The sequence below is a fragment of the Malaclemys terrapin genome, chromosome 4, assembly GCF_027887155.1.
Source record: "Malaclemys terrapin pileata isolate rMalTer1 chromosome 4, rMalTer1.hap1, whole genome shotgun sequence".
Classification (NCBI taxonomy): Eukaryota; Metazoa; Chordata; order Testudines; family Emydidae; genus Malaclemys; species Malaclemys terrapin.
Window position 1 is genome coordinate 135,901,827 of NC_071508.1, and position 144,179 is coordinate 136,046,005.

A 144,179-nucleotide genomic window follows, 5' to 3' on the forward strand; every position below is an offset into this window, starting at 1 on the left:
ACATCTTGTTCAAGCTTGGTTTTAAACAACGTGAATGATATGGCATAAATTCTCTGAAGTGTCTTATATAGAGGCATGGTAGATGATTTCAGAGACAGAATCAAGGGAATTAACTCCAGCTGAGGTTCTATTTTTGCAGTGGAATCTATGAGCTAAGCTCTACCCTTCATTACGTATCACAGGCATTGCACAGGTGTAAGTGACTGCAGAATTTTGCCCTGTATGTCTGGCCATACATCCCAAAGCTAATTCTGCAGCTGTACTAAAGGATTATGTCAACTATCAGGAGGTAGCCGTGTTATTCTGTATCCACAAAAACAACAAAGCGTCCGGTGGCACCTTAAAGACTAACAGATTTATTTGGGCATAAGCTTTTGTGGGTAAAAAAACCTCACTTCTTCAAATAAATCTGTTAGTCTTTAAGGTGCCACCAGACTCCTTGTTGTTTTAAAGGATTATGTTGTAGCTCCAACGTACCACAAGGTGACAGTGTTTGAAAATAATACTTCTGCCCTCAGAAGGCTGCATGTTTATGGTTATGCTGTTCATAAGAGATTTATAGTGAGTTTATGAGCTTTGTTCATAAGAGATTTATAGTGAGTTTAATGGTGATACAACGGCGGTGCACAGAGAGTGAAGATGTGATGAAAGGTTAGTTGTTCAAATAAGTGTGGGTTGAATCAAGAATTTAACTCGTCTATAGCTTTTGGGATTGTCCACAGCCTTGGAATGCACGTGTCAGAACCTGAGAAGGCTACAATTTCATTTAGCCTCACCTCCCAACATGAAAGCACCTTGAACTCGGCAAAATTCCAGCACTGTCTGTCCCATCCCTGTGTCCTCCCCCCACACACACACACACACTCACACACACACTATATAGCAGCTTTATATAAGCCTATAGGTAATGGTGCTGAGTCCATAAAAGTTCACTTTCCTTGCTAAACTGCTGTCAACCTTTTCTGCTTGTGAAATGAGGAGGGAAACTGGTCTGCTAGATGACAGTTGTCAGTGTCACACGTGAGTCCAGTTTTCCGCAAGGCTGAAAGGGCACCAGTGAAAAATGCTCAAGTCCTTTAAAACAGTATTTTAGTGTTTGTGCCGATTGACAGCCCAGGAAACTGAAGTCCTCTATCCACAGACAAGGTACTGCCTGGGCAGAGACAATGAGAGCTTCCCCAAAAAGCCCTGGAGAGGTGAGGTAGTTCATTTTCCATTGCTATTCAGGCCTTGGCCTCTGCTGAGAATGCCAATAAAGGGACCACTTATGATGGTGGTTTTTGTGTAAACGCTCTTCCACTTGCACAAGAATGAGACCCCTAACTCATGTCAGATAAGCTACCCAATAGCATTGTATGGTGCATTTTTCAGTCACTTCCAACCAGATGCTTAAAGGTGAAGCTCTGCCATAACCCATTACCTAACCCTCTGAGCCATCGAGTAACCTTGAAGGCACTCATTTTTCTGTACAACTTTATTTTAAAATACAAGTTGTGTTTAATAAATGTGAGGACGCTTTAGTGTCATGTAAAAGTTTATGTAGATTCCTTAGAAAATAAGAGACAAACAGATCAACTACTTCAACCAGGTTTCACTCCAACTTTTACTGCTGTTACTGCTGCAGTTATATATGAGCATATTTAGAACAGTCACCTTAACAATTATGGGAAAATCTTCACTATACTGAAAAAATGCTTTTCTTTGCCTCTTGCTGGAATGGTCACTATTGAAATTGACATCTACATCGCCTCTAAATGTTGTTTCTTACTCTATTTTAAAATATTTACAAGCCATTGTCTGTGTAATTGGAATACACCAATTTTAACATGTGGAAGGGAAGGGATGCAGTTTCTTCTGGATTTAACATTTGGGGGAGTGCAGAGTGGCTGTTGAAGATGTATCTGCTCTATTTTTTATGTAGTATATTTCATATTTTTTGCATTCCTCTTATTTTCTCTTTGTTTGTTTTAACCCTTGAAACTGCCTTTCATTTATCACCGGGTCATAAGTTTCTCACAAAGCAGACACCAGACTTCACCGGCTTCCCTGAGCTCTAACTCTCAAATGCAATGTGTTTTGTTTTCCCTAGCCAACCACTGCATTTGACCATGGGGCAGACTCAGGTCTGGTGCATGTAGGAGCAACTATGCTGAATTCTCTATTGGCCAGGTTTTCAAAAGTGCTCAGCACCAGCTTTCTGAATGGGAGCTTCTGGGCACTGTTGGTTTTTTTTTTACTGAACTTGCCTAAATAGGAGAAGTGCTCCTCTGAAGATCTGGGTCCATAGAAGGGGTGGGCAAACTACGGCCCGCGGGCTGGATCCGGCCTGCGAGCTGTTTTAAGCCAGCCTGCGAACCGCACCATGCGGCTCGGCCCCGCTCTGTTGCTCCAGCTAGGGCGCTGGGGCGCGGCCACAACAGACAGCACGGTCCCGCTCCGGCCAGGGCGCTGGGTTGGGGCCACACCAGCGGCTTGGCCCCGCTCCGGCGCTCCGGAAAGAGCATTGTCAAACCTTCTCGAGGGACAATCTCTTCTGCCTCTTTATTGTTTAGACAGTATCTTTGTGTTCTCTAGGTTTGTGCCCCTCTTCTGTACACCCCTTAATGAACTCTTATGCTGGCCATTCCCATTTTCAGTCTCTGTTAGACTGTCACATTAATCTAACTGCTTTCTCTCAACTCCTCCATTTTCCCATTATTGACAGTAGACTTTTTGGAGAGACTCTCTGTGGGTTTTTCTTTTCTTTACGCTTCACAACTGTTCTTCTCCAATCCACTATATTCATTTTTGCTATGCAGCCGGTACTGCCTCATGCCGCATTTTCAAGGATTTCCCTCTCTCTGCTTTCTAACAGTCTCACATGTGTAGTGGTATCCAATTCCCATGGGGGCTGCGTAGAGCGTTTCATTTTGTGGGGCTAAGCGAGTGCATACAACACTGGGAGTATTTTTAATGTATTTATTGTTAACTTTAATGCTCTGTGAGCTTGAAATAAGCCTTGAGATCATTGTCTGCTTCTATTTGAATTGCTGTAAAGCAGGATGTCCTTTTTTTCCAGCATCACAGTGGTCATCATTATTGATTCTCTGGTCTGTCCACGCTACTCTGCTTTAGCTCTGTTCTAAGCTGTGCGCCCCTGCCTACGGCCATTCCATCAGCCAGGGACCACTAAAGAAAGCAGCTTGAATGGCCCCTTGGGGCTGTGTGAGCAGCCAGACACAACTTAGAGCAGCCCCAAGGGGGTCCAGCTTGGCCTGAAATAATATTGGTTGTCCAGTACCTCTGTGTGGAAACTGTTGAGAAATGATGGACTTTGTATTGGTGAGTGCAGTTTGTGTGGAATTCTCCTTTGGGACAGTTGAGAGCTTGAATATGTTAATTTAGCAAGATATGATTTGGGACTCATGAAATATGCTCTAGTAACATTCCAGTTTTTTCTTCTGCTGCATTTGCTTAGCCCCAACTAAATTGAATAGATGGGAACAAAAATATAATATAAAGAAACTGGGATAAAGAAGTGTGAGTGAATATGTGAAAATACAATATGCAGAATTACAATGGTGATTAGTCATTTGCCAGTACCAATGTCTCTTAAAAAAAGTTCTCCCCCCTCTAACTGAAGTTGCAGCTACATCAACCTTTCAAGCAATGTCCATGCTACTTTGTATTGTAGTTTTCATAATCAAAAATTTATCACAATAATAATGTTACTGCATTTATTATCAATACAGTGACTGTACTGTGAATTGAGAATACATTCAACATTCTAGTAATACATGTACAGTGATGGCTAACATATATGGTACTATCATTTTGGTCGTGTACTTAAGAGAAGCATTGATATAAACAAAAGGTAAATAACTATTTACATCTTATTTCTCCAGAAAAACCTTTCCAGTGATTCCTCACATATGCCCCATTCTATGCATTAACTATTCTGATAAATATTTACATAATGAACTTTCTTACCCCAATTTTTTTTTATTCTTCTTCTCAGTTGCCATATTTTATTTTTGTATTTTGAATATGTGAATCAGCAGTATATATTTTTCAGGAATCTGGAGCATTTCCTGAAGTTTTTATTTTTTTTAAGGCTAAATATTATCCACTCTACTAACTGGGGGGGGGGGGGAGAGGAGGATTGTCATATCTACAGTATTATTTCTGTTTGTTCTACATTTTAAAATGATCATGGAATACAAATATTGCTCTATCTAAGATAAAGAAAATATATTTTTCATAAGAAAGCAACATCAAGGCAGAAATATATTTAATAAAATAAAATCTAAACAGTTATGTATATTTCTAGTCCTCATAGCACTAGCTTTATGCTCCTTTCTGCAAATAATCTATAACTAAACACAATTGGCATGTTTTAGAGAATTATATTTAATAAAATCTTTTCACTATCTTTGCTCCATTCAACACTTTATTTTGCATGGTTAGGAGAATTTTATCAAACTTTGTTAAAAGTATGAATGCCTCCTTTTCATCAGTAGTTGTGTGTTTCTTCTTGGCTACATCTCATGAAACAAATGTTTCATTAGGACCTACAGTATGTTCATGTGCTTGCAAATGCCAGTGTAGTGAAGAATGATCCATAGACTGTTTTCATAAATATCAGTTTTAAGTTCTGTTCCACTTTCATTTCTTCTGGAAAACTCTTTGGAAAGACAGCATTTTTCTGCATATGTTTTTCTCTTATTTTGTTCTACCTTCAGACTTTCCATATACATTTAGATCAGAAAAAAAAACCTCATTTGGTGGTCTTTTCAAGAATACTTTGCTGACTAGCTCTTTCCCTCTCCAACAAAATTAATTCAGTTCTTGCTGATGATGTAACTATAGCACCAGAAACTTGGACATTAGATGAGGTCCCTGTGGTTTCATTTTCTTCACCCTTAATTGTTTCTTCTTTAGGTGATAAGCTTTCCTCTGCATCAAAAAATGTTTCAGGTTTCTCTGATGGACTTTCATCATCTGAAGTTTTCATTTCTTTTAGATTTGTCTCTTCTTCTTTGTCAACGTTCGTAGCCTTTTTTGATGGGGATGAGAAGCCTAATTTGGGAAATCTAAACCATCCAGTTTTTTCAGTTTGTTTAGAAGAGTCAGTATCTGACACAGAAGAGTCAACAGGCTGGGTTTCTTCAGGAATTGATTTTTGGACTTCAGGTTTGGAATCTGAGCCTGTGTCATCAACAGAGGAAGAAAACCCAATACTTGGAAGCCAAAATTTGAATCTGCCAGATCTTTTACTGTCAGTTTTTTCTTTTTGATCCTTCATATCTTTTTCTTCATCTTCTGGTATTTTAGCTATTTCATCATCTTTAGAAAGAGGAGATACAGCTATTTCCTCTGGTTGCTTATCAGATTGAATGTCTCCAAGTTTACTGGAAGGCTGTACTTCAACTGTAAATGTTTTCAATTTTGGCAAACTCACACTGGAAGATACGACATCATTAGAGTCATCAGTTTCACTTTGTGGTTTACCAGATAATTTAAACTCAGCAGTGCCAGTCTTTTGTATTGCTACCCCTAAATTTTCATCAGAAAGTTTAGGTTGGTGAACTTCACTCTCAGACACCTCATGTTTATATTCTGTATAAGACTGCAGTTTGACTGGCATGTCTAGTTTAACATGTGACTCAGGTATCTTCACTTTGAGAAGTGAAAATCCAAAACTAGCAGTTTTAATTTCTGATGAAGGAATCTCAGATTCTTTCACTATCTGAGAGGAATAAGTCTCATGCGTTTCGATATCAACATGTCCAGATTCAACTTCACCTTGTGTCTTTATTTCTTTACTCTCTGCAAGTGGTCCCTGAATCTGTAGTGCTGCTTTTGAAACCGAAGAGTCTGGGACCTTAACGTATACCTGTGGGGTTTTAATGTCACATTCAGCCAATGTTGGAATTTTGACTGATGGCGTTTGGAAATTACCACCTGCAAACTCTGGTTTTTCTTTAGGGATCCTAGTGCTTACTTCCAGTTTTGGTGTTTCAATGTCAGTACCAGCACCTTTTAAGTCTGTTGCCACTTTTGATGTTGAAACGTCAGTTTCAACTGTGGGTGCATTGTAAGTGAATGCTGGTATTTTTAACTTGGGAATTTTAATATTTACCTCTACACTTTCACTTTGTTTGTCTGGCTTGTCCTTTGAAATCCTGGTTGATGATTCCATAAGGTCTGAACTTGGACTTTGCGGGTCAATGGAGCCATCTGCTTTTTTAAACTGGATTTCTACTATGCCTAGTTCAGTTTTAGGCAGTGAAACATCAGCCTCTAACTTTGGGAGAAAGACATCAACTTCAGAACCCTTTGCTTTGGAATGTAACACTCCAAACTTTGGCATCTTAAATTTAGATGTTTTCATTTTGCTTGCTTCATCTCCATCTTCCACTTTCACTCTGACTCCTGCAGAAATATCCTTTTCAACACTTTCAGCTGGAAACTCTATTTCATGGTCTACAACACTTATTTCAGTATCCATTTTAATTCCCGGAGCACCTATCTTGGTCTCTTCAAGGTTGGTTTTAACATCAGCAACATCTCCTGTTCCCTTTGTGGCAGGCCATCCAAATGAGGGTACACTGAATTTTGGCATTTTTAATTTACTTTCTCTTCCTTGAACATCCTTTCCTGTCGATTTTATTACACTCCCTAGCTTTTCAGTTTTAACTCCTGCACCGGCGTGTAGAATGTCCAGCTCTACTTTTGGGAGGACATCTAATTTCTTCTGTGTTCCATCCAAAGCAATTTCAACAGATGGTGCTTTGGTTCCTATTTCTGGACTTTTCAGCTCAATGGAATGTTCTGTTGTTGGAATCTCTGCACATTCTGATTTGGCTTTTTGTTCTTGAAGGGTCAGATCACATTTAGGGAGTGTAATGTCAGCTTCTGGTAAGCTGATGTCCATCCCAGTTTTTGAAGCACTAATTTCTGATGTAGAGAGTTCTGCCTGAGGTATCATGACTTTTGGAGTGTGTGTTTTCAATTGTTGTCCTTCAGCACCGCGTTTAACTACATCAGCATAAGTTTCGGTTTCAGGAATGCTCACTTTAATAACTGCTTTTTCTGGAGGTCGTGAAACTTCTGCTTCAAACTTTGATGAGGTAACATCAGAACTTTTACCTTTGTGGAAAGAAACTCCCACTTTTGGAATCTCTGCTTTAGCAGATTTGATTTTACCTTCCAAAACATCCTTTCCAGCAGCAGATTCAGTGTCCACGTGTGGCAATGATGTTGCATATTCAGGAGCTTCTATTTCAGTTTGCATTTCAGCAGAAGGAGCACTTACTTGAGGCTTTTTCAGGCTCCCTTCACTATCAATGTCACCTCTTTTTTCCTTAGAAGATGACCGACCAAATGTTGGCATTCTGAATTTTGGCATTTTAAACCAGCCCTGATGTTCTTCAGTCTGAATTTCTCCAGACTTCATTTCATGTTCTCCTTGCACTTTCATATCCTCCACCTCAGGGCTTTGAATGGCCACCTCTGTGGTTGAAACAGAAACTGATGGGAGACTAACATCCATCTTTGAAGCTTTAATGTCAGTGATAGAAACTTGAGGCATTTTCATTTTCCCAGCTGAAACCTCTATTTCTGCATCAGAGACATCAGATTTAATTTCTAGTATTGGAGCTTCCACAGCAATGTCAGCAATATCTGTTGTCATTGTAAGCTGGGGAACTCCAGCTTCCATTTTGGGTAAGCTGATCTCACTTTCTGGTCTTTTTCCTTTTGGAAGTGAAATTCCAAACTTTGGCTTTTGGAATTTAGGCATTTTCATCTTCCTTTCAAGACCTTCAACTTTCACTTCCGCTCCTTCCACCATCAATGGTCCTTCAATTCCTGTTTCTGGACCCTTCAGCTCAATGGAAGCTTCTGCTGTGGGAACTTTAATACCCGGGGACAAGCTGACATCATCACCAGCAGACCCTAATTTGAGGTCAGCTTGTTGAAGACTCACATCATATGTAGGAAAGGCGGCATCAACCTTAGGTAGGCTAATGTCCATGTCTGATTTGGGAACTTTGATTTCTGGTTTGGAAAATTCTAGAGTAGGAATCTGAACTTTTGGCATTTTTATGCTTATTTGTGCTCCCTCTTCTATGCTTTTGGTATGACTGCTTTCTATATCAGGTATCTGCACTAAGTCTTCTCCATCTCTTTCTGATTTAGGAACAGTAACATCAGCTTCCACTTTTGGCAGATTCACCTGAGATTTAGGAACCTTAATTTTGGAGAATGAAATTTTAGGCATGATAAATTGAGGCTTTTTAATTTGGCTTTTTTGTTCTTCTTTTCCTGTAGATATTTCAATATCAAGATCCATGCTTGGACCCTGTTCCTCATTTACAGTTTCTGCTAGTTTTGTGTCTGTTTTGCCTGATGATACAGTAATTTTAGGCTCTTCCAGAGGTGCTTCAAAATCAGCTTTAACGCTTGCTTCTTTTTTTGGTGACCAACTAAATGATGGCAATTTGAATTTTGGCAACTTGAAATGTCCTTCTTTCCCTTCCATATCTGTATCTCCAGGTTTTATTTCTCCCTCAAACATTGTTGCTTTAGATGCCATATTTGAATCTTGAATGCCAATCTCTGTCACTGGAACAGAAACGTTGGATTGGAGGTTAATGTCAACTTTGGGTGTCTTAATATCAGCTTCAGGTATTTTGGGCATTTTGATTTTCCAGTCTGAAGATTCTGTTTCTGCATTAGGGATGGCAGATTCAACTTCTACTGTTGGTGCTTCCACAGCAATGTCAACAATATCTGTCATCGCTTTTAGCTGGGGAACATCAGCTTCCATTTTGGGTAAGCTGATCTCACTCTCTGGCACTTTCCCTTTAGGATGTGAAATTCCAAACTTTGGCTTTTGGAATTTGGGCATTTTAATCTTCCCTTCAAGACCTTCAACTTTCATCTCTGCTCCATCCACAGCAATTCCAGCTGATATTCCTTCAACTCCTGTTTCTGGACTTTGCAACTCTATGGACCCTTCTGATGTTGGAATCTTAATAGCTGGGGCTGACAGGCTGACATCAGCACCAGCAGACCTCAATTTCAAGTCAGCTTGTTGAATAGTCACATCATAAGTAGGAAGTGTGACATCAACCGTAGGTAAGCTAACGTCCACATCCATTTTGGGAGCTTTGATTTCTGGTTTTGAAAATTCTGAAGTAGAGATCTTAACCTTTGGTATTTTTATGGCTATTCCTTCTCCATCTCCACTGCTTCCTTTCTCTGATCTCTGCACTGAAACATCTCCTTCATTTTCTGGTTTAGAACCACTAACATCACTTTCCAATTTTGGCAGAGAGACCTGTGCTTTGTGACCCTTCATTTTAGGAAGTGATATCTTTGGCATGCTGAACTGAGGCTTTTTAGTTTTGCCCTTCTCACCATCTTTTCCTATAGGCATATCACTTTCAAGATCCACACTTGGGCACTGAACCTCAGCTACAGTTAATGTTAGTTCAGCTTCTGTTTCTCCTAAAGAAGAGGCCAAAGTAGGCTCCTCAAGGGTTGTTTCAGTATCACATGTAACAACCGCTTCTTTCTTTGGTGACCAACTAAATGATGGGAGTTTGAATTTTGGCATTTTGAATTTGCTTTCTTTCCCTTCAATGTCTTTTTCTCCAGATTTTATTTCACTCTCAGTCTTTACCACTTTACTTTCTAAATCTGGGCCTCGAATGTCTACCTTTGTTGTTGGCATGGTAACATCAACTGATGGGAGGCTGATGTCCACCTTTGGTGCTCCGACAGCTTTAGGTATTTGAGGCATTTTGAGTGATGGCAGTTGCATTTTTAAGCCTGACACGTCTGTTCCTGCATCAGAGTCTTCAGATTTAATATCTAAAGATGAAGTTTCAATAGCAATCTCAGTAACTTCAGCTATCGCTTTTGGCTTGGGAATGTCAGCTTCCATTTGGGGTAAGCTGATCTCACTCTCTGGAATTTCTCCCTTAGGCAGTGAAATTCCAAACTTCATTTTTTGGAATTTAGGCATTTTAGTCTTCCCTTCGAAACCTTCAAGCTTCACTTCTCCTCTATCTAGAGCAATGTCAGCTGATGGTATTTTAGCAACTATTTCTGGACTCTTCAGCTCAGTGGAACTTTCTGTCATTGCAACTTTAATATCTGTCTCTGGAATGCTTACATCACTAACAGCAGACCCAGATAGCACTTTGGGTTCTTGAATACTCATGTGATACTTAGTAAGAGTGACGTCATCTTTCAGTAAGTTTGCATCCTGGTAAACTTTAGGGGTACTGATATCAACTTTGGAAAAACCCAAATCAGGAACCCAAAATTTTGGTAAATTAACATTTTTGGCCCTTGAATCTCCTCCACACTCAGGAAGGTCCACGCTGCTCTCAGGGCCTGAAAATTTCAATGGTATTCCTTCAGCTATTACACTAGATTCAGTTATAGGGTGAAAAACATCAGCCTGCAAATTGGGATCACTAATATCAGATTTAGGAATCTTAGAAATTGACACCTTTGGAATTTTAAAATGAGGCATTTTAGATATTCCCTTAATGCTATCTTTTCCAGAACTACTTGCAATTTCAAGTCCAACACTTGGCGCATGGATTGCAGGTCCTGACACTGTTATCTCTCCTTCGGCCCTAGCTGGCGGAATAGTCACCTGGGGCTCTTTCAGGCTTGCTTCAACATCTGCTACTCCATAACTGGTTCTTTTTGAGGTGGACCAGCCAAATGAAGGCATGCCAAATGTTGGCATTTTGAATTTACTTTCTTTTCCTTTAGCATCTTTATCTGTGGCTTTTATTTCACCTTCTATCTTTACCGCTTTAGCTGTTGCTTCTGGGCCCTTAATGTCCACCTCGGCCTTTGGTAGACAAACGTCTACTGATGGGAGGGTGATGTCCACCTTTGGTGCTTGAATGTCTGCTTTAGGCATTTTGGGCATTTTGAGTGATGGCATTTGTATTTTCCAGCCGGACGCTTCAGTCTCTACGTCAGGAACATCAGCTTCCACTGCTAGCGTCGGGGTTTCCACGCCGATTGCACCCACTTGGCCTTTGACTTTTGGCTTGGGAATGTCAGCTTCCATTTTGGGTAAGCTGATCTCGCCTTCTGGCACTTTGCCTTTTGTCAGTGAAACTCCAAACTTTGGCTTTTCAAATTTAGGCATTTGAATTTTCCCTTCCAAACCGGCAACTTTCCCCTCTGGTCCCTCCACCGCAAGTTCAGCTGATGGCTCTTTCGCTTCAATACCTGGACCCTTCAACTGAATGGAACCTTCTATTTTGGGAATCTTGACTCCAGGTGCTGAGATTTTGACATCTCCGGGAACAGAGGCTGCCTTGAGGTCAGCTTCCTGAAGACTGACATCACACGTGGGAAGTGTGACATCGACTTTGGGTAAAGTAACATCCACGTCTACTTTGGGAGCTTTGATTTCTGGTTTAGAAAATCCCAATGAAGGCATCTTGACTTTTGGCATGTGTATTTTCATCCCTGTTGCCTCTGCTTTCCCTGTCTCAACTTCAATACTGCTTTCCATGTCGGGAACTTTCACTTCAAATCCCTCCTCTTTAATTTCGGCTTCTGATTTGGGAAGGGAAATATCTGCCTCCACCTTTGGCAGGCTGACCTGTACTTGGGGAGCCTTGACTTTGGGAAGCTTCACACTCGGCAGCTTAACATCAGGCATTTTAATTTTCCCCTTCTCACCATCTTTTCCTGCAGAAGTCCCGATTTCCAGTTCAACACTTGGAGCCTGGATTGCAGATCCTGACACTGTTATCTCTCCTTCGGTCCTAGCTGACGGCATTGTCACCCGGGGCTCTTTGAGGCTTGCTTCAACATCTGCTACTCCACCACTGGTCTCTTTTGAGGTGGACCAGCCAAATGAAGGCATGCCAAATGTTGGCATTTTGAATTTACTTTCTTTTCCTTTTGCATCTTTATCTGTGGCTTTTATTTCACCTTCTATCTTTACCGCTTTAGCTGTGGCTTCTGGGCCCTTAATGTCCACCTTGGCCTTTGGTAGAGAAACGTCTACTGATGGGAGGGTGATGTCCACCTTTGGTGCTTGAATGTCTGCTTTAGGCATTTTGGGCATTTTGAGTGATGGCATTTGTATTTTCCAGCCGGAAGCTTCAGTCTCTACGTCAGGAACATCAGCTTCCACTGCTAGCGTCGGGGTTTCCACGCCGATTGCACCCACTTGGCCTTTGACTTTTGGCTTGGGAATGTCAGCTTCCATTTTGGGTAAGCTGATCTCGCCTTCTGGCACTTTGCCTTTTGGAAGTGAAACTCCAAACTTTGGCTTTTCAAATTTAGGCATTTGAATTTTCCCTTCCAAACCGGCAGCTTTCCCCTCTGGTCCCTCCACCGTAATTTCAGCTGATGGCTCTTTCGCTTCTATCTCTGGACCCTTCAACTGAATGGAACCTTCTATTTTGGGAATCTTGACTCCAGGTGCTGAGATTTTGACATCTCTGGGAACAGAAGCTGCCTTGAGGTCAGCTTCCTGAAGACTGACATCACACGTGGGAAGTGTGACATCGACTTTGGGTAAAGTAACATCCACGTCTACTTTGGGAGCTTTGATTTTTGGTTTAGAAAATCCCATAGAAGGCATCTTGACTTTTGGCATGTGTATTTTCATCCCTGTTGCCTCTGCTTTCAATGTCTCAACTTCAATACTGCTTTCCATGTCGGGAACTTTCACTTCAAATCCCTCCTCTTTAATTTTGGCTTCTGATTTGGGAAGGGAAATATCTGCCTCCACCTTTGGCAGGCTGACCTGTACTTGGGGAGCCTTGACTTTGGGAAGCTTCACACTCGGCAGCTTAACATCAGGCATTTTAATTTTCCCCTTCTCACCATCTTTTCCTGCAGAAGTCCCGATTTCCAGTTCAACACTTGGAGCCTGGATTGCAGATCCTGACACTGTTATCTCTACTTCGGCCCTAGCTGACGGCATTGTCACCCGGGGCTCTTTGAGGCTTGCTTCAACATCTGCTACTCCACCACTGGTCTCTTTTGAGGTGGACCAGCCAAATGAAGGCATGCCAAATGTTGGCATTTTGAATTTACTTTCTTTTCCTTTTGCATCTTTATCTGTGGCTTTTATTTCACCTTCTATCTTTACCACTTTAGCTGTTGCTTCTGGGCCCTTAATGTCCACCTCGGCCTTTGGTAGAGAAATGTCTCCTGATGGGAGGGTGATGTCCACCTTTGGTGCTTGAATGTCTGCTTTAGGCATTTTGAGTGATGGCATTTGTATTTTCCAGCCGGAAGCTTCAGTCTTTACGTCAGGAACATCAGCTTCCACTGCTAGCGTCGGGGTTTCCACGCCGATTGCACCCACTTGGCCTTTGACTTTTGGCTTGGGAATGTCAGCTTCCATTTTGGGTAAGCTGATCTCGCCTTCTGGAACTTTGCCTCTTGGAAGTGAAACTCCAAACTTTGGCTTTTCAAATTTAGGCATTTGAAGTTTCCCTTCCAAACCGGCAGCTTTCCCCTCTGGTCCCTCCACCGTAATTTCAGCTGATGGCTCTTTCGCTTCTATCCCTGGACCCTTCAACTGAATGGAACCTTCTATTTTGGGAATCTTGACTCCAGGTGCTGAGATTTTGACATCTCTGGGAACAGAAGCTGCCTTGAGGTCAGCTTCCTGAAGACTGACATCACACGTGGGAAGTGTGACATCGACTTTGGGTAAAGTAACATCCACTTCTACTTTGGGAGGTTTGATTTCTGGTTTAGAAAATCCCATAGAAGGCATCTTGACTTTTGGCATGTGTATTTTCATCCCTGTTGCCTCTGCTTTCCCTGTCTCAACTTCAATACTGCTTTCCATGTCGGGAACTTTCACTTCAAATCCCCCCTCTTTAATTTCGGCTTGTGATTTGGGAAGGGAAATATCTGCCTCCACCTTTGGCAGGCTGACCTGTACTTGGGGAGCCTTGACTTTGGGAAGCTTCACACTCGGCAGCTTAACATCAGGCATTTTAATTTTCCCCTTCTCACCATCTTTTCCTGCAGAAGTCCCGATTTCCAGTTCAACACTTGGAGCCTGGATTGCAGGTCCTGACACTGTTATCTCTCCTTCGGCCTGAGCTGACGGCATTGTCACCCGGGGCTCTTTGAGGCTTGCTTCAACATCTGCTACTCCACCACTGGTCTCTTTTGAGGTGGACCAGCCAAATGAAGGCATGCCAAATGTTGGCATTTTGAATTTACTTTCTTTTCCTTTTGCATCTTTATCTGTGGCTTTTATTTCACCTTCTATCTTTACCGCTTTAGCTGTGGCTTCTGGGCCCTTAATGTCCACCTCGGCCTTTGGTAGAGAAATGTCTACTGATGGGAGGGTGATGTCCACCTTTGGTGCTAGAATGTCTGCTTTAGGCATTTTGGGCATTTTGAGTGATGGCATTTGTATTTTCCAGCCGGAAGCTTCAGTCTCTACGTCAGGAACATCAGCTTCCACTGCTAGCGTCGGGGTTTCCACGCCGATTGCACCCACTTGGCCTTTGACTTTTGGCTTGGGAATGTCAGCTTCCATTTTGGGTAAGCTGATCTCGCCTTCTGGCACTTTGCCTTTTGTCAGTGAAACTCCAAACTTTGGCTTTTCAAATTTAGGCATTTGAAGTTTCCCTTCCAAACCGGCAGCTTTCCCCTCTGGTCCCTCCACCGTAATTTCAGCTGATGGCTCTTTCGCTTCTATCTCTGGACCCTTCAACTGAATGGAACCTTCTATTTTAGGAATCTTGACTCCAGGTGCTGAGATTTTGACATCTCCGGGAACAGAGGCTGCCTTGAGGTCAGCTTCCTGAAGACTGACATCACACATGGGAAGTGTGACATCGACTTTGGGTAAAGTAACATCCACGTCTACTTTGGGAGCTTTGATTTCTGGTTTAGAAAATCCAATAGAAGGCATCTTGACTTTTGGCATGTGTATTTTCATCCCTGTTGCCTCTGCTTTCCCTGTCTCAACTTCAATACTGCTTTCCATGTCGGGAACTTTCACTTCAAATCCCCCCTCTTTAATTTCGGCTTCTGATTTGGGAAGGGAAATATCTGCCTCCACCTTTGGCAGGCTGACCTGTACTTGAGGTGCCTTGACTTTGGGAAGCTTCACACTCGGCAGCTTAACATCAGGCATTTTAATTTTCCCCTTCTCACCATCTTTTCCTGCAGAAGTCCCGATTTCCAGTTCAACACTTGGAGCCTGGATTGCAGATCCTGACACTGTTATCTCTACTTCGGCCCTAGCTGACGGCATTGTCACCCGGGGCTCTTTGAGGCTTGCTTCAACATCTGCTACTCCACCACTGGTCTCTTTTGAGGTGGACCAGCCAAATGAAGGCATGCCAAATGTTGGCATTTTGAATTTACTTTCTTTTCCTTTTGCATCTTTATCTGTGGCTTTTATTTCACCTTCTATCTTTACCACTTTAGCTGTTGCTTCTGGGCCCTTAATGTCCACCTCGGCCTTTGGTAGAGAAATGTCTCCTGATGGGAGGGTGATGTCCACCTTTGGTGCTTGAATGTCTGCTTTAGGCATTTTGAGTGATGGCATTTGTATTTTCCAGCCGGAAGCTTCAGACTTTACGTCAGGAACATCAGCTTCCACTGCTAGCGTCGGGGTTTCCACGCGGATTGCACCCACTTGGCCTTTGACTTTTGTTTTGGGAATGTCAGCTTCCATTTTGGGTAAGCTGATCTCGCCTTCTGGCACTTTGCCTTTTGGAAGTGAAACTCCAAACTTTGGCTTTTCAAATTTAGGCATTTGAATTTTCCCTTCCAAACCGGCAGCTTTCCCCTCTGGTCCCTCCACCGCAAGTTCAGCTGATGGCTCTTTTGCTTCTATCTCTGGACTCTTCAACTGAATGAAAGCTTCTATTTTGGGAATCTTGACTCCAGCTGCTGAGATTTTGACATCTCCGGGAACAGAGGCTGCCTTGAGATCAGCTTCCTGAAGACTGACATCACACGTGGGAAGTGAGACATCGACTTTGGGTATAGCAACATCGACGTCTAGTTTGGGAGCTTTAGTTTTTGGTTTAGAAAATCCTATAGAAGGCATCTTGACTTTTGGCATGTGTATTTTCATCCCTGTTGCCTCTGCTTTCCCTGTCTCAACTTCAATACTGCTTTCCATGTCGGGAACTTTCACTTCAAATCCCGCCTCTTTAATTTCGGCTTGTGATTTGGGAAGGGAAATATCTGCCTCCACCTTTGGCAAACTGACCTCTACTTGGGCAGCCTTGACTTTGGGAAGCTTCACACTCGGCAGCTTAACATCAGGCATTTTAATTTTCCCCTTCTCACCATCTTTTCCTGCAGAAGTCCCAATTTCCAGTTCAACACTTGGAGCCTGGATTTCAGGTCCTGACACTGTTATCTCTCCTTCGGCCCTAGCTGACGGCATTGTCACCCGGGTCTCTTTGAGGCTTGCTTCAACATCTGCTACTCCACCACTGGTCTCTTTTGAGGTGGACCAGCCAAATGAAGGCATACTGAATTTTGGCATTTTGAATTTACTTTCTTTTCCTTTTGCATCTTTATCTGTGGCTTTTATTTCACCTTCTATCTTTACCGCTTTAGCTGTGGCTTCTGGGCCCTTAATGTCCACCTCGGCCTTTGGTAGAGAAACGTCTACTGATGGGAGGGTGATGTCTACCTTTGGTGCTTGAATGTCTGCTTTTGGCATTTTGGGCATTTTGAGTGATGGCATTTGTATTTTCCAGCCGGAAGCTTCAGTCTCTACGTCAGGAACATCAGCTTCCCCTGCTAGCGTCGGGGTTTCCACGCCGATTGCACCCACTTGGCCTTTGACTTTTGTTTTGGGAATGTCAGCTTCCATTTTGGGTAAGCTGATCTCGCCTTCTGGCACTTTGCCTTTTGGAAGTGAAACTCCAAACTTTGGCTTTTCAAATTTAGGCATTTGAATTTTCCCTTCCAAACCGGCAACTTTCCCCTCTGGTCCCTTCACCGCAAGTTCAGCTGATGGCTCTTTCGCTTCTATCTCTGGACCCTTCAACTGAATGGAACCTTCTATTTTGGGAATCTTGACTCCAGGTGCTGAGATTTTGACATCTCCGGGAACAGAGGCTGCTTTCAGGTCTGTTTCTTGAAGACTGACATCACACGTGGGAAGTGTGACATCGACTTTGGGTAAAGTAACATCCACGTCTACTTTGGGAGCTTTGATTTCTGGTTTAGAAAATCCCATAGAAGGCATCTTGACTTTTGGCATGTGTATTTTCATCCCTGTTGCCTCTGCTTTCCCTGTCTCAACTTCAATACTGCTTTCCATGTCGGGAACTTTCACTTCAAATCCCCCCTCTTTAATTTCGGCTTGTGATTTGGGAAGGGAAATATCTGCCTCCACCTTTGGCAGGCTGACCTGTAATTGAGGTGCCTTGACTTTGGGAAGCTTCACACTCGGCAGCTTAACATCAGGCATTTTAATTTTCCCCTTCTCACCATCTTTTCCTGCAGAAGTCCCAATTTCCAGTTCAACACTTGGAGCCTGGATTGCAGGTCCTGACACTGTTATCTCTCCTTCGGCCCGAGCTGACGGCATTGTCACCCGGGGCTCTTTGAGGCTTGCTTCAACATCTGCTACTCCACCACAGGTCTCTTTTGAGGTGGACCAGCCAAATGAAGGCATGCCAAATGTTGGCATTTTGAATTTACTTTCTTTTCCTTTTGCATCTTTATCTGTGGCTTTTATTTCACCTTCTATCTTTACCAGTTTAGCTGTTGCTTCTGGGCCCTTAATGTCCACCTCGGCCTTTGGTAGAGAAATGTCTCCTGATGGGAGGGTGATGTCCACCTTTGGTGCTTGAATGTCTTCTTTAGGCATTTTGAGTGATGGCATTTGTATTTTCCAGCCGGAAGCTTCAGACTTTACGTCAGGAACATCAGCTTCCACTGCTAGCGTCGGGGTTTCCACGCTGATTGCACCCACTTGGCCTTTGACTTTTGTTTTGGGAATGTCAGCTTCCATTTTGGGTAAGCTGATCTCGCCTTCTGGCACTTTGCCTTTTGGAAGTGAAACTCCAAACTTTGGCTTTTCAAATTTAGGCATTTGAATTTTCCCTTCCAAACCGGCAGCTTTCCCCTCTGGTCCCTCCACCGTAATTTCAGCTGATGGCTCTTTCGCTTCTATCCCTGGACCCTTCAACTGAATGGAACCTTCTATTTTGGGAATCTTGACTCCAGGTGCTGAGATTTTGACATCTCTGGGAACAGAAGCTGCCTTGAGGTCAGCTTCCTGAAGACTGACATCACACGTGGGAAGTGTGACATCGACTTTGGGTAAAGTAACATCCACGTCTACTTTGGGAGCTTTGATTTCTGGTTTAGAAAATCCCATAGAAGGCATCTTGACTTTTGGCATGTGTATTTTCATCCCTGTTGCCTCTGCTTTCCCTGACTCAACTTCCATACTGCTTTCCATGACGGGAACTTTCACTTCAAGTTCCCCCTGTTTAATTTCGGCTTGTGATTTGGGAAGGGAAATATCTGCCTCCACCTTTGGCAAGCTGACTTGTACTTGGGGAGCCTTAACTTTGGGAAGCTTCACACTCGGCAGCTTAACATCAGGCATTTTAATTTTCCCCTTCTCACCATCTTTTCCTGCAGAAGTCCCGATTTCCAGTTCAACACCTGGAGCCTGGATTTCAGGTCCTGACACTGTTATCTCTCCTTCGGCCCTAGCTGACGGCATTGTCACCCGGGTCTCTTTGAGGCTTGCTTCAACATCTGCTACTCCACCACTGGTCTCTTTTGAGGTGGACCAGCCAAATGAAGGCATGCCAAATGTTGGCATTTTGAATTTACTTTCTTTTCCTTTTGCATCTTTATCTGTGGCTTTTATTTCACCTTCTATCTTTACCGCTTTAGCTGTGGCTTCTGGGCCCTTAATGTCCACCTCGGCCTTTGGTAGAGAAATGTCTACTGATGGGAGGGTGATGTCCACCTTTGGTGCTAGAATGTCTGCTTTAGGCATTTTGGGCATTTTGAGTGATGGCATTTGTATTTTCCAGCCGGAAGCTTCAGTCTCTACGTCAGGAACATCAGCTTCCACTGCTAGCGTCGGGGTTTCCACGCCGATTGCACCCACTTGGCCTTTGACTTTTGGCTTGGGAATGTCAGCTTCCATTTTGGGTAAGCTGATCTCGCCTTCTGGCACTTTGCCTTTTGGAAGTGAAACTCCAAACTTTGGCTTTTCAAATTTAGGCATTTGAATTTTCCCTTCCAAACCGGCAGCTTTCCCCTCTGGTCCCTCCACCGTAATTTCAGCTGATGGCTCTTTCGCTTCTATCCCTGGACCCTTCAACTGAATGGAACCTTCTATTTTGGGAATCTTGACTCCAGGTGCTGAGATTTTGACATCTCCGGGAACAGAGGCTGCTTTCAGGTCTGTTTCTTGAAGACTGACATCACACGTGGGAAGTGTGACATCGACTTTGGGTAAAGTAACATCCACTTCTACTTTGGGAGCTTTGATTTCTGGTTTAGAAAATCCCATAGAAGGCATCTTGACTTTTGGCATGTGTATTTTCATCCCTGTTGCCTCTGCTTTCCCTGTCTCAACTTCAATACTGCTTTCCATGTCGGGAACTTTCACTTCAAATCCCCCCTCTTTAATTTCGGCTTGTGATTTGGGAAGGGAAATATCTGCCTCCACCTTTGGCAGGCTGACCTGTAATTGAGGTGCCTTGACTTTGGGAAGCTTCACACTCGGCAGCTTAACATCAGGCATTTTAATTTTCCCCTTCTCACCATCTTTTCCTGCAGAAGTCCCAATTTCCAGTTCAACACTTGGAGCCTGGATTGCAGGTCCTGACACTGTTCTCTCTCCTTCGGCCCGAGCTGACGGCATTGTCACCCGGGGCTCTTTGAGGCTTGCTTCAACATCTGCTACTCCACCACAGGTCTCTTTTGAGGTGGACCAGCCAAATGAAGGCATGCCAAATGTTGGCATTTTGAATTTACTTTCTTTTCCTTTTGCATCTTTATCTGTGGCTTTTATTTCACCTTCTATCTTTACCAGTTTAGCTGTTGCTTCTGGGCCCTTAATGTCCACCTCGGCCTTTGGTAGAGAAATGTCTCCTGATGGGAGGGTGATGTCCACCTTTGGTGCTTGAATGTCTGCTTTAGGCATTTTGAGTGATGGCATTTGTATTTTCCAGCCGGAAGCTTCAGACTTTACGTCAGGAACATCAGCTTCCACTGCTAGCGTCGGGGTTTCCACGCTGATTGCACCCACTTGGCCTTTGACTTTTGTTTTGGGAATGTCAGCTTCCATTTTGGGTAAGCTGATCTCGCCTTCTGGCACTTTGCCTTTTGGAAGTGAAACTCCAAACTTTGGCTTTTCAAATTTAGGCATTTGAATTTTCCCTTCCAAACCGGCAGCTTTCCCCTCTGGTCCCTCCACCGTAATTTCAGCTGATGGCTCTTTCGCTTCTATCCCTGGACCCTTCAACTGAATGGAACCTTCTATTTTGGGAATCTTGACTCCAGGTGCTGAGATTTTGACATCTCTGGGAACAGAAGCTGCCTTGAGGTCAGCTTCCTGAAGACTGACATCACACGTGGGAAGTGTGACATCGACTTTGGGTAAAGTAACATCCACGTCTACTTTGGGAGCTTTGATTTCTGGTTTAGAAAATCCCATAGAAGGCATCTTGACTTTTGGCATGTGTATTTTCATCCCTGTTGCCTCTGCTTTCCCTGTCTCAACTTCAATACTGCTTTCCATGTCGGGAACTTTCACTTCAAATCCCCCCTCTTTAATTTCGGCTTCTGATTTGGGAAGGGAAATATCTGCCTCCACCTTTGGCAGGCTGACCTGTACTTGAGGTGCCTTGACTTTGGGAAGCTTCACACTCGGCAGCTTAACATCAGGCATTTTAATTTTCCCCTTCTCACCATCTTTTCCTGCAGAAGTCCCGATTTCCAGTTCAACACTTGGAGCCTGGATTGCAGGTCCTGACACTGTTATCTCTTCTTCGGCCCTAGCTGACGGCATTGTCACCCGGGGCTCTTTGAGGCTTGCTTCAACATCTGCTACTCCACCACTGGTCTCTTTTGAGGTGGACCAGCCAAATGAAGGCATGCCAAATGTTGGCATTTTGAATTTACTTTCTTTTCCTTTTGCATCTTTATCTGTGGCTTTTATTTCACCTTCTATCTTTACCGCTTTAGCTGTGGCTTCTGGGCCCTTAATGTCCACCTCGGCCTTTGGTAGAGAAACGTCTACTGATGGGAGGGTGATGTCCACCTTTGGTGCTTGAATGTCTGCTTTAGGCATTTTGGGCATTTTGAGTGATGGCATTTGTATTTTCCAGCCGGAAGCTTCAGTCTCTACGTCAGGAACATCAGCTTCCACTGCTAGCGTCGGGGTTTCCATGCCGATTGCACCCACTTGGCCTTTGACTTTTGGCTTGGGAATGTCAGCTTCCATTTTGGGTAAGCTGATCTCGCCTTCTGGCACTTTGCCTTTTGGAAGTGAAACTCCAAACTTTGGCTTTTCAAATTTAGGCATTTGAATTTTCCCTTCCAAACCGGCAGCTTTCCCCTCTGGTCCCTCCACCGTAATTTCAGCTGATGGCTCTTTCGCTTCTATCCCTGGACCCTTCAACTGAATGGAACCTTCTATTTTGGGAATCTTGACTCCAGGTGCTGAGATTTTGACATCTCTGGGAACAGAAGCTGCCTTGAGGTCAGCTTCCTGAAGACTGACATCACACGTGGGAAGTGTGACATCGACTTTGGGTAAAGTAACATCCACGTCTACTTTGGGAGCTTTGATTTCTGGTTTAGAAAATCCCATAGAAGGCATCTTGACTTTTGGCATGTGTATTTTCATCCCTGTTGCCTCTGCTTTCCCCGTCTCAACTTCAATACTGCTTTCCATGTCGGGAACTTTCACTTCAAATCCCGCCTCTTTAATTTCGGCTTGTGATTTGGGAAGGGAAATATCTGCCTCCACCTTTGGCAAACTGACCTCTACTTGGGCAGCCTTGACTTTGGGAAGCTTCACACTCGGCAGCTTAACATCAGGCATTTTAATTTTCCCCTTCTCACCATCTTTTCCTGCAGAAGTCCCAATTTCCAGTTCAACACTTGGAGCCTGGATTTCAGGTCCTGACACTGTTATCTCTCCTTCGGCCCTAGCTGACGGCATTGTCACCCGGGGCTCTTTGAGGCTTGCTTCAACATCTGCTACTCCACCACTGGTCTCTTTTGAGGTGGACCAGCCAAATGAAGGCATACTGAATTTTGGCATTTTGAATTTACTTTCTTTTCCTTTTGCATCTTTATCTGTGGCTTTTATTTCACCTTCTATCTTTACCGCTTTAGCTGTGGCTTCTGGGCCCTTAATGTCCACCTCGGCCTTTGGTAGAGAAACGTCTACTGATGGGAGGGTGATGTCTACCTTTGGTGCTTGAATGTCTGCTTTTGGCATTTTGGGCATTTTGAGTGATGGCATTTGTATTTTCCAGCCGGAAGCTTCAGTCTCTACGTCAGGAACATCAGCTTCCCCTGCTAGCGTCGGGGTTTCCACGCCGATTGCACCCACTTGGCCTTTGACTTTTGTTTTGGAAATGTCAGCTTCCATTTTGGGTAAGCTGATCTCGCCTTCTGGCACTTTGCCTTTTGGAAGTGAAACTCCAAACTTTGGCTTTTCAAATTTAGGCATTTGAATTTTCCCTTCCAAACCGGCAACTTTCCCCTCTGGTCCCTCCACCGCAAGTTCAACTGATGGCTCTTTCGCTTCTTTCCCTGCACCCTTCAGCTGTATGGAACCTTCTATTTTCGGAATCTTTACTCCAGGTGCTGAGATTTTGACATCTCTAGGAACAGAGTCTGCTTTCAGGTCTGCTTCTTGAAGACTGACATTACACGTGGGAAGTGTGACATCGACTTTGGGTAAAGTAACATCCACGTCTACTTTGGGAGCTTTGATTTCTGGTTTAGAAAATCCCATAGAAGGCATCTTGACTTTTGGCATGTGTATTTTCATCCCTGTTGCCTCTGCTTTCCCTGACTCAACTTCCATACTGCTTTCCATGACGGGAACTTTCACTTCAAGTTCCCCCTGTTTAATTTCGGCTTGTGATTTGGGAAGGGAAATATCTGCCTCCACCTTTGGCAAGCTGACTTGTACTTGGGGAGCCTTAACTTTGGGAAGCTTCACACTCGGCAGCTTAACATCAGGCATTTTAATTTTCCCCTTCTCACCATCTTTTCCTTCAGAAGTCCCGATTTCCAGTTCAACACTTGGAGCCTGGATTTCAGGTCCTGACACTGTTATCTCTCCTTCGGCCCTAGCTGATGGTATTGTCACCTGGTGCTCTTTGAGGCTTGCTTCAACATCTGCTGCTCCACCACTGGTCTCTTTTGAGGTGGACCAGCCAAATGAAGGCATACTGAATTTTGGCATTTTGAATTTACTTTCTTTTCCTTTAGCATCTTTATCTGTCGCTTTTATTTCACCTTCTATCTTTACCGCTTTAGCTGTTGCTTCTGGGTCCTTAATGTCCACCTCGGTCTTTGGTAGAGAAACGTCTACTGATGGGAGGGTGATGTCCACCTTTGGTGCTTTAATGTCTGCTTTAGGCATTTTGAGTGATGGCATTTGTATTTTCCAGCCGGAAGCTTCAGTCTCTATGTTGGGAACATCAGCTTCCACTGCTAGCGTCGGGGTTTCCACGCCGATTGCACCCACTTGGCCTTTGACTTTTGTTTTGGGAATGTCAGCTTCCATTTTGGGTAAGCTGATCTCGCCTTCTGGCACTTTGCCTTTTGGAAGTGAAACTCCAAACTTTGGCTTTTCAAATTTAGGCATTTGAATTTTCCCTTCCAAACCGGCAGCTTTCCCCTCTGGTCCCTCCACCACAATTTCAACTGATGGCTCTTTCGCTTCTATCCCTGGACCCTTCAGCTGTATGGAACCTTTTATTTTAGGAATCTTTACTCCAGGTGCTGAGATTTTGACATCTCCAGGAACAGAGTCTGCTTTCATGTCAGCTTCTTGAAAACTGACATCACTCGTGGGAAGTGTGACATCGACTTTGGGTAAAGTAACATCCATGTCTACTTTGGGAGGTTTGATTTCTGGTTTAGAAAATCCCATAGAAGGCATCTTGACTTTTGGCATGTGTATTTTCATCCCTCTTGCCTCTGCTTTCCCTGTCTCAACTTCAATACTGCTTTCCATGTTGGGAACTTTCACTTCAAGTCTCCCCTCTTCAATTTCGGCTTCTGATTTGGGAAGGGAAATATCTGCCTCCACCTTTGGCAGGCTGACCTGTACTTGGGGAGCCTTGACTTTGGGAAGCTTTACAGTCGGCAGCTTAACATCAGGCATTTTAATTTTCCCCTTCTCACCATCTTTTCCTGCAGAAGTCCCGATTTCCAATTCAACACTTGGAGCCTGGATTGCAGGTCCCGACACTGTTATCTCTCCTTCTGTCCTAACTGACGGTATTGTTACCTGGGGCTCTTTGAGGTGTTCTTCAACATCTGCTACTCCATCACTGGTGTCTTTTGTGGTGGACCAACCAAATGAAGGCATACTGAATTTTGGCATTTTGAACTTACTTTCTTTTCCTTTGGCATCTTTATCTGTGGCTTTTATTTCACCTTCTTTCTTTACCACTTTAGTTGTTGCTTCTGGACCCTTAATATCCACCTCGGCCTTCGGTAGAGAAACGTCTACTGATGGGAAGATGTCCACCTTTGGTGCTTGAATGTCTGATTTAGGTAGTTTGGGTATTTTGAGTGATGGCATTTGCATTGTCCAGCCTGAGTCTTCTGTCACAGTATCAATTTGAACTGGTGCTTTTGGGACCTCCATATCAATTTCAAGTCCTTCTATTTTTACTGTTTTCTTGTGCATGTCAGTTTCCACTTTGTGTAATGTGATTTCACTTTCTGGCTGCTTTCCCTTTTTAGTGTAAATTTCAAAGTTTTCTTGTAGATCTGATATTTGTGTCTGATACTGCTCATATTCTTCATTTATCTCTTTTTCTTGTTTTGTTTTTCCAGTTTCTTTTGTTGTTGTTTTTATTTCTAGACCCTTTATTTGAACCGAAGTGTGTTCTAGGTGATCCCTCATTTCTTTATTTGTTATCTCTTCTCCAGGATGTTGCAGAGAAACTTTTGTGGGTTTTTGTTCTGATGAACTTTTTTGTTTCTTTTTTCTGGTCCTTGGTAGAGCTTGTGGTATTTGTTTGCTTTGTGTGTCTTTGAAACCAGGTGTTTGTATTTCTGAAGTAGGTTTTGATATTTGTGTTGTTATTGGTGGTATTTGTGATATTGTAGTAGTAGGTTTAGATATTGCTAACTGTTTTTTTTGTTTTTTAATGTTAATTTCAACTTCAGGGTACTTCTTTGTATAAATTGGTAAACCATTTTCCATGTCTTTTAAGTCTTTTTTGACATTGTCTTGTATGTCACCTACTTTTGTTTCATATGCAGAAGATGTGCTATATTGTACAGTTAGTATTTCTGGAGTTTCCATGCTGATATCTTCTTTTCGTATTTTATCCTTTTTTGTTGGTGTCAGGGTTTTTATTTCTAATCTCTGCTTCTCTTCTGTTTCTGCTTTTGTTCTATGCATTTTGAATCCAATATTAGGGAACTTCAGTTTCTTTTGGCTTCCTTTTTTCTCTTTAGCACAGAATTCTTCTTGTTGTAACTGTGACTCAGTGTCAGTGCTTGTTGGGGAAATATCTTGTATAGCATGCTCATATGCATCTGATGTACTATGCGATCTTCTGTGCCCCAAAATCTTTTTATTTTTCATTGACTGGAATTTGGGCCATGACAATCTCTCTTTTCTGGGTCGTTTTGTTCTTCCCACCCTTTGTTTTACAATTTCCTTTTCCTTGTCTTCTTCTGAAATAATCTTTTCTGAAATTTCCAGTGTTGTTCCAGGAATTTTTTCAGTAAGCTCTTTTTCCTGAAGAAGAGGTTGTTTTTTGTAAATATTAATATAAAATGTGTATAATATTCATCTTGTTTTGTTTAAAATCAACTACTTTTTGGACATATAAACACACTAAAAATTGAGGGTGCACTACAATCCAAAGTTACATGAAATGAAATTATTATACTAAGTTAATAGATGTATATAGCTACCAATGTCTAGATTCTATATAAAACATGCTGGCTTGTAGTCAACAGCAACTCCTAAATATATTTTATTCAGATATTATTCAATTTGCAATGTGAGAAATAAGATGCATTTCAATCAGATGGAGACCCATGATTAGATTCTGTTGCGACAGATGTCAGCGACTAAACCAATATTGACTAGAGGTGCTCAAAAGAACAGCTATTTTTCATTGCCATTTTGTATGATGAAAAATTCCAGCCATGGCTAATACTGACTTCATTTGGAGCAGGCTCAGATCCCTAGGATACCTAACTGAACTCTAAAACATTGTGATTTAAAATATGTTTGTCCTTACTGTTTGATGATTTTATATTTTCTCTATCACTAGTTTATAGTCGAAGAACCAAATCCCTTTTTCACTCTGGTCCTGTTCCTTTTCCCATTCAATGTAATGGAAGCTGGGTCAGGAGCTGTCTCCTCCTTTCAAGAAAACTAAACTTCCATCATATTCAATGCAAGTTTAGCTTGATTAAGGACTTAAGTGAAATACTCCCTTGTACACAGGGCTTAGTTTGGACTAAAGAGGTGCATAGTTTTTGTGCTGGCTTTCTGCATAGGAGTGGATTTCACCCTGAGTGAGAACTGCAGGTTTTGTCCGAAAGTATCATAAAGGTAGTAAAGTGAGGCATGTGTGTGTTTGCAGGACAAGGGCCTGTATTTCCCCATCTCCAATGTTACTATATAATGTACATTTGTAGTATTTTCTTATTCTTTCTAACATGATACAGAAATAATTTTACCTGACTTATTTTTTCCTTCTTGTGTTGTGCTGTAGAATGTATTTTTTCTAGCTCTTCTTTCCCAGCAAGTTTTCTTTTGAGACTGAATTGTACTTTGTATGGCTCGGAATATTGTAGAATCTTGAGTGCATCTTCATATTTGATATTATCAAAAAATATTGTGGCACTTAATAGCTGATCACCTGCAAACGGTACCAGACATTTTATTTTAAGATATCAGTTTGCTATATCATGCGGTTTTTCAAATCACATTGTTCTTGATGATCATATGAACATGAAGGGTCATAAACATATGATGATTATATAAAGCATATCATGATTTGTTTTAATATGTATGCTTTGGAGTTTTATTTGTTTAAATAGTATTATTTATTGTATTATTGTGTATTCATACACATAATAGTTCATAAAAGGCTTACTGCATATTGGGCCACATTCTTCATAGATGTAAGTTACTTTTATCTTTGAAATTTAATGAATTAATTGTATCATATTTCTTTTTTTTTTTTTTAATTACTGACTAGTTCTAGTGAAAAGTAGTGTATTCCATGATTTATAGGAAATCCATATTTCATTATTATTTCAGGTACTGATCCTGCAAACTGCTCATGGGAGTAAAGTTAAACATGTGCATCGGTGTTTGCAGGACGGGGACCTATTTTTGCTAGTATCTGAAAATATGAGTGTGTGTGTGTGTACTTATAAACAAACTTTGTGATTTTTTTTTTCAAATTTCTAGATAATAGTGTTTTTAAAAAATCCAGAATATCAGACTGTACCTTCTCTCAAACTGAATATTTTCGAAGCAGGGGATCCCTTGAGCACCTGTTTTACAAATATTCCTTCATTTCCTCCACCAGTCACACTAAAACCGCTAGCACCAGATTCCACTTCTGTTTTCAGGGTCACCTCCATAGACTCCTAGATGCCCAGAAAGATGTCATGTTAAAATTCATTGTTAATTCATACCGACCACTTGACACTATATTGAAATCTTCCTCTCACACATAAAATGAGCATCTTCAGAAATACTTACCATATCTCCCTCAAGAAAGATTGCTTAAAAATGGGAACTTATATGTACAATATGGGCAAAGTGCTGAACACCTTCACTCCATTCCAATGGGACTGTGCAAATATTTAAAGTTAAGCACATGCTTAACTGTTGTATTGGACAGGGGCCAGATTGCTCAGCTCAAGTACTGCTGGGGGAGCAGAAAGACAGAGCCTCAGGAAGGAAGGGCTGGGTCCTCTCTTTAAAGTTCATTTCATTCGCCCCAATCCCAAGCTGCACAGATGCCGACTTTCCAATGTGCCGGGGGTAGGGTGACCAGGCAGCAAATATGAAAAATCGGGACAGGGGGTGGGGGGTAATAGGAGCCTATATAAGAAAAAGATCAAAAAATCGGGACTGTCCCTATAAAATCGGGACATCTGGTCACCCTAGCAGGGGGGTGCTGGATCCCTGGCTCTGCCAGGGCTCCGCCTCCTGCCCCCACTCATCCCTTCCCCCAAGGTCCCACCTCTGCCCTGCCTCTTTCTGCCCTCGTTCCATCCCCACCCCGCTTCTTCCTGCCCCGTTCCATCCCCTCTCCCAAGCGTGCCATGCCCTCGCTCCTTCCCCCCCCCCCAAGAACCTCCTGCATGCCGTGAAACAGCTGATCGTGGCACGTGAGAGCGTGGAGAGAGAGGGGGAGGTGCTGATCAGCGGGGCCCACCAACGGGCAGGAGGCACTGGGTGGGTGGGGAGAGCTGATAGGGGGGCTCCCGGTGGGTGCTCTGAACCCACCATTTTTTCCCCATGGGTGCGCCAGCCCCAGAGCACCCACGGAGTCGGTGCCTATGCCAAGCTGGGCCCAGCCCCGAGGGTCTGTCTTCCTGTTCTTCCACCACCACCCCTTGACAGGAGTTTGACCTTCTCCACAGGTCTTTGCTGTTGGTGTCTTTGGGGCAGAGAATATTTTTTTGTTCTGTATTTGTACATCATCTAGCATAGTACATCCTGGTTCATGACTCGGGCTCCTAGGTACTACGATAAGACATATAGTAAATAATAATGCACTTTCAGGAATGTGCCAGACATAAGATTGCGTTGGCTCCTCTATATGATTGGTCAGAAGTGAGCAATAGATAAAAATTATATTAATTCGTAAATTAATCCTTCTTTTATTGCCATTCAGATCTTCCAGTGTCAGTTTTTGGCCCTGTATTTCCTTGAATGGGCCAGATCCTTGACTTACCCTACCCTTGGGGTAAGTCAGCATTTATATCAGCTGATGATCTGCCCGAGTGAGATTTGAGTGTGTAAAAAATGTAGACTCTTACCTTAAAAAGGCTGTATGTTAAACTTCCCCCAAATAGATAAAATAATGGTAGAGTCTGACAACAACCATACCAAGAAAATTGGCTTTTATGTGTCTCTGTATGGCAGCAACCTATAAGAAATGTGGGAGACCACTCACTCTTCTTAGAACACTGCAATCCTGAGATCAGTGGAGCAAATAAAAGAGAGAGGGGTATCGCAGAAGAGTGTGCACCTGTATTCCCAGCAAGGGATTAGAGGGCACATCTGAAAGCAAGTGTTGTAGTCTTATTTTCTTTTCTTTATTCTGTGTGTTGATCTCCATCAACTCACGGACTCGCAGTGACAGAATGTACCCCTGTATTCGCACCCTACACACTACATGTATAAAGTATGCCTTGTAAGGTATCATTTGAAAACTCATAATTTTCTGGTCACTATTGTCCTGATAAAATATTGTGTGGCAACATTGTACGTGAAGTTTATAAGATTTCCCTGTATGGTATACATATTCCAATCCTCACAGCCCTGCCCAAGCAGACGTTGGCAAACAGGTCTGTCCTAAATAAAGGAATATGTGCTCTGCTTAATTTGCATGTAAGCTGTAAACAGAGTATTCAAGCAGGAAGAGAAGACAAAGGAAGTTCAAACAGGTGGAAAAAACAGCAGGGAACATCCTTCCACATAGACTCTTTGTCTCCTAGTGCCAGCTGGAAATGTTTTTCAGGAGAGGGACTGAAACTGTTAAAAGGGGCAAATACCCCAATACACCCCTCTCTCTCTCTGCCAATCACATTCTCTGCACCTGAAGCGACAAAGTTGGACTCTGGGAGAGGGGTCCTGATCTACAGGTTTTGGTCAGTACGACTGCTGAAAGCATGTGGTGAGAAACTTTGCTTGACTCTGATATAGTTTGTTAGGCATTAGTAAACATCTTATCTTTATTTTTCTTGTAACCATTTCTGACTTTTATGCTTCATTAGGGGTTCTTATTTTAAATCTATCCCTTTGTACTTAATAAACTTGTTTTGCTGTTTTATATAATCCAGTGTGTTTAAATTGAAGTGTCTGGGGATAACTCCATTTGGTTCAAGTTGTGTGCATATTAGTCTCATAAAGGAATAATGGACTTAATAAAACTTGTATTGTCCAGGAGAGTGCTGGGCAATACAGGACATTCATTTTTGCGGAAAATCTAAGACGGGGGTTAGGGTGGGAGGTGTGTTGGGGTTACCCTGCAGTATAGTCAAGGCTGGTGAAAACCAGAATGTAACCCACATGTAGCTGGCAGGCTGCAGTTACACACACTCAGGGTGTGGGTGGCAGCTACTTTAGCAAGGCATTGTAAGGCACCCAAGGTTGCAGGGCAGGAGTGATACAGCTGCTCATTAGTCTGGATTGTACCCTGGTGTGTCACACACACCTGTGAAGCTTTTATACTGTAGAAAACAATGAGCCTAACTGTAAAAAATTGCTCATGGGTTTTTACAGAGGTGTGGCATGTAAGATTATATTCTCTCTCTATCCCATCCCATTAAGGCAAGAGTTTTACATTATAACAAAGTTCTTTCCATTGGGAAGGGGGAAATATCAGTGGTGCATACATTCCCATGATGCAGTAATTTCTTGTGATTGACACAGTATACAATAGTATACAATAGAAATCTTATTTATTAAGCAGGTTGCCAAAACTCATCTGAATCCATTGTTCTTTCTCCTCTGTTTACTCTTGCCATATTTGCACTGTCTAATGAAATTTGCTTTCTGTGTAACCATTTAAACTCACCTGTGAATGACTCATTTTTTGTTTGTCTGTAGAATATTTTTCGTTCTCTGTATCTTCTTGTAGCTGGAAAAGCAATTGTAATTATTTAGTGTTCAGCTAAGATAGTATTGTAAAGTTCACACAAAGATTATATGGCTTCTGCCTTGCTCAAAACAGGGCTCTTAGCCTATATTTTGGTGAGAGCTAAAGTTCATAATTCACACTGAAGTCTATTACTGTTTTAAAAACCAGTAGCGGATGTCTCCATTAGCGTCTATAATGTTAATTTTCAGCTCAGTGTGTGTGGATTTAACCGCATGATAAGAGCTGTGCAGATTGTTTGCTGGCACTTAAAAAAATAGTTTCAGTTTTTTTGAATTTTTGGTGACTTAAAAGGCCAAAAAAAGCCTAAAAAAAAAAAAAATCATTTCAGCTCAGTCAAAGCAGATAATACTTCATTTTGTTTTTGAGCATTTTTAACATTTTTAAATATTGTAAATAAAATTAAAAGCCATTTCAAAATGAGAAATCATTTTACAGAATTTTTTTTACAACCAAAACGTTTAGATGAAACCGACAAGAATTCCCAAATATTGTGATTTCATATTTTTTCGACGGAACAAACTGTATGTCAGTCACGCTGTGGATTCATCATGTTTGTTTAAACATGCATGCATATCTGAGGTACAAACAAATGGGATATCCGAACCATTTTGTCTGGGACAGCTACCTCAAAAAAGGGACAATCCTGGGAAACCCTGGACAGGGCGCAGCCCTACTGGTTGTGTGTATAACCCCACAATGAGCAAGAAGGATTTCATGAGAGCCTGTGGGGTCAATCAGCTCCGCCTCACTACACCAGTAGTAGCTGTCAAACTTAGAGGGAGGAGCTAAAAGCTCAGTGGGGTACTGACCAGGAAGGAGAGCAGATATCTGGCTCTGATTCAGGGGCAGAAGACTGGCTGCATCCAGGTATCTGTGTTGGCCTGCTGGCAGATAGAGCCTCCCTGAAGGAAGGCAGGCCAGCCTGCAACTGGGAGTACAAGGCAGTTGTGAAGGCAAGATGGAGAAAGTGAGTTTCCCAGGATTCTGCATGCTGGTGGAGGGACAGGAAAACTCCCACAGGGTCAGGGACTGCCCTGCTAGGGAAGTAGAGAAACTCTCCTGCAGCAAAGCCACATGAGTGGCAGAAAGTGCTAAAGCTCTGCAGTGAGCTTGTGAAAGGGGTCTAGAGAGAGAGAGAGAGGCTGATAGACAATGAGCCTTGGACAAGGCTGTGGGAAAGGCTCAAGACAGGTGGAGGAAGGAAGTGGTCCAAGGAGGCAGCAAGGGGTCTGTGTAGACACACCTTGGCTGCTTATTAAAGGGTGCCTGGGCTGGAACCCAGAGGTGAGGGAAGGTCGAGGAAGTTGTTTCCTGATACTCTCCACCCCACCTCCAATCAGGAAAGAATTAGGAAAAAATCCTTGAATGCTTTACATTTTCATATAGAAAACCAAATATTTACTTAATATATTACTGATCATGCTTTTTCTTCACAATGAAATGTCAGCTGAATCCTGAAACTCTCCTGCCCATAAATACAAGTAATTATGCACTGTTTGGTAAACTAAAACGGCTATGAAAGGATTGAGAAGGTGAGGGTGTGGATTTCAAAGTACTTTTTATACATGTCCAAATTCTAGTTCTACAGAAGTCAATGGGATTTTTGCTAATAAGCCCCAAAAGATGAGAATTTGGCCAAAAATGAATTGAGTGTAACATGAAAACCTTATGTATGTCTTGCCTTTTTGTTAAAATATTCTTCTTCTATGGAATACTCATAAACTGGAGAGGATCCTTGTGGCCTTGGCCGTATGTTTTCTATTGTCACTTCATTGACCTACAGGAAAGAAATGAGGGGAAATAATGGTCATCATTTAGCAACAGTAATCCCTATTGGTCGGGAGGCAATGAATATAATATAAAATTCCTCTCTGTGCAAGCCTGATACCAGTCACAGTGGCTGCAGAATGGCCATTCGTTATTTTCTTTTGGGGCAAACATAATTCCCATTTAAGAATTTGATATAAACAACAGAGGATATAGTCCTTGGAAACAGAAATGATGCTTTCACAATGTCTTTCTTAACTAAGGATACATTTGAAATACAGTAAAAAGCAACAGAGGGTCCTGTGGCACCTTTAAGACTAACAGAAGTATTGGGAGCATAAGCATCTGAAGAAGTGAGGTTCTTACCCACGAAAGCTTATGCTCCCAATACTTCTGTTAGTCTTAAAGGTGCCACAGGACCCTCTGTTGCTTTTTACAGATTCAGACTAACACGGCTACCCCTCTGATATTTGAAATCCAGACAGATTAGACAGAAATAATGATCACAAGAGGTTATGACGACTTTCCCCCCTTGCTTTAGGGTTAATTATGCCCCCAGTAACCTCAGATGTGCAGTGGAGCCTCATAGCAGTTGGAATTCCTAGGAGGAATTCTGGATGACTCAGCAAAATTCTTTCTGGGGTCTCTCGGGAAGCTCATGCCAGTGGACAAAAATTCAACCACTGTGAAAACAAGAATTTGCTATACCATGGAATATAACTTTTACTGGCACGTTACAAATCTCTGAGGGGGAAAGCCCTCCCTTGAATGCAAAGAGCCCCACTCTAATGCATGTGACGTTTCCCCGAATTCTGAATATCTGAACATCAGTTTATCAAAAGGCCAATCAAGCTGCCAGGATATCTCCTTAACAGAAGTAATAATAGACACATCTTTGTGAAAAAAAGTGTAACTAAAACATTAATTAGCAAGCTTTCAGAAGTAAACAGTAACATTACTCACAGAATCGTCTTCTTCTGCATCAGCATCAACCTCAGGCTCCCCTGGTCTCAGCTGTATGCCAGAACCTGGAAACAACATATGAGCCATCAATCCTAGGTGCTAGTCCATCAACTCAGTGCAGAAGGCAGTGAGTTTTACAAATACAAAGTTTACAGAGCAGTATGGTTATGGAAAGTCTCAGGATGGCCTGATATCCTTCAAATCCAATCTTTATGGCAGGGTTTCTCAAATTTCATCCTGCTAGTCTTCCCAAAGGTACAAAAAATAGTCACACCTCCACTGATGCAAACTTTTAAAGAGAAAAGAAGAAAGAAGTCCCAAACCTGGAAAAATACATTACAGACTGGCAGGAATCTTTTAAATTAATGGGAGGGATTGTGGCCTAATGGCTCGAGACAGGCACTAAACATCTGAGTTCTATTCCAAGCTCTTTAATTGACTTGCACATTCAAAGAGACCGGAAAGCATACAACAGTCAGGTGGCCTGAAATAATAGTTCCTGAAATGTGGGCATTGCCTCATGCCATGGGTGTTAATGCTGAAGCTTAATGATGGCATTTTAAATATCAACATTAACTATTTTACATCAATCATTTTAGCTGAAGCATCTAGTTAATGTGCTTATCCATAACTGTTTGGTGCATTGAAGCATATTGGGACTGGGAGATGGGGGTTGGGGTTGGTTGCTGGAATAGGAAACTTGGAGTTCCACTTTCCAAAGTGTTCAAGTCACCTCTGCCCTTGCCCTCTCAGGGTGAGTGAAAGAGGAAGTCCAGAACTTCCTTACTGCCAACAGATTCAACTGCCTCGTGGATATGAAATCTGAAACTGCTGCCTACAGCTTCTCAAGGTTAAAACTCTCTTTCCACCAAAGCCACTGCCATTCTAATGCAGTTATGCATTGGCAATACAAAAATCTGCAGTGAATGGAAAATTTGGGGGCAGGATAAAAATCAGGTGAATTAGCACATGGAATATTATGCTGGTTGCAAGATTTATTTTTCAAATATGATTCAATAAAAGCGTCAGAGTTTGAATTTACTTGAAGCTGCCAGAAAATTTCCAATGGGCTGCAAATTCAGCACTGGGATAGATCAGAACCAGGGGGCCTTGCTGTGGAATGTAGGTCTATCTTTGTGCAGAGTGCTTAGGGCCATGATAACCAAAAAGACTCAGCTGTTATTGGTCAGTATCAAATAGCCATGCAGGGATAGCTGAACTTATTTAGACAAAATAAAAAGCAAACTAAACCTTTGTCTAGTGGAACCAAATTTCCTAAAGTTTGAAGGCCTTCCATCCCTTATCCAAGGACACCAGATGGTCAGAAGTGACCAGGGATTTTGAATCCCTCAGTTTTGGGTGCCTAAACTGAAACATCTCTAAAAAGCTTAATTTTCAAAGGCTGGGTTGTTGTCACTTCCTGAAAACCAGACCCCCTTTAGGTGCCTTGAGTTGGACACCCAAAAATTGAGATACCCAAAATCACTAGTCACTTTTGAAAATGTAGGCCTAATCGATGATAGTGTGATAGAATTGCACATTCTCTAATGTGCATATTGTTCCACTAATACTCCCTCATGAGCAAATATTCCTTTTCTTCTTGCCCTTTCTAGTCACTCCTCTTGCCCAATCAAACTTCCTGCTCTATTTTCTTTTTACTTTGTGTTTTTTATGCCACATTTAGGGCCCATCTTGCAATTGTCAGTCATGTGAGTAGTTCTCACTCACAGATGATCCTATTAATGTCAAAGAAATGTATGAGCAGTTCAGACAATAGCAAAGAGACCCACAAGCAGAATGGTTCAACTTACTGACCACTCTGAGTGAAGAATCTCCAGGTCAGATCTCCCATGTACAGTCTGATGAATGATAACAGGGATGTGTGAACAGGCCAACCCTACTTGTGTGTATTTAACCCTCTATAATGCTAATCTTTTTCTACGATTTTTCCAAGTCGTTTTTTCTACGGTGACTTTTTTGTTGTTGTTGCTAGCTCATCTTCATAGGGCTCTGCACTCTGTTCTTTAGTTTTTCCTAATCTGGTTTTTCTTTGCATGTGAAATTATTTAGATAATATTATTGGTATTAAATAATAATACTCAGAAACAGCAAAGCAATCTGATTGAGGATTAAAAGCTTCACTTAAATGAAGAGAACAGAGTTCTTTAAATATAAATGTCCAAAACAATTCTGGGCTAAAGTTTTCAAAGAAGGCGGGTATGCAGGTTGGGCTCCTAAGAGCCTACGTCATTTATATGGGCCTGATTTTTCACAGGTGCTGAGCCAATATAAATCTCACTAAAGTTAATGAGCATTGCAAAGGTTCGGAGGCTTTGAAAATCAGTACAGTTCTGTTTAGAAGCCTAAATATGTGTTTCGAAGCCTAAATTTGGGCACTGAAGTTTGAAAAGTTTGGCCTGGGAGGGATGGAGAGGGGGGAGCTTTTACCCACATGTAATTCAGTGAGAATTTGTGTGTGTCATGGCTGTAGGCCTGAGCCCAGAGCGTTTAATTTGGTTGGTTTTTCTAAAGCTGCCGCTGCAGATGCCTAGTCTTATGGCTGTTACCGTAAGCCCAAGTCTTTACTATTTTCTTGGACATTTTGTATTATTGTATTTTCACTGGAAAACAAAAACAAAAATGCACCCACAAGCACAGGAGGCCAGCAAAGTGACTTAACAAAATATCATTTCAGTCTGTTAGCTCACTTGCTCCTCAGACATGTCAAATGCAGCACTTGAAGTCCTGCCATTGCTAGGTTAATTTTAGTGTTGAGTGTGGGCAGTTGGCAATAATGTTGTCATTTGCTACTGGAAGACAGAAAGGAAAAAGTTCTCTGTACAGTTTGTAGGGCTGACTCACCCTGTTTTCCCTCCTGTTTTACTCCGGTATGACATCAGTGATTGCAGTGAAATTACCCATTTATCGAACAGGAGCAATGCAGCAGGGACTCAAGCCCACCGTTTTCAAAACCAGAATGGCCCTATAAACTGTACCTGATTGGCTTGTTTAGCTGGGCAGAAAGCCACACCTTTTTATGTCCTATGCGGTGACTGCATGCATTTACACTAGAAGTTCTGACTAAGGTACAATGAAACTATACACAACATGTTAAACCACATGCTTTAAACAAAGGAAACCTATAACTACTATATGTCTTTATCACCTGCTGGTCTAGCCTAATCCCTAAGATTGGGATGTTCAAAAGGCCCAAGGGATTTAGGCACCTCATTCCTACTGAGTTTCAGTGACAGTTGGGCACTTATCTCCCAACCTTGACTGCTATTTTTAATTCTGATTTTAACTGTCTGTGACTGAATTCTCAGTTCATCTCTTCTCCAGGGCAAGCACAGGCAGGTAGGTGGATTGTAGCAGTGACAGAGCAAAGGGAGTTTCCTGTATTTTGCCAGGGATGGGTCAACAGGGTGGGGGAACCTGATACCCACAGGTATTTTTCAAATACCTGACCAACCTACAGATGGTAGATATCACTCATCATTCTGACTCATTCAGGGGTATTGTACATCTGACAGGCAAACCACTCACCTATCTCTGAACATAGAGGTGTTTACAGATTAGGGTGACCAGATGTCCCGATAAAATCGGGACCGTCCCAATATTTCGGGGTGTGTCCCTGCTCCGCCGGCAGGACTGACTCGGGGTTGTTTTTGGTTTTTTTTGCTTCGCCAGCGGGCACCCTCCCCTCCTCCCCCCCTCCATGTGTCCCAATATTTGCTTTCCCTCATCTGGTCACCGTATTAGAGATTCACCAAAAGATACACCAAAATGCATCCGTGTATTTTAAGGAGCAAATCCATCCCCAAGAGTAAAAAGACCTCTTTCTTCAGTTTTGGTTAGTAAGGGAGGGAGCACCCCGTGCATCTCTTCCTGAAGTACGGCAAAAATTATTTACTTTTACTTCATGAAAAAATTAGGAAACCCAACCCCATCTCACCCATATAGAAATGACTCGGGTGATGGAGAGAGGAGGTCTCCTGCACAAATATCCTACCTCTCAAGAAACTTTGCACGTCCTGCCACTGAGTGAATATAAATCTGTCCTTGCTGCCCTCTGCCTACTCATAGGTCAGTTGCCCTCCAAATCAGTTAGCCTTGTATTCAGCCTCCTTATGCAGCCATCTGGGGCTAATACGCCCTTTTCTGCCATAGTAAAACTAGCCCCAAGATTTGGCCCAAATTTTTCTTATTTCACAAGACACTAAAATCAAACTTATAAAAATGAGAACTACGCTGATTAATTCTGTCTTGAGCAAAGCTTTTTATTTTTCTGTATATAAATAACTGTGCCAAGAAACTGTGATTCGTGTGTATGTCATTTTCATGCTCTAAATAGCAGTTATGCCAACATTTCATAGGTTTTAATTCTTTTCATAAATCCTTAACAATCAGTGCTTTGTCCAAAATGTTTTCATAAACAAAATGGAATTCATGTCTGTAACCACTTCCAATAGCCACGGGACTGATTTCAGAACAAGGAATTTTTTTGAAAGTAGGGAGTAGGAGTTATATCGAACAGAACAAGTTCATATCATATGACTCAAAATCACATTAGCTTTTTAAAATAAGTTTTTCTGATAATTTCTCTCTAGCGTGGCCAACTCAATTTGGAAAAAAATGCAAAAATTTAAAACCGGGTAACTATTTCACTGTTCAAATCTACAGCTGTAACAATGTCTAAAAAAGCAACATTTAAGTGTCAAAATAAAGTGTGACAGTATCAGCTAATCTAACAGTCATGCTTGAATTTGTCATTTACATTCAATTAAAATCTAGATTTAATTTGGAGACTGGGAAATTAATTTACAATAATATTTATATATTTAAGAAAATAAGAGAAAATAAGAAAATTCATATAAAATGTCATTAGAAGTATATTTTAAAAACTTGAATGAATTGTGTGTGTACCAATCAGTATACTCTCTGTTTTGCTTGCATATTGTATCTCTTCTCCCCACCCTGTTCTGTTGATTAACACGGGTTAGTTTAACAAGGGGTAAAAATTCACCTTTTTCCTAGTGTAGCCTTAGCCTGAATCATGCTAACACTCAAGCCTTGTCTTCACCAGGAAAAAAAGTGTGTTCTTACCATGTGTTCCCTAGCATGTGGCAACTAACACAAGTAAAGACACGGCTGTTGTAGTTTTAATGCATATTAGCAGACAAATGTGACACTCCCCTCTCGTGTTTACCTCAACCTGTTAACATGTGTGAAAACTACAAACTGCTTTGTCTTCACTGTGATTTTTTTACATGTTAGGTAACACATGGTAAGAAAACGCCTTTTTTTGTGATGTGGATGCAGTCTTACGTATGGGATTAACTTTGAGTTCAGTTGAAGTACTCATGTCCATTGTGTTTGCAGGATGCAGTCATAAATTGCAATCTCTTTAGGGAAAGGACTGTGTTTTCCTATACTGCATGTTGTACAGGGCCTAACACATTTTGAGCATATAATAACACAATGATGAAAATAATAATAGCAGATTTTTGAGCCTGCGCTGGATTTTAAGAGCAATTTTGCAAATCGTGTACAATATAAATAAATGTCAAGTGATGTCACTGGGTCTACTCACATGCTTAAATGTATGCATGCAGTGTTGTGGTAGCCATGTTGGTTCCAGGATATTAGAGAGAAAAGGTGGGGGAGGTAATAGCTTTTATTGGATCAACTTCTGTTACCTCCCCCACCTTTTCTCTCCTGTTTAAATATAAGCATTTGTGTAAGCCTTTGCAGGATTGGAGCCATAATAGGTATTTATCCTCAGCTGGTGTAAATCAGCGCACATAAATAAATTCACAGTATAAGGAGGATGTGATGGGGTGTCCATTCCACACAGGACTGGAAGGGGTTAAGGTGGCCAGCTAGGCCCAATTAACTTTCCAGGTTGCCGCGGGAGGAAGAGCCAGGGAGCAGGAATTGATTAATCAGATGCAAGGCTCCACTGAACAGGAACAGGAGGGGCCTGTATAGAGGTAGCTGGCAACAGAAAGGGGCTGCAGGGAAGGAGTCTGCAGTCACTCCCTGGGAGAAGGGAGGTGTGTCTGGGGCTAAAGGCAAGTAGCCTAGGTTACTCCCTGGGTGAGGAGAGTTTGGACTGGCAAACCCAGAGAAGGGGGAACGCCAGAGAGGTAAGCAGGGCTTAGGAGAAAGAGCAGCAAGGTGTGAGGTAGGTCAAACCTTGGCTGCTGATGAGAGAGCCCCTGAGCCAGGCCCCTGAGTAGAGGGTGGGCCCAGGTCCCCTGACCAGCAGCTGATGAAGTGGCACCAACAGGGCAGTGAGCAGGAAGACTGCCTGAGCCCATTTGCCAAGAAGGCCTCTGAAGCCCCAGAAGTGGGGAACACATGGTGACCCAGCTGAAGAGCTGAACCATGAAGAGGAGGCTGCAGTTCCTGGAGAGAGAGAGGTCTGCAGGGTGAGAGGATGGTGGGAGAGACACCACCAAGGCGCAATGCCTGCCCGGAGCTAATCCCCAGGATGGCCAGCAGGAGGCGCCACTAGCGGTGAGTGGACCCTGTGACAGAGGACCTGCGTAATTAGCATCTTGGAAGGTTTTAAACAAGCCCTTATACCAATAAGCCATTCCAAGATGTGCATTAGTAATACACCGGTGGAAGCACCTCACATGCATTTAGCTCCATGCCTTTAGTCACCCCAGATGTGTGCCTATTAACTCACACACTTGAGTGGCTGATTGCTGTCAGAGAACAACTCTGTAATTCTATGCATTTTTATTTGAAAACCCTTTTTCAAAATATGCTATTGTGGCAATCCGTGCAATGTAGTCCTTCGCTCTGAGGAGTAGTGTCTATTAAAAGCACAAGCAAGAACATTTAAGAAATGTTTCTAACACCTATTCTCCATTATTTTTAGTATATGAGCTATTTGTTATTTTTTCTCAGCCTGTTTTCTCTTTCTTTAAAGTGTCCTTCCTATGTGAACTCTTCCTTTTTCCTTCTAGCCCTCAGAAGCCCAGCTGCGCTTGCAGCTGTGGTTTGTGGCCCAATGGCCACTTTCAATTCACTTTCTCTGACAAATGCTAAATTTAGGATATGAAACAGTTCCTAGGTTAGCCCCTGATTCAGGAAAACACTTGAGCCCATGCTGAACTTTAAGCATGTGCTTAAGTTTCATTATTGTCAATAGGATTTAAACACATGCATAAGAACCATTCTCGGATAGGCAGGTTGTCCTGAATCTGGGCTTTTTGTTTGTACAATAGCAAGAGGGTTAACAGTTGCTGAAAGGGCCATACCTGGTGGCATTGCATTTGGTGGTGGTGGTGATAAGGGCAGTTCAAACTTACTCCTTTCCTCTTTCAGCCCTTCACCAGTCCCTTAACTGCATCTTTTCACCCATTCTTCCAGCATTCCCATCCACTGCCCTTATTACCTTTATTTCCCATTAACCTTCCCCATTAACATAATGGGCTTAGGGATTGTTTGTGTTTCAATGGTGAGATCCTCGCAGAATGCCCTTTGGGGAGCTGGTGAATAGCTGAGACATCCTCCAAAAGGTTCATGTGGCCAATCACAACAGAGCTTTAGACAGTCAGTCAACCCCCAGCCTTTACTAAACTAGTGAATTCTTGGGTTTGGTCTCCCTAAAGTTCTCATAATTGGAAGTTTCCTAAATTGGAACTTTTAATTAAAAAGCATCACAAACAAACAAAACCAATGTTAAAACAACAGTGAAACAGACCAACCCCATCATCTCTCCTACTTACCATTTTCTGAGCAAAAGCATGAATCTGCAGTATTTAAACTACTCTCTGCTCTTTGGCTTCCTTTTCTGCACTTTCCAAAATCTACTGTAATAAAGATTCATGAATCAATAAGCAGAACCACTTTCTTTTTCCTAATTGCATCATGTGGCTGGACTAGTCAGAATTTGCCAGTCCATCTGCTAAATGTGCTGTGCAAATGGTAAGTACAGCATAAAAATAGTTATTGTAATCAGCTGCCTAAAATATTCCAATATTCCTCCTGATTTTCCCCAGAGCCTCCGCCTTCTTCTTTTTTTTTTTTTTTTTTTTTTTGCACAAGTTACAAATGGAAATGATGACCCATTGCTACACTAACGAGTAAAAAAGCCAACATTTTCATAAGTTTCAAGATCTATTGTTATAAAAGAAACCCCCTGTAGATTCGCTTAATGAAACTGCAGTCTTGAAGGGCCATGACATGACTGATTAGTGCATCTGACTCAACTGATGCTAAAACATCTTAGCTATGATTCAGCTGAGAGGGTTTTTTTTTTAAAGGACAATGTTGTTTGAACACAGGAACACGAACAATAAAATCTATAACCACAGGGTGACTCAGCACCTGCCTGTTAGTTTTTCCTCTTCCCCGTGGGATATTTTGTTTGAAAGAGAAACCGAGAAAACTTCCTGCTTACCATGGGCGTCGATCCCATTTTCATTAGCGGTGCTAGTGGCTATGCACTGGCATGAGCCTATGACATTCCAGTATGAACTTCCCCAAAGTTCTAGGCTGTTTGGATACACATTTGAGTTGGGGGTGTCTTGGTTGGTCAGTTCCCCCTCCTGAGGCAGTCAGCAATCTCAGCTGTTAGGGAAACATCTTTCTAGATTCACTTGCTGAAGATAAAATGTATTTGTGGAGGAAAAAAGCAATAAATGGCTTTTACTGATAAAACTACAATGAGCTGTAAGGCCCGTATGCTTGCCTGGCTTTCATGTGGTACATATATGCCTGAAACTGAATGCCCACAGGTTAATCGAATGCTGTAATATGCATCTCTAGGAAAGGTCTGCCAAGAACTGAGAGACTCATTTTCAGTAGAGATTTCCTAGAACACGCCATGTACTCTATGACTGGAGAAGAGTATTTTTTAAAAAAAGTGGGGAGGGGGACGGGAAAGTGATTATTAATGACCTTGAGACGAAAAGTGGAGACCGGAAGTGGGGCCGTGAGCAGGGGTCATGGCCAGGGGCAGGGCTGGAGCAGAGCAGGGGGCAGAACAGGGCTAGATGATGCTCCCTTCCCACCCTCTGTGGGGGCTGGCTCGGGCCCTGCCGCGCCCTCTGGGCATTCCTCTGTGTCCCAGTTTGGGGACCACTGGATTGGACTGAACTCTGGGGGATCTTTTATTATTTATTTATTTATTTATTTATTTATTACAAATTCACCTAGGATACCCAGTCAGGACCCCTTTGTGCTAGGTGCTTTTAACAGAACAAAAAGACGGTTCCTGTCCCAAAGAATGTAAGGCTTATAAAACATTTTCTTTGGGCTTATCCAACTATCCGTGAAAGATGAGGGATAGAAACATGGAAGTCAAAGCAGGATGGATATTCACACTATTCTAAGTACAGGATCTAACGAACCACGGGTGGAAAGGGAGGTGGATGATTTTATTAATGATTGTGTTTTAATTGATATGCCCTCTTCACAGATAAAATCCCCAGAAAAGGCATATTGCTTACGAAAAGAACCATCATTTGCAATGGGAACCAGGAATTTAACCAGCTCACTCAGGAACGAGCTGTTTCCTGGCACAGTGGCACATCTATACTGTATTTCGGAAGATAAACTTAACAGACTTAGAGGACATTTCAGAGCATGAGAATTAATGTTCTCAGGCCGGGTTATACACAGGCTTTCTCAGTGTCATATTTTAAACACGGACAGTATGCTAGTGGGGTTTTTTCCAACCCCTTTTTTTCTTTATTGTCAAAATGAAGTTTCCCAGGTCTTGGGTTAATGTGTTTCATCAAACTATCTCTATAACATCCATTCCCCATCACTCGGCTGAGGAATACTGCAGCATGTTTACACTTTCTCTCCTGATCTCTCTAGGAAATGCAGTTTGGTGGGGCTCACAAAAACTCTCGTGTTTGCCAGGATGAAACCTCTGTTATTAATAGAACATTTTCAGGCTAACACCCAAAACTAAACTTGTTTTCCAGAGGTAATGTAGCCTTTGGCAACAAGCCCTTCAGCAAAAGTTTATTAAGGGAATATCCCCACATTTGCAGGACCCTCAGCAGGATATAACCAACAAGTGAGGAGCAGGGCCACCCAGAGGGGGAGGCAAGTGGGGCAATTTGCCCCAGGCCCTGGGCCCCGCAGGGGCCCCCACGAGAATATAGTATTCTATAATATTGCAACTTTTTTTTATGGAAGGGGCCCCCAAAATTGCTTTGCCCCAGGCCCTCTGAATCCTCTGGTTGGCCCTGGTGAGGAGTGATATCCCAAGAGACATAACGACCACGCAGTAATAGTAAGTGTTTGAATATATCCCTTCTGGTTCTACCCCTTCTCCATTGGTTTGAATACAGCTGGGAGTGGCAGGATGGAGAAGTATACTCTTATGGCAAAGGCCCTGGCCTGAGATTCAAGAAATCTTATCCTGGGTCAATCTACCCAATGTTTTTGTGTTTTTAATGGCCATGTCTCATTAATGCTAGGGCTTGTTCTGATTTTTGCTTTGTCCTGAAGGGGTAGGAATAATTTCCCTGGATATATGGGCATCCTGTGCTCTAGTGTTTTTTTGGTTTGGACATATAGGAATTTTCTATATGTTAGTCTTTTTATGTGATAGGATTAGGGTTTCCAGATGTCCCGATTTTATAGGGACAGTCCCGATATTTGGGGCTTTTTCTTATATAGGCGCCTCTTACCCCCCACAGTCTGTCCCGATTTTTCACACTTGTTATCTGGTCACCCTAGATAGGATGGGATGTTGATATGTGTCTTCCTTTCTGTATGAATTCTCTTGGTGTTTTATAGTATGCCATAGTTATAGTAATAACCATAAGGATGTCAGGATGATCTTCTAACAAGTCAAGTTACCATCCGTTATAGTAACTTCTTTTTAAAATTATGATGCTCCCATTCTCACGCCTTCACTGCCAGCATGAAAGCACTTTTATATTTGTTTCAAGTTTCAAATCGTATGTCACATCTTATGACTGGTCCAAAATTCATTGCCAAAATTTGGAAGGCCAGAAATGGGTTACAGCCTTGCCTCCCAAACAAGGCATATGGTGAAAATGTTCAGAATCAGTCTCACTATAGGTGATACTCAAAAGCCAGCTCTTGTGAGGGCAAACCTGGGAGAGGGCTCATTTCTTGTAGGAAATCAAGCCTGTATCAACTAGAACAATATAAAATTAACATGTCACACATTAAATGGATTAAATATTGGCTAACTGATGGGTCTCAAAATGTAACTGTAAATGGAGAATTGTCATTGAGCAGGTCTGTTTCCAGTAGGGGTCCTGCAGGAATCGGTTCTTGGCCCTACACTATTTAAGATCTTTATAAATGACTTAGAAGAAAATATAAAATCATCACTGATAAAGTTTGCAGATGACACAAAAATTGGGGGAGTGGTAAATAATGAAAAGGACAGGTCTCTGATTTAAAGCAATCTAGATTGCTTAATTAACTAGGTGGAAGCAAACAACATGCATTTTAATACAGCTAAATATAAATGTATACATCTGGGAACAAATTATGTATCCCGTGTTTACAGGATGGGGGACTCTATTCTGGGAAACAGTAACTCTGAAAAAGATTTGGGAGACATAGTGGATAATCAGTTGAACATGAGCTCCCAGTGTGGCCAAAAGAGCTAATGCAATTTTGGGATGCATAAACATGGGATCTCAAGTAGCACTGAAGAATGTATTTTACTCCTGTAATTGGCACTGGTGTGCTCGCTGCTGGAATGCTGTGTCCAGTTCTGGTGCCCATAATTCAAGAAGAATGTTGTTAAATTGGAGAGGGTTTAGAGAAGAGCCATGAGAATTATTAAAGGATTAGAAAACCTGCCTTTAGTAAGACACTCAAGGATAGGGTTACCATATCTCATAAATAAAAAAAGAGGACCCTCCACGGGCCATGGCCCCGCCCATTTCCCCACCCCTGGCCCCGCCCCAACTCCGCCCCTTCCCCCACCCTAACTCCGCCCCCTCCTCCCTTCCACTCCCAGCCAGGGGGAAAGGGCTGCCCCAGTGCTACCGGCTTCAGGGTTTGCCGGGCAGCCCCCAGACCCTGCACCCCCAGCCTGCGCTTCCCCAGCGCAGCTGGAGCCCAGGAGGGGAAACACCCAGCCAGGGGCGCAGCGTCTGGAGGCTGCCCAGCAAACTGTGAAGCCGGTAGCGCTCGGGCTTTGGGCAGCCCCTATGCCTCCGGACCCTGCGCCCCCAGCCGGGCACTTCCCCTGCCAGGCTCCAGCGGCGCAGGGTCCGGAGGCACGGGGACTGCCCGAAGCCAGTAGCTCTCGGGCAGCCCAGCTCTTAAACAGAGCCAAAGAGGAGCAGAGCCTCCAGCCGCGGTGGCTCTGCGTAACTTACACTGTGTCAGTTACACAGAGCCGAAGAGGAGCAGAGCCACGGCGGCTGGAGGCTCTGCTCCTCTTCGGCTCTGTGTAACTGACACAGTGTAAGTTACACAGAGCCGAAGAGGAGCAGAGCCTCCAGCCCTGGCGGCTCTGCTCCTCCCCGACTCTTCGGCTCTGTTTAAGAGCCGGGCTGCCCGAGCGCTACCGGCTTCGGGCAGCCCCCGTGCCCCCAGACCCTGCGCCCCCAGCCGGGCACTTCCCGTCCCGGGCTCCAGCGGCGCAGGGTCTGGAGGCACGGGGCTGCCCGAAGCTGGTAGCGCTCGGGCAGCCCGGCTCTTAAACAGAGCCGAAGAGTCGGGGAGGAGCAGAGCCGCCATTTTCCCGGACATGTTCGGCTTTTTGGCAATTCCCCCCGGACGGGGGTTTGACTGCCGAAAAGCCGGACATGTCCGGGAAAAAGAGGACATATGGTAACCCTACTCAAGGAGTTCAATCTAGTTACTTTAACAAAGAGAAGGTTAAAGGGTGACTTGATTACAGTCTGTAAGTACTTACATGGGGAACAAATATTTAATAAAGGGCTTTTCAATCTCGCAGAGAAAAGGTATAACAGGATCCAGTGGCTGGAAGTTGAAGCTAGACAAATTCAGACTGGAAATAAGGCATAAATTTTAATGGTGAGAGTAATTAAACATTTGAACAATTTACGAAGGGTCGTGGTGGATTTTCCAACACTGACAATTCTTAAATGAAGATGTGGAGGTTTTTCTAAAAGATCTGCTCCAGGAATTATTTTGGGGAGGTTTTATGCCCTGTGCTATACAGGAGGTCAGACTGGAGGATCACAATGGTCCTTCTGGCCTTGGAATCTAGGCCTGTGATGGGGTATTCACCCCCACACAAGGCAGAGTAGGTTAAGTAAGGTTAATTAATTTGATTGGCGCAACTGAGGGAGAGCCAGGGATTGAAAGACTGATGGAAGATGAAGCTCAGCTGAGCAGGTGAAGACTGGGCGGGTATAAAGCCAGAAGTTGGCAGCAGAAAGGGGTGACAGGGAAGTAGTCTGCAGTCACTCCCTGGAAGAAGGAGGTGTGTCCAGGGCTATGGTGTTAGGTATTCTGCAGTTATTCCCTGGGAGGAGGGAGTTTGGGCTGATAAACCCAGGCAAGGCCAGAAGATAAGAGCAGAGAAGTAGGAAGGAGTCCAGGGAAATAGCAACTAGGTCAGGGCACAAGCAGACTGCAGTTGCTGGACATAGAACTGGAACCCGGAGTGCAGGCAGGCTGGGATCCCCTACAAGCTGCTGGAGAAGTGGCACAGACTGGGCAGTGGAGCCAAAGACTGCCTGGGACAGTTGTCCAATAGGACTTTGATACCCTGGAAGGGAGGATTATAGTGACCTGGCTGGAAGGCTGAGTCACAAAGAAGGAGTACACCAAGTCCTAGAGAGAGAGCGAGACCATGGGGCGAGGAAAGGGATATGGCATCTGAGTGGAGCTAATCACCAGACGTGGCCACAAGGAGGTGCCCCAGTGGTGAGTGGAAGCCTGTGGCAATGCCCTATTGAGATTTTTGTATTTTAAGCAGGCCCTGAGGGGCTTGTGTCTGATCTTAGTGTCTCACCAGGCTTGGGAATTTTGGAATTACAAGGGAGTTACAACTTGTCACAACAACTGACTGGCTAGTTGTTTTGGTTAATTAAGTTGCAGCCTTTTTACCATAATAAACTGATTCTCATTAAGCTAATCCTTGATCTGTATCACAAACCAGTCTATCCAGGTAAAATTGAATCTCTGGCTTTCCTTCACAATATAGTGGAATAATTCCCTAATATACTGCCTTCTAGATAGCCGTGAATTCAGCATTACTCCTCTAGAAAGGCAGGCAATGAGTATCTAATGTGAAACAAGATCCCTCAAGCTTAAGCATGTTATCTATACTGCATTGTTATGCATCCACAACCCACTGAGCCAAAGAACCAAGCTTTTTCTACAGTAGATTTCCTGTTTCACTGTCAAAACTCAGCCTGGTTCCAATTTAAATATTGATCAAATAAAAAATGAATGTATTGCTTGAGGCAGTGGCGGATTAATAATTTTGCCGCCCCTAGGCCGGGAAATAATTGCCGCCCTGGCCCTGCCACGACTCCGCCCTTTTCCCGCCCCCATTCCAACCCCCTCCCCAAAGTCCCCACCCCAACTGTGCCCCCTCCCTTCCCCTATTGGATCCCTTCCCCAAATCCCCGCCCCCGGCCCCACCTCTTCCCCCAGCGCGTGGCGTTCCCCTTCCTCCCCCCTCCCTCCCTGCCCCACGAAACAGCTGTTTCGCGGCACAAGTGCTGGGAGGGGAGAGAAACAGGACGCCATGGCGCGCTTGCAGAGGAGGCGGAGATGAGCTGGAGCAGGGGGGCAGGGCGCGGAGGGGAGCTTCCGCCCCTGAAAATTTGCCACCCTAGGCCTAGGCCTTGTCGGCCTAGGCAATAATACGGCACTAGACTGGCAGCCCTGGAGGCTTTAGTTCTCTGTCTAACCAGAGAACAGGTACAGCATGAGCATAGCTGTAAGCTTCCACTGGTCTAATGTGATTCAGCACTGACCTGGAGAGGCAACAAGCAGGGTCAGCTCCAGGGTTTTGGCCGCCCCAAGCAGACAAACAAACAAACAAAAAAGCCACAATCGCAATCTGCGGCGACAATTCGGCGGGAGGTCCTTCGCTCCGAGCAGGAGTGAGGGGCCGTCCACCGAATTGCCTTTCAAAACAGGAATGCAATCAAAACATTGTAGCTTTTGTACAACCATTTATAAAGACTCATAAATATCTGCCCTTGGAAACTTCTTTGCTATTTGAAGAAAGCAACTTGTTTTGATGTTAAACATTACAAAAGAAAAGACTTGTAACTTAAATTACTCAATTTAAGAGCAATAACGAAAGTCTGAGTGTGGGGGGGAATGCAACAGAAATTTTCTATGGGAAAATATTTTATATCACAGACAACATTATTAGTTTCCTAAATTTAGTTAGATAAAAATCTTTTCTGTGGCTGTAGCAACATAATATTTAGCACAGAACACTTTGCTTTATTTGTATGCACTTCAATGGGGAGGAAACTCTTTTAAATTCAGAAAGTTTCCGGAAACTGTAAACTCAGGGTTCACAAAAGGGAACCCAGATTTACAGATAAATCTAGATACAGCCAGATTCATCCCTGGTGCTATTCCACTGACTTAAACAAAATTGACGTTTGGTTGGGTTCACCTGAAGGGGGACAGATTTGCAAGTACTCAGAACTGCCAGTTGACACCAGATCTTCAAAAAACCTCAGCTAGTAGAACCAGATTGTCAAAAAAGCAGAGCACTCAAAACACTGAGCTCTTCTGAAAAATCTTGACCATTTATTTTGGTTCCTAAATGGGAGCTGAGCTCTTCTGAAAATCTGGCCTAGTTACACGGGGGTAAATTTGGCCCAGTATGTTTTAACCATGGGAGGATGCAGTTGGAAAAACTACTCTTTATGTATTTGTTAAATAATCATAATCTGTTTTCTGATCTTGCAGTTACATTGTTGGAAATTAGATAATTATCTTCAAGTGATTAGAAGGTACATTTAAGATCATAAGGTCATGGCTGTTACAGAGGGACAGACAGTGCTGGAGCTTGAAGATCACAATTTAATTGATTAGTTTATTGTAGTTTTTGCAAAGTCCATGTGAACCCTTGTGCGGGTATTGTAAATAATTTAATGTTCTTCACCCTGCACTTCTCCCTCCTCGCTCCCTGGAAGCAGTGTCAGCACCATCAATCCAGCACGGCTGGGGCACCCAAAGATAACAAACCAATGTCCACACACAACGAAGAAAAATACGATTTAGTTAAGGAATCAGATTTCAGTTGTATGTTTCACAAGGGTTATTATAAACAATAGTGAACATATTTTTATAGCTTTAAAAATTATCTCCTTGATAATGTCTTGGGTTTCCTTTTAAGTCTCATATAGTAGAGAACATAATTGCACTGTACTTTCTAGCTCCAGCAGGCAGTGAATGAACTGAGAGGGGTGGAGTTGTTTCAAAAATCTAAAAACCTCATGTCTTGCCTGGCATTACTAATCCTAACACTGACGCATTATAGTTCCAGACATACAAAGCAGTTCTATTAAGTAGAAAATAATGGCATCTTTATCTAAATGCATAGCTGTCTTTTTATCTTGTAGCTTGGCATGGAGGACCATTCACATGTAAAGGTTAAACATATTTTGTGAATTAAAATAAATGCTGAGTGCATTCTTCCTGGAGCTACATAGTTAACATTTTCTTCACTAAAAAAAGTAGTGCCGTGTTCAGAGGTAATATATACAAAAGCTGTGATGATTTGGGGAATCTACCTACAATTTATGAACTCTGGTTGATTTTACATTACTGAATGGCACCCTCTGCTATCAGGGCTGTAGCATGTCTCTCCCAGACCAGGGACAATGGAGAGTCGTTAACCTGAATGGCTCCCATTCAGATGGAAGCACCTTAGGGCTTGGCTACACTGGCTGCAACTTTCTCCCTCAGGGATGTGAAAAAACACCCCCCTGAGCACAGCAAGTTACAGCGCTGTAAAGCACCAGTTAAACAGTGCCCCAGCACTGGGAGCCTTGATCCCAGCGCTGTAAGCTAATCCCCTCGTGGAGGAGAGCTCTCTTTCAGCGCTGGCACACGACCACACTCGCACTTCAAAGCGCTGCCGCAGAAGCGCTCCCGCGGCAGCGCTTTGAAGTTTTGAGTGTAGCCACGGCCTTAGGACAACAGGGTGGCTGAAACTAGGAGAACTAGTTTTCTCCAGCTTCTCTGAAGGAGGTTGGGGTTGGGAGCAGAAAAGAGGAAACAAAGGCCTTGGCTACACTTGCGGATTCACAGCAGTGCTGCCTCGGCTGTGTGTACTCTCTCGCAGCGCTGCAAGTACTCCACCTCTCCGAGGGGAATAGCTTGCAGCGCTGCGAGCGAGCGAGCGTGCAGCACTGCAGGCACTGATTACACTGGCGTTTTACAGCACTGCACTCGGGGGGGTGTTTTTTCACACCCCTGAGCACAGCAAGTGCAGCGCTGTGAATTGCCAGTGTAGCCAAGGCCAAAGAAACCAGGGTTAGTGGTAGGACCTTATAAATAGGACCCTATCAAATTCATGGTCCATTTTTGTAAATTTCACGGTCATAGCATTTTTAAAACCTTGAATTTCATGGTTTCAGATATTTAAATCTTAAATTTCCCGGTATTGTAACAAAACAGGAATTTGTATTTAAAAACGGCAAAATATAAACATGCAAAGCCCTTGAGACTCAGCGTTTCTCAAACTGCGGTCCTGACACAAAAGGGGGGTTTACAAGGCTATTGTAGGGGGGTGGTCATGGTATCGCCACCCTTACTTCTGCGCTGCTTTCAGAGCTGGGCAGCGGAGAGCAGCAGCTGCCGGCTGGGTGCCTAGCTCTGAAAGCAGCGCTGCCGCCAGCAGCAGCACAGAAGTAAGGGTGGCAATATTGTGCCTCTCCACCCCCACAATGACCTTGAGACCCCTCCTTTTGGGTCAGGACCTCCAGTTTAAGAAACGCTGTGTACTTGTGTATACTTTTACCCTATATTATTGGGTATTTTTATAGGATAAAAGTACAGAAAAAAACATTTCATGGTCCGTGATGCATTTTTTACGGCCGTGAATTTGGTAGGGTCCTACTCATAAGCACAGAGAGACTCTCAGAATCAAAAAAGGAAGGTTGGGGCAAGTGGGAGGGACAAAGAGGCATGTTTTTTTGTAGCAGAGGGACTTTTCTGACTGAGGGGTCGATTCAGCCCAGGGTAAGACCAAAGGAAGCTGATCCCGAAAAAAAAGAGAGGGAGACTCCATGATTCAGAGAAGCCATGAGCTGCAGGAGTCGGTATCTGGACACTCTAGAGCAGTGGTTCTCAAACTAGGGCCTCCACTTGTTCAGGGAAAGCCCCTGGCAGGCCGGGCCGGTTTGTTTACCTGCTGCGTCCGCAGGTTCAGCCGATCGCGGCTCCCCCTGGCCGAGGTTCGCCGCTCCAGGCCAATGGGGGCTGCGGGAAGCGGCGCGGGCCAAGGGACGTACTGGCCGCCACTTCCCGCAGCTCCCATTGGCCTGGAGCAGCGAACCGCGGCCAGTGGGAGCCATGTTCGGCCAAACCTGTGGATGGAGCAGGTAAACAAACCGGCCCGGCCCGCCAGGGGCTTTCCCTGAACAAGCGGCGTCCGAAGTTTGGGAAACACTGCTCTAGAGAACTCTGCCTTAATCCCAACATTGATTTCCATGGGACTACATCCAATATTAAGAACTAGGCCCAGTAGCAAGTGTTTGCAAGACTAGGCTCCCGGTCAATAAAACAACAACAAAAACCAACAAAGGATGATTGCACCACTTAACTTGATATTGTCCAATCTGTTTTTCATAAGGGGGGACGGGGGACATTGTCTGAAATCTGAACCCTTGTTGCATTTTTAGACACAGCAGTTTTAGGATTCCTACTTCAACTGTGATTTTAATAGCATTTTAACATTTATACCAATAATTAAAATATTTTGTTGTATATTGTGTGCTTTGGGCCAGATTCAAGTGTTACTCCAGATTTATGCCAGTGTCACTGAGAATAAATTTTGGCCCTTCATCTTTAAAGCACATTTGAAACATTACCTAATCATCATCTGACTATGGTATATACCCATTTTACTTATGGGGAAACTGAGACCGAGTGACCTGATATTCAGAAAAGCTGAACTCCCAGTGCCTTCAGTGAAAGTGGCAAGTGCTCAGCACTCCTAATATCAAATCAAAAGTGGCAGATTTTGAAAAGGGCTCAGGGACAGATTTTCAAGTGCTTTATACACACAATAACTGACTTCCACAAGGAGTGAGAACTAGCACTCAGAATTTCCTGATTCTCATTCTGGAGCTCAGACCACACTGGTCTATCAGCGCTGACTTGTGATGTATTTCAATGGATTCAGTTTGAGAAAAGAGTTAAATACTTCTGAAACTTGGTTTTGGCCATGATTATTTGGTAGTTTCTCTATTCTGAATGTCTGGACTCTAAGAAGTAGAGTGACCAGATGTCCCGTTTTTAAAGGGACAGTCCCGTATTTAACCCCTCCTGCAGGCGTCCCAACTTTTTCTTAAAAACAGGCAAATTGTCCCATACTTTCTGTCTCCCTCCATCAGTACTAGCGGGTCCTGCTGCTGACTGGATCCCCGCTTGCCAGCTGCCCTGCCACCAGCAGTGATTCGGGGGTGGGGGAGGTCCAGTGGCCAACGATGAGAATGGGTTTGCAAAGCTGGTAGCAGGGTGAAGATGCAGCGGGCGGGGCCGGACACTCCTCTGCTGGTCATCAGCACAGCCACTTCTGCGTGCCAGTTCTCAGCCAGCAGGGCTGTGCCCCCTGGTCCTGTTTCTGGCCGGCACTGGCTGCGCAGTGTGAGCTGCAGTGACTGATGAGTGTGGGCAGATGCCAGGCCAGCGTGTCACCTCTGCTGCCCACCCATCCGCCCTTTACGTGCTCCCCCTCTCGTTGTCCTCCCCCTGCTTTGCCCCTTCACCCCCCAGCCCTGCTGCTCCTCCATAGCCACACTGGTAGGGCACGTCCCGCTCCCAGTGCCGTGAGGAGAACCAGCCCCTGGTTGGAGCTCTCAGCTCACCAACAGCCTGGCCGGCAGGCTCCTTCCTTCCCCCACTGCCTCTGGTTGGGCTGGCCAGGAGGAGCCAAGCCCTGCATGTCTCAAAATCCTGCACAGAGCTGGCATGAGGAAGCCTCTCTACCCCTCAGATGAGCTCTAGAGTGGTGGTGGGGGAAGGGATTTCCAGGCTGTTCACGCCCTGAACCTGCAGGCTCCACAGCAGCCCCCCGGGCCCTCTTCACCCCCCTCACCACCCCTCCACCATGGGTCCTGCCCCCAGAGAGTGGGTGGGAGCTGCTCTGTCCCCTCAGTACCCTCCCCTGCTAAGCCACTCTCTGTCCAAGTTCGCTGAAGCCCCTGCAGACAGGTTCCCTGGGCCCTGGTGCACAATGCAGCCTTAGGCCTAACTCCTTCCTGCCCATGCTGTAGCCGGAGGCGGCTGGGTTATGTCGGTGGTCAGCAGCAGCCTGGAGAGGGGGGGAGAGAGAGAGAGAGAGAGAGCACACAGAAGAGATAAGCTCTGTAAAGACATGGGCCAGGTCATCCCTTCTCCTCTCCTCCTCCCCTGGAGCTGGAAGTAGCTCCCATCCTTTCCCTCCCCCACAGTGCTGAAAGGCTGCTGCTGGCCACATTCTGATATGAACCCTGGCAGAAATCTGGGGAGGAGGAGCATGTGACCCTGCATCCATCCCCCCTCGCTCCCCACACATGTTGCCTCAGGAAGACGTGGCCCTAGGTACTGGGAGAGGCGGGTCCATCCCGGAGGCCCAGCCAGGTATGGAGGGCAGAGATTGCTGGGTTGGGTGTGTCAGTCACCCCCCCGCCCCCCCCTCCCAGTGAGAGAGGTGTACGTGTGTGTCACTTCTCTCCGTGTGGGGGGGGAGGGGTGGTAGGGATGTGTATGTCACTCCTCCCTGTGTGAACCCTAAAGCCTTAAAGATAAGAAGGTAAATAAAAATAATCCAGCTACGCAGTATTTCTTTTTAGCAGGGGCTCAGTCAACTTGATGTTGATTTGAACGTTTCTACTTCATAGTTCTGACTGTTTGCCGTTGAACTCGCTTGAATACGAGTAATTTTACCAGTTGTCCTGTGTTCAGCATAGAGAAATATGGTCACCTTACTTAGAAGTAAACCTTCCAGTGGGCCTTCCTTCAGCCTTCATGTGTGTGTGCAATGCATGTACAACACCTACACACAGGGCTGGTCTACGCTGGGGGGGGGCAGGAATCGATCTAAGATATGCAACTTCAGCTATGCTATTCACGTAGCTGAAGTCGAAGTATCTTAGTCTGACTTACCTGGCCGTCCTCACAGCGGCAAGTCGACTGCCGCGGCTCCCCCGTCGACTCCGCTTACTCCTCCTGCCGAGGTGGAGTACAGGCATCAATTCAGGGATCGATTTATCACGTCCAGACAAGACACGATAAATCGATCCCTGATAGATCGATTACTACCCGCCGATCCGGTGGGTAGTGTAGACGTGGCCACATGCTTGAAAAACGTTGACACCTGTGTGCACACTTTGAATATCTACTGCAGGTGCACGTGGGCTTAATGAGTTTTATAAGTGCAAAGTCTAACAGAAGGGAACCCGTAGCTGTTAAGCTATTAAAATTCCATGCAGAGATGTTTTCCCCATGTAGATGTATGCAGACTTTTGCAACCACATGTATGAAGGGAGCAGTCTGAAAATGTGCCCTTCCGGCTTCTAGTTAACATGAGAATCTCCCTGCTGAACAGTTCCAGCCCGAGGATGCTGGAAGATACATTTGACATGCATGTGTTTCTTATTAAGTGAAGCTGTCAGAAAAAGGGAAAGGTTTAGATTCCAGAAGTGATGGAGCTAAGGAGAAGACAAATGGTTGGGCTGCGGCATTACCAGAGAGACTGTCTCTAGCTAAGTCATGCTGCCCCTGCAGCTCATCGTTCTTCACTTCTCGCTGTAAGGCTGCAGATACTCCTTTCCAAGCCTGTCTGCAGTGAGATTAAACCACAGATTGCAAACCACTTTCTTTTATACCTAATCCCTGTGCTGCGGTCAAATTAGGGAGGAGAATACAGCAAAGAAGCAGGATTAATTGCACTCGGTATGCCTCTCTTGTTGTTCCATGTACATAGGACCATATTCTGTTACAATGGTGTAAATTCAAGCCAACTCCACTGACTTTAGTATAACAGGGTTGAATTTACATGGGTATAACAGCAGAATTTGGCCTGTGATCTTTAAATTACAGCATCAATTAAAATCCCTTTAATTTCACTGTAGTATGTTTTTTGCAAATTTTCTTTAAGGTTTTTACTCAAAAAGCCCAAACAGCCCCATGAGGGAGCTGTTGTGTGGCAACAGAGTACCACATAAATTAAGCAAACTCTGGGTAATATCTCTAAAAATATGTGTTTATAGCTCCCTGCCAGTTTCTGACTAATGCTTTTGTTTGTTGCTATAGCGAACCACACATGAATCTGATAGCCAAAAGCATTCTTATGACTAACCTTCGCTCTCTGGGGACTGAAAAATGGAATCACAAAACAATCTGAGGAGACTGTGGGAGGAAACACCTTTTTTGGCACGAGATTCACCAACATTAAAAAGAAGAATACCGAGAGTGGAAAACATTAGAAATGGGAACGGTGCGACTGGGTTGGCTTTAACCTACAGTGATCCAAACAGAGCCTCTGTAAAATGAAACACAGAAAGTTGTCTTATTTGTGCAGGGAGCAGTACTGGGAGCTCTCATCAGGCATTACGGGATGGATCCAAAGCCTTTGGAAATCAATGGCCTCTTGGGATCAGACCCCAAGGCATTCACAGCCTGCTCACTCAAAATCCTTTTATCTGATTCAATGACACATAAGCCACTGGTTTTAATTTTCTCAGTTTCTATTATTATTTGTATTTTGGTAGCATCGAGAAACCTCTACCAAGATCAGAGTCCCATTGTCCTAGGCACTGTACAAACACAAAGTGAAAGACAGTCTCTGCCCCAAAGAGCTTACAGTCTAAATGGACGAGGCACATGACGGGAGAGGAAACGGAGCTGATGTGACTTGCTTAACACAGCAGATCAATGGTAGAGTCAGGGACAGAAACCCCCCACCCACCCACATGTTGCCTCAGGAAGACGCGGCCCCAGGTACTGGGAGAGGCGGGTACATCCCAGAGGCCCAGCCAGGTATGGAGGGCAGAGATTGCTGGGTTGGGTCGGTCAGTCACCACCCACCCCCCACCACTCCCGGGTGAGAGAGGTGTACGTGTCACTGTCCAGGTCACTGGACCAGGATACCCAGCTTTTATTGTTTAACAAAAGAATTTCCTACCTACAAGAAGAAGTTTCCTATCTAAAGCAAAGTTCAAGCCATTTCTAAAATAGAATAACTTATTATTTAATCTATATTCTGCCAGACCAGATTTATGTTATTGTTGCTTCATTATTTATTTTAAATAACCCTTTTCTTCCAGGCTATACAAATGTCAGGGTAAGGTATTATTGTCTATAGGAAAAATCAACATTTTCTATTGATATTAGATATCTGACCACAGCCTGCATGCTGCCTCTTTGTCCAGAATTTTTCCATTATCAAAACTATTTTCAAAGGGTTTCATCATTTGGTGGAGTCCTCAATGGAAAATTATCTGAGCTCCACGTATAGCTCTGTTGAGAGAGATTCCAACAGAGTCTGATTCCAAGCGGCCATTGACTTCCCTGTAGACCTTAGGAAGTGTGTGTTTTTTGACTAGTGAACACAAGATAAATGACTGGGATACAGCATATTGCTATAATTTGAAATGCAAATTTCATGGGACTTATATGGTAGCTGCTGATCATTTAATTACATAGGACCAAATCCTCAACTACCCAGATTTCGTTCTGTCGAGCAAAGCTTTACTGGACTCCTGTGAAACTGATATTATGACATGTTAAATACTATGGGGAAGCTACATGATCATTTCCATCCTGTACCCAGTAATAACTATTGAATTTGTTTAAAGCTAGCTTTTCAATCTGTTTAACTTTAAATATTTTCACAAAAGATCAAGTACTTTGTCACTTAACTCTTAATTGAATTCATTTATAGGTAGGGCCCTACCAAATTCACAGTCCATTTTGGTAAATTTCACGGTCACAGCATTTTAAAAAATCTTGAATCTCATGGTTTCAGATATTTAAATCTTAAATTTCACAGTGTCGTAACTGTGGGGGTCCCAACCCAAAAGAGATTGGGGGGTGGCCAGGCTACCCTTGGGTAGTGTAGGAGGCTTCGCGGTATTGCCACCCTTACTTCAGCACTGCCTTCAGAGCTGGGCAGCCGGAGAGTGGCAGCTGCTGGCTGGGCACTCAGCTGTGAAGGCAGCATTGCCACCAGCAGCAGCACAAAAGTAGAGTGGCAATACCATACTTCTGCGCTACTGCTGGTGGCAGCACTGCCTTCTGGGCTAGGGACCTGGCCAGCAGCCACCACTCTCCAGCTGCCCAGCTCTGAAGGCAGCACAGAAGTAAGAGTGGTAATACCACGGCCCTCCTACAATAGCCAGATTTCACAGGGGAGGCCCGATTTCACCGTCTGTGACACGTTTTTCACGGCCAAGAATTTGGTAGGGCCCTATTTATAGGGCAACTAACAGGAGGCATCTGAACCAGGTAGAAAATAAAGATCAAACACAAATAGCTATAAGGCAGTGATTTATGGAATTGTGGACTGTCGCTCACTATAGGACTCTGGAGCACTTATTGGTGGTCCGTGGAGAGGTCCTAGGAGGTCATAGGATGCTGGCTCCACCTCTCTGCTTTCAGCTGCTTCTACAGATGCCCAGGCTTTTCATTAAATGTCTGAAAAGGTGCCAGCCTAGCTGGCTCCATGCTGTGGACAAGAATCTGAAAGCACCTGCAGGTACTGAAGCCACCAGCGTAACAATTAAAAATAGCTCAATATCCTAACGTTATTTATTTATCCACGTCAATAACTGCTGTGGATGATGGAGGGATGCCGTGTGATCTGGGCGAGGAGGGGAGATGGTCCAATCAAAAATGGGGGCAGAGGTGGGCCGCAAAACAAACTCTTGTTCCGTCCTGGAGAGCAAAGCACAAGTCACTAGCCTAACATCACTAATGTGATTATTGTTCCTTAGATCTTATATGGCACTTCTTATCAATCGCTCTCAAAGGGCTTTACAAAGGAAGATAAGTATGACTATCTCTGTTTTACAGTGATGGAAACTGAGGCAGCGCAGTGAAGTGACTAGCACAAAGTTTCACAAGAAATCAGTGGCAGAACCAAGGCTAGAACCCAACTGTGTGGGAGCTCAGGGCTAGCTCTACAAGACGACACTACCTCCCTCAGCTAATGGGGGAAAGGAAATGCTTCATATTTACTCTTCCACGTCTTCCCTGCTCTCCCTTTTTCAATAGAAACTGAACCAACCAAGCCTTGAGAAGGCAATTGTTTCCAACGCTGGCAAGGAAGTCAGTTAGCATTTTTATTGAATCCAGCCCTAAAAGAGAGCTAGGAAACGATTTCTTTGCCAACTACAGCAAGAGTCCTCTAATTTTATATATATATATATAAAATTGAAAACAATGTATTTACTCAAATAATAATTAATATCTGTTATATAGCACTTTTCCTGAGTAGATCGCAAAGAACTTTACAAAGGAGGTCAGTATCATTTTCCCCATTTTAGAGATGGGGAAACTGAGGCACGGGCAAGGGAGTGACTTGCCCAAGGTCAGCCAGTAGTAGAGCCAGGCATAGAACCTGGGTATTCTGAGTCCCAGTATAGTGCTCGGTCCAGCTGACTGCACTGCCTCCGTGAATTAAAACATTCTTGTGGAGATTTGATGTGTTTGTGCAGCGCCTAGTACGCTGGAGTCCTAGAATATGATGAGGGCCCCTAGGTGCAACAGTTGTAATAACAATGATAACGGATTGATCTAGCTCCCTTTCTTTCAAATCCTACTGGATCAAGATTTGATAAGTATGCACTAGGATTTATTATATACAATAATAAAAAATCTTCAATGCATCTGTGTTGTACTGGCAGGGGAGGTGGGCCACGCAGTGGGGCCCTGGCACTGACCTCAGTGAGGAGTTCTCCTTAAAAACGGGTGGTCCAATCAGTGTTAATTTCACATCCCCTTTAAAATACAATATAAGACACAGTATCTGTCTAGAGGGTCACTCTCACAGCCTTCCCAGGAGCTATGGACTTTTATTTCTATTTCTATTGAGACGTGTTGGTATCTACTGCTTCTTCAGCTCCGTACAAGATCCCCAATATATTCCTGTCTGGGTAAGCCTGGATATCTGGGTGATCATCAGCTAGGGTATTCTATTACTTGCCTCCCTTTTTTCCTTTCAGGGCAAATACCACTCCATTTTTACTGCCAGTCACTGTACGAATCAAGAAATGCTGGACAGGCAGGTTTTGTGGTGCTGCTGCTGTAACTTCATTGCCTGTAGCTCTGGCAAAAGGCTATTTCAGAGGACCTGGTCAGTAATTAAAAGGGCAGATGCAGGTAACAGGCATTTTATCACCTCCCACCTAGATGCTGGTGTAAACAAAAACACTTGACCCTGCTGCAGTTTACGTAAAATGCTTCCTTTACAAAAATCCTGCACTCGTGATTTCTCTTGAACAGAGAAGTCAGCGGTGCAAAGGTAGCCCTCTGCTCTGACATTCTGCTCTTCTCTATGACAGCAGACTGTGAGCCCCACATGTAGCAGGATCAGAACACTGACGCTAATTTCTGCTGCATGGCTCTGAGAGGAGAAACTTGCACTAAGTGATTTACTGAATAAGTGCAGCTGTCGCTTTGCCCCGAGCAGCAGGGGCCTATGAGGACTAGAAATCACTGAGAGTTCTTGGAAGCCCCACAGATAGTAAAACAAACCCAACACCTCCAGAAAAGATCTCACCCTCCCCTCCACCACCTTTACCCATTTGTCTGTTTTATCCACCTTTCTGGTACTTGGACGGTAAGTTCTGTGGGGCAGAAACTGTCTTGTTACATATCTGTACGGCACCTAACAGCATGAAGACCTTGATCCTTGTTTGGGGCTCTGAGAGGTGCCACCATAATACAAATAATCAGTAGAAAGACGTAATCGGAATAAGACTATAAGCAATCTGACTGTTCCTTTTCTGTAAACAATAGCAAGCTTGATAGACCCCAGATTTGACTCTGCTTTCCTCACAAGGACATTTTTGAACTTAGATTTTTATCCCTTGTAAGAGACCTTATTAGTCCTTCCTTCAAAAATAGGGCTAGTCATAATTCAGTGGACAGAGCACTATAGTGGGAGTCAGCAGACCTGAATTCTAGTCCTGGCTCTGCCCCTAGCCTGCACGGTAACCTTGGGTAGGTTATGTGCCTGCTCTGTGCCTCAGTTTCCCTATCTGTAAAATATGATACTGACCTAATTTGTAACACGCTTTGAGATCTGCTGATGAAAAGTGCTAGGTCAGAGGTAGGTAGTATTATTAGCACATAAGCAGGCTCTCCTAATACCAGCTCATCATGCCCAGGTTCCCTTCTTTGTGAGCTTGGTGTGCTTGAAACTGACCAGACTCATACGTGTCTCCAAGCAAGCCAGTGCATCAAAATCTGATCACTGTCAGTCTCCAGAAGAACAGAGTCAGCACAGCCTGCTTGTTGTTGACATGTCAGCCAGCCCAGATGTTGGGCTGTTACAGCCATTTGTAGCCCAATTTTGGAAGGAGCGGTGGTTTTTTCACTATTATACATTTTTAAAGGAGAAAAATGTGGGGGAGTCAAATTTTGATTGATTTGGTGGCACTTGACACCTGTTTTGCACTCACTTTGCACTGGGTAAATTACCCTGCAAGGTGCAGGGCAGTGGAGAATCAGACTCATTGTGTATATCTCTGGGAGCACTCAGTGGGGCTTTGTAGTTCTGTATCCACCCTACTCCAAGGCTGTGCTTTAAAGCACCTGAATTTACTTGCATTCCCCACCCACAGGAGTGCTGGTAAGAGACAGAGCTTTGATTCCTTGTCCCAGTCATATGGCTCGGCCAGCATTACACAAGAACCACGCACCCGTCATGTGGCAGGGGTCAGTATCTGCAGGCTCCAGTGATAACTGTTACAGCTGCCGTTTAAAAAAAAAAATCAATTGTAAACCAACCAAAAAGTCCAAGCACAGCGAACGTGGCCAATTAATCAAACACAAATGGAGATGTCAGGGCAAATGACCTGAACCTCCTGACCGAAGAGAGAATGAAGTTGCTTCTTATTGGTCATGTGTCGGTACATATGGGCTATGAACCTCAAAGGCTCTCTGATCACATGGCCACCTCTCAACACAGTTCCTTCTGCAGTGGCTTGGCTGACTGCTGAGGTGGGTCCATTGCCCAGAGACTGCTGCTTGCAGGCTTTTCCAGTGTCCCTGACTGGGATGCGTTGCTCCTGTCGGCATTCTCACCGTCCTCAAGAAAGAGAGAACAGCGTTATCTTTGGCTGGGTTTAGATGTTTTCTGTTCTCGTAGGAGTGCTCCTCAAAGTAGTTATGACATGTGACCTTGGTGTGCATGAGCTTGCTGCTATCTTGGCAGGGTGCCAGATGTTTCTCTGTTTGAAAGCGAACATGCTTGCCAACTTTCAATGGGCGTAACTATTTGGCATTCTTACTGCAAAGCTGCTTCTCTTCTGGTTTCCTGGCATGCTCTTCTGTATCCAGGGTTAGTTGTCTTTGACTCAGGAGTTCTGTGTGCAGAACTTGCTGGATTGGGCCCATAATAAGCTTCATTTCAGATGTTGCATGAGTTTGAAATCTCCTTCAAGAGCATTGTCAGAACTGAAAAAATTGAACAACTTCTTCCCCCCCCCACCAAAACACCTTGCCTCAAGTCCCCCTTATCTATCTAATTTAATCTATTTCAGAGACATCTAATCTTATCATCTAATCATGCTATCTATGAGATTTCTGCATCACACATTTGCATACATAGTGAATTCCTCCTGTTGGTAACACAGCTGAAAGTACATCTGCCACTCAGCGTCCTTCACTGCTGCTGCTTGATGCTTTGCTGTGAAATTATTTCCCATGCTGTTTGTGGCCCACCCTTTAGCAGGAAGGAGTGTTTTGTTTTTTAATCGGTAGCTGTGTACATTGCGGCATTCACATTTAAACTGCAGTAGTCCCCAGGAGATTTAACTAAGTTGGGGCATCATTGTGCTAGACACTGTGCAGACTAGAGTAAATGACAGTACCTACTCGCTACTGCATCTATCATCAGCCATACTTGGTAGCAGCTGCTATAGTAAATGTCATAGATTGTAAGGCCAGAAGGGATCATTGTGATCATCATCTAGTCTGACCACCTGCATAACAACGGCCATAGAACTTCCCCAGAATTAATTCCTGCTTCAAGTCCAACAGCTGTGGTTGAACTACAGTATAGCTTTTAGAAAAGCATCCAGTCTTGATTTAAAGATTACTGGTGTTGGACAATCCACCACAACCCTTATTAAGTTGTTTCAGTGGTTGATTACCCAAAACCAATGTCAGTACTTCTCCTTAGAATTCAGCCTTAGGAACCTACAAATCACGGCTATTCTACAACCATCTGTGCCGCTGTCCTGCCTCCCCTTCCTATATTTACATTTCACTTTTATTATTTCCATTATATAGTATTTTATATGCTAGCATTCCCTGTATAACAGGACCTTCTAATAAGAATACCCTTTGAATGCCCACGCTCCCATCCATACTGTGCTCCTCATTGGCAACGGTATGGAAATGTTGCTGTGGTCTTCTGCAGGAGGAGTCCTGTGGACTAAAATGGACTTGTGCAGCTGTGAAGTGGGCAATTCTGGGATTAGTAGTCCTAGGTGGGGAGGAGGAGAGAAACGAGGCAGAGAGCACCTTTGCAAACAAAATGCTTGGCATGCCCAGTGGTACTTGTTGGAAATAACTGGCTACTACAGAGCCACTTTCTGCAGTAACCTCCTCTTACAAGGGTCGCACCGTTAGTAGCTGCAGACAGTAGGGTCTCTATTTACTTTCCTAAAAACAAATCAGTATATGGAGGAGATTACACACACCCTGAAACTAATCTGCAAGCGCTAGGCTTCCTTTTGTGGCTTTTTGGTTTTCTTGTGGATAAACAGGGTTTACATATTTGGCCAATAAAACATACAATTTACCAATTAATTTGTAACTGGTGTCATAACATTTGAGATGTCTGATTTCCTTGCATCAGCCAATACAATTATACCAATCAGCTTCTCTTAAAACTCTAAAGAGAGACAGTTTTTAAAAGTGAAGGTTGATCACTCCTGAGTTAACTTTATCCAATCCATTTCATTCATAAATTCCTGCCAGACTGACTGAAGCAGTTGTTAAATCCACTATGGATATACAATCCAAATATGGATCTAGTTTAACACCGCTTTACTAAGCGGTATCACTAAATTTATGCATTCCACGATTGTTCCATGCAATGTTTCCATCCAGTTCTCTGCAAATCACCAAAGTAACTGAAATCTCCCTCTATGAATATTTTGTGTGAAATATTTCTAAAAAACATCTTGTTTTCGGCTGCTTACTATATTATAATAGTTAATTAATGGTCATATTATGCCCCGGCGCAACAGTTCGTTAAGAGTTTAATAGTGACATATCACCACTCACTAACCACTCTTATTTTTTCTAGCGATGAATAACTGTAAATATGAAACCTGATTATAAAAAGTTAGGCTCACAATTGCACACTGCTACCACAACTGTGTAAATAGCCATGTGATTACTCAGTTTGCCAGTACAATGGAGGTGGAGTAACTGCTTACTTTAGTTAGGCACAGAATTGTATGCACATTTTGCTGCACAATTACATGCCTCATTCCCCCCTTCCCACCCACCCCATAATCAGGCCCATAATGTGCAAGAAGTCAACTTTAACTAGTGATAGGAGACACAGGTCAGATAAAATAATAATCAACTCAAACTTTCACCTAAAACACGAACCACACCAAAACTTGACCTTGTCTGAGCTTTGAAAATGTTGGGAAATGTTTAATGACATTTTTGCATGCTTCTCTAACCTGTCTACAGCTGATATTAGACGCAGAAATAGTACAGGAAAGGCTCAGCTAGAACCAGGAAATGTTTGCCATCTCATGAGAAAGCTGGTTCTTTTGAAATTTCTGGATTGATTTTTTTTTTTCTGAGCTTGGACTTTCTAATAAACTCGGGTACATTTCACATAAAAAGATGTTTGGATGCTTATCTGAACTAAATGGACACTTAAAACCTTTTTGAGGTTCACTTTCAACTAGTTTTAACCACGTTTGTTGGATAGAAGCAATACTTAAAAATGATTAACTACTACTTATAATTCACTTTTCATCTTCAGAATGCTGTACCGCTATTAATTAAATAGTCCTCACAACGCAGGTAAAGGAATATCACAGTCCCCACAGGATTTCAGTTCTTGCACATGTACTTTGAGTATTCGCTTTAGTCTAAGACTCATATTCTTCACCACAGCCCTCCAAATAATTTGGTGGGGCTGGATGGCTGGAGCAGCATGAGGTCCAGTCATGGCAGGGGCAAGGAAAGACTGGGCATCTGGGCACTGGTGGAATGGTAAAGAATTTTAGATCAGCACTGGCTTAGGGTGAAAGGTTTGGGAGCAGGGGATTTAGTTGCTTTGAGCAGGGGGTTGGACTAGATGACCTCCTGAGGTCCCTCCCAACCCAGCTATTCTATGAGTCTATGACAGTTGGAAAGAGAGCATGTGAGGGGTCCAGGGAGATTCTTAAGGAGAAGCTGAATGAGGCTGCCCTTCCAGTACTAGGGCAGAACCACAGGGGTAGGGAGTGGACGGGAAAATGGGTGGCTGGACTAGTTGAATACATCAGATTTCTCAAATTGTGACTGCAGCTTGCAAGGTGCTCTGATACAGCCGGTAATGCTGATGGCCATGGGAACTGTCATTACTTCATTAAGCTAATTTAAGTAGCGGGAGGTGGCCAGATTGCCTGGCTTCTGGTACTGAACAAGGAGAGAAAAAAGTTTAGCAGATTGATCCCTAACTTTGGAGTAGAGGGAAGCCAAACTAGAACCACAATCAGCAGGCACCTCGGAGGATTCACCTCTCAACAGGAGGGTCCTTAGCTCTCGCATGAGGCGCAAGGATGAAGGCAGAAACTAGGTAAAGCTGTACTTTAAAACCAGATAGCTGCAGTGATGACAGTTACGTTGTTTGTATACTAAAGTTACAGCCTAGTGCTACCCAAGTTAAGTGGAGGGTGTATTCATTCTGCTGTGTGGACAGCAGACTGGATATTTACGATCCTCTTAGACCGTTTTCTAATGGCGAGTGTTTTTCAGCTGGCTTGGCAAAGATATTCATCTGATTACTTTTATTTGCAGTTGGGCAAAAAAGTAACTTTCTACAGAGATCGAGGAGTCTTTACTTGGCAGATGAAGCCCATCCCTTTGTGTCATGTGTTTGTGTTTCTGCTCTCTTAAGTTTGGCTTGCGATCATGTGCTGTCACCGTGGGCCTGAACTTGTTCTGCTAATCGTCAATGGGAGTTTCGCCACTGGGAGCAAGATAAGGCCCTGCACCAGTTACATCCTTTATTGCTTCTGCATATTAACCAGTCTGGATTATTTTCAGCCACCATTAAAGCCATTGTTTTCCCTCTTTGACCCCCCCCGCGGTGGATCAGATTGTGAATGACCCCTGAGTCACTGCTTGTTCTCTGACAATCAAGGGTCGATTCCCTTGACTGCCACAAGAAGGCACTGTCCTTCAGTGACTTTATTTACCCACCTACAGCCTTCGGGGGGCACAGCTACATTTGAGCTGGGAGGGGTGATCCCCAGCTCACGTAGACATACCCAAGCTAGCACAGAAAAATAGTGCGGCCACGGCAGATGAACGGGCTAGCCGTCCCCAATCCAATCCCCCCTTACCCACAGGGTATGTACTTCGCTGGCTGGCCTGAGCAGCCACCCGAGCTGCCACTGACACGCTATTTTTAGGTGCTAGCTTGAGCACAGCTAGTTCAGGTACGTCCAGGTGAGCTGGGCCCTGCCCCTCCCAGCTCCAACGGAGACGTACCCTTTTTTGAAATAGGAAGGTGATTAAGAAGGCTGTAGCACATGGAGCGCCCCGTCCTTTCCCTTGCTTCCACCACGCGAGGCAGTAAAGCCCTGCCTTACAATATCTGGAGGATGAAGTGTGCCTGGCTATTGAGTGGTCTTAGGTGCCCTCCCCTCTCACACCTTTACTCTTCCTGTGCAGGGGCCAGGCACTGCTGCCATTCACAGGAGGGGTCCCTCTCCTCACTTGTCCCAAAGATGGAGCTGAAGCATCCTCCTGACCCCTTCCAACCTGCTGGGCCTCCAGAGTGCCCTAATCTCCATCTGACCTAGCCTCAGAGCAGGCAGAGAGAGCTAGGTTCTAGCTAGCCCCTCAGGACTAGGGCCTTTTCTGGAGGGAAAGGGAATGCTGCAGGCACTGGGAGCTACAGGGAGTGGGATGGGCTGCTGTTGTTGGGTGGCCTGGATAGGGAAGGAGAGCTGGCACTAGGACCCAGAGAGGAAGCAAAGCGTGGGAGCTCCAGTTTTACGCCTTCGGCAGAGGTTGATCCTGCCTGAGCTATGGAGCTACCCCCGCTTGTACGGAATGTCGGGTCCCCCACCTTCAGGCAGAGCTATTCATGCTTGTGGCTAGGAGATTTCTTGGTGGAAGGTTGCAGCAATATGGAGCCATTCTTGAAATGACCGAGTCGTGTACGGCTGAACCTGCAGCCTCAGACCCAGCAGCAGCATGGTAGGTTGTTGTTCCTGAGGGTGACAGTCCTGACTTTTCCAAAGCGCGTTTGGCTGGCTATATATCCTGGTCTGATTTTATAGCACACAGAAATGGCTACCTCTATATGATCCACTGTAGGTTACTTTCCCACCTTTAAAACGCCCCCATTTCTTCCCTGACTGGTTATTATTTCAACTCCCTAGTGTTTTTCTGGTTCTACAGTACAACAGAGACCCTTTTTTTCCAAAGTCAGTACATTCAAGAACAAGAGCTTTGGTGATTCTTTAAAGACTCAAACCAAGAAGCATAAATTCTTATTCCTTTGCAAAGAGCGGCATACTTCTTGGAATAAATCATTAAAGGCCAGGTTCTGCCACCCTTATTTACATTAAGTAATATCGTGCCTTTATAAACAATGGCACCTCTTACAGAGTGAAGCACTGGTGGTATATTATAGACAGACGCCTGGATTTCCTTGCAGTGTTGAGCTCCTTGTCCAGCCAAAAGTGAATAAAGGCATGTTGACCTCATTTTGGGGAATTCAGATTGATCTCCCAAGATGATTAATAACCTAAAATATTCACTGTCTCCAAACCCCTGGAGAATTATCACTAACAAACCGTACAGACACCCCTTCTGGTTTAAAGACCTTGCCATCTTTCATACTAAACACAGCTGTACAGTAGACTGGAATTTAGCCATCTTCAGTGAATTACTTTTAAGTGCAGAGTATACAGTCAAACTGACTTTACTTTAATAAGATTTATACAAACCATGCAACCTAATAGTTGCGTGTACTTTACGAGAGTGCCACACCAAAAATAGTAAAATGACGAGATCAAAGAAACTTTGTTGATGCTATTTCAGCTAAAAATCTACATTATCCAACAGAGAAGCTAAAGCCAGCATAGAAGGTATTAACACAGTAGCAGGACTAGTGCTGTTTTATAGTTTAACTTTTAAGGTTATTGCAAATAAATGTTTCAATCCCACTTGTCAGTTTAAAAAGAAAAAAAAAAAATCTGCAGCCCAATAAAAAGTCCTCAGGCATGATGCATTTCATGGTGCTGATTAAACTCCTAAAACACTGTATATACGAGTACATTAGCATAAAGTTTTGGGAAGAAACTCTCTTTAGGGCTGTGAATAATTTATATACGGTTATTCTTTAGTATAACAACCTGTACAAGAAAAACAATTACCGTTCTCATGACACCAATAATGATAATTATATGGAGTAGAATTAAATCTTCAGAGTGTCTTGTGTCACAAATCTTAGAGAACAACTGTTACTTCTGTGGCACAGTCCCATCTGTTTGGTGTTTTCTAATTTGAATAATGTTTTCTCTTTTCTATCAAAGACTTTAAAACTGCCAGATCTTTCTCTGGGTAGCTACAAATGCAATGCTGCCCCACTTCAAATCCCCTGGCATTGAATTTAGCATTATGTTAATCTGATCAAAGATCTCTAAGGTGCACAGTAACTGTGTTGATGGGATTATATAAGAACCTAGATAGTTAGACAAACAGATCTTAGCCAGGTTTGATTAGCAGGTTTTGCTGGAGCAATCTCCCATAGGAAAGATATCTGAGATCCCATTTGCACCAGCAAGGTTGTGCATCTCTGTCTTTAAAATCTTTGAGGTTGATTCTAGCCTCACATACTACCAATATATAGGGTGCTTAGTGCCATGCACATATATTATGACTCTCTATATATTGTATATGGTATTTATTATATATAGTACACATATATACAGTATCCCACTTGCGGGAGCATATTATCTACTGTAAAATACAACTGTGCACATACAGTGGAAACCACATGTAGAAGATTCATCTTCATGATAAGACAACTTCACTTGCAAGCCAATTGCACATTGTGGTGCATTGAAACAATTTGGGAGTAGGATTTTAACTTAGTATAAACAGTTTCACTATGTCCTAGGTCACTATGAGGGGTTTCACCGTAAAGTATATAGAGTGGGGAGGAGGGAAAGATATGTGACTGAACTAGACAAGTTGTTGAATCTTAAGATGTGTGCAGGACTCGAAGCTGATTGTGCACTGAAAGCTTTTGATATCTATGTGTGTGACTGCGAATGAGATCAGAAGATTCTCAATCCTGCTGTGAACTCGCTTGCTAATTTGTAACACTGCTTCTCCAAATGCAAATGAACTAGACAAATGAGATGTGGAAGCACTTAACTCTACATGCAGCCACATGTGTTATATTTGGGTGCACCTTATTTTAAGTCTCAGCTATTTTCCTCCCTCAGCATCATCAGATTTCCGATGGTCGGTATATGTGCATGTCTGTGTATGTTTCACTGATCGAGTGCGTAGCTGGTAGCATGGCACCTTTATGACAGTCATTATATCAAAGCACACACACAGCTACAATTCTAATTTAAGATCCCCTCCATTTATTGCAAATGTGAGCAAACTGCATCATAGAAAGAGAGAGGGATGTTTAAACAAACTTACCAAAAATAACTGAAGTTCTCAAAAGTTGCCCTGAAGTTGAAATAGCCCAGAACACCAATCCAGAGCCTGCCCCCCCAAGCTCTCGCTCTTTCTCACTCTCTATTGCATTTGGAATAAGGGCAGTGCAGAAATCCAGCAAAACAATTTTCCTTCTATGTAGACTGGGGCGTTTCTCTACAGTCAGAAAGGGAGTGGCTGAGCCCCGGTGAGGCTTGTTGCCATACCCCAAGCCAAAGAGTGCAGTCGCAGATGACACAGCCTGTGAAATTCAATACCCACTGTACTGAAGCAACAGCTGTAATGCTTCATTTAGGGCAGGACTGAACTCTGTGCTTGTTCCTTGCTAGGAACTCACACTGGGGTGTAGAAGGAAAGTGTGGGTTTCAATACATGCTCTGTCTTTGTACCACTGTGAGCCTACGACTGCAAGCACTTGTATGTATACAGGGTGGAGAGACAAGCACAACTTCTTTGTGACTAAAACACATTGGGTATGAGAGAGAAAGCAAATCAAACATCTCTTTTCCTGAGATCCGTTCCCAGGCATAACTGCGTCATTAACAATATATTTGTACTGGATATAGCTTCTCACACCAGCTCAGTTCAAACACACAATTCTTTTCATTTTCTTTTATTGTCAACAGCTTATTACTGTTAAAAATTGGACACTGAAACTAATAGATCGGCTGCACCATTACCTTACTGTGACTTAAAGATAGGGAGTGCCATTCTGTTCTTACTGCCGTCTTGGCAATGTGTCCTGATACTAAGACATGAGGAACGTTGCTTAGCATTGGCAAAAACTGGTTTGCTCAAGTTCAGAGTTCCTCCCCTCTCCTCCTGTTTCCCTTCCCCAAGAGAAGTCTTTGATAATGTGGCAGCGACTGTTACACTTCCAGAAATCAGGGCAGAGGAAATGCAATGCATCATTGTTTCCTCCAAAGATTTGTACTAATTTTTTACATTTGCTAAAACATGTACGGGCCCACGGGATACTGCAAAATGCAAACTGGAAACAAAGTGTCCTACAATGTGTCCAGCTACTTTGCCAACACACCAGAGCAGAACAGGAATAGGTAAAAAATATGCTAGCGAGGGGGAAATGACTGTGTTTGCAGGGTTGCTTCATTTCACGTCAGGGCAGATGTTGTATAGTTCGGCATTTTTCGAGCTTTAAAAATGTTTAAACATGCAGAATTCGATACACTAAATGTTCTTTGGACCTGAGTTTTTAAAACAGAGGTGTGCCTAATTTGCACACACATTTACTGCATCTCCATGTGGCAAACAGGTATTTGCTCATGAAAATCAGCTGTATAATTGTGCTTTATTTTGTGCGTGCAGCGCCACACACTTTATAAAAGTCAAGTGCCAAACACTGAAATGTGTACAGGATAAAACCAATTATGGTGTTTATATAACACCGCAAGTAGCACTTTACAAATCAAATAAAGGCAGAGCGCCAGCTTGTTAAAGGTATTTATGCACCCAGAGTCCCTGTCCTAACAAATTTGCCATCGAAACCAAGACAAATACAGAAGGTGCAGGTAGAAAATGCAGGAAGAGTTTAAGGGAGGGGAGGACCAAGGGTGAGGTTATGTGGATGCTTGGGCAAGCAGTGCACCTGTCAGTCACGCCTGTTTATTACATAGGGTATATTATGATGGTTTATAAGCCTCCCTAAAGCAATGTGTTTTTATGTGAGGCCTATGGTACAGAGGCAGCATGAAGATGGTCTCCGGCATTAGGGAAAAAAAGCATGGGCCCAAAATCCTCGAAGGTACTCACAGAATCCAGGGTCAGAAGGAACCATTGTGATCATCTAGTCTGACCTCCTGTATAACACAGGCCAGAGAACTTCCCCAGAATAATTCCTAGAGAAAAATATCCAATCTTGATTTAAAAATTGTCAGTGATGAAAAATCCCCCACGACCCTTCATAAATTGTTTCAATTATTAATTACTGTCCCCGCTAAAAGTACACCTTATTTCCAGTGTGAATTTATCTAGCTTCAACTTCCAGTCACTGGATCCTGTTGTACTTTTTCTCTTCTGGACTGAAAAGCCCATTATTAAATATTTGTTCCCCATGTAGGTACTTATAGACTATGATCAAGTCACCCCGACTTAGTCTTTCTTAAGCTAAGTAGCTTGAGCTTCTTGAGTCTATCACTATAAGGCAGGTTTTCTAACCCTTTAATCATTCTCGTGGCTCTTCTCTGAACCTTCTGCAATTTATCAACATCCTTTTTGAATTTTGGGCACCAGGAACTGGGCACAGGATTCCAGCAGCAGTTGAGCCAGTGCCAAATACAGAGGTAAAATAACCTCTTTACTCCTACCTGAGGTTCCCCTGTTTCTGTAGCCCAGGATTGCATTAGCTCTTTTGGCCACAGTGTCACAGTGGGAGCTCATATTCCGCTGATTCTATATCACCACCCCCAAATCTTTTTCAGAATCACTGCTTCCCAGGATAGAGTCCCCCATCCTGTAAGTGTAGCCTACAGTCTTTGTTCCCAAATAGCTAAATGTAAATGTATACGTGTTAAAACACAGATTTTTTTGCTTGCACACAGTTTACCAAGCAATCCGGATTGGAATCAGTATTTAGTTGTGTAACTCCTATTGAAATCAATAAGAGTTAGGCACCCAATACCTTTGAAGATCTGGGCAACAGAGTTTTGGTGAAGTCAGCAGAAATAACAAGAGTGAACTCCGGAAGATGAGAAATGGAGCAAGGGCTCTTTAATAGCTAGCTAGTTCCTTTCCCCTCCATGCCCAAACCCCGAGGAAGAGCAATTGTACAGTGTCATGGACCCAGCCCAATTCCCACTGAAATATCCCTTAGTCTGGATACCATGCACCCAGCCTTCTCTTATTGGTGGGTGAGTCAGATGATATGGTTACTTGTCAGTATTGCAGGCTGAGATGGGCATTTCAATCCTTGGCACTCGCTGTTTGAAATATGAAAATGTAACGTCTGGTGCAGCCTTTCTGACCAGTCAGTCAGGAGGGTGTTAGCGTGTGACAAAGATTTCTCACACCAGGTATGCAAAACTAAGAACCACAAGCTGACAGAAGTCAAAGGTGGCTCAGCTGGATTCAGACATTTGACTCTTTGGAGCCAACCATTATATATTGCCTCTCTTTGACCTGACTGGCTAGTCAAATTTCAAGGCCCTGGGGATGTTCTAGGTGGGAGTAAAAATTGATGGAGACTAGTATGTTCTTTGATGCTGTCTTGTTTATTAACAAGGAATGTACAAAGTCCTGCTTCTCTGAATGCAGGAGGAACCAAGAGCAAAAGAAGTCATTCTTAGCTTACAGCCCCAAGTCTCTTTAGCCAACGCCAGACCCAAAAGCTCTTTCTCTAGCTTTTTCCAGGGTCGCAATGTACTTACAGGTTGCTGCCTCTCTCTCTCTCCCACACACACATACACTCACACTCTGCTTCCCTCTCTCTCTCTCTGACACTCACACACACACACACAGAGTTGAACCCTCTGCCCACAGGGTGCTGGTTTCTGAGGACTGTCAGGTCTTGTTTTAGGTATGGCCCCTTAACTCTTACAACTATCTCAAATGAAGGGCATGTTCACACATCAGTTTCAATATGGTTTTAAGTCAACCCATAACAAGGATTAACCCAGCTCGTAATACACACTCATATATTCACAGCATTCGAGCAGGGCCCTGATGGCATTTGTAAAAGCAGCAGTGTGTGTGCTTTCACATTTAACAGTCTATTCCAACAACATTTACTAAATATTTTGTTGCGGGGGTAGATTTCCTACTGAACACAGGAGACGAGATTGACGTCTCTGTTGACAGACGCAGGCTGCTTCTCCAAAACACAAATGAACTTGGAGGGAATGAGCATGTTCTGTATTACGGATATTTGGGAATATATATGTACATCAATTAGTATCTTGTTTCTAACTTGATTTCAGAGTTGAACAGATGGCCATCAGTGCTACACCACTAACCCCATTACTTCAACTACTTTATTGCACTGGTTTAGTAGATACAGTAGAACCTCAGAGTTACGAATTGATCAGTCAACCACACACCTCATTTGGAACTGGAAGTACGCAATCAGGCAGTAGCAGAGACTAAAAAAAGCAAATACAGTACAGTGCTGTATTAAATGTAAACCATTAAAAAATAAAGGGAAAGTTTAAAAAAAAAGATTTGACAAGGTAGGGAAACTGTTTCTGTGCTCGTTTCCTTTAGGTTAAGATGGTTAAAAGCAGCATTTTGCTTCAGCATAGTAAAGTTTCAAAGCTGTATTAAGTCAATGTTCAGTTGTAAATTTTGAGAGAACAGCCATAACGTTTTGTTCAGAGTTATGAACATTTCAGTGTTACGAACAACCTCCATTCCCAAGGTATTTGTAACTCTGGCTACAGGAAGGACTATGCTACTGTAGAATCTCAATCTATATTGCCTTGTTCTATTAGTACTAAACCATTTTATATTGTCTCAAATACATATAAAGCAGAGGAGCATTAAGAAAAGGAGACTTCAAGTGATCGAGCAGCACAGGTTTATGTAAACAATAACTTCCCTACTGAGTCATGATTACACCAAGATGGTCACAGCTAATTCCCTTAATGATTCCGGTTCTATAGAAGTGGCCCATTCTTCTGAGTTTACTCTGTCCAGCTGCTCTAATTTAGGGTTGGATTCTAGATAAAGCCTTTAAAATGTCTCTTTAATTTCGAGACATCTGTCAAGAAAATATAAAGAGAAACTCTTTCCAGCATGCAGAGGCAATGATGAAAGTTCTTGGCTTCTGCATTTACATGCCAGTGAGATTTGTTACATGATCTGATCTTTCCTCTCCCCTTGTCCACCCCACCTCCAACAGCACTTTCATGGCTCACTTTTACGGATTTGTTGTCTTCACTCAGGTTCCATGGGAAGACTAGAATATGCAAAAGAATGACGAACATTCTGTATGTAAATTTCATTAAAATACCAACCCCCTCATGGGCTGATCAGATGTCAGTTCACTGATGCCCCTGGGTTTACACTAGACCCAATGGGAAGTTTCTCCAATTATCTTTTTCTGTAACTAACTAACTAAATAGCAATTATAATAAAATAACCTGTTAGATATTTGCAAAAAAAAAAAAATGGAAACAACATGTTCAAAGTGATAACAAAACATACCACATCCAATTTATAAGTACACATAATGTCATGTGAAGTATGTGAATGTTTGATGAGTCATTCTTTTCAGAAGTGTGGACATTTGGACATTTTGAGGAAAAAGATGAGAAAACTCTGAAAACCTAGATCGATAGATAGCGTCACGCTTACAGGGCTAGCTACATTTCTGTCCCTTTCCTGGTCTCTCTGCACACGCTCAGTCGTCAGGCCTCGCGCCGTTACCTATCTGGAGTGGAATTTCATAATTCTTCCACATCTTAGACCAGCCCTGGACTGCAGTGCCCTATGCATCAACTGTGCTTACCTGCTTGTAATCTTTTCCTGCTTGTTTTTCTTTACTATTCTCTATTTTCGCTATTAAACTAGATCAATATATCCACACACTAAAGATCCCAATCAACATACTGTCTTCATGAACTATTACAGAGCAACTCCACTTCTGTCACAGATAAATAGGAAGGAAAATTCTGCTGGCTGCTTTGAGGAAATAGAAATTAGTCTCTATATTTAATGTATGTATAATTTTTAAGGCTACTGACTCACAAGAGTACAATTCTCAGGCTTCAGATAAACTTTTAAAAAGTGTCTAAGTGATACTTTTTAAAGGGTCCTATGTCCCATTTTCAAGAGAGACTTAGCCTAAGTCTAACTGAAAGTCAGTGGGATTTAGGACCCCAAATGCATGAGTCAGTTTTGAAAATTGGACTTAGGAAGTCACTTAGATGCTTTTGAAAATTTTACCCTTGAACAAGAATGGTTCTAGTTTACTGTGCATCTTACATTAAAAAAACTTATTAATTTTAATACTAATAACCACTATACAACACATGTACTTATTGCTACAATGCTAATGTCTCCATATCAGCCTTTCTTGTACAAAATCAACCAGATGGCATGTAGGCATATAATCTCACAAACCTTGAGTGTTTGTGTATAGCAAGTTAGGTTTCAATGCTGTCTCCCTCAAGAAGTCTTAGTGTTAGAGATCAAGGGCCTGATTCTGATGCTGGAAAATTCAGAATAATTCCAGTGTAGTTAATGGGTATAATTCAATGACAGTGGTGTCACTGATATCAGAGTCTGGTCCCAAATCTTTCTGCATGTCCTCTCCTTTACATATGTCTCTCAAATGAGACTAAAATCTCTATCATCTCACCTAATCACTATCTGCTCGGCCAGTCAGAAATATGAATGTTTCTGGAATGATCCAGAAATATCCTGAAAGAGAAAAGAGGAAAACATGATCTCACATAGTACAGTCTCTCTCTTTGTCCTGTCCTGATTCTCTCTTTTACTCTCAGTCTCTGAGTCTCCTGAATTCTACCCCATTGAACATTAGAGCACCAGGACAGACCCGCAGGAAACCAGAAAGACCAGATCAGAATGAACCAGAAAAAGGAGGACAACTGGATCAACTGACATTGCAACCACGGCAACAGACTATTCTGGTTTATGATTAAAGCTCCTGCTCAATAACGAATCCCCTTCCTATGGTCCAGTTGTTCCAGGCTCTTATATAGATGCCCAGAGGCCAGAGAGGGTCAGCTCTTGATTTAAAGAAACTTCCCAATGCCTTGCAAGCTCTTGACAGGGATCAGGGGAAAAAATCAAAGTCCTATTGCTCATGGAAGTGACAGGACTGCTTTCTCAGTGCACCCATAGGGTGCACATTGCCCCAGAAGGGGCAGGGAAGGAAGAGGAGGAAGTGGGGCTATGGCGTGCTGACTCTCCACACCTGCATGTAGAGCAGGCCATGAACACCACCAGATGGTACCAAATGTAATCCCCGTACTCACCTGGGAGCACAGAGAGCTCCCCCAGTGGTGATGTGATCCTGCACCGCCCTCAGTAAAGGACTGTGACTAAATGGCATCATTTATTCCATAGTATTGTTTTCCTGTTTCCCCTACTTGTCCTATCTGTCTTAATTCTTCAGGCAACTTGGGTTCAGGATTCGCTGCCTAGAATCCCCACGTGAAAGCTATCTTGGCAAGCTGAAGATGTAACCAGACTTGCACTTGGGAAGAGAAAATCGACGAGGAACTGAGGGCATCACAGGAAAAAGAACATCCTCTTGCGCAGGAAACATAGACCAGAATGGGATGGCTTCCTACAAGTCTCCCTGCCCGGAGTGAGCTAAGCAGCAGTGTTCAAACCACTGAAATAAGAGGATTTCTCTATTTTGTACAATGTCATTAATCAATATAGCATTTGACTGCCTCAGCTCTTTTCTTACTACAAGTTCCTGACTAGAGCTGGTGAACATTTTTGAAATTTTGATGGAATTTGAGCAGGGAAACAAGAACATTTTTAAATATTTTTCATATTTTTCATTTTTCATTTTTTTCTGTTATTTTTGACCAATTACACCGGTATTTGAAATATTTTGATTCTTCAAGAAAAGGGTAAAAATTATTTTAAAAATTCATGAAATGTTTTCCCGCGTTTTTCCCAACAAGCTCTATTTTTGACTAACAGGCTTTTTCTATCAAATCAACAGCTCCACGGACTTTGTCACTGGCATTCCCTGATCATATATTGAAGTAGAACAGTACCTAGCTAGGAGAGAGAGATAATTTTCTTTTGAAAATATGTTTAACATGGTGCAACCACCTGGAGCCAGAGTATGGATGTATTCAAAAAAACAAAAATAATGATTAAATGAATTAATCAAATTAAATAAACACACATTTTGAATATTGGTGGCTTAACCATGATTCTTAAATCAATAATAAATATTCTTCTGAAAGATACGCTCTAGTTCAGAGGTTCCCAAACTTTTCTTATTGCGTACCACCTTCCAGATCTACCAGCTGCACACCTACCCCTATCCTTCTCCTTACTGATACTTTGTGGGTTCTTCTTAACACTACCTGTCGTTAGCCATCTGTCCATATTTCACTGTTACGTACAGATATAGTTCGTGTGACATATACAACCAAAACAAAAACCCTCACTAAGTTCTGAGCTCAGTTGAACTGAACAGTTGCTGGGGAACTGAATCCATGCTGTATGGTGACAGAGGGGAGGGCTCTGTACATTAGCATCTCTGTGTATTTGTGTTTTCACTGGTACATCTTGTACGGTAAATTAACTACCGTATTTTATATAACAAATTCCCATGGAATTTTGTAGCTTCGTCTGAGTAGCCTATTACGGAAATGCAATAAATAAAATAATTGATAAATAAAATCCACCCCTTTTCCTCCCCTTTTTTGTTTTTATAAACCATTGAAGCTGTAGCTAGAGGAGCAGAAATAAGTTAAGCATCAGATGTTGGGATTGAGCGCTCCTGTCCTTCACAGGCTTTACAAAGAGTTAAACATTTTGCTTCTTGCGCAAGTAAAGATGTTGACAGTGATACGGCTGCAATCAGCTCATATGACAAAGACTGTAACCAGAAGTGGAAGTGATTCAGAATTAATCCTCCTTCAGTCCTTTCCCTAAACCAAAAGATCTCAACAAAGAAGGGCTAAACGTTGGGGTTTCCATGAACTCTATAGAGGACATGCTGACATGAGAAAGGCAAAGGAATAATTGGGAAAGAAAGAGAAATGATTAGGTTACCCTGAGAGGGGGGGGGGTCTCATCTGGATATGGCATTAGCAGTGGAATAGGTGTTATAAATGCAACAAGAGTGAATTTGATCCCCATGCAGAGGGCGAACATCAGACTGTAGCCTTTTATTTTATTTAAAGTGGATTTTGTAATGTGGTATTACACCACTGTGGGTTCAGCCTATGCACTACTAAGTCTCAATCAAAATAGGACTTACATGGTTTTTAAGTGGTCCCTTGTGGTGGCTCTCTGCACAGGGGTGAATTTCATCCACAGTGACTACTTGCTGAGACAGCTGTACCACAGACCCTAGAGAGCTGGTACCCTTGCCTGTCACTTATTACTGGATCACTAATGATCATAGTTTTGCTCTGGTGTTTGGTCACGATTTGTCAGACTTGGCAATTGGTGGCAAGGAAGGGACTAGCTCCTGAAGGAAGAGGGGCTCCAGAAAGCAAGGAAAGGGAGAGAAATTAAAGGAGCACCTTTTAACTGAGAATAGCTTAACACAGCTCCATTTCGTTTGTCCAGGGCAAGGCTCCCCCTCGGCTCACCCAGTAGAAGGGCTTTGTGTCCCATGCTTTTTAGGTGTGTGTGAACATGGTCTAGGCAAGTGGAAAGATTCAGGAAGTGACTTATTGTTCCCGTTCTGAAGTCAGCAGTTCAGGTAGGATTTACTTCTTAATAAAATGAGTCCCCTCATCGGTGTCAAGTATCCGCCTGTTATTCATGGAACTGGGTAAATTCATGTGTCAGTGAAATTTGATGTGTTAGATATGGCATTCACTGCACGTGTTAATTCTCTGTGTATGTGACATCCCTGGGATGTGGATATGATTTTAATTAATTAGATTTGAGGATTGTAGGTGTCTTGATTTCCTGAGAGCTGAAATTTATAATCAAACTGTGTGAAATTTACCCCAAAGCCCCATGCCCCACTTAAGCCCTCAAAATAGGACTTGATTTGACATGGGCCTTGGCAGAGACCACCAAGCCTGCAAATAGTCGGGGGGCAGAGTGAGGGCAACCAGCTTCAGCAGTGTAACTGAGCATGCTCAATACAAGCCAAGCAGCAAATCTGGGTGGAGCACTTGACCCGCCCCCCCCAGACTCTCCCACGCATCGTCTCTGTGTCTTGAGCTGGCCCACTGCATGGGCTGAATATCACACACTGTAAATAAACTCTGTGGGGCCTCTAGGACCTGTGGTGGTGAGGAACTCACTTTTGGAGGAAGAAGCCAAGGTGATGGGATCCTGTGCAAGATAGCTACATATCTCCTTGCTTTCTGCTTGTTTGGTTTGTTAGTTTGACTGGACTGGCTAACGCATGGCCCTAGAGACCAGTCTGTGGGAAATGGCAGTTGCAGCAAAGTGTCCAGATAGGATTGCTGGCTCTGCAATAGATTTGCTGACGTTGGCTTGATCTTGTGAGATTCTAAGGCACCTTCAGGTCCCAGTGAAATTGATGGAAGTTAAGTCTCTCAGGATGTGCTCAGCATCTTGTAGGACCAGGCCCTTCGGGTCCCATGTCTGCTCCCATTGAAGTCAATAGGAGTTTTGCCTTTAACTTCAATGGGAGCTGAGTGGAGCCCTCTGCTCTCTTTACCTCAGTGTCTCCATCTGAACAATGGGGAGAACAATGCTTATCTACCTCATTCATGTTTTTAAAGCACTTTGAGATCCTCAGAAGGAAGGTGCTGTAGAAGAGTAAAATATTCTTATTGTGATTAGCACTGAAGCACATCTAGTTGCTATGTATGCAGCCAGAAATTCTAATTATTTTAGATGCTGCTTGCCAGGAGTGTCATTTTGAACAGCGTAAATAGAAAGTTCAGGATCTGATTATGTCTAGAATTAAAAGACATGATTATGTGTAATAAGTAAAATGCACTGGGTATCTGCCAGAGCCGCAGAACAATCATAGCGTCTGGTAGATTGAACTGAATCTGTGTTGTTCGAAGTGGGATGCTTATGAGTGGCACATCTTGTGTCAGGTAGCATGCACCAAAAGGAGGGACTGCTCATAATTCTGACATATTGAGAAATCCCTTTTCCTCATCGCTCCCCTCCTCCCCCAAGAAGTCCTCTGTTTTGTTTCAAAATTCTCTACATTTGGTGTAGTTCAGTTTGTCTATTGGCCACTGCTTGTAAGTGACTGTTGAATGGCCATTGTTATCCACCCTAGAACGAACTCTTGAGCTAATAACTAAGGGAACATGATTTGATGATATAGAGAAGTGGTGCACTGAGCTAATGTTTAATCATTATAGTGCATGCTGCTCTGTTCGATTGGCTGCAGTTGTTCATTGGTAGAAATCAATGAACCAAGACTTTATATTGTTTCGGGAAGATAGATTAAACATTAAACATTTCAGAAGTATTTCAGCATAAAAGTTTGATGTCAGTCTCTTACATCAACTCAGTGAACGTGGAGTTAAATGGAAAGGCCATACAGACAGAAAGCGCCTGAAAGTCAAAAAAACAAAAACAAACAAAAAACGGGGAGCTCTTACTTTGAAAGGAGGAGGGCTCATAAAACTGGAGGCATACCCTTTCTGGTATACAGTCACCAGAGCCCATCATCCAGGATGATCTGTTGCTTTTAGAGCTGGTTGAAGTTTTTCAAACTTTTGTTTTTTTGTCAAAAAACACCATTTCGAGAGGGAAATCGTAATTTTTTTTCCAAATATTTTAATCAACTTTTGAAAAAAAAATTATTCAAAAAACTTAGTGGTGTTTTTCATTTTTTAAATCTTTCTGATGTTTTAATTCTTTTCAAAATAGGAAATTTTCAGAAATGTTTATCTATTAAAAAATCAACCATGTATCTAAGCTAATCAATCAAAAATTATAAACTAGCACAGAGAAAAGGAGAGAGGAATTCACTTTTCTCCCCCCCACACACACACACATTTTTTGCTTTACTACTGTGTAACGTTTTGATTAATCATCTTAGGCACATGGTGGATATTTTTCATTTTAAAAAAAAATCCTATTTAAAAAATGAAAAATTCCAATTTTTTTAAAATAAAAGTATCAGTACAAATGTTGTGAAAAATGTCACAACATGAAAAGTCATCTCTGATCATAAACTAACACAACAAAAATTATTTCAAAATTTTCAGGTTTTTTTTCCCCACTTGCCATTCTAATGGCTTATGAATTTAGAGCCAATGTGCACATATACTCCTTATGGCCTCCATCCTGCAATTAGCTGTACACAGACAAGCCTTGCCCGCTTGCACAGAGCCCATTGAATTCTTTAGGGCTCTACATGGTACGACGAGGGGTCCACCTGTGCAGAAACACATAGGATCAGAGCTTATGCTTTTGAGAACCAGAATGACTCAGGATATAAACACACCTCAACATTCAAAAACTAATTCTTCCCATTTTGTTCCATCTATAAGTTTGATTGATGGCCTTACTCTAACAAGTGTTGAACACACCTCTTGCAAGAGTTTGGAGGATCAGACCATATGTTTCCAAAAGCAAAATCGTTGATGCAGTATATTAAATAAAATCTCTTTCATTACATGAAATATTCTTATACTCACAAAAACAGTTTCCTTTTGCAAATACTCATTTTTCTGCAATAACCAGTATATAGAAGAGGGGCATTTTACGATTGACAAGAAAACCCTATGTCTTGCTTGCTGAAAATAGGCACAACTATAATAAGTCTGTGCTGTGAGTTTAAGAATTAAAGATCTGATCCTACAATCTTTTAGCCCTTACTCACAAGCATCAGGAGAAGCATATTATAGATGCAACAAAATATACATTAAGGGTACCTAAATCTACCAACATCTACCCCTGAAGTCATCTCACCCTGTTTGATACATGAATAGTTAGCATTCAGTCCTGCATGTCTGCATGTAGCCCCATGAGAGCCAACAGAACTACATGCAGTAGTCAGCGGAAGCAGGATCAACCTAATGCAGGAGAACAAAGCTACATAGCAAGTGCTTATTTATTCTGATGTAATAAAGATTATCCACACAATTATTTACAATTGTTGAGTCTGCTCAGTTCTCCTTATGATAAACTGATGTCTGGTGTCTGAAGCCGTCTTGCTTCTATAATTGTTAACACAGCTGATTGCTGTGAATCAGTTACTGGATCTCTCATTACCCCGGGCTCCTCTTATTATCAGCTACTGCCAGCTGTTAAAATGGCAGATGATCGCTTTTAGAAATGATCTTGTGGGAAGAAGTTGCCAGGCTAGTGTCCCCTTTGCAAAAATAGGATGTGGCTTTCGGCAGCTGGTTCACATTATAGGGGTATAATCTGGCGAACGAAGGACGTGTGCTCCTGCGCTATGAGCTGTCTGAACAGATTAAACGGAATGAAGCTGTCATCGCGCAGCTGTACTATTTTGATGTACAGTAAATGATCCATTACTCATCAGCATAAGGAAAGCCAGGGGAATGGAAAATTAAAAGGTAAAACTAGTGAGTAAAAGAAATTGGTGGGCGATAATAATGTGTCTGACCCTCAGCGGGTGTCAATCAGTGTCGTGCCATTGGTCTCAGTGGACTTATATTGATTTACAACGGCTGACAATTGGCCCAATCAGTAGTAATACCAGTCTTTCCCTTTAAGGCTGAGCTCTAACCTGAACAATGATGCTGTAAATATTGTACAGGGCCACTGCTTGCAAATGAAATCAACAGATCTGCTCTGTCAGTCCAATCTGATGAGTTTAGAGACAAGGATAGGTTTTACTAGTTTTTACTCCTGTTAGCACAGCAGAGCCAATCCAACTCTGGCAAGGAGAGTTATATTTCTGGTTGCACTTCTTCTGAAGTGAGTCTGTAGTTCCCTGGATTCTTCTTCTTCCCTTTTTTAAAGATGAGCACTATATTTGCCTTTTTCCAATCGTCCGGGACCTCCCCTGATCACCACGAGTTTTCAAAGATAATGGCCAATGGCTCTGCAATCACATCAGCCAACTCCCTCAGCACCCTCGGATGCATTAGACCTGGACCCATGGACTTGTGCATGTCCTGCTTTTCTAAGTAGTCCTTAACCTGTTCTTTCATCACTTAGGGCTGCTCACCTCCTCCCCATACTGTGCAGCCTCTCCAAGGCTGATCCATTGGGATGGAGCAGAAAACTCTCTTGGGGCTGATTCAGAGAGACCATGACCCCAAGTTATTCCTGCCCCATCCAAGCCCCTTTTGGCAAGAGGAAAAACAGAAGCAAACAGCACCTGTGCTTCCCAGATCATGGTCCACTTACATGCACCCAACTGCAGTACGGGGGCCAGAATTTCCCGAAGTGTCCACTAACTTTGGATGTCTCCATTTTTGTTTGCCTAACCTGTGGCAGGTAAGGTATCTCAAAAAATGAGGGCATCCAAATTTAGTGGGCACATTTCAAAGTGTGTGCCATCATATGGGAAGTCTGTGGCAAAGCAATAGAACCTAGACCTCCTGTGTTCTAGTTATGTGGCTAATCACAAGACCATACTTCCTCTCTCAAAGGCTTTGCACATATTTTGTCTCTGTGAGTGTATTAATCCCCACCCCTTCTACAGTAGAAACGCTATAGCAGCGCAGCTGCAGCAGGGTAGTGTAGACACTGACTACAGCGATGGAAGTTCTCCTGTCACTGTAGTAAATCCACCTCTCCGAGAGGTGCTACCTAGGTTAACAGAAGAATTCTTCAGTCAACCTTGCAGTGTCTACACCAGGGCTTAGGTTGGCTTCATTACATCACACAGGGTGTGAAATTTTTCATAGCCTGGAGCAATGTAGTTAAGCGGACCTAACTTTGTAGTGTAGACCAGCCCCAAGCTAGTGTACTAGGATCCAACTCATGCATTTTGGCCCTGTGAGTCGAAGAGAGCCTAAATGAGTAATTAAGTCACGGGCTGCCAAAGCAAGTACAGAGGGAGTATAAATTGATATAACATACTCACTGTCGACAGTTAAAGAATGTGTGAGCTACTCCAAGTTTGATGCCCCTTGACTTCCTTAGACTTGCTCAGACTCACCTCTGAATTTGGCCCATACAAATAGAGAAGTAGTGGTAACTTGTACTTCATATTTTTAATGGAATGTACAAGTGTCTTTAAAAATAGCTGTGGTCACACATCACTGAACAAAACCACTGACCCAGGAACCTATCCTTGTAACAAACCCCGATGCCAACTCTGTCCACATATCTATTCAAGTGACATCATCATAGGACCTAATCACATCAGCCATACCATCAGGGGCTCGTTCACCTGCACATCTACCAATGTGATATATGCCATCATGTGCCAGCAATGCCCCTCTGCCATGTACATTGGCCAAACCGGACAGTCTCTACGCGAAAGAATTAATGGACACAAATCTGACATCAGGAATCATAATACTCAAAAACCAGTGGGAGAACACTTTAACCTGTCTGGTCATTCAGTGACAGACCTGCGGGTGGCTATCTTACAACAGAAAAACTTCAAAAACAGACTCCAAGGAGAGACTGCTGAGCTGGAATTGATATGCAAACTAGACACAATCAACTCAGGATTGAATAAGGACCGGGAATGGCTGAGCCATTACAAACATTGAATCTATCTCCCCTTGTAAGTATTCTCACACTTCTTATCAAACTGTCTGTACTGGGCTAGCTTGATTATCACTTCAAAAGTTTTTTTTCTCTTACTTAATTGGCCTCTCAGACTTGGTAAGACAACTCCCACCTGTTTATGCTCTCTGTATGTGTTTATATATATGTCTCCTCAATATTTATTCCACTCTGTATGCATCCGAAGAAGTGGGCTGTAGTCCATGAAAGCTTATGCTCTAATAAATTTGTTAGTCTCTAAGGTGCCACAAGTACTCCTGTTCTTTAATCGGTTAAAGAAGCTCTTCTCCATTTTCTCTTCTTTCAGAGAGCACATTTACACAGCACAGTAATGGGTAGATTCTATCTATCAGAACAGTGGGATTATCCTTTCCACAGCTTGCAGCAATGTCATTGAAAAAAAACTCATAATCTGGGCACATATCCAGCAAAATATGCTAACCTGACAGCAGACGGATTTAAGAATTACAAAAATCAAGAGCTCTCTAACACTCAGAATTGCTCCAGCCAATACGCTGTTCACTCAGAGAGGCATGAAACGGAGTCTCTCAAGAGCTACTGACTAGCCCTTTTATCTACAAGAGTGAATATAGCATAATAGACTGAACACGTTCATCAAAGTTTGAGCATGTCCAGTTAAAAAGTGACCATCTACCTGGGGAGATATAGATACTTTTCTAGCCAGAGTCTGCCAGATGTTCCCACTCCAATGGGTTAGGTGTTTTAGCTATTCATCTGCAGTTTCCTGCAATGATAACATGGGGCGGGGTGCTTTTAGTTTTGAAACCACACCCTGCATCATATGAACTATCTGTGATTTAACAGAGTTCTCAAAAGCCATTTCAGTTTGTCTAGGATTTTGGCTTTGATGAGCTTTTCTGCTTTTGTAAGCAGACTACAGAACACTGATGTGTCTGTATTCTCTTTGAACACAAGCCAGGGCTTTGTTTGCTTGTTCCTTGATTTCAAACATCCTTTGTCTCTTTCTGCCAGACTTCCACTGAATGAAAATTAAGGCTCAGCACCTTATTTTTTAAAGTCCTCCACAAATATTAACTAATTAATTCTTAACCTCCAGGTGGGACAGGTAAGCGGTATTGTCCACAGGCTAAAGATGGGGAAACTGAGTCATTGAGGGGTCAAGTGACTTGCCTAAGTCACATAGTTTATCAATGATAGAGCAAGGTGTGGATTCAGGAGTTCTAGCTCTTTGCCCCATCCTCAGTGCCTAGCCTCCACTGGCTCCCACAGAGCATTGTGAGAAGAAAGAGAAAAGAATAACAGGTAGCACAGAGGGAAGGGAGTAGAGGGAGAGACCAACAATTTAGAGAGATTCCAGAAGATTTTCAATCATATCCAGTATTTTAAGGATTTACCTGAGTGGGACCGATTCTGAACCTTTTGAGCATTGTCCATCCTTACTTTCCACACCAAAACCCACTGTGGGGTGAAAATTGTAACCCCTTCACAAGCAGTCCTAATGCTTATCGATATAGCTAGCCCAGCAAATATTTCGCTACAGCACTACTGGACTGGTAGGCATGTGTTTTCCGTTTTTCTTCCATCTTTGCTGATTAACAAGATATTCGTGTGCAAATGGCAGCTTCCTTATGATTAGCGAATAAATTCATTAATCAAGCAAAGGCATCATGAGACCTCCCCCATTACTGGTCAGTTCAATTGGGGAAAGTTTGAAGTGTCTTCCTGTCCCTACTATCTACTGTCACTCATAAGGTGTAGAAAAGAGCATCGGAGACACACACCATACACGTAAAGAAGAGATGGAGGCATGAAAATGGAATGAGGAAGGTAAGTCACCTTGGGAGTTGGCTAGGCTGTGCCAGAGCATCCTTGTGTTACTATACTAATGTGACTCAAAGCCGAGAGACAACACAGAGGGGATGGAAGAGAGACAAGAAGAGAGGCTGTTTTCGTAGTGTTTTCTCAGTGCAGCTGACATCTTTCCCTTTACTCAGAATCATTAAGATGGCTTGAGATATATTTGCATGATTGACCATGACAGAACTTTCCTAGGACTTGTTTATTCTTATTTCCTTTTGTACTATTCCCTTATTTGCACTGTTCATTAGCTGAGATCTCTGAATCTCAAGGTTTCTCTTGCTTCCCTCCTTTCTTTGTATTCGACTTGGAGACCAAGCCATTGCTCTCCCACCCTAGCAAGATTCTTTGCTCTTTTCTGTAACTCAGAGAACAGCTGCTGAATGTACAGATACCATTACAATTAACTGGACCAAATCCTCAGCTGAGGTGAATTGATTTAGCTCCAGTGACTTCAGCTTATTACAATTTTCACCTATAGATCTTGCTACCTTGACTGATAATCTTGGTCTTTTTTCCTAGTTGTTGACTTCATCTCCACCCACTAAATCTCATTGTTTGACAAATTCTTCTACCAAGGTATATCTACACTGCAATCGGAGGTGTGATTGCAGCTCAGTAGGCATGCCCACACCAGCTTTAATGTAGCTAACGCAACTAAAAATGGCAGTGAAATTGTCTTATCTAGCCCCCTGAACTGCACAGTGGCCACCATTTTGCTTGTGGGCATGACTTAAATCTCATTCAAAACAGTGGGAGTTGGCAGCCCACTTTATTAACTCCCACATGCAGCTAGACGGTAGGGAAATGGCAGCTTTCTTGCTGGCTTCAGCCCCATTGACTGTCATGAGATGGTGAGACAGGAAATGGTGGCCATTTTGAATAAGGGAGTGAGTTGGCGCCTTTCATCATTTTTTTTATGAGATAAGTGAAAAAAAGAACCAAAATTGTTAGAGTCACGATCACATCGCAAGAGTTGGCAACACTGCCAAAGCCATGTATCTAGGACCCAGTCCTGCTCTCATTGATGGCAATGGTAAAACTCCCATTGGTTTTACTGCAAGCAAGGTCAGACTCATGGTTTGTGGCAGATTAACCAATGGAATTTAGCAGTTGTTACTCCCAGCCCCGTTCCAACCAAATACAACACCAACTCGCACACGTCAACAGCCGTTGTAACAACGGCTGCAGCAAAACTGCTAGTGTCTCTTCTGAGACACAGTAAATGCTGTACACCATAGGGATACATTTAGTCTGATTCCAAAATGGAATGCAAATATTCGTGAAATAAAAAAAGGCTGGACTGAGTGAAAGAATATTTTCATGCAGAAAGGTCTCCATGTGTCAGAGAACACCTTTGTGTAATGGAAACTCTGATCTTGACTGTGTCCACCTCAAACTGTCTTCTGCATTCATCCATATTCGGAGCACATCTCCAGTGCAATTCATGGTGCTGCTCTAGACTCAAGCACTCAGTTTAGGACTGCTTGTGTTGAGCTCTCTTTTAAAAAAATGAGTCTGGAAAACTTCCCAGACTATTCAGAGTACCTGCCACCGCTGATTTGTCGCTCCAAGAATGATGAAGGTGACTGGGCTGTTTTCTCTTTTCCTTTTAGTGTGGTATGAGTGTATACTGGATTAGCACATCTGCATATGTGTGCACTGCGGCTGAGGCATCAGAGCAGCACCCAACATGCCAGCTGCATGATTTAAGAGAGAGAATCCATTTAGAGGTGAGACAGAAAGTCCCACCATAACACAGGACAACTGAGACATATTGTTTTCCCTTAGGCTCCCATGTCTTATTGCTGGTCAACCCAGGGAAATTCACCGACAGAACCACACCGTTATAATTATTTATGCTGCTATAGCAGTACTGGTATAACTCCAGAATAAGAGCATCCAGACGAGGATTTATACTGGTATTACTGTATCACTATAGTTCTACATGGAAACAAGCCCTCAGACACAGTAATTTGATCAGTTACTATCTGTCTCAGACATAGCTCAGTACCCATAAGTCAGTTTATTCAGTTACCTGGTGTTGTATGGGTAAGTATATCAAATCAGGACATATCTGACATTTCAAAACCTGCCTGTGTCTAGTAACCAAATCAGATGACATAAACATCCATGTTAAAGGGGAAAACAAAGGTGTGTTCTTAAGATGTCACTGTTTCTGTGGCATGAGTTAAAGCTTCAGAAGTCACTTTTTATGGCAGTAGTCCCCAAACTGTGGGACATGCCCCCCAAGGGGAGCACAGAGGAATGTTTGGGAGGAGGGGGTGCGGTGAGGCCTGGGCCAGGCCCCCCCCCCAGGGGCAGGGAGGGAGCGCCACCAAGCCCTGCTCCACTCCCAGCCCAGCTCTGCCCTTAGCCACAGCTCTATTCTGCCCCCTGCTCTGCCCCCAGCCCAGCTCCGATCCCAGCCACAGCTCCACTCCACCCCCAGTCCAGCTCTGCCCTCATTCCCTCTCTGCTCACAGGCCAGCTCCACTTCTAGCCCCGGGCTCCTTCCCCATCCCCGGTTCTTCCCCCAACTCTGCCTTCAGCCCAAGCTCCTCTGCTGAGGAAGTCTTGGCTCTGCAGCACTGCGGGAAGGGAGGACAGATTCTGTTACTGGTAAAGGGGGTGGGGTGCCACAAGAGAAGTTTGGGCACCACTGTTTTAAGGGCCTGATCCAGAACCCACTGAAGTCAACAGAAAGACATCTCGTCACTTCAGCGGGCTGCAGATCAGGCCCTAAGAACTTAAAACGTGATTGTTTCCATTGACAGCAGACAGTCACGGGAACCAAGGGCGCCAGTTATCTCACTCAGCAACAGCCTTCACCATTACCAGTAGCAATCGCAACAGACCCAGCGGCTCTAGCTGGCAAACCCTAACCCTGGCCCTGGGCCTGCATTTGCAGACTTCTTGCGCAGTAACAATACTTAAAAGGGCAGTGTCCCATACTGAGCAGGTTGGACAGACGCGGATGAGGCCTGAACATTTACCACCTCAAAGACAAATTTGTCCTGGGGGAAATTTGCTACCAAGACTGCTTGTGGGTCCTCTGGAAATTGTCTCCCTTTCTTGAAGCTTCTAAACAACATGCTAAGGAGCATCCCCATTTTCATTCCTCTTGGAATGGTTCCTACATCAAGCTCATTTCCCTTATGAATCAGAAATCTTGGCAGTGGCAACCTATTATTCCACTAACTAGGACATACCATCCCTTGTTTGCCCAATTAAGTACAAAATAGTAATAGTGTTTACTGCACAGTGATGACAGACCAACAAAGCCTCGCTGATTCTGAGCCTCTGTGGTTTTGAGGTTTCCATTCCACATGGTACTTAATACATTTACCAATGTACAAAAGAACCTGCGGGTGTCCAATGGAAACACAGATATAAAATCATTAGCAACAAATACAAGCTGGTGAGATGACCCTGGAAGGAGGGGAAAAGAATCCACAGGGAGATAACTTAATAGGCTCCCCGACTGAGCTGGCAACCATCACCATACCAGAAGCCAAAATGAATCAGATTCTTTTGCAGCCTCTACTGACACCACAATTGTTTTGGTGTCAGCATGAATACAAGTGTGCATGGATTTGTGGCGGCTTATTGGAGAGGCGGGGAGTTGAGATTCGATAATGTTTCTGCTGAAAATGTTAAGAATCAGTGTCGTTTTCACACTTTGAATGAATTAAAGAAGGAAAAGGGAAATATGGCATAGAAGACCAGACCCTCAGCTGGTTGAAGTCAATTGAGTTATGCCAGTTTACAATAGCATAAAATGTTTTCCTTATCATTGCCTCCTAACGATACTGGAATACATGTTGTTAAATCATTGCTTCTTATAGACAAACATCAGCAGAGGGCATTTCAGAGAAAAGGGGCATTCAATCAACTGTATTTATTATTTTACTTTAGATCTACAAGGTTGATGCCCATAATCAGCAGCTTCTTACTCATAATGAACATCCAAAAATTCAGTGGGCCAATGGTATCATATAACAGAGAAGACAATCTGCCTAAAGGGGAAAGGAAATTCTGTTTTTATTGGTCATTCCTTCTTTTTTACTACTTGCATTAGAATTCTGTCTCTGGCCCCGTTCATAGTTGCTGCTGACATCAGCCACATGTGTACTGGCATACCCAGTTGTGTGTTCCTCCCATACAGGGCAAAGATGAAGCTGGCCCTTGGGAGGCAGCAACCCTGAGAACCAAAGCCTCAATTAAGCAAACCACTTGAAGTTCAGATCATGCATAACAGTAAGCACTTTGTTAAATCCCATTGAAATGCATGTGCTCAAAGTTAAGAGTGTGGCTAAATGCTTTGTTGAATCAGGACCTAGAAAGACTCCAATTGACTTCAGTGGGCTTTGGTTCAGGCCCCAAAAGAAGTTCCAGTTAGGGTGACCAGATGTCCCGATTTTATAGGGACAGTCCCGATTTTGGGGTCTTTTTCTTATATAGGCTCCTATTACCCCCTATCCCCTGTCCTGATTTTTCACACTTGCTGTCTGGTCACCCTAGTTCCAGTAGATGGTAAGTTAAAAGACCATTGTGCTGGGAAGCCCTTTAATGATTGTTATTTGGGGATCTGGTGATTTCCCTGCTTTGCTGAGGCAGCATTTCTCTTCTATTATTTTTTAAACTTGAAAAAAATTAATTCATTAAAAATATTTCATCAATTTTCATCAACAATTCCAAAATGTGCAGCGAGCATGTGTCCCAAACCCTCCCCAGATATCTGATCTCTGGTCGCAAATGTGTCCTTGCCTTTCTCATACAGGAAACATGCAAAATATTGTTTATCTTTTTGCCATGTGGGTTGGGTATCATCATGAGACACAGCGAAGCTAAATGCAGTAAACTAGACTAAGAACTATGAACCTTATCTATTTTCAACATTTTTTTAAAAGGAAGGAACATGTGTTGTTTGCTCCACTTGAGAAGTTCCTTATTTGTACTGAGATTCTCCGCCTTCTGGTCAACATGTGCCTGCCCCTAATCACACTTCTCTCCCCCCTCCCTTCCTTATCTGGCAAGGTTTCTCAGATGCATGTCATATCCTAGACAGGAAAGATGACATTACATAGTTTGCCTAAGAAATCTATACAAATCTGATATACAAATTTGAGACCCCTCTACATGTATGGCTGATCATTCATTTTTAAGGAACATGAACAGCAATTTTATGGAAACCACGCGTTGGCAGAACAGAATGATTGTTTTGCTAACACAAAATCTCTTAGGGTAATGGCTGTGGGAAGTATCAGTTACGGGTGAGGCCCGAATGGTGAAGTGAGAGTGGAGTGTTAGTATTTTTTTTTCTATTTAGCACCTAGAGACCGCAATCAATACTCTTTGGACAGTGGGAAATATTAATACCCGCAAAGGGGGTGACTTTGTTAAATAAGTGATCCTATTTAAGGAGATAAACATGTTAGCAAATACCAACACAATGTTATTGTTTGAAAAAGTCATATTTATAAAGGAAAATCTTCCCTTAAAGGCCATCAAACAATGTTCTGGAAGCATAAGTAAGGTATATTTTAAGTAAACCAAATGAGATGAGTGCTTGTGCACTCAATTTAAATGACAATCTTAAATTATTGACTCAACAGTCTAAACAAAACATCAATGAGTTAATAGAGGACTACATTGTAATTCCCTTACTCATGCTGAAGGATAATTTACATCTTGAGCCATCCCAATGATTTCAATGGGACTACGCAAGATGTAATGTATTATTTTATTCAACAAATAAGGGTAAGATAAGCTACTCCTTAATATCTTGTGCTATGGAAAACAGAATACCAAAATATTTACAAACCAGAAAGCAGAAATAGTCAAGCATGTTAATTAAAAAAACCCACTCCCTTTTATATCCGTTCAAAACTTTTACACACAATCTTTAAATTGACTTCTCCCCAGAATGAATAAAGGTCAATTTAATGCAGCACATAGATAAATGCAGTTTATTTCTGCTTTAGGATAAAAGGAAGTACTACAGGACTCTCAGATCCTGGGAAGAAATGAAGGCACAACTTTAAGACTACTAGTTGCCTATCATAGTACTGACCTAACTACACACTAGAGGACAAAATTCTAATATATCAGCATTTTTTGGCCAGCTTAGAATTTGTTTTTTGTTATTTTATATAGTTTTTTAATGTCTTTGGATTAAATCATCCAGTCGCTGATGTTCTGTTTCAGCAATATTTTACACTAACGTTTGTACAATATTTTCTTTCAAAAGAAAGTTTAAATTTCTGATTTCTCTCCACTCTACTCTGTAGTAGAGAAATAGAGAGAAAACCCTTCTGGAATGCTATACTGTTCACTCATCAGATCAAATACGAAGCACAGGACTTAAAAATTCAGAATATACAACATGGATTTTAGCTACAATAAAAGCCAGCTTGTTTGCATCATGCACTGCATACTGCTGTTTACTTTCTAAGAGCTATGAGAAATGAAGGGCAAACGTTTCATGTAAGGCATGCAGTCTGAAAACGACTAATTTAGAAAGCATTTCATTTAATCATACACAATGTTGGAGGATTCCTTAAACTTGGCTCCAGCATAATTGAGGAAAGTTTAGACTGAATAACTACAGGAGAGGAGTCTCTTAATTCTATTCCTTCTTATCTGATTCATGCCGCATCAGAGAAAGCCACACCCTAGGAGCTGCAGGCTTTGCTTCAAAGGAGGAGGAATTGCTGCTAGCAGAGCACAGTAAAGCAGAAGCAGAATACAGCAAAGTATAGAAAAAGTAAGCCCACCACTGGCTGGAGATCCTTGCCAGTTAGGAAGAACTAGATGAAAGCAGTCACACATCTTGGTAGATTGCGGTAGCACAGCAATAATAAGAGAGGAAAACTCTGTCTTTTCAGAGGATCCGAGTGTTGAATCAATCCCACTCCAGATGAGGAGACGGAGACTTTGTGATTCTGTGATGCAGGAAAAGTGCAGCTAGACTGAAACTTAATGCTGATACACTCCCTACTCATTCCTAAATGTATTTCCTTGGACGACCACCAAATTATTTCAGGCTGGCCTGCATTGCATTGTGCCTGAGTGATCACAGCTTGTCACGCTGGAGCCTCAGGTCATTGCAGAGAAAGAAAAGAGAGTGATGTAGATACTTCTCTCAGGGACCAAAGAGGCTTAGGGAAATTGATTGAAGAGACCCAATCTGCTTCACTCACCTGATTGGCTACTGCTTTCCTGTAGCTGAAATTGAGAGAGCAAACTGATACAGAGAGTGCAGCAGCTTCTGTGAGGTAGTGCGAGCTTGGAGCAGCCTGGGAGTGAGATGGTGGCATGCCGTGTATCTACAACAAGTGTCAAGGTCCCACTAGTCTCTGTGTAGGGAAGCAAGAGCTTGAAAGAAACATTATTGCAGGGGAATGGACACCCCGGTGTTCTGCCTTTGTGCTCCTTGATATTTAGGGCACGATCCAAAGCCCATTGAAGTCAGTGAGACTCTCATTGATTTCAGTAGGCCTGTCGATTGGGCCATTCGGCTGATTAAAACCTGTGTGAGGTGTTTAAACATCTGTATCATAACCAAAGAAGGAGAAATGCATTAGGAAAACTAATTTCACATGTGGCCCTTTTAACAGCCATCAAGGGTGAAATACAGTGGGGTGTGAATTACATGATGGTGCTGGTTCTATGGCATAATACTAATAATACAGTGCATTTCAGCCAGATTTATGCAGTGCATTTCAGCCAGATGGATCCCAAAGCACTTTACAATCTTTACTCATTGTTTATAGAAGATACAGAGGAATGACATTGCTCACCACAAAGGCAGAGCATAACAGCTGTTTAGCAGCAATGCAAAATGCCTGATCTGACACCCACTGAAATCAGGGGAAGTCTTTCCCCTGATCTCAGTGTGACCTGGATTGAGCCCAAGAACAATAAACAGTGTATCACAGAATGTGAACAATATATGAATGTGGAGAATTTAGGAAGGCAGATTGTAGTTATCCAAATCAGAGTGCAGCCAAGTCACCCCTGCTGCTTGCTTGGGAACATTGCTATGGAATCCATAATGACGATAAGAAGACAGGTCCTAGGTTCAGAGTCTCATACTAAAGATGGATGACAATGGATAGACCTGTGACAGACAACAGTAGAGGACAGGAAGTGAAGAAGACTGTAGTCAACTTAAAGTACATAGAACTACCCAGATGGGAGAGTGGATACTTGATACCCCTCAAAGATTCCAGGGAGGGCTCACTGATGGCAATGGGATGTGTGGGATCAGGCCTTTGCCCTCTTTACAAAGTTTGCGGGGCTTCAAGTGTCTAGGGTAAAGTGAGACTGGGGAGGCCAACTAGCGATCCAGGACTGGGGGGGCCTGAGATTATGTGAAATACATCATCCCAGATTCACAAACATTTGTGGTTCTGGACTGATGATCATGAGAGGACCAGAATCTGAACGTACCTTAATATGGGAGTGGTTTAAGGTTCTAGTCAAACTGTTTGTGCAATGCTTCCCCTACATCCACATGGATCATCAGCAGGGCTTGAACACCATAGCATAGAACTCTACCACTTGAGCTAAAAAGGTAGCTCCTTTAGCTGGGAGCAGTAGTAGGCTACTAGCTTTTAGAGATCCAGCCACTAGATGAGGAGCAGGGCCGGCTCTGGCTTTTTTGCCGCCCCAGGCAAAAAAGCCTCCCGCCGCCCCTGCCCTCCCCTCCCCCCAGCGTGGCAGGGGAGGGCGCCAAGCCCAGCCGCGGGCCGCTCTCCCCAACCAGCCGGAGCGCCGGGGGGAGCGCCGCGGCTCCGCTCTCCCCAGCGGCCAGAGCGCCGGGAGGAGGGCGGAGAGCCCGGCTGGGGCTCCGCTCTCCCCGGCAGCCAGAGCGCCGGGGAGAGGGCGGCAAGCCCGCTGCGGACCCGCTCTCCCCAGCTGGCCAGAGCACCAGGGGGAGGGCGGCGAGCCCAGTCGCAGCCCCGCTCTCCCCGGCGGCCGGAGCCGGAGCACCGCGCCGCCCCCCCTCCAGGTGCCGCCCCAAGCACAAGCTTGGTGGGCTGGTGCCTGGAGCCGGCCCTGATGAGGCGATAACATATTCTTTGCCAGTATATTACATTTGCACAACTTTACGTTGCACAAGAGATTCAAGAACCCTAACCCAGTGATGCATCTGACCCAGTAGGAGACAAGAAGATTCTCTGTCTCAAAAGCCTTACTGAACACAGCCTTGTAGTGACAGGCCATTCCAAGCTCTGAGCCTCACAGCCTGAATACTATAAATATGAATCAGTGACTCACACGGATTTTCCAGTTGTATCTGATGTGAATCCTCTATATTTTCAGAGCCAGCTGACCAGAGAGTATGAGCTTCCAGCACGTGGTAGCCAACAAATGGGTTATTGTTAGTGCAGAAGGGAAAGAAAAATCCAAGTGCTATTTCCTATTTATTATTATTATATATTATTTGCACTACTCCAGAGACCACTACTAGACCAGGGCCTCCTTGTGGTAGGCACTACACAAACACAGAACCATGACAATCCCTGTTGACGATCATTCACAAAATTTGCTTTTCAGATTAACACCAGAGTTACAGACTTACTGGTCAACTGGACACCATGTGAAACTAGAAGTCATCAATCAGGCAGCAGCAGCAGGGACAAAAAAACCCACAATACAGAAAATACTGTACTGCCTTGGCGCTTTAGCCCTGGGACTCACGGCTTCAGCCATGGGGGCATTGGGGCTGCACCCGCGTGGAGGAGTCAGGGCTCCGGGCAGGGGTAGGGCTGGGGGCTTCTGACCCTCGGGAGCACCAGGACTCAGGGCTTTAGACTGGGGGGGTGCTGGGGCTTGGGGTGTTAGCCCCGTGACTCCATTCCCAGATTCAGCCTGGGGGGGGTGTGCTGCGGATTTAGCTACAAGGGGAACGTCGATTTTAGCCCCATTGTTCCCCTGTAGCTAAAGCCCTGAGCCCCGGTGCCCCCTGTGAGGCTGAAGCCGGGAATGGAGCTGTGGGGCTGAAGCCTCGATCCCTGGCAACCCCCACAGGGCAGAAGCCAGGAATGGAGTCGTGGGGCTGAAGCCCCAGTGCTCCCCCCCAGGTCTAAAGTCCTCAGCCCTGGTGCTCCCAGGTGGCAGAAGCCCTGAGCCCCCGCCAGGAGCCCCGGCAGCCCCTAGGGTCAGAAGCTCTGACCCCCTCTCCTCCCGCCCAGATCCTTGACCCCCGCCCCCACCCTGTGGCTGCAGACCCAACTCCCCTGTGGCTAAAATCCCTAACGTCTTGTTCAGAGTTATGGACCCAGGGCCGGCTCCAGGGTTTTGGCCGCCCCAAGCAGCCAAAAAAAAAAAAAAAAAGCCGCAATCGCAATTGCGATCTGCGGTGGCAATTCGGCAGGAGGTCCTTTGCTCCCAGCGGAAGTGAGGGACCGTCCGCCGAATTGCCACCGAATACCTGGACATGCCGCCTCACTCCGGAGCGGCCGCCCCAAGCACCTGCTTGCCAGGCTGGTGCCTGGAGCCGGCCTTGTATGGACTATTTCAGAGTTACAGACAACCTCCATTCCTGAGGTGTCCGTAACTCTGAGTTTCTACAGTATCACAAAAGCATAAGAATGGCCATACTGCGTCAGCCCAGTTGTCCATCTAGCCCAGTATCCTGTCTTCTGACAGTGGTCAATGCCAGTCGCTTCAAAAGCATGAACAGAACAGGAAATCATCAAGCGATCCATCCCCTGTCATCCACTCCCAGCATTTGGCAGTCAGAGGCTTAGGGACACCCAGAGCATGGGGTTGCATCACTTACTAATAGCTAATAGCAGTTGATTAGCCTATCCTCCAGGAACTTATCTAATCCTTTTTTTAACCCAGTTATAGTTTTGCCCTTCACAACATCCCCTGGCAATGAGTTCCACAGGTTGACTCTGTGTTATATGAAGAAGTACTTCCTTTTGTTTGATTTAAACCTGCTGCCTATTAATTTCATTGGGTGACCCCTGGTTCTTGTGTTCTCTGAAGGAGTAAATAACACTTCCTTAGTCACTTTCTCCACACCATTCATGATGTTGTAAATCTCTATCATAGTCCCCCTTAGTCGTCTCTTTTCCAAGCTAAAGTCCCAATCCTTTTAATCTCTCCTCACATGGAAGCTGTTCTATACCCTTAATCATTTTTGTTGCCCTTCTCTGTACCTTTTCCATTTCTAATATATCTTTTTTGAGATGGGGTGACGAGAACAGCACACAGTGTTCAAGTTGTGGGAATACCATGGATTCATATAGTGACATTATGATATTTTCTGGCCATAAGCATCAATGGGAGCTGCTGGGTGTTGATAGTTTTTGAGTCTTTTGCTAATTGCACTTCAAATTCTTTTTTTGCCCTGCCTAGTATACTTTTACACTTGACCTGACAATGTTTATGCTCCTTTCTATATTCCTCACTAGGATTTCACCTCCAATTTGTAAAGGATGCCTTTGTGTATCTGACTGCCTCTGTTACTCTGTTGTTTAGCTTTTTTTTTTTTTTTGGTCCTCTTACTATTTTTTTTAATTTGGGGTATACATTTAATTTGAGCATCTATTATGGTGTTTTTACATAAGAACAGCCATACCAAGGGTCCATCTAGCCCAGTATTCTGTCTTCCGACAGTGGCCAGTGCCAGGTGCCCCAGAGGGAATAAACAGAACAGGTAATCATCAAGTGATCCATCCCCTGTCGCCTATTCCCAGCTTCTGGCAAATAGGCTAGGGAAACTTCAGAGCATGGTTTTGCACCCCTGCCCATCCTAGCTAATAGCCATTGATTGACCTATACTCCATGAACCTTATCTAGTCTCTTTTGAACCCTGTTATAGTCTTGGTCTTCACAACATCCTCTGGCAAAGAGTTCCTCAGGTTGGCTTGGCACTGTGTTAAGAAATACTTCCTTTTGTTTGTTTGAAATCTGCTGCCTATTAATTTCATTTGGTGACCCCTAGTTCTTGTGTTATGAAAAGGAGTAAATAACACTTCTGTATTTACTTTCTCCACACCAGTCATGATTTTATAGACCTCTATCATATCCCCCCTTAGTCATCTCTTTTCCAAGCTGAAAAGTCCCAGTCTTATTAATCTCTATTCATATGGAAGCTGTTCCATACCCCTAATCATTTTTGTTGTCCTTTTCTCTACCTTTTCCAATTCCAATATCTCTTTTTTGAGATGGGGTGACCAGATCTGCATGCCGTATTCAAGTTTTGTATGTACTATGCATTTATATAAATGCAATATGGTATTTAAAAAGTTTCCATCCAGCTTCCAGGCATTTCCACTCTTCTGATTGTTCCCTTTAATTTCCATTTAACTAGCTTCCTCATTTTTGTGCAGTTCCTCTCTTTGTCATCCATCCAGTACAGAGTACTGTATATACACACATTCAGAGAGCATGAACAGGTGGGAGTTGTCTTACCAACTCTGAGAGGCCAATTAAGTAAGAGAAAAAAACTTTTGAAGTGATAATCAAGCTAGATTGAATCTATCTCCCCTTGTAAGTATTCTCACACTTCTTATCAAACTGTCTGTACTGGGCTAGCTTGATTATCACTTCAAAAGTTTTTCTTCGGATGCACTCTATATGCATCCGAAGAAGTGGGCTGTAGCCCACGAAAGCTTATGTTCTAATAAATTTGTTAGTCTCTAAGGTGCCACAAGTACTCCTGATCTTTTTGCAGTCCTTTTTAATCACCCAACCTTCCTCAGACATTCATACCTATGTCCTTAGCCTGCACTGAGAACAAACAGTCCTTTTCCACCCACGGGGTAACAATTCAGCATAGAGGAGAAACTGAGGCACATATGGGCTTCATAAAAATATTACAGAAAATTCCCACTTCGTCACACTGGGATCACAATTCTGGACCTCCAGAGTCAAAGTGCTTAGCTGTATCTGGGGACAAATCTCTCTGAGTTCAGAGCTGCTGGGATCTAAGGATGTGGCTTAGGCCCAGCTCTTAGAGATAACTGGAAGGGCTCAACACTGACAACTATGGCCAGATTTTCAAAAGACCCTGATTTCTCCATTTAGGCATCTAAACAAGTGGCCAAAATCTCAAACAGACTCAGCACAGTGGACACTGAGCTCTTGAAAATCTGGCCATAAGCATCAATGGGAGCTGCTGGGTGCTGAGCACTTTGGACAATCTGGCCCTTTTTTAGGTGCCTAAAGTGGACCTGAGGTCTTGTGAAAATCTGGCCTCATTGTTTGATGTATCATGTACCAAAAACTCCTTCTGAAGTCAGCAGAGGCTGCATATGCTTGGGCTATAACTGTCCCACTTGATAAATTGTGTAGGGAGGAACAGAAGCATAGTCATAACTTGGAGATTTTGATCCAGCTCTAGATATATCTGCTGTGTAGCTAATTTGGTCCAATGTCCCTAAATCATTAGTTAGATGAGGTTCCCCAAAACTATCTATAAAATCTGCACCAGTTGGGACACTGAGCTACATACCTGTTACATCATTTGAAATGAATAACAACCTAAAGCTAGTGCAATGGATACCGAACACATCCCTCTGCTAGCTGACTAAAGAACAACGCAGATGGGTTTTAGGAAACCAGCCATCTTACGTGCTTCACCGGAAGTTGCAGCTGTTGGCAGGATGATGGGAGTTCCTGTAGCATTGCTGGTAATGCCCTTTCCAACAGTCCTGATCTTGCATATCTACAGGAGAAATGACTGTCCCTTTATAGAGGACCTGGTGAAAACTCAGCAATTCTCTCCTCTTTGAGCCAGTATGCAGTGTCACTGCATGGGGGAGTAGCAGCAATTGTGGGCACATGCAATTATCTGAGGTAATGGTGAAGGAGAACTAGCCTTGGAAACAGTATTGGACACATACAGCTGCCCTTACAGGCCACATGGGAGTGAAATTTGTATTTGCCATCCAGATGCATTGAGATTTTTGGTAATCTACCTTCAGTTGCTACAGAACAAGAGAGAGAAATCCATTATCCAGTCTCCACAGGTCCAAAATCTGAGCTACTACTTTCTAGCCTATTCCCAGCTCCTCTACCTTTCTGTACAACCAGGAGATTGTTTTACCTGTAAATAAAGACACAATATTACTTTTATAACAATACATGCACCCTCTGTTTGTGTTGCCATACCCTCTGGCAACATCCTGTTAGTATCACACCTGTTAACTTCAGACAGGTGTTCAGAATCAAAAGAACCCCCTGGCTTAACAGCTTGGTTCTTCAGGCTTTGGGACATACGCATCATGGAAAAATTGACAGATAACAAAAGAACAGAGAAAGCAACTTCTGTGTGGTAAGGCTCCCTTCGAGACTGAAAACAAGAATAGACAAGGAAACAACCCTTCTTCCTGATACTGTAAGCCCCAGAGCTAAAAGGTTTAGAAGGATAGAACTCTCTGCTCCTTCTATAGGGGAAAGGGGAAAAATCCATACTGGGCCAACCTTATTTACATAAATTATAACACTGCAGTAGGGCTAGATGCTGGACCCTCTATGCCATAGTTCCACCTTATGTGTGTTGTTGCTTTAGTTGAATTTGTCTAAGTTCTGATTGTGTAAATGAGAATAGATTGTTACTGTGAGTCTGCTTTCAAAAGGGCATATGAATTGTGCAAAACATGTGAGTGGTTCACCCTGACCTTACAGGAATGGACTCTGGGTTGAGAACAAGATTCAAGGAGCAGCTAGAAGAATCTATGCTAAAGACTAGGAACTCTCTTCCAGGGACTTTGTTTTGAGCGTCTCATTGGGAGATTCTTCTGAACCTGGTCTGGAGCAATCCTATAGGAGTAGACCAGGCTGACTTGGTAGCGGTAGCACAGAGCTAACTTTGCAATGAAGCCTGCCTGGACCAGTAACAGATGTCAGAGAACTGAACCAAGTAGTAGAGAGCCACTCCCTAACTACCACTGCATCTAAATCAATAGTTCTCAACCAGTTTATCAATGTGTTACGTGTGCTGCAGACTGAGAACCACAGCGCACCCCCCCTCACCCCTGTACAATCCCCTATGACTAGCGCCCCCACCCAAAGCGGGGCCAGGAGCAGAGCCCTAGGCATTGCGCCGGGCAGCCGGGACCCGGACCCCTGCATGGGACCAGGCAGCGGGACCCTGCAGCGGGACCAGGCAGCTGGACCCTCTATGCCATACCGCGGGACCCTCCCCTGGCACGAGGCCAGGCAACCAGACCCCAGGACCCCACCGTGCCGGACCCCTGGGACCCCACCACAAGGGGCCAGGCAGCCCGCAACCATTCCTGGAGCCCCCCGCTGACCCGGACCCGACCCCTGGAGCAGAGACCTACTTAAAACCAAAACTCTAGATCCCAGCACCCCCCTCTGCCTAGAGCCCCCTCCGCCCACAAACCTACCCACAGACCCACTCTCCCACCCGCTGCCCTCCTGCAGGACTAACCAGCCCCCTGCTGGAAGGAGCACTCCTGCAGGCTGCCTTACTCTCTCTCTCCTCCTCAGCTAGCCCCGCCCCCTGACAACACCGCACATTTTGAATTTTTTGGGGGGGCCGCAGGTTGAGAACCACTGGTCTAAATGGACCTGTGAGAGAGGTGTTAGTAGGGTGGGGACTGTTTGTGACTAAGAGCTCTGGCCCTCAGTAAGCCAGCCAGTTAATACAGTAGACCTTTGGGGTTGGCCACACTCATGATACACTGACTGGGTTTTGGTCATTTGCTCATTTGTAACTGTATGTTGGGTTATAATGGTTATTTTATTTGGTTTTCCCTTTCCCCAAAATAAAAGGTACTTGCGGTCCCATGTTCCCACAGACTCCAAGTGACTGAGAGTGGGGAAAACCCACCTGCAGAGATGACCAGAGAGGTTATATTTTAATTTCCCAGAACCAGAAATAGGAGTCCAGCTGTGGGTGGGGGCTCAAGCCATAGTTACCAGATAATGATTACCAGATAATGTGTTTAATAGCGAATGCTAAACTAGAACACAAGATCAACCTCTCCCCTTGGATTTGAGGACATTTGGATCCAGATCAAAGTCTCTCAGGGCTTGGCTACACTTGCGAGTTACAGCGCATTAAAGCAGCCCCAGGCTTACTAGCTCACTCCCCGTCCACACTGGCAAGGCACATAGAATGCTCTGACTCCGCAGCTAGAGCGCTCCTGGTACTCCACCTCAGCAAGAGGAATAACATTTGCTGAGCCTTGGCTACCATGCCCAGGGGTCAGTGTGAACGAGGTGTTGCATTACTGCGCTCTGATCAGCCTCCAGAAATGTCCCATAATCCCCTTAAGTCATACTGATTGCCACTATCAGGTGGTGAGCTGTACTCTCATACTGGAAGGCTGAAACTGTTGAGATGACTGACATCTTCATGTGAAAGCTTTTTTTTTTTTTTTTTTTTTAATGGAGATATCCCATCTCTTAGAACTGGAAGGGACCTTGAAAGATCATCGAGTCCAGCCCCCTGCCTTCACTAGCAGGACCAAGTACTGATTTTGCCCCAGAAGTGGCCCCCTTCAAGGATTGAACTCACAACCTTAGATTTAGCAGGCCAATGCTCAAACCACTGAACTATCCCTCCCCCCTAAAACTACAGCATTGGATTTGTTCTGTTTTGTGTCTATTCTTGGATCTCCTTATTGGATGGTGATAGTAATTATACTAGTTGCTAGACACCTATTTCCAAATCAGTTTAGCCTAGGAGTTGTCATTTCACATGCAAGGTAGGACGCCTCCAGTCTGATTTACAGTTTTGTCCCGCACACTGTGTTCCCTCTGTATTGTGTTCACAGGGCACCATATGCAGTAGCACAATGGCAAGGTGAGATCACAGCAAAGAATGGAAGATTAGTTATGAGCAGGTGTAAAACCATTTCACAGCGAAGCCAACGGACACAAAGCTTAATGACAACACCAAACTCCCATTTAAAATAAAATTATCTGCATAGAGTTGGCACTTAGAAATCAGCTTTCTGGAATTGTTACAAGTGACCTCTCCATGGGTTGTGATTTCAGCTGGCTTAGTCCTCACTGTGTCCCAACAGAGTTTACATGGACTGATGATTGTGTTTGAATGTTATCTTTCCCATGGCACAGCACTTTAACCATGTAATAGGGAGAAAGTGTTCCAGCACTCTTCTTACCCTTGTCACTTTCAAATTACTGAAAGACTCACAGGGCTAAATTCCTCCCTCATTGCAGTCACTGGAATTACACTGGGAATATTTTTAGCCTTTTGAATTTAAAGGTGGAGGAGAACCGACAGGCCATTCTACTCCATCCCCAAAGGGGCTGTGCAAAATTGGTCCTTACAATATATTTTCCAGGGCTTTAGCTGCTCTAGATTTTAGTTTCTTAAGTGACAGGGCTTCCCTTTCTACAATCTCACTCTTAGCAAGTTGGTCCTCAGTCACGTTACATCTTCCTTTTCTTGTTTCCATCCCTTTCTCCCAGTTATACTTTTTACTACCCTAAACAATTCCTCTCCCCTCTGAGTGATGACACTCCTTTAGTCAACGCATAGCCAAGCTGTATGCCCAGGACTAGAATGTACCAGTAAGGCCCACTAGGGGCAGTGTGGAACTCATCCACTGCCCCATGCCCTTAGGAAGGGGTAATGTGCATCGCCGTCTCAACCTACCAACTCTGCTATGGTGGCCTCACCTTCTCTGCGTTCCCTTTGGGGTGGCTTGAAAGCTGGGCAAGAGAGAAGGAGCAATCCTTTCAGTCCAGAGGCAACTGTGCCTGGCCCCTGCTCAGTGGAGATAAAGTAGCTGGGAACTCCTTGCACCTGATTTAGTTTGGGATTGGTCCTGCTTTGAGCAGGGGGTTGGACTAGATGACCTCCTGAGGTCCCTTCCAACCCTGATATTCAATGATTCACTCACCCTTTGCATCACCACATAAGGCCAGGCACAATATGGCCCACAGGGTTTAGTGCTTTCATTTTCCTTGTATCAGCCAAGCCCACCCAGTCCCTAATAGTATTTCTTGCCCTTCTCTTCACTTTGCTGATATTTTTCTGATAGTGACAGAAACTTTGCCTTTATGGTTAATATCCTTAATTTTTGGTTAGACATGTGTTCTGGCTAATATTAAGAACCTAACAATTCCAGGCCAGAAATATTAGGAGGCAATATGACTGACACAGTGACGTCCACTGGGTTACTGACTGAATTGGGGCATTACTCTGCTGCATCTCTGGGGTTTTTTGGTTTTGGTTGTTTCAGGGACACACACGAGGTATTAGCTATTTTTTGTATCCTATTTTGCACGCGTCACAGAAAGGTTCATTTTCTTCTCTGATAGTGGCACTTGCTACCATGCACATTACCTGAGTAGGTAATATTAGACCTGTAGCATTCACCAGGTAAAAAGCTGCTTAGAGAGCTGTTCTGAATTGCATACGCACCAACCTTTTCTGGCATAACTGCGATTTGAAAATAAAAGCAACTAAGTCCATTGGAGCCAAATGGATGTGTCATTCGTTTTAGTCATACTGTAGCTCTCACTGCTTTAAGCAATACTGCAAGAACAGGATGGAGAATGGGGAAGGAAGTTTTCAACGGCCCTCTGAAAATATTTACAGGCATGCACAACTGATAATGGTGCATGCAAGTCTGGATGCAAAAATGGATGCACTAACTCTTGTGGTTGCAATTAAGGAGCACTGCTCAAAATAGTTCCTACAATGGCCCCCCCCTTTTTTTTAAAGTGCATGCTCTTATCCCTTGTCTTGTTTTCCAAGCACTTGAACACTCCAGTGTAGGGTATGCTGCTAATTTTATTGGAAAACATCTGTACATTTAGAATTGACTACGTTATGGCCTCTTAATGAGGAATCTCCCAGTGACTTCGCTGAACAGGTATACTGATGGCAAACAATAAGAAATGTTCAGACTAACCAGTGGGGAAAGGAGGAGCAAGGATTTCTGGATACGGTCCTTGAAGTACTGCAGGAGGGTTGTAAGGATTACATGCCTCAGTATACCGCTATGGCCAGTAATCTAAATGATATGCTCGATAGGGCTGAGCATTGGTGGAAAGTGAATAAGAATACTATAATGGTTGCAGAGGCTAAATTATTCAAAATGGAAACAGGAAAAACAGGAAAATAATTGGAGGGGTCAGGGGCACAGATTCAGGAGTAAGGGAACACATAAGGAACAAGAAGAAAGGTGTGTAAGAGTTGAGGAGCTATGAATCAAGGGGAAAACTGGATTGGTTTGGGGGAATTACTGAGAAAAACGTAGCAGACAAAAATCATCTGATGGACTCTCCTGCAGGGATAGATCCCTGGTAAGTAGGTGTATCTCCCACTAAAGTCAGTGATCCTGTCTAGACAAGCACTTCATTTAGTCCCCCGAGGAAGGTGGAGGTGCGACTGTGTTATCCTAGTTTCTTCTGGGTTGCTGCTGCTACACCTCTTCTCTTTGGTATGTAAGCCACAGAATTTTGCATAACCACTGCATGCCCAGCAACTCCGGGCATGAGTCTGCCCCGTTATGATTTTCACACCTCTCCATATTACAGTGACAACTCCCATATTGTTTGATCAGATTTTACAGCTACTCTGTTTGAAAAACAAAATCATTTGCTTGGTCCTTTTATAGATTCCTGATCAGGTAAGTTTATATCTGCCACATTCATGGCAGACTGCCAGTGCCTGAATCTGTGCAGGAAATCTGTCTTGAAAAACACGTTAATGCTGCCAAGAAATGCATCTACGGTTTCCAAAGGCACAGGCAGACACTGGTTTAATTAGCGATCTTCAAGAGATCAAGTTACACAAAGTGTTTATCTCTAGCCAAAGCCTGGGAATGATTGCATTGTACAGTAGCTGCCGGGTCTTTATTACTCTTTGGGGCTAAGAGAAAGAGAAAAACTGCTTATGAGTCTTATTATATGCAGTTACCTAAGGCTTAGTTGCTAGTTCATTTTGTTAGTTGTCATTTCCTTAGCATAGGACTGAACTGGGGGGAGGGGAGATGTGGGGGGAGGCGGTGTGCCCGTGTTTGAGCCCATGCATGTGCTCTGCATCATAATGGGGAGAAATCTGACTCATTTTAGATCAGCTATTCAAATCACTGGACCCCTTTTGCATTCCTAAATCCAGAATTTTATCTGGAAAAGCGTTTTGCCATTGACTTCTATATATTTTCTATCTAGTGCTTTAATATATTGCCAGACTGGTCCCTTAGTTTATTGACTTGGGAACTGAAATATTGTTCTTAACCTATGAGCTCTTTTGGGGAAGAAGCTGCCACACTTCTTGACTATTTGAAAAGCCCCTTGCATAATGGGGCCACCATGAATAAATGCGTAGTGTTCTTCTTAGTGTTCATCGTATAACAGAGGTTGGGCCAAAAGCTGAAGTCCTTACACGGATTGCACTCAGCCCTTACTCTAGGAAGCCACTACTTGTTGTCAATGGGACTTTGGCCTGTGTACAAGCTAAGGGAGGAAAATCAGTCTTGTAAATCTGTTCACGGAGAGGACCCTCCATGCCTAAAAGCCATCACTCCTTCATAGACGGGTGCTGCTATGGGATTGTTGCCCTTCCTTTCCCCAAACACAGAACTGAGCTTTCTCTGCAGGTCCATGGAAGGGTCAGGAGGATGCATATTTCTCACCAGCAGCACCACCCAGTGAGAACTTAACCACTGAGGTGATACACCAGACCTTTGTACAATGAAAACATCCTTTGGAGGGAGTGTGGTTCAAGGGACATTCACTCATGGAAAAAGGCCTGGAAGCCAGCCAGGGGTTTGGAGGAGCTGCAGGACACATGGGAACTAGTGCAGTGGTATAGGGTATGCACATGGATGACCCTGACCTTGGATAGACACTCTGACATCTGTTTGGACTTTGGTGGGGGGATCAGCGAGTTTCGGGAGCCAGCTATGTTGCTTCTTCCAGGAAAACAAATGAGGAAAGCAAAACCCATCTTTTGAATGGGAGATCCTGGAGGAAACTCCATGAGAGCAACCTCACAGAGTTTATTTTTACCTAAAAGGTAGGTTTCACCCCTAGAGAGAATGATCCAGTCCTTAGGAAGGACATGAGGATGTGGCCTTTGATGGTACTATTATCACTTAGAGAAAATAGCACTATCACTTTATACTCAATGCCAGTGGTGTAGCATGTGCAGTGTATTATGTAAATCAGACACAGGGGGGGAAAACCCCTTCATTTTGCCAGAACCCATGGATGTATAATCAGATAAAGCTATCATTCATCGTCTACCATGAATGTTTAGGTGGATTCCAGTCGTTCTCTCTGCTGAGACCTGCTCTATGTGCCTTGCCTCAGGGAGGAGCTATGAAGAAAGAGGTGAGAGACATCCTCTTACCCTTTGGTCAGTCCAATATTTCCAAGCTACCAGTGCTGCTTTCCAGGCAATGTGAACAAAATCAAGCTCATTCCAATCACATCACAGTCTCCCAAGGGAACACTATACATGGCAGTGCACTCTGGGCCAGTAGTGGATTTACCATGGAGCCACTGGCACCATGGATCCAGTCCCACACTCCAGGGGGGCCCTGACCAGGCCCAGTCTTCTCTGCCCCCCGCTCTCTCCTGCAGGGGGCAGAAGCCTGGTGCTCCTGGCACTGAGGCTCCTGCTGCAGTAGGACAGCCAAGCTCCCCCTCCCCTGCCTCTTCTCACAGCTTGCTCCGTTCCCGCCCTCCCCCTCCCTGCCACCAATCAGCTGTTTGCCGATCAGCTGTTTGCTGGCAGGAGGGTAGGGGAGGAGCACAGCTGCAGCATGCTCACCTGGGGAGAGGAGGCAGAGAAGAGGCGGAGTCGGGTCTTGGGGAGGGGGGTGGAATGACCAGACCTACTCACTGCAGAGCTGCACAGCCAGGCTGAACAAAGAAGGTGCTGCTCAGCTCCCGGGACTTTGCAGCTGGACACCACCTTCTGGGTCCTAGTGCTGGTTGAGCTCCCTTCTGTGTGCTGGGAGCCATCCTTCATCTTGTACAACAGTGATGGGGCAGGCAGGGCAGGGGGGGAAGGAAGGGGGTGGGATGGGGAGGAGATGGAGTGGTGGGGAAGGGGCATGGGATGGGGAAGAGAAGGGGATAGGGCAGGGATCAGCAACCTTCGGCCCACGGCCCGCCAGGATAAGCCCCCTGGTGGACCGGGCCAGTTTGTTTACCTGCCGCATCTGCAGGTTCGGCCGATCGCGGTTCCAGGCAAATTGGGGGCTGCAGGATGAGGGATGTGCTGGCCACGGCTTCTCGCAGCCCCCATTGGCCTGGAGCGGCAAACTACGGCCAGTGGGAGCCGCAATTGCCCGAACATGCGGACGCGGCAAGTAAACAAACCGGCCCGGCCCGCCAGGGGGCTTACCCTGGTGGGCCACATGCCAAAGGTTACCGATCCCTGGATAGGGGAAACGGGGGCCCAGCATGCGGATCCCCTTGGCAGCAGCTGGGGCTCCCCTGTTAAGCAAGCCCATCAAACCCTAACCCTGACAAGCCCCACCTCCCCTGCATCTGTACCACCCTGAAGAGCCCCCCCAGATACCCTCCCCACTGAGCCCCAACCACCTACACCTAGACCCCCAACCAAATGAACCCCGTAGATAAATCGCTGTATTAAGCATCTTCACATAACTTTCATATGACTTTGTATTATGCCTCTCTATATAACCTTGTATTAAGCCTATCCATATATAACTTCTAACTTTCATATGACTTTGTATTATGCCTCTTCATATAACCCTGTATTAAGCTATTTTCATACAACTTTGTATCAAGTCCTTTGATATAGGAACTTTGTATCAGATCCCTATGTAGAAAAACTTATAGAAACCTTTGTGTTAAGCCTTGGTATAGTGTTATAGCCCCTAAGGATAGTTAAAGTAGAAGAAAAATGTCTTTTTGCTAGGAGTAGAATAAGATTCCCCCTCCCCACACTCTCTTAATCAATTGGCATGATGAATGAATGAGGTGTGAATGAGCAAGGCATGGAAGGCAAGCACCTCCAGACAGCTAGTTGGACAGGGGATGGAAGCCAGACCCAAGGACAATCAAACTTGTCAAGCGGCTCACTAAAGAAGAGCAGACATATTGATGGCCTGGGGGGGGGGGGGTAGAATCAAGCACCTTCTTTTGGAAACACCCTCTTTGAACACTATTGGGACAACACCCAGAAGGATGTAGCACAAAGGACCAATGGACACAGATTTTGAATCTGATATAGATTTGCATGAGAGGGAAGCTGCTATAAATGTGAGGTGTCTTGCAGAGGACCCTGGGTCTTGTCAACATCAGAGCATTGATCCAGATTCGCAGAAGCCCAGCTCCACCCCTCCCCTATCTAACTCACCTGGCCAGTGAAGTTAAGGGGAGCAACTAGTTGGTAACAACAACAAGACGGAGTGTGTTTGTGTGTGTGTATGTGTGTATGTGAGTGCATGAGTGTAATATAGATCATATGCATATGATACAGTGTTGATTGATGCATGTATTACCAATGAATGTGGCGTTTGCCTTATTCCCCCTGAAAAGATCCTGTGCAGTACTTTAAGTACAACAACCCCACCTCCCCTGCACACAGACTCCCCCCCACCGCTGAGCTCCAACCACTTTCACTTGGTCCCCCCTGCAGACTCCCATTGCCCCTGCACCTGGCACCTCCCTGTGCATCCAGATCCCACTGAGCTGCCTGCACCCAGACTTCCCCCCACTGAACCCTCTTACCCCCATCCGGATACCCCCACACTAAGTCCCACTGCACTTGGATCCTGCTGCTGGGCTGAGCCTCCCTGCCCATATCTGGTGTGCCTGGCACAAAAGGGGCGGGGCCCCAGGGTGTTTCTGTGGCAGCCATGGCCCTTGTGCTGTGTCAGGGTCAGGTTCAGTCTCACTGCCCAGTCCCTGTCCCACAGGGCCAGGGGAGGCTGCAGGGTGATCTCCCACCTCCATGCAGCCAGTGGCCTGTGCTCCCCACTGCCATGGTGGAACTTCCACATTTATTCATTATAAAAAAAAAATTAGAATTTTAAAATATTATGCACAGAATTTGATGCAGAATTCCCTCTGGAATATGGGGCACTGTACAGCTGTGATGGTGGGACTGTGAAGGGGGTGCTGGACAGTAGGGGATCTGTGGGTGGGGGAGCTGGGCAGGGGGTATGGTGTGCACGGTGCTGTGCAGTTGTGGTGGGATGTCAGCGGGAGGGGTCTCTAGGCAGGGGGTGCTGGGCATAGGGATCTGTGGGGGAAGTCTCTGGGTGAAGGGGCACTGGCATAAGGGCAGGGCACTGAGCCCGGGGGCAGTGTGGAAGGGGCATGCTGACAACGCAGGGCTGGGCGGGCCAGTGTGCGTCTAGCAGTTTGGCGTTTGTAAACAGTGCCCTTGTGCTGGGCTGAGTGGGGCCACTCCTGCTGTGCTGCGTCTCATTGCCCCTAACCGGCCCCTCGCTCTGCGGACTGTCCCCCATCACATGCCCTATTTCCCCAATGGGGGCCCATAAATATGTTTGGTGCCGGGCCCACAAAAACTTAATCCATCCCTGCCCTGGGCGACAGGCTCTCCTGGAGATAAAAGCAGCCAGATGCTCAAAATACATATCTGGCTATAGGATGGCTCAGCAGGCCGGAAGAAATTAACACAATTATAGTGCACTAGGGAGCTCCCGGGAACTTTATGCCTGCCTAAGACATAATCCTTTATGAAGCTTCCCATGGGACTGTGCATCTCTGGCCCACGCCCAGTGGAGGTCTGTGTCTTTAAGAGATTATCGGGCCCTAAAGTAGATGTTCCCAAACTGTGGTGCATGACCAGAACACTTGCTGGAGATCTGTGAATAGCTGGCTGGTCATGTGGTCCTGGCTCACCTCCTGGTTTCCATCCACTAATTGCCAATAAAAGGCAGCTAAAAATACATTGCTTTCCCAATATTACTTTTCCACTGCTGTAGTTTCCACAGGGCTGTTATGTGAATTGGAGGAAAGGTGCTCTGAGCAATTATGAATGTGAAAGAAGATGGTCCATAGGTCCATCTCTCTATTCAGATGTGGTTCACCCTTTAATAAAGTGTATTAAAAGAATTAGTTATTTTCAAAAGAGCTGTGGAACACTGCGTTGGTCCTGGGAGACTAGAGACAAGCAAATCTAGTACTAATCTTCACAGAAGGAAAGAACATAAGGACATAAGAATGAGCATAAGAACGGCCATACTGGATCAGACCAATTGTCCATCTAGCCCAGTATCCTGTCTTCCAACAGTGGCTAGTGCCAGATGCTTCAAAGGCAATGAACAGAACAGGGCAATTATCAGAGTCATCCATCACCTGTCATCCAATCTCAGCATCTGGTTGTCAGAGGCTTAGGGACACCCAGAGCATGGGATTTGCATCCCTCACCATCTTGGCTAAAAGTCTTTGATGGACCTTTCCTCCAGGAACTTACCTAATTCTTTTTTGAATCCCGTTGTAGTTTTGGCCTTCACCATATCCCCTGGCAACAAGTTCCACAGGTTGACTCTGTGTTATGTGGAAGTACTTCCTTTTGTTTGTTTTAAACCTGCTGCCTATTAATTACATTTGGTGACCTGTGCTCTGTGAAGGGGTAAATAACACTTCCCTAGTCACTTTCTCCACACCATTCATGATTTTATAGACCCGTCTCACCTCCCCTCTTTTCCAAGCTGAACAGTGCGAGTTTTTTTAATCTCTCCTCATATGGAAGCTGTTCCATACACTTAATCATTTTTGTTGACTTTCTCTGTACCTTTTCCATTTCTGATATATTTTTCTGAGATGTGGCAACCAGAACTGCACACCGTATTGGAGCTGTGGGCATACCATGGATTTAGATAGTGACATTATGATATTTACTGTTTTATAATCTATCCCTTTCCTAAGGGTTCCTAACATTCTGTACATGGAGCGAAGGTTTTCAGAGAACTATCCATAATTACTCCAAGATCTCTTGGTAACAGATAATGTAGACCCCATCATTTTGTATTTATAGCTGGGATTATGTTTTCCAAAATGCATTACCTTGCATTTATCAACATTGAATTTTATTTGCCATTTTCTTGCCCAGTCACCCAGTTTTGTGAAAGCCCTTTGTAACTCTTCGCAGTCTGCTTTGGACTTAACTATCTTGACTAATATTGTATCTGCAAACCTTGCCACCACACTGTTCATCCCTTTTCCCTGATCATTTATGAATATGTTGAACAGCCCTGCTCCCAGTACAGATCCCTGGGGAACACCACAATTTACCATTCTGAAAATTGACCATTTATTTCTACCCTTTCTTTCCTATCTTTTAACCAGCTACTGATCCATGAGAGCACCTTCCCTCTTATCCCATGACAGTTTACTTTGCTTAGGAGCCTTTTGTGAGCAGGGCCGGCTCTAGCTTTTTTGCCACCCCAAGCAAACAAAACAAACAAAAAAAAAAAAAGGGCGGTTGGACTGCCGAAGCAAAAAAAACCAGCAGCCACAGGGAGCGCGTGGAGGGCAGTCAAGGCGGCTCGCAGGGGGGTGAAGGGCGGCACCTCGCAGCCAGGCGAGAGAGGCTCCCCCCTCCGGCCTTGGGGTGCCTCTCCTGGCCGGGCAGGCGGAGCCCCCGGGGGCTGCAGGAGGTGCTGGCTCAGCCACTCCTTTAAAGGTGGCTCGGCTGGGCTGGGCTCAGAGCGGCGCGGGAGGCGGAGGCCGGTGCAGGCGGCAGGGAGTGGCCCATCCCGGGGAGCCCAGTGGCACGGTGAGCGGCGGGGATCACTAGTTCCTGCCCCCCTGGGCCAGGGTCCATGCCCCTGCAGGGCTGGCCTGGGACTGGCTGAGCGCGGGGAGCCGGCCGGGGGCTCCAGAGCTGCAGACCGGGCTGCCAAAGCAAAAAAAAAGAACCACGGCAGGGCGGTTGGAATGTGCGGCCCCAAGATTGGCCAGAATGCCGCCCCTTACAATGTGCCACCCCAGACACGTGCTTTTTCGTCTGGTGCCTGGAGCTGGCCCTGTTTGTGAGGGACCTCGTCAAAGGCTTTCTGAAAATCTAAGTACACTATATCTCCTGGATCCCCTGGGTCCACATGCTTGTTCCCCCTCCCCCCCAAGAATTCTAACAGATTGGTGAGGCACAATTTCCCTTTTGACTCAACAAATCGTGTTCATCTACATGTCTGATAATTCTGTTCTTTACTATAGTTTCAACCAATGTGCCTAGTACTGAAGTTAGGCTCACCAGCCTGTAATTGCCAGGATTGCCTCTGGAGCCTTTTTTTTTAAAAATTGGCATCGCATTAGCTACCCTACAGTCATCTGCAAAGAACCTGATTTAAATGAGAGGTCACATACCACAGTTAGTAGCTCTGCAATTTCATAATTGAGTTCCTTCAGAACTCTTGGGCAGAGGTGTTGGAACAATTTTTATAGTGGGGGGGAGGTAAGAACCATTGGGCCAAACGTAAACCATGTATATAATGAAAACCACTTCAAGCCATGGGGTGCAGCAGCACCCCTGCATGTATAGTTCTGGCACCCAAGAGTCTTGCGGGAATATCATCTGGTCCTGGTGACATTACTGTTAAATTTTTTTGTTCCAAAACCTCCTCTACTGACACCTCAGTCTGGGACAGTTCCTCAGATTTGTCACCTAAAAGGAATGGCTCAGGTGTGGGAATCTCCCTCACATCCTCAGCCATGAAGACCGATGTAAAGAATTCATTTAGCTTCTCTGCAATGGCCTTGTCTTCCCTGAGTGATCCTTTAGCACATCAATCGTCCAGTGGCCCCACTGATTGTGTGGCAGGCTTCCTGCTTCTGATGTACTTAAAAAAACCTTGCTGTTATATTTTGACTTGTTAGCTAGTTGCTCTTCAAATTCTTTTTTAGCCTGCCTAATTACACTTTTACACTTGACTTGCCAGAGTTTATGTTCCTTTCTATTTTTGGTAGTAGGATTTGACTTCCAATTTTTAAAGGATGCCTTTTTGCTGCTGACCGCCTCTTTTACGCTATTATTTCACCATGGTGGCATTTTTTTGGTCCTTTTACTAATTTTTTGTATTTGGAGTATACATTTAATCTGTTATGGTGGTTTTAAAAGAGCTTCCATGCAGCTTGCAGGCATTTCACTCTTCTGACTGTTCCTTTTCATATCCATTTAAATAGCTTCCTCACTCTTGTGTGGTTCCCCTTTCTGAAGTTAAATGTTACTGTGGGGGGCTGCTTTGATATTTCCCCCCATTATATTATGGTCACTATTACCAAGCGGTTCAACTTAAGAAAAGTGATCCTGGCAGTTACTGTCGTGTAAGTCTAACTTCTCTCTCCAAGTGGTAGAAACAATATTGCCAGCCTCAAGAGATCAAAACTCATCAGTCAGCTCCTAAAAAGTCATAAGACTGGCCCCACAAATCACAAGTTTTTAAAAACATCATCAAACCATGTTTTTTTTTGGTCCGGCTTTTGACTCTTTAAATCCCCTTTACTCCTCTGCCAGTGTGTGTGATCACTTCAGACTGAAAAGTCAAGTTTTAGAGCACACGAAATGCATGACTCTCCCTGGCACTCAAACAGAGATTCCACTTACTCTCTCCCCACCCCTAAACAGGGGAATGGCCATCCATTTCCTATTACTGTCTTGACTCCCGCCCTCTCTTGTCTTGCTGCCTGCCAGGGCTTCTCCCCTTCCCCAGATGCAAGCAACACCAGTTCCTGCTCCTGCCCCCTGCAGCTTCTCCTCTGCTTGGATCCCAAATAGAGATGTCCCAAAGCAAAGGGAGGCAGAGAAGTGTTACTGTTGGGTCCGGGGCCTTGGACTATCTGTGTCCGTAGCCCCGAGGCTCTTGCACACAGATTCTTGCCCAGCCCTGAAAATCACAGGATTGGAGAAAAGAGAGCGCCTCCTGCAGGTGTCAAAATCCTGTGACTCGCCATCAGTTCATGAATGCTGGCAGCACTGCCTTCCCCAGCTGCTCAGTGGGGACTCCCATGACCCACTACTACCCCCAGGCTGGGGGAGCTGACATCCGATCTCCTCCACCTCCTACCCCCACGGGGCCGGCTCTAGTGTTTTTGCCGCCCTAAGCAGCAAAAAAAAAAAAAAAAAAGGCGGGAAGGCGATCGGCGGCAATTCGGCAGCAGGTCCTTCGCTCCGAGAGGGAGTGACGGCCCCTCTGCTGAATTGCCACCGAACGGTCGGACGTGCCGCCCCACTCTTCATTGGCCGCCCCAGGCACCTGCTTGCTACGCTGGTGCCTGGAGCCGGCCCTGTACCCCCATCACTACCTCTGCACCCCCCTCAGCCTCTCTCCTGCCCAACATCCTCCAGCACCCCATTCCCCTGCAACCTCTAAATCTGCCTCTTCTCCACCCCCATTCTCCTCACTTCTGGTGCCCGCTGTTTTTCACAGTCCCTGAGTCCTGGCCCTAAACCATAGAGTGGCAGCCATTTTGCCTGTAGGCGTGGCCTCAATGGCAATGAAAACAGTCGGAGGTGTCAGCCACCTTTATTAAGGGCCACCCCATTCCCACGTCCAGATAAACTGTAGGGAAATGGCAGCCATCTTGCTGGCTTCAGCCCCATTGACAGTCATAAGAGATGGTGGCCATTTTGAATAGGGGGAAATTCATGAGTTGGCACCTTTTGTCACGTTTTCATGAGACAGGTTAAAAAGCACCCCCAAAATTGCTAGACTTGCGATAAAATCACAGGAGTTGGCAATGCTGTAGAAATGCCATCTAGCAAATTGATAAGACTCCCTGAAAAACCAAACCACTGCTGCAGGCCTAGCTCAGACTGTCTGCTAACCAGGCACCCGCCAGGGACCCTGGTTTGGAGCAGAGGAGCCAAGCAATGGGTTTAATTATTTCAGCAGGTATAGAGGAGGTTCAGAGCCAGTGCAAGCAGTGCCGGTGGCCCCTGCAAAGCTATCAGATTGGTGATCCACCTGCATTAGTCAGAACACCTAGATCTACGCCTTGGACCAGGCCTTCCCCCATGCTGCCCCGAGTCTCCTGGAACAGGTTCAGCAGCCTGTGTCTACCAGCTGAGAATGAGATGAGGACTCCTGTGTGCACTAGGTCCCTGATCTGGAAAGTATTATGACACATAAAAGGATATGGCATTCCCCAAGCTGCAGACCTCCACAAGAAATAACCACTTGAGAAGAGCAGGTATTCCTGGTCTGCGGATGAAGTAACTGCTAGACTCCCAAATAGCTGCTTAACAATCAGCTTTGGTATCTAACTTATGGGACATCATCACTCTGCCTCTCACACATACTCTCCTGCAGCACTCACCTTTCACCATTCCACAGACAATAGCAGGCTGGGTTATTCAGTGTGCATGGAGAGCTTGTCCGGGGCTGTGCAACGTGGAATTAACTTTTCACGGTTGTGTTGCCTAACTGCACATCAGAAATGGTGAGTAAACAGGATGCTACCAGACAAGAAATACAGAGAAATTGTGTTTGTTTATCCTGCTGAAGGATCAGGACCTAAAATCAGCCTTAAACTGTGAAGTTTGTCACCTTATCCTCCAAATGATACATTCAAAGTAGCAAATAAGCTTATAGGTGCCATTCTCCTGTAGCTGATTTGGCCTGGGCATTTGTTTCTCCCCCCCCCCCCAAATAAATGGACTGTCTATACACCAGACATACCATTGCACCCACCAAGAAATAAAAATCTAAATATGCATCTTCCTGGGATTATGTGAGGCCTAATTTCAGTATGGCCAGATGGACTCTCCTTCTTTTGACGTGCACAGCAACTGTGTGAGCCTGCACTTGGCTAGCAAATACAGAACCAGCCTTAAATAACTTCCCATAACAAGCTCTATTGCACATGCTGCCACTGTGACGGTAGAGGCACTCCGATGCCAACACACAGAACTCCTGGGGCTAAATTCTGCCACTTGTTGGAACTGACAACTTATTGTAGGAGCCACCAATGAAATATTTATGGACCAGTCAGTTTGTGAATGAAGAAATGAGTAGTCAGACAGTATTTGGTATGACAAATCTGCCCTTAGCTAACGTTACCTTTAATTAATGTTTCTGTATTATACTTTTAATAGAAAAAGAGAGACCACTGATGACGCTCAAAGACTTACCATCATGTCTGTGAGATGTTCTAATGTTGGTCTTTTTTCTGTATCTGTCACAGAGTAACAGATTTTGATATTTCCACTGTATGCATAGAAAAAAAACTAGGGTCCATGCTAGGTTTCAATCACGGCCACTTCAATTTTTCTACCCTGGCAGTTATAGACTCATAGACTCTAAGGTCAGAAGGGACCATTATGATCATCTAGTCTGACCTCCCGCATGATGCGGGCCACAAAAGCTGACCCACCCACTCCTGGAATAATTCCCTCCCTTGACTCAGCTGTTGAAGTCCCCAAATCATGATTTAGAGACTTCAAATTGCAGAGAATCCTCCAGCAAGCGACCCCTGCCCCATGCTGCGGAGGAAGGTGAAAAACCTCCAGGGCCTCTGCCAATCTACCCTGGAGGAAAATTCCTTCCTGACCCCAAATATGGTGATCAGCTGAACCCCAAGCATGCGGGCAAGATTCTGTAGCCAAATGAAGATTGAAATGAGAGTAGCAATAGCTAGCCAGGAAATGAAATTTCTATTCTGCTGGCATTTCTCACATTTCAAAATCTCTTTTCCCCCTGAATTGTACTGAAAAGTCAACACTTAGAAATTTACTGCAAAATAAATAGTAAGAAATATTTCATTTTGGAAACATCAAGACAACCTTCTTGAAAGATTTCATTTCAATAAGGTCAAAACTCATCGTTTTAGCTTAACTGTTCTGACATGTTATAAGACAAGTCAAAATGAAATACTCGTTTCTCAGTTTTCCATTGGTCAAACTGGGAAAATATGTCCAGGTTTCCACCCTTTGTCTGCCTTGTCCATTTAGACTGTAAACTCTATGGCGTGGGGACGGTCTGATACTAGAGGGCTCTTTAATCTAGCAGACAAAGACATAGCAAGATCCAATGGCTGAAAGCTGAAACTAGACAGATTCAAACTGGAAATACGGTGATTTTTTTTTTTTTTAATAGAGTAACTAATTATTGGAAGAGCTTAGCAAGGGTTGTGGTAGATTCTCCATCACTCGGAGACTTTAAATCAAGACTGGATCACTTTTTAAGAGATCTGCTTTAGCCTGACAGGAATTACTGGGTGAAATGCTCTGGCCTGTGTTATGCAAGAGGGCAGACTAGAGAATAATGGTTCCTTTTGGCTTTAAAACTTCTGAACCTATGGCCACTAGCAAAGTGGGGTCCCACACGTGGTTGGGGCTTCAGTATGTGACTAATACAAAGAATACAATAATAATTAATAAGTAGCATCCAGTAACAAGTAGCCAGAATGAACCATTACTGATATTAGTTGTGGATGGTATAACTCTTCATACTGATACACCCTGTATCACACTCAGCAACTCCATGAGCAACGGATTTAAAAAGAACAAGACACATTTCCTTTTTCAGAGCCTATGAACACTCCTCTCCCGTCCATACCTGGATGTTTTAGAAGTTTCATCGGGAATTCATTTTGCATGGTTAAATTGACACTCTGTAACCTCCATTCTTGTGACTATACAGACTCAGGCTGTAAGCATCAAATGACCTGAGAGTCATCTGATTTACAGAAGCCTCGATTATAAGAGCTTGCTATGCTGCCAGCAAAATATCTCTGAGCTGGCCAGAGGAGAGCAATTCTGAGAGTCAGAAATATACTTATGAAAGCAGGTTTTAGTAAAGACGCCTCCATTAAAATCCATGAAAGGAACTGTTCATGTCTGATAAGTAAAACTGTTCCATTTTCTTTTGCATTTGAATACCCAACTCTGAGCCAGACTATTCAGGAAACTGTGTTACAGCGATTAAGGAACAGCACTGTACGGTTTACAAATTAAAGAGAGAGACAGGAGAAGAAAATTGGCGGGTAGTTAGGAATTAAGAGTAAAATTTTCCATGAAAACTGTGTAAGAACAGAGAAACATCCCATGGCTTATGGCCCTGTTAAAGGTAGAATTTTTATGCGTTATCTATTTTCCTGTTTTTGTACTGTGCAGGTAATACAGACAGTTGCCACTCACCCTTGCAAGGAAACAATATAATTTACTGAAATAATTAGACAGGTGCAGCAGCTCACCTCAAGTTGTGGTGTATTGTATACATACAGGATTTCTGTATTCATTTTATTTTGTAATGACCGATAGGGACCTTAATGTTTTCTGCTAACAACCCAACATGTTTTAGATTTCACTCTCTTAAAAGAAACATATTCAGTTTCATGCTAAGGATTCTGGGTACGTCAATCCAGCAGGCATTTCCTGTAATTTACAGAGAAGAATTATAATTAGAACGACCATTGGGGGATATTCAAAGCACTAAGTGCTCATATTACTAGATTACAAAGCATCTATTAGCTAGCATCCATCTTTTGGATGAGATTCAGAAACAAGGCCTTTGCTACCTGTGGTCATAGGGGGATTTATCTTTCAAGGCGCTGAGTGCTCGAGAACCCGTCCAGCAAAGCATTTCAGTACAAGCTTAACTTTAAACACTTGAACAGGTGCTCCGATACCACGGTGGTGGACGTGGTCTAAGAACCCGAAGAGAAAAGCAGAATCCCATTTATTTCAAATTAAGCATGTGCTGAAGTGCTTTGCTGGATCAGGGCCAGAGAGCGTGCAGGATCAAGCCCTAAAGATCCTAGACAACTTTTCACAAATGAAGTGGTGTTAGCTCTGCTGGCTTGGTTAAATGGCAATTACCACAACTACATTCTGCCTACTTATATTCCCCACTTCCAATATGTAAGTGGCCTGTGGAATGCCCGTGTGATGTTAAAGAGTTTCACCAGTTTTCACCCAGATGTGGAAGGTGATTCCTGTAAATGTGAGGCCCAGACCTGTGACCCTGCTGCACAGGATTCAGGACTGCTCACATGCTTAATTTCTTCAGGATCAAGCATTATAAAGCACCTTGAGATCTTGTGGGATCAAAGAAGCTACTTAAATGTTCGATATTATTATTTCTTCAACTGGTTTATTTTTCCCATACTAGGGGAATAATTCTGAATACAGTTTATGTCTGGAGGTAGTACATATGCTATAGCAATGCCATTTATTATTGTATTTAATTTCATCTGCAGAGGGAAAAGTGGTGTGAAAATGCCTGGAGAAACTGAAATGGGGTAATATGATTCCCCTGTGCACAGAAGAGTCTCACACAGACAGCAGCTTGATCAAAGAAAGTTGGCACTGAATTAAAATTCCTAATTGGGGCGGTATCAAAAGCAACACTTATGTAGCGAGACTAACTGACTACTACCCCTCCTCACAGAAGCCTGTACAAGTGTGAACCTGTTTTCTTATCATCCTCTCTATCTTCCTCTATCCTGGAGTAATTGAGTTCTTTCCAACCACCTGTATACAGCCATCAACAGTTTGAAATCCAAAAGCAATGCATCTGGAGTACCTTAATGCAACTACAGCATAGTTCTGAAGCATTAGATCATTGTAAAGGTGACCTACAAATTAAAGATTCTCCATTTACATCAGCAATATGCCCTGGATATCCCCATGCACCAAGTCAAGAGGGACTTCCAACACACACACACAAATAAGATCAGTGTTTTCAATATGGTAGCCTAAATTTAGGCACAAAAATCTCATTGATTCAGACACCCAACAGCGATGAAAGCCAGCATTTATTTAGGGGGATGAGTCTGAATATGGATTTAGGTCAGAAACCAATGACCCAAAAATTTGTAGGATGCAAAAAAATTAAATAATGGGTAATTTTTTGTAGTAGCCTGGGCAATGGAAACCCCGCTTAGCTGAGTTATTGGCACCGTTCAACCCACCCTCCTGTAGTACATGGACTGTTGCTTTTTATTTGCAGTTCACTTCTGACATTTGCCCATTTTCATACTTGAATGATCCAGCATGAAATAAACACAGATCATTCAAGCTCCTGGGGCCGGTTGTGCTGGCTCTAGGGTCGCTTTGCATTGGCGCAAGGCGGCTGCAGAGCAGGACCTGGGCCACTATTTCAAATACTGACCAGAGGCTGCAGGTGTCAGAGGCCTTGGCTACACTCGCGGATTCACAGCGCTGCCGAGGGGAATAGCTTGCAGCGCTGCACTCGCTGCGCTCAGGGGGGGTGTTTTTTCACACCCCTGAGCGTAGCAAGTGCAGCGCTGTGAAGTGCCAGTGTAGCCAAGGCCAGAGCCTTCTCAGTGTTGTCTTTTGTAAATCCTCTGTATGTGAGACATGGCTCTGTTTGGTTTTATCCTGCATTTGGGTTTTATTTCAATCTCTTTCTCCCCATTACTAAGTCATCAGCATAACACTTACAACTCTTCAGCTGGAAAAGTAAGACCCTTAAACCATTGCAACTACATGCATGAATCAACAGGAAGGGAATTCCCACCTTTCAAAATCTCCTGCAGAGCTGCCTGTCTTCAGAACTAAGCTCCAAGCACAGAAAAATACAATAGAAAAAGTCACTTAACGTGGAGCCCAGTGTGCAACTCCTCCTCCTCATGGAAACGGTCCCACAATCCAGCCCTGTGTAATTATTGTTTATTTAACTAGACTCCACCCCATTCTTGCCTTTTTTGGCCTTGAATTCAGTCTTGCAGCACACACTGGCTGGGTGTTTTCCTACTCAGGCTGGTTTTTCCATGCTGTTCTATATTTTCATGAGTTAAAACCCAAAAGCCTTTTGGTGTACAGTGCTCTCCTCTGCCTCTTGTGCATGACCCATTCTGGGCCACAACTCACTGTGATCTCGCAGTTTCTGGCCTGCCCCAGAACCCAGCATAGGACAGCACCAAATGCTTTCTTTGTGCAGTGAATCTTTTCATGACCAAAGACCTGTGAGCAGCCAGAGAGCCTGGAATTTTTTTGCTTACCAATAAACTCATAGGGCCAGATTCAGCAAAGCTGATTCAGGGAGGGGTAAATGACACCCGCCTACTCCAGGCCAGAAAGGCCAGTTGTGGTTCCAGTGGGTTTCCACACCGATAATGTGGCCACTCTCCCTTGCATTTGCCACCAAGCTGGGGCAGCTTTAATTAGCTCCAGAACAACACAGCTGGCAGGAGCCAGTGACTGGAATGGCTGAATCAACACACTCCTTGCCTGTTCCAGCCACACCCCTACCCCACCTGCCAACTGTTTAGGCTGGTGCCTAAGCCTAAACCAACAGCTTGCATTGCTAATTGCACCTCCCTCCCCACCCAGTGGACTTTCTGCTGCCAGCAACCTGAAGCAGGGATTTCACCATAGCATAAACCCTGCTTGAATCTAGCTCAGGAGGTGTGGAGCAGATGAGAACTTTAACTAGCAAACAGATTCAGCACAACATGTGTTTGGGCTTGTGTGTGGTAGAAGCTGGTCTGGGAAGGCTTTTCTGTTGATTTGCTTGAGCTGCTGAACTGTGGAAACCCAGGTTATTACATTGCTGGATCAGACACCGGCTCAGAGGAAGCCCTCTTTCATTGCTGCAGGATTCCGAGACCTTTTTCACAAACTGGCATTCGATCTAATCATTTTTACATCTCAGAGGAACTAAAGCTTCAAAGCCTGTCTCTGCAAAGGCATGCTCATAACCCAGTATTGGCCAAAGAGATTTTGCATCGTATACGCAGCTACTGCCCACCACTGGAAAAGGTGACCATGGTGTCAATGTCTTAACTTGAAAATGTCAGGGATAATTGAGGTTAGGTTGTAAATCAGGCTAATGGTTCCAAGAAATCAAAGGGGTGGAGGGGAGGAATTTACAGCTATGCCCTTTCACACTGCAAAATCTATTTCGTTTTTCCCACAGGAAGGTCAGAATACAGGAATAATACCTGAATACATACATGTAAAACTAGCTTTTTATATTTCAAACTATAGGAGACAATGGGCCGGATCTGGAGTTTTGCCGTGGATTTCAAAGGGAGCAGGGCTGAGCCATAAGAAAGCAAGAGTCAGGTTGGACACGTTTATTATTGATCTGTGGTCCAGTAGTTCTTAGAGGCTCCATCTGAGATTGGGGCCCCATTGTGCTAGTGCCTATGCAATTACAGATAAAGAGACAGTCCCTGCCCCAAAAAGCATGCAGTCTAAATGGACAAGGCAGAGAAGAGGTGAAAGGTAAAAACAGAAGGACAGAGGTGACCTGATTGCCCCAGAGCACATAGTAGATCAGAACCCACGTCTTCTGACTTGCTCTGCAGTGCCCCAGCCATGAGACCACCCTGCCTTGTGAGTTAATGTGCTGTGCCCTCAGCAGTAGGAAAAGCTCTGCACCCCTAAGGACCTGAAATGGAGATCCAAAGGCAGGCTGCATTTTCCCAGGGTTACAATGCAGTATGGAGTGATTCAGCACAAGCAGCTGGGAGAATTTAGAGCCTTCACCTTAAGCAAACAGAGTGTTACGTCCTGTCAGTGTTACAATACATGTGCAAATACAACAGTTAGGCAGGGCCAAGAATGGAGTGTTGTACAGTAATGACACTCTTTGTTTTCGAACGCTTCTACGAACCCAACCCAGTTAGTTTTTGTGTGCTCACAGAATTCACTGCTCCTGATTCTCCCTTCACTTGTACACGTTTCTCACCAGTGTAACTCCATTGACCCTGAGTTACTCCTGATTTACCCCCAGCATAAGACAGAGGAGAATCAGATCCCATGGTCATGGTTTCTGATCATTGCTAATTGACCTAGTCTGAATGGTTACATATATTCCACTGCCATAGTTCCTATTCATGAGCTACTAAGTGTGTTTGTTTAGACATCACACATTCACTGGTGGGGAGTTATATTTTTCCTTCCCCTTGGATTCTATCACCTGGTTTGCTCCCTTTGTAAGGTGCAGGAGACTGGACTAGATGACCTCTCGAGGTCCCTTCCACTCCCATGATTCTATGAGAAGGACTAATATAAACCACAAACTTTCTAGCACCATCCCTGAGTTCTGTTTTGCATATCAACGCACATCCTCATTTCAGTTTAACCATTCTCATAAAATGCACACTTTGCACTTCCATAGTGCCTTCCAGCCACGGATCTTAAAGCACGTTACGTATAAAGTGACAAAGAGTCCTGTGGCACCTTATAGACTAACAGACCTATTGGAGCATAAGCTTTTGTGGGTGAATACCCGAATCGTGGGTGAATACCCACTTCTGATATTCACCCACGAAAGCTTATGCTCCAGTACGTCTGTTAGTCTATAAGGTGCCACAGGACTCTTTGTCACCTTTTACAGATCCAGACTAACACGGCTACCCCTCTGATACATTACATATAAAGTAAGTAAAATAATTTATTCATATCTGAATATTGGGGACACCATAGCAGAATTTTCAAAAGCCTCCATGATCCATCACTAACTTCAAGCACTCAGCAGCTGCACACCCTCCATCCATCTCCTCGCAAGTCATCCCCTACTATGATGACCCTCCACCTTTCCTTCCATAATAACTTTTTCAGGGTATTTCTTTCTCTATGTCTAATATGACCAAAGTACTTGAGTTTGCATCTGTTGATTTCCAACATCAGAGTCTACTTCTCTCCAATAATATTTCTAATATTGTCATTCATCTTTTTTCCCCCATCCAGGACATATGCAAGAGTCTTCATTAGCACACATTTCAAAAGATTCAATTTTCTTCTTGTCAGCAGCATTAACGCTACATAATTCACAACCATAAATCACTATGGAAAAAATTAGGCTTTTCATTTATTGCACCCTTGTACATTTTGAGATGCCACTGTTTTTCTACATTTTCCTAAGGGAGGCCATAGATGAGCGAGCCATCTCAAGTCTTTTTCCAATTTCTTTGGATCAGTCTCCTTGGTTACAGATATATGATCCCAGATAATTAAGTTCATCTATAGTCTCTCCGTTAATTATGATATCCTCCTGCATCCAGTTTTTGTTAGCCATGTCTACGTACATGCATTTTATTTTCATCTCATTCAGGAATAGTCCATATTCCTCACTAATTGTTTTTAGAGACCCCAACATTTGTTGCATTGGTTTGGGTGGGTGTATCATCAGCATATCTGAGGTCGTTCAAGAGGTATCCACCATTGGAGAGCCCAGCTCCTTCTACTTTGTCTAAGCCTTCCAAGTCCTGTTCCATAATAAATTCTGTGTATACCTTAAAGAGCCTTGGGGACAAAATATACCCAACCCTTGTCTCACACCTTGCCCAGTGAAAAAACACTCACTGTTGCATCCTGCTGTTTGCACCGTGGTCTGTTGTTGATGGTAGAAACTTGCAATGAGTTCAATGAGGTGCTTTGGAATCTCCATGTCTCCCAGTATCCTCCAAAGACAGAGGTGTTGGATGGTATCAAATGCTTTTGAGTAGTCAATGAAGCACACAATCAATGGGTGACTGTACTCTCTGCATTTTACTATGATGTGACAGATATTTGCAATTTGGTCATGTGTGCCTCTGCCCTCCTGAAACCAGCTTATTATGGTGGTAGATCTGCTTCTATCCTTTGTTTCATGTGATCTCGGATAACATAGAGCAGAACGTTGCTCATGTACGACATCAAACAGATGGTACAATAGTTAATACCCTGTTATGTCTTCCTTATTTGATGAGGACAGAAAAATTCCCTTTATCCGATCCTCCAGCCAATTTCCAGTCATGCATACAGCCTTACAAATTTAGTACATAAGATCAGTTCCACATTTGCCAGTCACTTTTAAAAATTCTCCAGTCACGTTATCTCTCCCCTGCTGCTTTCCCGGGCTTCATTTTCAGAAAAACATGTACCACTTCCTCTGACGGGGTTGATGCCTCTAGTTCCATACTCTTTTCTGTTTTCCTGTATTATGAGTGGCTTTGGTGAGGCATAGAGACTGGCACAGTAATCTCTCCACCTGTGTTTAATAGCATAACCCTCAGTGAAGACTCTGCCATCATGATCTTTTATTATGTTTGTTTTCAGGGTAAACCTTTTGGTCAAAAGTCCAACCACTGTGAATATAGCTTTTGTATTATTGCTCTCTTTATAATTCCCAGGTGACATACATTTTGCCCTTATATAGTTCTTCTCTCATCTAGTCTGCCTTCAAATGTATCTGCTCAGTTCCTTATATTCTCTCCTACATTCTTCCATCCCGATCTCTTTCACTCTGTGTCATTTTTCCGCCAGCTCAAACACCTCCTCAGTTAAACATGGTGCGGTCCGACACTGAATTTTCGTAATGTGTGCTTTGGCACTTTCAAACATAACAGTTTCCATTATATTTCAAAGTTTGTCGGGGTTCTTCTCCTCTTTCACCTCAAGCTCATTCTGGACAGAAGTTACATAATTACGTATTGTAGAATTAATGAATGTTATATATTATATAACACATGGTCATGGATTAAACCTCACAATGCTATAGTGGGGCAGGTAGATAGTCTCCCGATTGAAGTAGAGGAAAACTGACAGATTGATTTTCAACATTCTCAGATGTGGCCACTAATTTTGGATGCCCAGCTTGAGGCACCAAGGGTCTGAGCACCCTGTGACACAGGGGTATGATTATGATATGATTAGGACATAATTATGATGCATCTTGTACAAAATGGGTCATATGAAGTATCAATGGAAAAGCTATGGTTTACTTAATATGATTATCCTACTTTTATGAGGGTATCATTTTTGTATAAGGAGTTATGAATATGGACTCTGTATCGGTATTTCAAACGTGCTTGCACCTGGGTAACACCCACAAAACTTTACCTGCGGTCTAGCCAGCACATCACTCCTGTTCAAGTTGCATGGCCCATCAACATAGACAATGGGCCATGGAAAAGGCTTATCCACACCTGGGGATGCTTCAGTCAGCCTATGGCTAATGACTGCCATAACTCATCGGCACATGCAAGGGCTTGTGACTAGATCACATGATGCTGAACTCCATGTTGGTACCTGTATTTTTCCACAAACTGGGCTGGGAACTTGACTAGGGTGACCAGATGAGAGGAAGAAAATATTGGGACATGGGGAGGGGAGGGAGGAGGAGGAAGGGTCCGCCGGTGGAGCAAAAAAAACAAAAAAAAACCTGCCAGCAGAGCCAAATATCGGGACAAACACCTAAAAATCGGGACAGTCCCGATTTTATCGGGACATCTGGTCACTCTACTTGGAACAAAGGGGTTCCCACCATATGGAATAAGCTATAAAAGGGGCAAGTGACATCACCACGAGGCCTCATGCCCCACACAAGAGAACACCTAGAAACACCTAAGGGACAAAGACTGAACTGGGGGAAGTGCTGGTCCCAGGCAGGAAAGAAGGACGCCTGCTTGTGTATGGGAGCTGGGTGAACTGTTTGTACTATCTAACGGTGAGACACTGCTCAATTCAAATCCTATCCAGCTTAGAGAACTTAGATTGCATTTGTGTTTTATTTCTTACGGTAATCTCCTTTGACCTGTACGCTATTACTTATAATCACTTAAAATCTACCTTTCCGTAGTTAATAAATCCAGTTTATATTTTTTACCTAAAACAGTGTGGTTTGCTTGAAGTGTGTGGGAAACCTCAGCTCAGTTAACAAAGGCTTGTGCATGGTCCTCTCCACATCGAGGGAGGGGTGGACTGGGAAATAAATTTGTACTGGTCAGGCTTTTGACCAGGGCAGGATGGTACATCTCTGGGCTCCTAGACTGTGGAGGAGCCTCTCTATTGTTAGTTCATGAGCAGCCAAGGAGAAGCCTTCATGTGACTGCAGCAGGGTGTGTCCCTGCCTGTGGGAATGCTGGTGGGAATGCAGGACTGGTAGCAGTCTAGGATTCCTGTTTGTGTGTGAGTTTAACTACACAACCATCTTTCATCTCGTTTTTAGTAGAAACATTTCTCTGCCTCCTTTGGGATGATTTCCTTTTTAATGTCACAGCCCTGGCACCAATCTCCTACAGCGATGCAGGACAGTTACAAATTTTGAGCATGCTGCTCATGCCCTTTCTCCCATACAGACATGCAATGCTGGCTGAAGTGATACAACCCCTGTTCTTTGCTTTCATTCATTTTTCTAAGTCAGTTCAACAGCATCTGCATGCCTCCAGTAAGATACAAAGGTTGACGGCTGCACCATAATGGTGCTGTAACACCGACAGACCCTGGTCATCAGCAGGCAGAATCGAACCGGGGACCTCTGGAGCCTCCGCCTGCGATGCCTGAGCTGCCACCGCATGAGCTAAAAGCCAACGGGCTGTTAGCTAAGGCTGTAGAGCAAATTCATTAATTTCTCTCTCTAAGTGGTCGTGGTGCCACTAGATGGGCCAGAACACCACACCCAGAAGGTGTGTGGGTTACACTACTACAATAGAACCTCAGAGTTCTGAACATTTGTAACCCTGAACAAAACGTTATGGTTGTTCTTTCAAACGTTTACAACTGAGCTGACTTAATACAGCTTTGAAACTTTACTATGCAGAAGAAAAATAGTGCATTTAACCATCTTAATTTAAATGAAACAAGCACAGAAACAGTTTCCTTACTGTGTCAAATCTTTTTTTTTTTTTTTTTTTTTTTACTTTTTTTAGTAGTTTACATTTAACACAGTACGGTATTATACTTGCTTTTTTGTTTTGTTTCTGCTGTTGCCTGATTGCGTACTTCCAGTTCCAAATGAAGCGTGTGGTTGAGTGGTCAATTCGTAACTCTGAGGTTCTACTCTATTTTGCCAACAAAATGTGCAAAGCTAATGAGTAAGGGCTCTGGAAACCACTGAGAGCTTTAAACTCAGTCTTGGCATGCTGCATGCAGCCATTGCATGGTATGTTTCTATCTGTGATACGTAGATAGTTAAAAGTTGGCATTCTGTAATACAAAGTGCCTCTGCACTAAAAACTTCATTCCCTAGCTTTATTCCAGAGCAGGATGAAACTGTTTGTAACACTCCATTTTCTTTCCTGTGAGACTTTACTTTCTATGGAAACCTAATGATTTACAGTACAGATATTGGATATTTTGTACTTTCTAAAATAAAATGGGTGGGAAGCTACATTTGGTCACCATTGTGGCATGGCTGTTTTTTTAAATAAAGGCCTCGAAGCAGCCATGTCAAAGGTACAACATATAACTGCAAAGAAAACCAACCCCAGTACTTTCAAATACGGGAATCTGATTTTATGTTAATTTGTAAGTCGGGTGGATATTTTGGAATGGGGGCCATAACTCAGGGCACTAATATGATTTATTGCAGCACTTTGACCTCAGGCAAATCATTCCACTTCTGTATGTCTCTTTTCCCCCGTCTAAGATAGTGATAGCAAGGTTTATTTACATCAAAGGGACACTTAGCTAATGTACGACCAGTGCCTTGAAGCTATAAACTGTATATCCTGTAAGTAAGTGATTCATATTATTATTGTTTCAGAGTAGCAGCCGTGTTAGTCTGTATCCGCAAAAAGAACAGGAGTACTTGTGGCACCTTAGAGACTAACAAATTTATTAGAGCATAAGCTTTCGTGGACTACAGCCCACGAAATATGCATCCGAAGAAGTGAGCTGTAGTCCATGAAAGCTTATGCTCTAATAAATTTGTTAGTCTCTAAGGTGCCACAAGTACTCCTGTTCTTTTTGCAGATACAGACTAACACGGCTTCTACTCTGAAACAAGTACTCCTGTTCTTTTTGCATATTATTATTGTGTAACAGTGTTTCCCAGACTGTGATCCATGGATCACCAGTGGTCTACACAGTGCTTTTTGAGGAGCCGTATAGTGGAATATGTTGACAATCATAGGGTAAACTGGAGGATGGGCAGCAGGTTTCTTCATGGGGGCAGGAAGGGAAGAGGGAAACCTCTCAGGTGGAGATGCACTGTCACACCTTTTAAAAAGAGGAACAGTAGTAACGATACAGTAGTGAAGAATGACAGTATTTTCAGCTTGATCATTCTCTATTTATTCCACAAATTAAAGTTAATCTACGATCTGAACTGTATATTTTCCAAATTAATTATGTTGGTACGTTAGTCCATCTATGCAGCTTCAATTATTTTAGGGGATTACTTATAGATACCTATGATATTCAGATAGATAGCACCAATCATAGTATCTCAATGCTGTTAGCCATATTTAATTTATAGCTAAGAAGCAAGGCTTTGCAGTCTAACAATGTATCCAGTAATATACATGTTGAAGTAAGAAGAAAAAAAATCCCCCTAAAACAGCTAACTTGTGCAGCCATTTCTATAAAAACTGAAACCCGTTTTAAAAAACCCAGACATGAATATTTTGATGTCTGACTCAAATTATGTTTTTTCTACTGTGATTTTAAAATGGATGATTTTCACATTCAGCATAGTCCAATAAATGCGTTTTGTCGTTGGGATTGTATTACCAGGTCAAAGGCCATCCTGGCTGTAACTGAATAACAGCACAGACCTTTGCCACAGACATTTACTATGGAAACTGAGAAATTAAGAGTGGTTATGCTAGCTTTCAAACAGCATTCTACTGGGAAATTAAGGCCTGATATATTTAAAAAACCCTATATAAATAGATTGTATTAAAAAATAGGTTGCCAGGAAGAAATGCAGGTTGGTGACTGCTGTAGAAATGGAAGGCTAAGAATCCCCTGGGCAGGAATGCAATGATAATGTAAATGCTTATTTTCATTCTTTTGCATTAAAGAATGGCTGGGTAATGTATTTTCAGTTCACAAGGATTATGTTGGGAGCCCCTGGGTTTTCAGTATTAATCAGTGTAATATGTGTAACTCTTTTGCCAGGTGGAGCCACCAGCAACCAGGACCGGGTTCAATATCTGGGGGTTCCTTTCCATTGATACAACACAGAACTGGCTCAAGACCCCACCCAGTAACCTGGGAAAGGTACACACCACCCCTGGGTGCCTCTGAGCGGCAATACTTCCCCACTCGCAAGCACAGAGTTCGAGCATAGAAAAGAAACTTTTAATGAAAGGAAGGAAGTAACTCGGCATTAATTTGGGAAAACACCACAAACAGGGTTCATAAATATAAACCATGAGTAAAAAACCTACCCCCAAGTACGTTGGGCAGTGTCCTTTTCCCCTCAAGTTCTTAAGTCCGGCAACCCAAACATCCCTTTCACATGCCCGACCGTTCTCTGCACCCCACTCACAGTTGCTGTCCTTGGTCAGTGCAGAACCAGAGTTCAGAGGTGCATCTGCAGAGTTCACCTCCCCCCCCCCGAGTGGGGTACAGAGGTACCTTACTTGCCCCGCTGCTCAGGCACTCGCTCACCACCCCCTCTGACAGCCACCCTGCTGGCCGCTCCTGCTGGCCACCTGCTCACCGCTCTAGCCATGCCTCTCCACTAGCTGCCCTGCTGGCCGCTCATCACAGCTCTCTACTGCCGCCCTGCTGCTCACCGCTCTTGCTGCGACGCTCCACCAGACTCCCGCTGGTGGTTCATCACACCTCTCCACTAGCCACTCGTTCACCAGCTGACTGTCAGATGCCTTCTGCTGCCACCTGCCTCTCTGCTGTGACCTCTGCACATCAGTCTCTTAGTAATTTTTGGCTATTTGCAAGGTAGGCAGAGACACTAACCCATCTCAAGCGGTTTCAACTCTCAGTGATTTTTAGCACTTAGCAGGCAGGGCAGAAACACAGTCCTACCACAACTGATTTCAATTCTGATTGAAAATCTAACACAACAAAGATGCTCCTAATGAAGTCTATTTAGCTCTATTCTTTGAACAGTGGGGAGAAACAGGTAACACCAGTCTAAGGTAAACCCTTGATGAAGGCGCACAGCCTCCTGGCTCGGGATACCTGTCCCCACCCCTCTTACTTTCACAGGGCTCTGACAGTCGAGCCCCTGGCTTAATGAGGTTCTTTCAACTGAGGGTGGCTCCCTCATTTGGGACAGCTTAAGCACAGTCCTGCTTTTCTGCAGTCCGAGAATAATTACAACATTGGTAACCATATTTCACTATCCCTGCATTCAGAATGAAGTGATTTGTACCCAACACCAGCCAAAGTTGATCACTTTGACATCGCTGTATTTGCTGAATATGTAAGCAGAGCAGGAGCAAACTGTGTTTACATAAACACACCCAAATCATTCCCCCTCCCAGCTGGCTTTCAGGGAAGCATTCATTCAGACCCTGCTTACATATGCATTCATTTTAATGATATTTGTGGTCTTAAAAGGGCTGCGCACACATATATTATAAGGAATTTGCATGTAGCATTTTAGACGATAGTGAACAGAATGGTTATTATTTATTAGAGAATATTTAAAAAATAAACAATACAGAAAATTTGAGGCGTCCGTTATTGGTCATTGGGGGTGACATACAGAGTATAGGGGGGATGTTAGTGTTTTGAGGTTGGGCAGCACACATAGTATATACAGACTGCAATGTCCCCAATGATGGGGGGATAACTGGTGGACGGGATCAGGAAACAGCCGATAAGCGGCGAGGGTCTATCACCTATACAGGAAGTAGAGACAGTCATGGGTATAAGTAAGTGGGCTGGGTAATGGGGATGGGGTGACCCTCACATGGTGGGATTCAGTTAGGTTTGGTGGGTTCAGGGCTCAGGGGATAAAGTCCAGCAGGGGGGGTTTATAAGTCTCTTCCCCCTTATGGGTGCATGAGGTCTCCCCGGCTCACTCTCGGTATTGGCGGTGGCCGGTGATGTGCTCCGTGTAGATGTCCCGGGACCAACGAATAGTGTCCGAGACCATTAGGCGTCTCATGAGCCGAGCGTAATGACGGCCCACCCCACAGGTCCTCAGCACGTAGTAGTGCCTAGCAGCTCTGCTGAGATTGAGGCACTATCGTGTGAGATATTGTACACTATCTATGTAGGAGAAGACCGTCCTTGCCATCTATACCAATAAGACAGGAAAGAATCATTACTATCTGTATTTTACAGACGGGGAACTGAAGTAACGGGAGGTTCAGTGACTTGTCCAAGGTCACACAGGACATCTCTATCAGATGCAGGAGTTGAAGTCAGGTCTCTCAAGCTCCACTACAACACCCTACCCACAAGGCCATCTTTCCACGCTATAGGATGCAAACTCATTCAGGGATGAGTAAAAGTTAATCAGATACAATCAGCTACCATTTGATAATGGTTCTCTGCATGAGAGAGAGCTCCTCTTATGGATCAGTCCCACGGCCCTGACAGATTAGTTCCAACATTCCTCACTTTGTGGCCCACCAGTAAATGTTCTGCAGAGCATCAGTGGTCCAGGGACACAGGCTGAGAACTACCAAGCAGAGCTATGGTAAGACAGCCATAACTAAGGCCTGACCCAAATCCTCTGGCTGTATCACAGCTGTCACTACAGCACACAAAAGGCCAACAACTGAGTCAACCAGCCTCGGATGATCCTGTTAAAAAAGAAATATAGAGTTCAATTGCAGAGTTTGACCATTAACAGTCCTTCACCTGCTAAGTAGGCGTTATAAATAGCCAGAGTTCAAATTTCCATCCTTGATGTAATGCTTCCTTAATGTTTATATGTCATCTGTAAAATTATAAAAAGCTAAAATTGTAGGATGGATGGCAATATTAGGTGTATGTGATCCGTTTAGAAGCCAACAGAGTGGTGAGCCAATGCTTAAGACAAGTCTGTCATTCTTCAATAGGGTTAGATGGGGCTGGAGTGTTAAATTCTCCACTAATGGATTGTCTTCAGTGTCTCCTCTCTGTAATGTGCATGTAATCCATAATCCGTACAGTAGCTTCCCCCTTTGTCTCCATTGTTAAATCCTCTTGCAGTTCTTTCAAAGTCAATCTCTCTTTGAAGTCATAGTCAAAGCACTTCTACTTCACATTTAATCAATAGCAGCACAGTTATTTCTCTCCATTAGCCTAGGACAACTATCGAAGGAGGAGTGAGAGTTGTTCAAAGGAACAACTGATGCCAGCTGCTGGGGAGGTGGTTAGTTGTAGGGGAGTGTCAAGTAGCTTTCAGTACTTTCCATTTCTAGTCTGACTTGCCTCATGTTTTTACCAGAGAGTGACCTAATTCAAGCAACAAGAAAAAGCAGCATATGTAACCAAACTCCAAATTACAAATGAGAGGATGTAGATAGGTCAGGCCACTGGATGCGAGACATATCTCTCTCCCTCTCCTTCACTAGGTGAGGTGAAATCAGCTGTTCTGAAGTCATCCGAAGAAGTGGGCTGTAGTCCACGAAAGCTTATGCTCTAATAAATTTGTTAGTCTCTAAGGTGCCACAAGTACTCCTGTTCTTTTTGCGGATACAGACTAACACGGCTGCTACTCTGAAATCTGTTCTGAAGTCAGTTTCCTCTGGCGGATGTTTCTCAGTTTCTCTCTAAAATTCTAAATAATACACTGAATGGTCTCTCAGGCCACTCCTACACTCTCCCTTCTCCTGTCCAGACTACCTGATAGCTCCCACTACCTTTGAGGCTGTTCCCCTATACCCAAAGCTCTTCCATGACTACCACTGCCTCACTTCTCAGGCTGCCCTACACTAGCCTGAAGCTCCTTGACAGACCTGACTATCTCCATGATCCCAAGGAGAGCATCACCCCAAGCCTGAAGCACCTCAGTCAGCTCGTTACCACCCCACAATCTCGGAGGCCGTTCCTCCCTGATCTGATATGTCTGGATAAGAACGGCCATACTGGGTCAGATCAAAGGTCCATCTAGCCCAGTATCCTGGCTTCTGACAGGGGCCAATGCCAGGTGCCCCAAAGAGAATGAACAGAAAAGGAAAATGAACCATCTCCTCTCACCCATTCCCAGCCTCTGGCAAACAGAGGCGAGGGACACCATCCCTGCCCATCCTGGCTAATAGCCATTGATGAATGAATTTATCAAGTTCTTTTTTGAGCCCTGTTATAGTCTTGGCCTTCACAACATCCTCTCGCAAAGAGTTCCACAGGTTGACTGTGCATTGTGTGAAGAAATGCTTCCTTTTGTTTGTTTTAAACCTGCTACCTATTAATTTAATTTGGTGACCTCTAGTTCTTGTATTATGAGAAGAAGAAAATAACACTTATTTACTTTCTCCACACTAGTCATGATTTTATAGATCTCTATTATATCCCTCCTTAGTAATCTCTTTTCCAAGCATAAAAGTCCCAGTCTTATTAATCTCCTCATATGGAAGTTGTTCCATACTCTTAATCATTTTTGTTGCCCTTCTCTGTACCTTTTCCGTTTCTAATATATTTTTCTGAGATGGGGCAACCAGAACTGCACACAGTATTGGAGCTGTAGGTGTACCATGGATTTAGATAGTGACATTATGATATTTACTGTCTTATTATCTATACCTTTCCTAATGGCTTCTAACATTCTATTAGCTTTTTTGACTGCTACTGCAGATGGAGCAAATGTTTTCAGAGAACTATCCACAATGATTCCAAAATCTCTTTCTTGAGTGGTAACAGCTAATGTAGACCCCATCATTTTGTATTTATAGCTGGGATTATGTTTTCCAATGTGCATTACCTTGCATTTATCAACACTGAATTTTATGTGCCATTTTCTTGCCCAGTCACCCAGTTTGTGAGAGCCCTTTGTAACTCTTTGCAGTCTGCTTTGAACTAAACTCTCTTGAGTAGTTTTGTATCATCTGCAAATGGATGGCTCCTGCTAGCCCTCTGTTCCAAGGAGAACATCCTTTCTGCTTTCTCTTCAAAGGCTTCATTCTCTCTCTCCCCCTCAAGACCTTCCAGATCTGGTGTGATCTCTGAGAGTTGTCCTGTTCCAAAGTGGCCCCAAACTCACTGACAACTCTCGTTACCATCCTACTCCACCACGACCTCCCTTGGCCTGAAACCCCTCAACAGCACCTGTTCCTTCCAAACAACTGAAACGAATGCCCAAAATATAATAATTGCTTATCATTATATAAACTACACTATTAATGCCCTTCCTCAGCCTTAAGTAGCTGCCAAGGTGCCCACAGCAGTTAGAAGAAGCAACAGCTTTACAAGGCTCAAAAGGCAAGACCTCACAGAGCCAAACTGACACACAGGGAAACAGGACCATGTTTGGTCAATTTGTCTACTGATGTAATCTCAGTATCTCTGTAGCTGTTACAAACATATCATAAAGAGTATTTATTGATGCTTGGAAGATTTGCTTGTGGTTAAGACATTGAGCAGTGACTTGGGAGATGTGGCATCAGCTCCCAACTCTGCCACACACTCCCTGTGTGACCATGGGCAAATCACTTAATCTCCCTGTCTCAGTTCTCCATCTATAAAATGCGGATAGTTTCTTCTTTCTTTCACCGTGTTTTCTCCTCTATTGAGATTGCAAAGGCAAGGACTACCTCTACGACAGCCCCTAGGAAAATGGGACCTCATTCTCAGTTTAAGCCTCAGCATGACTGTCATACAAATACTAAACCAGGGGTCGGCAATGTTCGGCACGCGGCTTGCCAGGGTAAGCACCTGCCGCGGTTCGCCGTCCCGGGCCAATGGGGGCGTTGAGAAGTGGCGCGGGCGAGCAATGTGCTGGCCACGGCTTCTCACAGCCCCCATTGGCCCGGGACAGTGAACCGCGGCCAGTGGGGGCCACGATCGGCTGAACCTGCCGCGTCAGCAGGTAAATAAAACTGGCCCGGCCCACCAGGGTGCTTACCCTGGTGAGCCGCGTGCCGAACGTTGCCGACCCCAGTACTAAACAATACCGCCTTGCAGGAGCTATAAATTACCTATACTGGCAAAAATACCATGACTGAAGCAATAAGTGCATGGAGCACATTATCTCTTTACAGTCAATAATGTAAGTTAAAGCAGTCACTATACTGGCTGTCCCTTTGATTTTGAGCTAGAGGAGTGCACCATGGTGACAGAGGCCCATTTGTGCTTCACTACTCTGTGTCAGCAACTTGTCAGGCCTGACATACTCACTACACCTCCCAGACTGGTGTCGCGATGTTCATTTAAATGCTGATCATTAGCGTCACTGTGAAATGTTTGTAACAACTCAGTAGCTGAAATTATGGATGCTCGGATAATATGTCCTGGAGATTGTAAACAACTGAAAGTGACCAAACAGGTTTCTTCTGTATAAAGGGGAAAGAGAATATGGTGGCAGATGACCTGTCCAGGAGCGAGGACTCTGATCTGCTGCCTCTGGGTTAGCCAGTGGCTCACCCTCCAGCAACTTTGTAAGGGGGAGAGGTCATGTGACCCAAGAGCATACCAGTGCCAGAGAGCAAGGGGCTCCTTGGACCAGGTAATGAGTTTCAGCTGGCCTGACCAATTCACTGTACCCCAACTCACTGTGGTTACAATCAGTATCTAAATGGTGTTGTGTAACATCTTTGGAAAACTAATAACTCACTAATCGTTAACATTCTTGTGTGATATGTGTACGCAATGTGTACTAAGAGTTATGGATATATGCTGGAATGAGGACTAAAATGTGTTTAAGCCAGGCACAGCAGGGGGAGTTGGTAAACAGGTCTGCCCTAGACAAAGGAATGTACATTTGCTTCTCAGACCAGCCTGGGAGAGACAACGAAGGCCCACTTACATATTAAGTAAACAAAGCTATCAAGCTAGTAAGTGGGGGAGCATACAGCTTTCAGTAGGGAAGAGAAACTTTATCTGGGCTATAAAGACAGCAGAGCTGAACCTCAAGTGATAAGCAATTAAGTCAAGTGATTGTATACAAATTACAGTATTATAAGAGTGTATAGCGTGAGATCTTTTCTGAAAGCCTATGATACACTAGTGATTAATATCATCATAAAATGTATGTACTAACTCCATATAAGGAATTATGGATACTCATTGATATTAGCCTTTACAGTCTATGTCCAAACAAAGGGAGAACAGGTCCTGCCCTGATAGGAGAGAATGTCACAGCTACTTACTTGTCTCCTATGTAAATTAAGCATGGTGGAATCAAAACACTGGAAGCCCCATTGACATACAGGGGCATGGGGAGCCCATTGGAAGGGAAGAACAATCTGAGGTCATCCTGCCTCTTGAAACAAGTTCATTGAACTTTGCAAGCTATGAGCCAGGGCAGAAGCCATCTTTGGCATCCATCACTACCAGGGGCCTGAGTTCTTGTAAGCTGAGAAAGAGGAGTCCTTCAACCAAGGTGGGGAGGGCTTTGAAGACTCTGGAAATTGCATACGGGTGAGAAACCTGCTTAAGCAAAGATCTTTCACCTAGAAATCTAAGAGAATCCAGCCCCTTGTGCTTTTGTGGAAGGTCCTGACTGAGAGAAAGTCAGCCATGGCTGGGAAGAAGGAAGACTGGTGAGAGAAAGCGCCTTGAATAAAGCCTGCAGCTTGCTAGGTTAAGTTTTAGATGGGTGTTTTCACTTGTAACCATCTCTACTTTTATTCCTTTTACTTGGCACCACTTAACCTATGTCATTCTGTTCATAAATTTGTTTTAGTTTTACTATAAACCAACTCAGTGCTGTGTTTGAAGGGTGTAATGATGCAGCCACTGGTGAGACACTACTGAGAGTATCAATTCAGTACAAATTGCTTAGAGCAGGGCAGTTACAGCCCAAAACTGGAGTCCCTTTACTATTAAGGCATGCCAAACCAGCCAAATAGAGAGGACTTCAGTTTTACCCCACTGGCTAACCAGAAATCATACAAGCAATTCCCTCAGATACTCCAGTTCCCTTGTATCACCACCAGCACCGCTCCTTATGGGGATAAATGGTTATGAAAACCAATACCCCAGTAAAAGAAAAAAAGGTTCTCCCGATCCCAAAGGACCAAGCCCCAGACCCAGGTCAATATACAAGTCAGATCTTACCCACAAATCACGCTGTTGCCAATCCTTTAGAATCTAGAATCTAAAGGTTTATTCATAAAAGAAAGAAATATAGATGACACCTAAAATTGGTCAAAGTAATCAATTACATACAGCAATGGCAAAGTTCTTGGTTCAGGCTTGTAGCAGTGATGGAATAAAATGCAGGCTCAAATAAAGTCTCTGGAGTACCTCCACAGCTGGGATGGGGCATTCAATCCTTTGTTCAGAGCTTCAGTTTGTAGCAAAGTTCCTCCAGAGGTAAGAAGCAGGATTGAAGACAGAATGGAAATGGTGCAGCTGCCTTTTATAGTCCCTTGCCATGCGACTTGTGCTTCCTTTGTTCCAAACACAAGCTACCCAGCACATGGCATGGAAAAACCTTAGAGTTCTGTCCCTAGGCATGTCCCTTGCTGAGTCACAAGGTGTATCTGCCTTCTCTCAATGGGTCAATTGTATAGCTGATGGTCCTTAATGGGCCGTGAAGCAGGCTAGGTAGTGCTGATGCCAAATTGTCTGGGATGTCACCCAGAAGCATAGCATAAGTTTGAAACACAGACAATATAGAGCCAATACTTGTAACTTTAAATACAAAAATGATACGTGCACACAGATAGCATAATCATAACCAGCAAATCATAACCTTTCCATATACATCTTACTTGACCGCCTTTGTACAAGATTTGGTGCCACTACAGGACTTTAGTTGCCACAATGATTAATGCCATCATAGTTCATATCAATAACATCACAAAGGGAAGGGGGTATTTCTCCCCTGGTAAGTTAATAACCTGTGATGTGTTTTGTCTCTCTAAAGGAGTGTAGATGAGCGCTTTGTTGCTCGCGGTACAAATTCACTGGAGACCACTCTTTCACACACCAGTGCTCTTTTATTTCCCTGTATTTTCCCACCACCACGTATATACAGTTCAATATCAGTCAGGTAGCCCCTTAGGGAACAGCTTGCTCTTACAGCTAGCTGGGAGCAACAGGCCTCACTCTTCACTTTCCTGTTCCCCCCTCCTACTTCCTTCCTGCTAGCTTTATAGGCCTTCCTCTCAGCAGGCTCACAGGTGATTGCTCTCAGGCTCCTTTAATGAGCCACACCCTGCCAGCTCCAGTCAGTTCCCTTTTATGGGAGCTATGCTAGCAGGTTATGAGCTAACAGAGGCTGGTTCAGTGCCTCTTAGGCCAGCACCCTGTTACAAGGAGCAACAAACCTTATTATTTCTCTGAGGTCCAGGTGGGAGCTGGACATTCCAGGACACTTGTTTTGGGGAAATCCAGGACTGGGAGTGTTGGGGTCACCTGGCTGGTTGTAACACACGCTGGTGGAAGCCAGAGTGGGGCTGTAGACAGGCTGCTGGGGTCAGAGCTGCTGAACCAGGGCTGTCTAGTATAAAAACACTCAGGGCATGACCTGCACGCTTGTAGGCTGGCTGTGATGGCAAGGTTACAGGGCAAATGGTGACGCAGCCCCTTACTGGTCTGAATTGCATCCCAGCATGTGACAATCATGCATAGTTCTGATAAAACATGATGGTCATTTATCAGCTTCTAGGACTGTACACGAAGCCCATACTGATAGCTGGCTCAGCTACAAAGACAAACACATCAAGCGTCTCTGCTGAAGTATGAATGATTAGCATTGGTATGGGTGGATTATAAAAACCATGTTCCCATCATCAAGAATTCAGAATAACCTGTGTGATTTGATAGTATTTATTGTATGCTCTGTGGGAGCCTTTGGAAGGCAGACAACCTGAAGGCATGCATCTAAACATGCTACAACTACCTTCTAAGGGCTGGAGTGAACACCTGTCTCTCCATTGACTGTAATGGGGATTGCATTGGGCCATAACTCACTAACTTATTTTTTCATACAGTTCTGTTGATGATTGGACAACAAGGAGGGCAAAATTCATCTCTGATTTCTGATGGGTGGATCCCAGTTCCTGTCTTCCTTTCTCCCTGCAGCAGGTACCCCAAGATCCCACCAGTGTCAATGGCACATCTGCACTTGGGTAGGAAATAATGGGTCAGATATTCTGCTGGATGCAGTAGGTCTGACAGGAAGCCAGTTACAGAGCTGTGATTCTCTGCCGGGACACAGCCCTAGCAGCAGGTTAGAACAGCCTGGGGGTGAGACTTTAAACTGTGCCTGCTGCCTATGCTTTGCAAGGGATCATCCACCAACCGGTAATTCCCAAAGTTCATTGCAGTCTCTGTCCCTGTCCTGCTTTGTGGAGGGAAGCTAGGAGCCAGCGCTATGCCTGCTGGGCATTTGCACATTCTGAGGCTGGATATTACAGGCAATCTCTGCTCCAGTAGCTTTCCACCCGCATACTTTGAGAAGTAAAACTAGACCCAGATGCTCATATTCTCAAGCTGCAAAATTTGGATAAATCTACAATGCCTCTAATCCCTCATTAAAGAGAAACCTTCATTAGATTACACAAAGCCTCTTGAATTAAGATGACTGATATACTAGTAAATTGGAAACACGTTTCATTCTGTCTTTGAGACACAAACCTCCATTGGCTACATTATATTGACATGTTCTATTTTTATAGATCTCGCACAGCTCTACTTTGGAATTTGAGCAATGTATAAATCATCTTTGATTCACATTTTAAAGTTTATATTAAATTGAGCATGTACTGGAAGTCAGTTTTTTAGACAAGAGCTTTCAAACTAATGAGAAGGTTGAGTTCCCCTTATACTGCACACCAAAGGACAAGAATAAATTATTACTGAATTGCAGCCAACAACCACTTAAATTAAGGAAGAATCTAATGATTAGCCAACTTCCAAAAAGTCAGCACATCTGTCCGGGTTATGAATTGGAATCTTCTGCCATAAAGCTGATCTCAACCAAGAGAAACAGACCTGAATCTTGATTTCTGGGGCAGAGGACTGAGATTGGATTGTCTTTTTTCTATATGTATTGGGACAATGGCAGAAAGCTTTGTTCCTTAAGGTTTAACAGTAGCTTTAATGTAATTGTGAAGGCCGTACTTAACTTGCGATATTGTGGAAATTGCAGATTCCGCAATATTCGGCGCTCACCGCTATTTTGACAACGGGAACTCCACTCTGCATGGGCTGACAGTGGGAGCCCTGCCCACCCTGGGAGGCCGATAGCGGAAAATTGTGGAAAAGTAATAATTGACTTTATTACCACAAATAATAAGGTCCATTATTACTTTTCTGCAATTTTCCATGGCTTGTCTGCAACTCAGCCAAATTTTGACACTTATGCCACGATTCAAGTAGGGCCGTATTCATTGTAACAGTAACATTTCTGGAATTCTAAGATGCCTTTTTTAAAAAAAATGGCTATCAGAGGTCCGGTTTATGTTAAGGGCCTGATCATGTTCCACTAACATTAACGGCACTTTTGCCACTGACTTGAAATAGCCTGAGAGAAATTGTTATTTTTTAGAATCTTTTGAATTGTTGTTGACGTTGTCTCAATTCATGCAAAACTGAACAGTTTAACTAGCATTTTAAAGTAATAATAATACTTAGCTCCTGTATATAGCTTTTCATCCATAGATCTCAAAGTACTTCTCAAAGGAAGTCAACAGTATTATCCCCATTTTAATGATGGGGAAACTGAGGCACGGAGTGGGGCAGTGACTTGCCAAGGGTCACCCAGCAGGCAGGGGCAGAGCCAGGAATAGAAATCAGGTCTCCTGAGTTCCTGTCCAGTGCTCTTTCCATTAGACCACAGTGCCTTTAAGTTATTAGATTGAAGTATTGGTGACCTTTTTGGATGGTTTGGCATCTTTCTGTAATGAGTAAACAAAGCTGTATATTTGGGAACTCTGGTTTTGTCTTGTTTGTTTTCCACACAGTAAGCCCAATCCAGATCTCCTCCCTGCCTCCCCAGTTCTCCTCTGCAAAGTGCTAAATGTCATCCAACTTAGAGATGAATGAGAAACACATTCTAATTGTTATCTTGGTGAAGTTTGTCAATCCACCTCTACTTTTGGCAGTCAGTCACGGGACACATGCCAGGCTTACTAGCTACTTTGGGCCAGATCCTCAGCTGGTGCAAATTGGTCCATTGACATCAACTGAGCAACAATTTCCATCAGTAGAGAATCCGGCCCCTTTACTTGTACAGAGCAAAGCACACACTTGCAGATCATGTCAGTACTGTGCTCACTCATGTTAGCCTT

General features: G+C 43.9%; 1 protein-coding gene across 1 annotated transcript; it reads right to left on the reverse strand.

The window, feature by feature from the left end:
- Window positions 1–3,702: 3,702 nt before the first annotated feature.
- AHNAK2 (AHNAK nucleoprotein 2) lies at window positions 3,703–70,207 on the reverse strand. The gene is made up of 7 exons (XM_054025978.1): window positions 70,113–70,207; window positions 33,837–33,901; window positions 32,788–32,883; window positions 31,023–31,085; window positions 27,714–27,855; window positions 26,935–27,116; window positions 3,703–25,978 (listed from the first exon to the last, which is right to left on the reverse strand). Exons 4-7 carry the CDS (start codon window positions 31,035–31,037, stop codon window positions 4,757–4,759), a joined length of 21,561 nt encoding a protein of 7,186 aa, XP_053881953.1. The 5' UTR covers window positions 31,038–31,085; window positions 32,788–32,883; window positions 33,837–33,901; window positions 70,113–70,207; the 3' UTR covers window positions 3,703–4,756.
- Between the last annotated feature and the right edge of the window lie 73,972 nt (window positions 70,208–144,179).

What these genes read in the sequence shown, in the direction of transcription:
- AHNAK2 (XM_054025978.1), bottom strand. An exon ending in AATATTCAGTTTGAGAGAAG is followed by an intron (nt 27,117 to 27,713) that starts GTACAGTCTGAT and finishes TACCGTTTGCAG; the next exon opens with GTGATCAGCTATTAAGTGCC. An exon ending in AGAAGGAAAAAATAAGTCAG is followed by an intron (nt 25,979 to 26,934) that starts GTAAAATTATTT and finishes CCTCTTCTTCAG; the next exon opens with GAAAAAGAGCTTACTGAAAA.